This window comes from Simochromis diagramma, unplaced genomic scaffold (assembly GCF_900408965.1).
Source record: "Simochromis diagramma unplaced genomic scaffold, fSimDia1.1 OVJJ01000271.1, whole genome shotgun sequence".
NCBI classification, from domain to species: domain Eukaryota; kingdom Metazoa; phylum Chordata; class Actinopteri; order Cichliformes; family Cichlidae; genus Simochromis; species Simochromis diagramma.
The window spans coordinates 79,278-223,456 of record NW_024386909.1 but is presented as its reverse complement, the minus strand read 5'-3'; the positions used below and the strand labels follow the sequence as shown (position 1 = coordinate 223,456).

At 41.7% G+C, this 144,179-nt stretch overlaps 1 protein-coding gene across 2 annotated transcripts; it reads right to left on the bottom strand.

Annotated features, from left to right (window-relative positions):
* Positions 1-45,212: 45,212 nt before the first annotated feature.
* Positions 45,213-118,445, bottom strand: LOC120736178 (matrix metalloproteinase-16-like). Of its 2 annotated transcripts, XM_040036156.1 has the most exons (11): positions 117,916-118,445; positions 100,322-100,470; positions 99,096-99,110; positions 98,693-98,815; positions 92,335-92,639; positions 72,912-73,073; positions 68,391-68,602; positions 55,642-55,780; positions 50,363-50,513; positions 49,710-49,825; positions 45,213-47,554 (listed from the first exon to the last, which is right to left on the bottom strand). In XM_040036156.1, exons 1-11 carry the CDS (start codon positions 118,039-118,041, stop codon positions 47,220-47,222), a joined length of 1,833 nt encoding a protein of 610 aa, XP_039892090.1. In that variant the 5' UTR covers positions 118,042-118,445; the 3' UTR covers positions 45,213-47,219. The 2 variants fall into 2 exon arrangements, with proteins under 2 accessions (XP_039892090.1, XP_039892091.1); XM_040036157.1 differs by lacking the exon at positions 99,096-99,110 and having other exon boundaries at positions 47,220-47,554; positions 117,916-118,041.
* Positions 118,446-144,179: the final 25,734 nt, after the last annotated feature.

Sequence of the window (144,179 nt, the reverse complement as noted above, 5' to 3'; positions counted from 1 at the left end):
CTGCTCTCCTGTGAGCGAAACCATCTCAACCACTAAGAAACGGGAAAATTTGGATGTTTGATCCTCCAGCCAGCCAGGTCCAGTTAAAAAACAGGAATATATGGCATAATTAGAGCTGCTAAAGAGGCTGATGACTGCTACAGGATGACTCGCTACAGTTCTGCTTACTTTCCTTTGATCATGTGAATGTAGCTAAAAGCTTCAAACCTACATTTAACACATGTATGTTTTGCTTTTGCTTTGGAGACCCTAACAAACGCCTGCTTTCTTCTGTCCACCGTACAAGCCTTCTAATAGACTGCACTACAGAGTACTCCATTACCTCTCTGCTAAGGAGCTAACCACTCTATCTAATCTTTGGTCCAAGGACAACACTGCTCTGATGAGGCTGCCATATGATTTAGAATGGATCTTCAGGGTTCACAGAGGGTGTTTTAAAGCCCCCTCCCCTCATGTCTCGACAGCCATCAAGGTACGCCTAACATCCCTCTTGACCAACCCTGGAGACTTCTCTCAATGTACCCCAAAAATGAATAGTGGCCCTCTTAGTGTGCATTTCCATGATTGTTTGGCCAAGTTTCAGTTTTGCTCCTTCCATCTTTTATGCTGATAGTCTCCTTAAATTGAAGAAGGTCTAATCCATTCCTGTCTTTGCCAATATGGATTTGGATATCGGCTAAGTTCAGTGAATCAATCCAACTAGTGTGCCCAACTTTAAATTAGTGATTCGACTAATTGGTCAAGACAGGATGCAGATTTTTTTTTAATTTAAAAAGACTGTCAATGTTAAAGCAGTGAATTTTGAAATAGTTGCAACAGGGCTGAACCCTACATTTCCTGTAATACAGTGCAGACACCTCTGCACACACTGACTAAGATCCAAGTCTAGGCCGAGAACAGTGGTCAGATCAGGGTTATTTATTTTAATTGAAGAATCACCAATCAGAGAAGACTTTTTTCCCCATTTCTAAAACATTTTCTGTTTCTTTTCATTTCAGATAAACATGCATAAGAACTTTACCTTTGAACGCTAGCGTGTTAATGAGCTAACCGCGCTGACGTGTTGGCGCCATGCAACCCCATGCACGGGGCAATCTCGCATTAACTCGTGAACGGAGATTTGCCTCGTTAATGCGGTTATGGCGTCATTTAAAAGCGATTAAAGCTGACAGCACTACTTTGAATGCACCGTGAAAACTTTCTCAAAGAGAATTTTGACTTTAGCATACAGCTAGTCAGAGACTACGTCTACACTAATCCGGATAAATTGGAAAACAGCGTTTTTGTCTGAAAATGCTCCACATCCACACTATCATTTTGAATCATTTTCATCCACACTGAAAACGGTCCAAGGACAACACTGCTCTGATGAGACTGCCATATGATTTAGATATACTGCGCATGCGTGAAAAGTAAGATGATTGAGCTGCGTCTTTCCATCTGCCGTTTATTTACTTTCCGGCTCTTTGAAAAGTCACGGCAAAATTTCAAGGAAAAGTTCTGAGTTTATCCGGAGCTATCTGGAGCATGTACAAACTGATATTAATCTTTAGTAGGGCTGTCAAAATTGAGAGCAAACAAAACAAGTGCTGTACAATGCCGTCCGCCCTCGCAGTTGAATTGGTCACATGACTGCATCATATGACTAAAATGCTTTTCGAAAGCCTCGGTTTTCATTGTCCACACTGCGATGCGATTTCAAATGTATCCACTTTGGAGAGCGTTTTCAAAAAGCTTCGTTTTCCTTGACCAAAAACGCCGTCTCAGTGTGGACGGAAGGCCAGAGCGGAGAGAAAAAGATGCGTTTTCAAACGAAAACGCATTAGTGTGGACATGGCCTCAGATTAGTAAAGTAGCACCTTCACCACAACTTCATGAACGTTGAACTTTAAACAGTATATGCCTCAACACCAATCTGGATGATCCCATGGACTCAACATAATTGAAATACCACATTCACATAGACCCTTTCCACATGGCATTTTTTCTGGTATAAACATAACAAACTACTTGTTTTTGTATCTCTGCACATTACATTACAGAATGCTAAAACCTCAACGGTGAGCAGGGGGACTTTTCCGGCTTTTTCAGCCCTTCCTCTTTCCTAAACCATTTTCTTTGTCGTACATCAACAATACGATGCTAAAGTTCACAATGAGGTATTTCACATTTTGGAAAGTTAATCCAACTCTTGTGTAAACATTTGCACGAGTTTGAAATTTCTCCATGGGTGGCGTCCGATGCTTGTCATTGAGCTTTAAGTGGCTACACCCAATTTGAGTCTATCCTGTAATCCACATTGATCCCCTGCTCCAGTCAGTCCCAGGCAGCTGACCAATAACACAAAGGATATGGGTCATGGAAATGTAAACCGAGCCAACATTTCAGCTCAATCATTACAGTATAATTAGATTTTAAATGCCCCGAGAGAACTGTTGAGCTCCAAATGCAGTAATAAAATGCAGGTATTCAAGTATTTCCTGCAGTCCTAACTGTGCTGTCAGCGAGCACTAACACTGTACAGTAGTGTGATGCCTAGTTACATACTAGGAAGAGCACGGGATTTGGTGAATTGGATGATGGTAATTAGGTGAATAATGACTGGAGGGGATAGGGGAATTGAAACAGGATAGAGCTCACTGTTTTAGATTATTACAAAGTAAAGAAAATCCCAGCGTCGGGCCGGGCAGGAAGAGAAGGAAGACAGTGTGATTTTGGAAGTTTAGTGCAAAAACTTGAGCCACCTGTTTCAGATCCACCTTGGGGGTTTTAAAGGCCCAATCCTACAGTTTCTTATTTTCCACCAACAACTGCTCTTTTTCCCTGAGATCATCTTTGGCCTCCGTGAAGGCCTACACGTTATGTGTATATGTGCATCCTAGCTGCGTTGGTCTTACAGCCAACAAACTTTTCACATCTGGTGAAAAATTAAACATCTATGAGCTGGTTCCTAGAATTTTCCCTTTTTACACGTTATCCGGTCAGTCTAAATGGCGAGCTATTAAATAGTCCCCAATTACACTTCACATTTTATTTCCAACTGTTCCTTTTCTGCTTTTTGCAGCATTACTCACTGCCTCGTCAAAGACCGTTCTTTTTCTTGGATAGCCTTCTACATCCATCTACATGCAAACATTTTCAGTCCTCACCGGCTGCTTTTCTGTGTCGTTCTTCGTCCCGTAAAAAAAAAAAAAATAATGAAATAAAAAGATATATTCCTCTTCCTTTGACTTCCTTTGTTTACTTGGAGCTGATGGCTGCCTTTATTTCACTCATAAATCTCGTTGTCAGTCTTTGACTGGTAGATTGAGCAGACAAAATGGGCTGCAGCTCTGAGCCTAGAAGGAGTTTGTTCCACGACATTACACTGCTGTTTGCAGGATGCCTCCATCCTGAGAGAAAAGCGGTCCCGTTTCGGCACGGCGACAGGAAAGAGGAAAATAAATCCATGCAAGGCCACGCTGCAAATTGTTGTAGGACATCGCTCGTCATTTTTACGATGCAAATGAGGTCGTCTGTAAACTCCTACATAGCAATTTCCAGACTTTTAGGTCTGTATTGTGAAAAATGTTTATTTGCTGAAGTTTCTGTTATTTTCCAAAGCAGTGGAAATCCTGGCACACAGCAGACAGACTTTCAGCAACAACTGCCATGTCTTGGGGATTATTTAACCTCCTGTTAACTGCAGTTAGTGCCTTCAGGTGTCTTGGTGTCTTGGTATGTACTCAAGGCTTTAGTCTTTGTTACCCGCCTCTCCATCATGTCATGAACCCTCACAGGACTGAGAGCTGAGGTGCAACTGGGGACCAAATGGGCTATTAAACCCACACCAACTGGTGTTCTGGTGCCGATGTTAAAAAAGCACCCAACAGCATTTGACTCAGCCCCCGTCTTGCATGGTCGATTTGAAAGCCAATTCTTCTGAAACACTTGGTTTAATGGAAGGCATCTGGATATTTGAGCGTCTCCTGATGACCCTCCTCAGACAATCTGAGACTCATGGAGCAGCAGGGAGAAGGGAAGAGGGGAAAAGAGGCAAAGAGAAAAGTCTAATGAGGAATTAGAGGAAATGAGAGGGAGCATGTGAACGAGGAAAGCAATGTAGGAGATGTGAGCAGAAGAGATGACACAAAATGAGCAACCGGGGAAAGTGTTTTGCTTTCACACTAAATGATCCACCTGCTGAGGGTTGTTGTGGCTGCAGGGATGAGGTTTGTTTTGCCCTCGGGATGTTCTTCATCCTCAAAGTATAAGCTCACAGCTGGCTCCTCATTCATCCGATGGTAGTCTCAAATTTAGGAAAGTAAACCCGCAGTCAAATCCTGTGTTTTTTAAATCCCCGATATCTTTCAGATGAATAACGTGAAACTTTCTGCAAGGTGTACAAGCAATGCAAGTCCTACGGCAGGAACAAATGAAAAAAAGCGTAGAGAATTTTGTGTTATGTTTGTGTTTTACAATACACAATAGTTACAATAGTACACACAGAGTACTTGGTATTGGTCTGTGAAGTTGTACTCAGAACAGTGCCAGCATCGCTTGCTCACACAGTGATGTGAGCACATACATGGTCGTGTTTAATAGGTGTAATGTTCTCCCTGATTAACAAGCTGAGTTTTGCAACAGAACATAAAGCACAGAAAAGGTATCACTGGGTTCCGGGTACTCGTACTGGTACTTTGCTGTTGTTTCAAATGTTAAAGGTCCCCAGCAGAGTGTAATTTACGATAGTTTACATCTCGGGCCACTAAAAAAGACTCTGTAGTAGTATTTTAGTGAAAGTCATGCCATAACAACAGGTAAAAACTACAGTAATACTTTGTAGCATATAGGACCACTTTACTGCTAGACCAATGCAATTTTTGCCCATGACCTTCACCCCTTTTGCCGATAAGTATGACTACATGGGTGATGTAGGTCTCTAAAAAACAAAATAAATACTGTGAGTATTTAAAAGTAGAATGGGAGGCAGAGCCTTCAGCTTTTCAGGCCCCTCCTCTGTGGAATCAGCTTCCAGTTTGGATTCAGGAGACAGACTCCGTCTCTACATACACCTCTCTGTATTTAATTATTAGTTATTATTCATCTCTGGCTCTCTTCCACAGACTGTCTTTTGTCCCATCTCCCTCCTCTCACCCCCAATTGGTCGCAGCAGTTGGCCGCCCCTCCCTGAGCGTGGCTCTGCTGGAGGTCTCTTCCTGTTAAAAGGGAGTTTCTTCTTCCCACTGTTGCCAAGTGCTTGCTCATAGGGAGCTGTCTGATTGTTTTCATGGGGTTTTGTCTATAATATTGTAGAATATAAAATGCCTTGTTGTGATTTTCAAAATTGTATTGAATTGAAAAATAAATCAAGATTAATAATAAACAACAAACAAACAAACAAAACATGAAACCACGACTACTGTTATAGAAACTACTATTTTAAAAAGTGCTCATGTATACCAACTGGAAATAAAGCACCCATCAAAGCTACCACTGTGCACATATATGTTCCATAAGATCCTCTGCTGTGCATCCTCCTTGTTTTCTCCCTTTTATTGGGGTTTTGACTTCAGATTGAAAGAGGACTGTCAACACCTGGTCACTGAAAACCATTAGAGTCTTCAGAAAAGTCATTTATTAAGTCATATTGGTTTGCCGGCTGGAGCTCCACGGAGCAAGGTCGGCACTTCTCGTGTTCTTCTTTCTTATTCTCAGTGCTACATCTTTTGCACGTGACAAAAGCAAAAGAAATGGATTCATGGAAAGAACACTTCCTCTGGCTATTGAGATGTATCCAAAGTAAAGAGAAGAAAAACAGTCTCTCAGCAGCTCGCCTTTCTCTTCCCCCAGGACATCTGAAATGTGCCCTCCCCCTCCCTTCTTTTCTTTGATATGGGCTTAGAGTAGAGGGGGAGGCCCCTCAGGTAACCAGAGCTGGCTCTTTGGACTGAAGGGCCAGCCTTTCAGAGAGACAGATGTGTCATTGAAGTCATCCAACCGTGACCTACAGGCAGGCAAGACAGGCTGGGAGGGTCTGACAAACAACCACCAAATCTCTGCATGAGAACGCACTCCGCCACCTGTTTTTATGCTCTTATTATAATCCTGTTGAGAGGAAGTTTCATTCTCAGTCTGGGAACCTGAGAGGACTTCTTCTCTCTTTTCTGTTTCAGTCTTCGCTTTCTTGGTGAATTACATTTGATTTTGAAATGAAACAGTTTCCCACGTGTGGATTGAAAATGTTAAAAACCCTGAAAATGTATTTTGTCAAGCTTCTCACAGTGACTGGTGGCTTCCTCCTGCTGTTCCAAACTTACCCTTTGGTTACTGTACACATTTTTGTCAGATCTTTCCACTGGTTTGGAGAAAATACCACTCAGTACATTATATTTTCTCACCAGCCACAGGTTAGCAGTGTTTGACTTTCTCTGTGCAGTATGGAATTAAACAGTGATCATATAAAGTGCCTATAGCAGCGGTCCCCAACCTTTTTTTGTGCCACGGACCGGTTTAATGTCAGACGATATTTTCACTGACCAGCCTTTAAGGTGTCGCGGATAAATAACAAAATAAAATGACACGACCAAGACAAAAACTGTGGTGTTTTGTAAATATAATAATAAATGCGGATTCACTGTGTAATTGTGTAACTTTATTAGCAGCGTCCTCCTGAAATGCAGCAACAACATTGAGCGTAACATCCTCCTCTCTGCCCCTTAACGTTCTCTGGTCGCTATGGCAACGTGTAAATATTTCTTTCAAAATAAGACACAACTACAATACGGAAAAAGACCCAGGAACACCGAGTTAACGATAAAAACCTTGAAAACCATCACCGCTAAGCCTCAACTCTATGCCCAGTACCAAACGATTCATGGACCAGTACCGGTCCGTGGCCCGGGGGTTGGGGACCGCTGGCCTATAGAGTATTTCTGGATGTAAATGTGTAGAGCTTCTCTTTTAGATGGAATGAAGAAAAGCTGTATTGCCAGCAGCAGAAACAATACCTTGTCACACACGCATTTGTAATTCCGGCTTCAAAGATGTAGAAAAGCGCGTATCTCTGGAGCTTGTGTTTGAACAGACTGCTCAAATACAGAGACACTAATACAGATTATAAAGTCATTCCTTCTCTCTGTGATATCTGGAGGCTTTATAAACACTGTAATATTATATATGTGGAGGTATATTCACATGTGGCTTATCTGTAAAACCTGACAGCTTTGGCATCTGCCAGAAAATCTTTGCAGTTTTATCATCTCTGTCATACAACGCACACCGTGAGAGTCGATAGGCAAGCTGAGAGCATGCCTGCCTAAACCAATGGCGGAGACTACTGATCCTAATGAAAACAAATTGGGATAAAGAAAATGATGGTTTCTGGGTAAACTTTACTTCTGTGCAGTATTTAGAGGGGTTGATTACAGCTGCACACAGTTTAAATTAAGCTACTAAAACTACTGAACCGAGACAGAAATCTAAATAGTAATTTGTTGTTGAGGGAAATGTAATAATAATGCTACCATATTTTTTCCTGCTGCCCAACAGCAATAAGTTGCCATGAAAGTAATGAAGCCTTCTCTGACTGTGCACTCCAGAGGATTAATGCGAGCTGCTTTTTCTGGCCTAGAGACGATGAGCTTCCAAACAGCCTCCGCCATCTTTACACTAAAGCTCGCTGTCAGGCACAAGTTGATTTGTAGAACGGGCTGGGATACTGACTCGCACGTGTAAGGGCTATTCAATAACTGGGGCTTTACACATTATAGTTAAATGGGGTCATTTGGCAGCCCGTGCCTGCTCTCCCGCTGTGTATCTCTGACAGGGATCAATAGGACTCATTCTGTTCCATTGACTTTCAATCACCTTCCTCTGAGTTCCCCTGTTGCCCCACCAGCCACCAACCGCTGACTCATTACAGGGCTGGGTAAGGGTAACTAGGCCTTTGCAGCTGATGCATTATGGTCTGAATGCCCGCGGGCAAAAAACCATCTCATCCCCTCCGTGGCGCTCTGATGACAGGACGCTGGTGTTTCTGTGGTAAATTTGCCTGCCTCGTTCTCCGTGGAAACTTTTTCTCTTCAGAGAGCATCGACTGGCTGAAATCATTTTGAAGCCATCTGAATCTCTAGCGCTGTCGCACTCTGTGGCAACGGGTAAATTTGCTGAACGAATAATTGCAATAATTAGTCAACGTTGAATGCAATTGATTCTATTTACAGCACCTGGGAGCCAAATGATATAATTACAGAGTCTGAAGGAAATTTGAATTTGAAAAGCTGCACATTGTTTTTTTTTAGCTAAGTTTAATTTAGAACTCTAAAGGTTTCTGTGTGATGTAGATTCAGTCCACATGATGTGCCTTAAAGACATTCTGTTTTCACTGATCAGTGGATATACTATACTGTTATACTATACATTATTATGACCATTTTTGTCCAGAAGGATCATAAAGGAGGGCATGCTTTAGGGTGTGTGTATTACTCCATGGCTTCTGTTTGAGTGTGTAACATCGGTCTGGTTGTAACGTCTGGTTTCAAAAAGCAAAGACAGCAGAAAACATAAAGTTGAAGGTTTTAAAAGCCGGACTTGCTGACAGTTGCTGACGTCACAGTGGCACCGTCCATCTTTTTTATACAGTCTATGGTCTGTAACAAAGTTTTGGTGGGTGGTACGAGTTGAAAACACAGACAGCTCTTTAAAACAACTTTGTTTTGCATTTTAAAACTTATTCCCACCACTGAGACTGCAGCACTGGCTGTTTTTCCAACAGAGGAAAAAGTTCCCATTGGAGGTTTAACAGTTTTAGATCATGTTCTCTGCACAGTGAAGTTATTTGAGCCCTTGTTCAGCTGTCTGTGCACCTATCCCTACATCAGTGCCGAGGCCAACTAACATCACTTTCCTGTGAAAATGACTAGGAACTAAGTGAAAACCTGCTGCTGGGAGCCAGCGCTAACAACACACATCCCATCTGTTCCACTAGTTCAGCAAAAAAGAAAAAAAAAGTTTCAGGTCCATCTGAGCAGACACAAAAAGAAAAACAGATTCATCTCCTTTGGAAAATATTATTAGGCCTCCATGGCTATGTGTACACAAGGTCTGCCTGCTGCCAAGCACACAAACACAGATGAGTTTTTACTGTCTCTTCGGCTTCGAGTGAGAGGTCAGCTGGGAACATTTCCTCCTCCTCCCCTTCTTTATTCTCTCTGTGTCTGTCGCACTGCAAAAAGTATCCACCTTAGTTTTTATGTGCTGTTTTGACAACAGCTATCACGATTTCAAAACAGCCGAGTTTGAGGGAGTATGTGACAAGATGTTTGAATTCATACTGTGCAGCGCACTGAGTGACAAGCTAATGCTACATTCACACCAACCACTCGCAGTCACTTGTCGTCCTCAAAGCAACTTTGGTGCGTCAAGACAACGATAAAACAGTAATAGGAAGAAGTCAGTCTGCTATCAGTCTGCAACTAAATAGAGTCGTGTTGGCAATTATCTGCAATCTGTGGCAATTAACTGTGATAATCCAAAACTGCAGATCTGTTGCTGTCGACAGAAATTTACATAAATTCGTAGTCCAGTCAGAACCTTACAGATTTGAAAGAAAAATCTTGAGATTTTGCCAAAATTAGGGACGTTGTTGCTGCAGGATGGCAATTTAACTGCAAAATGACACAGATAGCATCGCTTGCATGTAGCAGTACAAGCAGAATATGACCAGCTGGTGACCAGATGAGTAAAAGGCCTTGACTGCGAAGAGATGCATCGTAGACGAGTTGATTTCACTGTGGTGGAAAATGCCTGCGTTGAATTAGAACGACATTTTTTGCAAACCTTGGCCAATTTGTCTGAGAGTGACTGCAGTCAGTCCAAGTCAGACTGTGACTGTGTGCAGACAGAGATAAGCATTGCACTCCAATGTGGTCACCCAGAGGCTGAGGGTGTTACACTCTTTACCTCTGGGCAACCAACTGATCACCACAGATACTTGCAGTCGGTCACCAAATGCAAAAAAAAATATAACCACTTGTAACTGTGAGGCAGCTGCATTTTCTCATCAGTAACCTGATGTCCAGGGTGCTTTCCCACATTCACACAGATTGTTTCAGTGGCTTTGTTATGACTATTCACTGGGCAGGAGAAACAGCAACAATGGTTATGAGAACCACAGGACACACAGGGACAACAGTCTAAAAATGTTGAAGTCAAAAGCTGATGTTTCTTTTTCATTTCATGAAAACGTGAGCTGACAGAAACGGGACAAATTTCACTTTCCGAGACCACGCCTGGAAAAATAAACATCTTCTGAACATTACTCAATGGTAATGTAAGTAATAAAATAAAACATAGCTGAACATTGTCACACTTGTAAGTTTCTAGCAAGACTGCCTAATTGAAGAGGAAGCGATTTGTTTTCCTACAAATGAAGCAGATTCGGTATATACTGAATAAAAATGTGATTAATTCTTCAGTTCTTGGCAGCTTTACAAACGCATGAACCAATTCCAACCTTTGGGCTGAAATGAAGCCAGTGAGGTGTCGATAAAAAGTGCAGTTCCTTCAATGTCCACTTAAGGCTGGCTTCAAAATCAGGCCAGTCCCTGTAGACTCATTTCCCCTTGTTAAAATCAAAGGGGAAATCTCCAGAGCCGAAAAATGAAACCAACACAAAAGTAGTCTATGGAGCTTGGAAAGAAAAGCGTCTGGACTTCTTTAAGTTTCTTTAAAGACGTTTCACTTCTCATCCGAGAAGCTTCTTCAGTTCTAAGAGCGATGGGTGGACAGGGCCATTTGACCTCAGTAAATCAAAATAGGGTGGGGCTAGGCTTCACAGTGGGTTCACCCGAAACCTTGGGTGATTGCGACCCACACCTGTTTTCACACCTTCGCTCATGTGATTAGATAGAGGATCAATAGGGGGTCCGTGGCCCTATTTAGGACACTCCCATAGGGCTTAAAATCTGGGGCTCTCCACCAATTGCTCTTAGAACTGAAGAAGCTTCTCGGATGAGAGGTGAAAGTCCAGAAGCTTTTATTCCAAACTACAATGACCTGGATGGCTGAACCTTCACAGACAACACAAAGGTAACAAAAACTGCAGTTCCTCTAGGCACCACTAGAGGCTGCTTCCAAAAGCGAGTTAGTCTCCCAGCGTTAAAAAGCAGCCACGTAGACGATATTTGAGCTCTACGCATAGTTTCCCCCTTCATAATAACTCAGAGTGGGCTGATTTTTTTATAACTCATCCACCTGGATAATTGAGTTAGGGGCTTAGCTGTGTTGATTGACAGATGTCTGACACAGGCAGCTGGACTCCGTTGGCGTCTGTTAGGCCTCATCCACTGCTTTGATTTATTAAACTGGACCTTTTCACCACATAGTGTGTGTGTATGTCTGTGCACTGTTGGTTCCTTTCAAAGCAATTTTAATGGATTACCTAAGAAATATTATGGCTTGTTGTGTAGTCCACACTGTACCAGAAGTATGTTCTTCCATTTTGGTGAGTGAAATTCTAGTTTTTCTGATATGTGTATCTGCGTGTTGCTCATGTACACTTTAAGAATGACTAAATTAGCCAGCATTAACAGATAAATGAGCACTCCACCTTTCATCTACAGTAACTCCAAAATACCCAACGTAGCGAAGGCCAAAACATTAACGATAAACCTTCACAATGTGGAGTCCAAGCTCATGGTGTCATCATCCATCTTTTATACTGTCTATGCTGTCCAAGTCTGGAAAATAAAGAAATAACCCTTCCTGGCTTCTAACCGGTGAGTGAGATCTGATCTTACTCAGCCATTTAGTTTTACATTATTACATTTTTGTCTTTTTATATTAAAGTGTTTTCAGTTTTATTACATTTTGTCTTTGACTCGCTGTTTTTGCTCGCCAAAGTTATGTCATTTTAAATCACTGTGATTTACAGATGCAGCCTGCGAACCCAACTCAACCCATTCATTGCTAGTGTTAGCTGATAATACTCATCCATGTTTGGGTTTGAGCTAAATCAAGACGGCCAAATTGTCAAAATCAAACGGTGTTGTGACTGCAACCCTGTCCTTTTACACAATTTCTTTGTACAATTCAAATTTAAAAGGGTTAAGAGATAAAAATTTTAAATCAAAACCCAAATTAACATTTCTTACAGTGCGCTCTCTCCCTCGGGCTACTGTATGACATCTTTCCTTCCACGTTGCTTTTGGAAAGCAGGATGCACAAAGGGAGAGACATTCATTAAGGTGGCCTTGACATCAAACGGCAGAATGGAACAAAAAGTGAAGAAGAAGAAAGAGAAGAGGGAACAGCGGAGGCGAACTGAGGAATAAATGCCTGCTGAGAGTCAGGTGGAGGAAGAAGGAGGGAGCGTGGGAAGGAGGCAGTAACTGTGTGCGTGTGCTCGGCACACATGCCTCTGCATGCTCTGCCCATGAAGTTGATGGAGATTGAGCCATTAAAGGCATTATCATCGTTCTGCTCAGGGGGCCAATTGATGGCGACGCAAACAGAGACAAAAGCATCCAACCTGTCTCTTTACCATTTATCATTGTTAGAACGACAGCTGGAGCACTCCCAGTATCCCCGCAAAATCCCCCAAGTGTGTCTCTGTTTCTGCAAATCCCTCCATCTTACACTGTATATTTTACAATGGAGCCAATTTACAATGACGCGAGGAAGATAAAGCCGAGGCAAACAGAGGCAAACGCAACTCTGATGGAAACATTTTATTTTGGTGGAGAATGGGTGGCCGGAGGGTCGATGGTGTTTTTTGCATTCCAGATGCTCGCTGGAAAATGGGCTGTCATCTGGGTTTCTATGTGAGCACAAGAGGAGACAGCAGGGGCGTCCCAGCACACGACTACTCTATACTCTTCAGCAAATAGGAATCCCTGGACGCCTATCCAAACAAACTTTTCTTTCTGCGCTTGTTTATGTGTATGCACGGTTCTCTGTCTGTCTGCAGACTGATTTCCTGTGGGGGCATGCATGTTTGCATGTATGTCCAGACCCCTCAGGAGCCTGTCCAGGCGCACAGTGTTGAGCACTGAGCGTCGAGTCAGTGCATTAGTGTCACGGCAGATGTATCCTCCGGCCTGTCCCCTGGCTCTCACTGTTAGCCCATAGAGATGCGTTCAGCTGCAGCCAGCAGCACTTTGCGTGATGAGCTTGGGCAGTAGCCTCAATAAGGACTGATGGCACCATTTGGAGAAAAAGAAGGAAGGAGGCAGCGCACGGGAAACGAAGTGAGGGCAAGACAGATGGAGAGGAAAAACTAGAGGAATGGATTACTGAAAGGAGAAGATAGAGATTTAAGGATGGAGCGATGCTCAGCAGAGTAATGGTGGGGAGAGATGGGCACACCAAGAGTAATGTTAGTTTATACTGAGCAGTGTGCACTCATATGGGCAAACTGTTGGCTATTAAGAACAAGCAGTCATGTTCTGTGACTACAGCCTGATCCGACACCTATCATTACCCTGGTGAATTTATTATGAGGTACTGAGAAAAAAAGTCTACTTCACAGGCACATTTAATTGATGACTGCAGGCTCGTTGGCAGCTGAGCCCGTGGCACGTGTGAGCCAATGGCACACTTTTATAAGCTTCAGTAAGTCTGCTGCTGATGGGAGGGGGCCGGGGGGAGAGGGGGCAAGCAGGGGGTGCCATGTCATTAGCACTTCACATCCATATTGCTGAGGACCTATAATTAGCAGTACAGCACTACGGGGAGCCAGACATGCTGCCGCTGAAAAATCAACACAAAGGTGATTCGTTTAGATGAGGGTCGTTGACTTGATGAAGAGTTCGGTCTCCACATGTTGGTGGTGAGCTGTGAAGGCAAACATTATAAACAATATCATGTTTGATTTCACAGCTGATCAGCTGTTGTGTGCTGATCATTAAAAAAAAGACGCAGTCAACAATCAGCTGACAGGTTTCTGCCCATCACGTAACGCTGGACAAATCAGCAGGAGACAGGGAGCGCCGGGGTTTTCTTTTCATTCGCCATGATTGCAAAGTGTGTCTTGTGTGTCTCTTCACCTCCTTGCCTCTACTTTCTCTGCATCGTGTTCTTTTTCCTCTTTGATCTCACTCTGAAGACTGCTTGGCTCAAAGTGCTCTCATTTTGTTAATAGGAGAAGCATGATATAAGCAAAATGCAGCTGGACTCTATTTGCAATACAAATGCAAATTTCATTTCCTCAGGAGCAGCGTGCATGTCTCATTCTTGGCATCAAAGATGTCTCCTCTTATTCTTCTCCAAATAGTTAATGAGTTAAAGCGATCCAGCATGACTTATTTATGAAATCAAAGCCAGTTCGGTGGGTCAAAGTTCACCAGTTCAGTTTAACATTCAGAGTATCACTGTGTCGCAGCTTGTAGTATCACCAGGTAATCCGAGCTGCGATCAATCTGCAGTCCTCTACCAGAGCACACAAATGTAGTTTCTGTCCCATATATGGAGAAATGTTTGACTTTTCCCTCATTTTTCTTTGAAGCCTTCAGAGTGAAAGTTTGGACTTTGCAGTGAAGCCCAAATTGCACGTGAACAACATGGAAAACAGACAATTAATAGAAACACCTCCCAAACCTGCTCCGTCCCCATCTGCATCCCTCAATTTTCTCTTCACCTTCAGCTCTCTAATAACAGTCTTAAGTTGACATTCGGTTTTTCCCAGGGCCAAGCACTTAGGGTAGTGCTGTCTGCTTTCTAATTGTAATAATAATTGTGGTTCCGGCTAATCTCGGCCAGAGCTGTGACCCTAACCTGCTGTGAGCGGATTTGAGATAATGAAATAATTGCCCCAAACGCTTTTTACCCAAGCAGTCGCTGAAACCTGAACCCCCTCAGACGAAGTGGCATCGACATTCATTCAGTCTCTATCAGCGGCGTTTTCCACTTTAATTGAAATTTAGATTGTTGTTGACCCTCTGGGTGAGGTTTCATGGGCCGAAATGTGTTGCGGGAGGATAGCATGCAGCTCTAACGCAGCTGCCATCTAGCCATCACTGAATGTCTGTATGCATGTGTTTGTGGAAGCTCGTCTTGGTGTTTTCATAATAAAAGGATATCTGTGCCATTTATCTTTCTCAGCCAGCTCTGCAGCCGTTTTTTGCATATGTGTGTTAGTGATTAGACAAGTACCCCACACACACTGAGTCCTAATCACTCCCTGTTTGTCATACAGTGCACACCATTCACCATCTCCTCTGCTATTTTATTTCATTTCTTTCTCCACAAAATATTGCCAACAAAAATTCCATAATGGAACAAAAACACGTTTCCTCTAACAATGAGGCAGTGCATCGGGCTGAATCGATTGTCTCTTTTGACAGCTTAAATGCCACGCTGCATTTAAGGTGTCAATAATTGCACAAAATTATGATAAATAAGATTCCAAAAGCTGAATTCAAAATACTCCTTTTTACTGAATAAACTGAGTCACCATTACGTGAGGAGCAGAAAGCCATGGAGTGGTCAATTCAATTCAGTTTGGGGTTTTTTTTTCTAGAGAAAGAAGTCCAAACAAAAGTCAACTTGAGGCCCTTTATACTGTAAAGATAAAGATAATACAAATGTAAGATGGAAAACCTTAACAATCTGACAATCCCCATAAGTCTGGTTCTGTCAGAGGTTTCTTCCTGTGAAAATGGAGTTTTTCCTTCCCACTGTCGCCAAGTGCTCAGTGATTGTTGGCGTTTTCTGTGTCATATTGTATTTACCTTACAATCTGAAGTGCCTTGAGGCAACTGCTGTTGTGATTTAGTGCTATATGAGCAGGAAGGAAACCCTGGCTCAGGGAGGGGCAGAAGAGAAGACAAATGAAAGCGAAGAGGAAAATGAGAGATAAAATAGAAACTGTTGGAGAGAGAGAGAGCAGACACAGTTTAATGGCATGCAGTAGTGGTGTATAAACACATGAGGATTAAAAAGAAAGACATGGAGAAGAAGTGCTGATTGCATCATGGGAAGTCCTCCAGCCTAAGCCTGGAACAGCATACTGCCTCTAAGACATGGATCCTGCCCTAACTATAAGCTTTCTCAAAAGGAAAGCTGTACGTCTAATATTAAAAGTAGAGAGGGTGTAGGTCTCCCAGGTCTAAACTGGAAGGAAGAGAAGGCCATATTGGCTTCTCTTCATTGTTAAATCCAAAATCAAGCTGAAAATCCTTCTCCTCACATACAAAGTCGTGAATAACCAGACCCCTTCTTATATTAAAGACTCCAAAGTACCATCACCCTAATAGAGCTGCCATTTTCTTTCTCTGCATGTTTGCATGCCACTCTGCATTTAATCATTTTTTATTATTATAAATCACTGGCTGTCTCCCACAGTGAGTGTTTTGTCCTGTCTTCCTCCCAACAGAGTAACAAACACATGTACTAGCTTTTCAGCATCACCCTGACACAGGTCAAGTGGGTGATTTCTGACACGGCCACACTTCAAAGATAGATTGTGTCTAACTGCTCACGTGAAATTATCTTATACTTGTGTTCTTTCTGCTGGCCAGCAGGGGGCGATTCCTCTGATTATTTATTTATTTTCCTAAGAGAACACAATGTTTATTTTCATTTCATTTCATTTCAAGTTATGTCCCAAATTAAAGTCATATAGTAGTAGTAGTAGAATATAGAATATATATTACATATAATAGTATATAGTAGTAGTATATAATAGTAATATAATATAGACACCACAATTCCTGCAGAAATGAATAAAGTCTTAAAAAGCTCAAGCTTAAGGATATCAGAACACATCAGCTTCAGTTGTTCGAGTTCTGCATCCTTTCACTGAAGCACTTTAAGGACCTTAGAAGTGAAATCAACACGAGCTATCTATACACCAGCTATTCAGCACATAAGGAAACAGAGCTGAGCGTAGAAGTGAGTCAGCATGATATAAACTACTCTATTCAATTTAGGAAGTACAATTTAAACAGTGTGGATTCAAATTGCTGAAGACCAAGACATGACGTGCAGTCATGTGCTGCATTAATGAGCTCTAACACTATAAAGGCTTATATGCAATGAGTTTTCTTTTCTTTTTTTTTCTTTTTTTTTGACGGCTATTCAAGGATTCTTCTGTTTTGCACCTCTTTACTATTTTATTGACTTTCCAAGGACTTGACTCATGTGGGAGCTGCAGAAACCACTTTGAGTGAAAAGGATCACTGGAATTTCAGGATCATTTGCAACCTGATTGGCAGAAAATGTCAAACGTGGTGCAAGTTTGTCCCTCTTTTTCCTTGTTAGGGACGACTTCACACATATCTAAAATCAGAGCCTAACACATAAAGATGCATAAGAATTAGTAATAATGCAGCAATATGGTGCGTTTCACAATGATTTGATAGGACATGAGAGTTGTGCCCTAAATGAACCACAAAGTTTGACTAAAACTAAAGATAAATACTGACAGTGTGTTTTTTTGTCCTGGAAAAGAGTATTTAAGGTGATCCAGAGTGCATAAACAGATAAAAACAAAAATCACCAGGTATATTTATACTGAGATTTCTGCAGCAGATTACACAGCTCGGATCTGCTCTGTGTGTTGTATACATTTATCTTACCAACTTAAAAACAGCAACAATGCAGCAAAGAAACAAAACAACCACCACCCCCCGAAAAATAATTCTGACTTGTACAAATAAAAACCAAAACTGAGAAGATGGAACTGTGAAGAAAGCTCAACAAACCCATGCATGGACCCAAAGTACAGTATCAGTACGGGCGCCCAGAGCTTGCATCCATCTGGTTTCTTAGCTGCTTATCCAAAATAGGGTTGCAGAGGGAGCTGGAAGCTATCCCAGCTGTAATTGGGCAAAAGGCAGAGTACACCCTGGACAGATCGCAAGTCCAACTCAGACCTAAAACAAAGAGAGAGACCGACAACCCCACACTCTCAAATTTACACCTAGGGTCGATTTAGAATAACCAATTAACTTAACAAGCATGACTTAGGAGGGTAGGAAGAAAACCACAGAGGCGCAGGGAGAACATGAGAGCGATTCTTTCTACTGTGAGGCAACAATACTAACAACTGCACCACCACGTCGCCCTAGGAAACATACTGAAATATAAAATCTGTTTTTTGGGGGTGTTTATGGCATCTTACAGCTTCAGTGTAAAAAAAAGAAGCCTTATCACAGCCAATCAGCTTCATGTTAAATATCTATAGAGATTTTTGACTCTGCATCATTGGTGGGAGACACCGTGTTTACGCTGTAGCTTTGAGAGTTCAAATATCACTGAGGGGAATCACAGAAACATGACGCCAGGAAAGCAAGATTCCACAGAACGACTCGTGTAATATGGAAACCCCTCCTGTGCCCAGTTTGGATCGATATTTCTAGAGAAAAGAGAAAATGAGACGTCTTCCTCTTGCAATATCTCACTGAAACACAAACACACATGGAAATGCACTGAAGCACACACAAACACATTTAGTGTGAAGGCCCATTGTGCTAGAATTGTAGTTATAAAAGCTATGACACAACAGCATGAATAATAGTGGCTGTGAATCCACTTCAGGGCCACAGTGGCCACAAGATCAGGAATCAGTGAGCTTAAATTATTCAGGCTGTGAGGTGATGGGACTGTGAGAGTGAACATCCTGTTTGAGGATTAAAGGTACACGGATGAGCTGTATATATTCTCTAAACACCACAAAGTGACAGTGTTATTACCGCTGGCAGATTGTGTTGTATGTTATGAATGAGACAATCTTCCCAATTACATTTAATGGTGTTTATAAATGAATTAAAGTTAGTATGTTTATTTTTAAGACAGCCCGTGTTCAATCACGGCACATTGACTTTTCAGCTTTTAAACCGCAGCTGCACCTCGGAAAATTAAAATTAAAATGGAAATAAAGGACAACGACAAAGATTTTTGCTCTGACTCCACAAAAAAAGAAAGTAACGGCCTTTCTGCGCTGAATGGCATTTAGATCCTGTTTTTTTAAACACTATTCATCACACTAATTAAACTGACTGGGGAACAAAAGCCAACTTAGCCCATCCAGTTTCCTTAATTGCTTTTGACACAGTGCACAGATGATCAAAGATAAGATCCATAGTCAGTTTTAGAGTTAGTACAATTTTTAATTAGCCTCTTTTATGGAAGTAATTTTCATGGAGGCACCAAGAAAGACACACAGAGAGTTTTCCCGACCGCTGAGAGTGCTCAGCTTCAGGCAGCACTCAACCGAATGTATGACCTGATTCATGTGAACGCATTGTCTCTAACATGATGCTCAAATGTCCTGCAATAGTGTGAAAGGAAGGAGTCATGCTAAAGCAATTACACTGCTGGAAAAGGAACACTTTGAAATGATGCTGAATACCTGTACTCAGTGTTGGGTAAGTTACTTTAAATTAGTAACTTAGTTACATTACTAGTTACTTCTATCAAAAGTAACTCAGTTACTCAAGCTACTCGTTACTTTCAGAGTAACTAGTTACTAGGGAAAGTAACTTTGGTTTTACTCAGAATTCTCTTGTTAATGTGCTGCTTCTTTAACTGGATACCCAGCAAGATTGCCAGTCTTCTAGCTTGCTTACTTGCCACAAGTGCACTGTGCCACCTACCAATAGAAAGGAAAAAATAATGTGCATATTTCCACGAGAAAAATCCCACGCCTAGACCGTCATTGACTGCTGCCATGATTCTAGTCTACGTCATAGCATCATGTGCGCTTTTTACATCCAACACGAAAACTGCAGTCGTGGTGCTTTCGATTGTACTCGGAAATCGGAAATTCTGCCTTCTGAATAGGAAGATGAAGGATCCTGGTGTTATTTGTCTCTCAGAAACAGTTCATAACTTCCCTTCAACTCATTCATGTCACCTAAAAGGTAAACCTGTTTCTCCATCACCTGTTCAGCTCTGATGATTCAGTAAGGACATCTCCTGGTTTCATCTTCATGTTTCCCTCTCACCAGATAACCAAACCGATATCATGACCAGCAGGTTTACAGCTGTGGCTCCAGCAAACATCAGCTGATAGTAGAAAGTAAGATTAAATAAATTCTAACAACAGCTGATCAAGCTTAAACGTGCTGCTGTTGTTTAATGCGACCTCTGCTGGTCTCTTCTTTCTGGTGCAAAGTGGGCGATAAACAAACAAGAGAGAAAAGCCGATCAGCTGATCATTGATCAGGTTCATGATTGAGGTAGCAACAGGAGAGGGAAGGGAGAGAATGAGAGAAGAAGAGGCAGCTGTGCAGCGTATCGACAGAATAACTCCAGCTTTGTGTCTTTTTCATTGTAGCTGAAGTCCGGGACAAACTGTGTTTCTTTTCACCTCAATACGAAACGCGTAATAATTTCTCTGAATACGAGACGATTCTGTTTTTTACCGGACGGTTGGCAACTCTAATAACTAACCTTATGAACAAAATAAAGTTCATCATAGCACCCACCCAGCTGTATAGAAACTCCGTCATGCTAGCTAGCACGCAGTAGGAAAAAGTCAGCATAACGAAAATAAACTCCACCTAAACTTGGTTTATATCTGACCCAGATAGACTGCAGGTCATAACTTCTTACCTGAAGTTCAGTCACCTGACACTCGGACCGGCGGCCGCCTCGGGTCTCTCCTCCTCCTGCCTCCCCTTTCCCTCATCCACCTGCTGGCCTCCACCACTTGCTAATGTTACTGAATCTGTGGAAGCTCCGCGATAGCCACCACACGAAGTAACGAGTAACGACCCTATCTAAGTCCCAGTAACGACTAACGTGTTCCTAATTTTGGCATAACTAGTTACCGTGCTCGTTACCACAATAATAACGTAGTTACTGTAACGCGTTACTTAATAACACGTTAGTTCCTACACTGCCTATACTGATATGCACTTTTGGTCAAGTTACTTGAAAAGAGTAATTAGTTACTAATTACTGAGTACTTCTCCAAGAAAGTAATCCCATTACTTCACTGATTACTTATTTTCAAAAGTAATTCGTTACTTTATTAGTAACTAATTTTATTACGTATTCATGACCTGAATACATAATAAAATTCTATTTTTTCTGCATAATCCATCATATAAAATTGAATCAATTAAAAAAGTCTCTTTTTAAAACTTCGTTTTATTCGTTTTAATCTTTTAACTTCATGCACATTGCATCAAGCGATGCTTGATGTGTTTACACTCACTCTTTCAAATAGATGCAAGCAAAACACAGCAAAAAGGAAATAGAATCAAAGATTCAGCAGCACTAAGTTTTCACCTGTTTAGCAGGAGTGGGGCTGGTGGAGATATGCCAGCGTGCTAGGTGCTTGCTCAGATTTGAAGTTTAATTATTTGCTGTAGAAAGAAGTTTCTTCCCACGTAGAGTGTACAACAGACGCTAGTGTTTTTGTCACTTTTTACAGAATCAAACCCAAAGTAAAGGAAGTACTTCCGAGCTTTAAACGCTGCACGGTCGCACTCTGTCCATGAGAGTATTATCCGTTGTTGATCTACACACGTCTGTTGCTGCCACAGACGTCACACGCGCTTAAGTCACTGTCATGAGACACTCTCACAAACAAAATCACGGTAGTAACAGCAACAGTAATGTAGGGCTCCACGATTTTGCATAAAATGAGAATCACGAATTTTTGGCTTAGAATTGAGATCACGATTCTCTCACAATTTTCTTTTCCAGTATAAATATTTATTGCACTTATTAACTGCACATCAACTTCGTAACAGTTGAGACTGAACATAAAAACAATAAATAAACATAAAAACAACAAATGTCTCACGTTTTGTTGTTGCAGCAAAATGTTGTACTGCTTGTAATTCCGTCTCCACCGTTGCTCGACACTGCGTGTATAGAGCAGGTAGTGCAACAATAGAAAAATAGTTGCGGGACTGCCACTGTGTAGTGTTTGTCTAGGGTGTTGATCATTTTCCTAAATCCCTCGTTTTGCACAGTGTTGATGGGAGCCATATCTTTGGTCAGGTGATCAGTAATAGCCTCCGTAATTTCTTTGTGCCTGCGGGAGTTCGACGTGGTATAGGGAAGCGCTGTATAAGGTTCCTGTTATTGATGTTTGGGTGGTTGACCGGGACGGATTTTCTCCTGTCACTTTCTCGTCATCCCTGACGTGCTCTCCGCTGTTTTTTCCCTAATTTTAGCATCACACGGCACAGCTTCTGTATCACGTGGTATAAGGCTCCGCCCTTGTCATTTGTTGAGCAGGAAGAGTGAGCGCCTGTTTTCATGCAGAGTACGTCCCGGATCAAAATGCGGTACAATCGTCGTCTTTTTTTTTTTTTTTTTTTTTTAAATCGTTGTCATTTGGAAATGAGATCGCACATAAGTATGAATCGAGATCGTGATTTTCTAACGATTAATCGTGCAGCCCTACAGTAATGTAATTACTTTTTTGCAATACTAATCCCTCACTTTACTCGTTACTTGAAAAAAGTAATTGGCTCACAGTGACTGCCCATCGCTGCTGATATGTACTGGGTAATAATAATAATGGATTGCATTTATATAGCGCTTTACAATTCCACTATTCATTCACTCTCACACTGGTGGAGGCAGCTACAGTGGTAGCCACAGCTGCCCTGGGGCAGACTGACAGAAGCGAGGCTGCCATATACTGGCCAATACCAGTATGCAGTAGGGTACAGTGGTCCTTGCCCAAGGACACAACAGGTATCGAACCGGCAACTTTCCGGTTACAGATGTGCTTCCCAACCCCCTGAGCCACGGTCGCCCATAATGTGTTAGGAGTGAAAGGATGCCCTGCTGTTTAATGGAAATGAAAAGTGATCAACCTACAGATTTAGAAACAATGTCATTGCAGCAATTTGAAATGGTACTCAGTTGTTTGCATGTCCCACATGTGGTTGTGTTACCATGTGAGCATTTATCAGTTAACTCTCAAAACAGACATTTTTACATAAAAACAACAAGAAAACGGTCTGTTCACCATATCCAAGGCGTCCTACAGAAATACAAATACACACGTTTGTTTATGATGTTTCAAACAGTATTTGAAAAAAAAGGACAGATTTTTTTAAAAAGATAATCTTCAGATTCACCTCTACTATAAAAATGTTTTAAATCTGCAACTTCTTGTTTGACAGTCTTGACCTCCAACATGGCAACATGGCAGACAGAACCCTTCATTTCAGTAATACTGGTACTGGAAATTACTTTGCAATAAATGGTTTTTAATGTGTGGACCCACCGTGTAGTTATTTGATAGTATGAAAAGAATTAAAATGTTAATTTCTAGAAAAATTATCAGAAATGTAAATTCCATTTAACCTCACAAAGACTAAGCAAACTAGTGGAGGAATGTTCCACAGCAGCTGGTCTCATATTCACACCTAAAACAGCAACTCCATTTTACCAACTCGATGTAATATAACAATAGTAATTGCTATTAACGTGTGCTGTTGGGCATATGCACACTCAAGCCACACTCATGAAGTCTGTTTCTGATTGTTTGGTCAGAGACATTCCCATCAGCGGTGTCCTGCTGGAGGTCATTTTGGAGCTTTGGGCATTGCTCATCCTGCACAAAGCAGCTGATACTAGCCCCGCTGATGGGTTAAGCACCTTCTACGGCCCTGTCCAGCTCTCCTAGAGTAACCTCCTGAATTTCTTCCATGCTCTTGAGACTGTGCTGGGAGACACAGCAAACCTTCTGGCAGTGGCATGTATTGATGTGCCATCCTGGAGGACTCTGAACAAACAATCCAGAACAGTGACCTTCATGAGTGTGGCTTAAAATACTGGCAATTAATATGAACGTTTTAGAAATGACCTTTTGGTGCACTTTCAGGTGGCCTTTACCTTGAATCTATGACTATTTTCTCAACATAAGAGCACAAAAATACATATACTGTAATCAAACTCAGATGCTGAATTCCTTCTCATTATTTATTTATTTTCATTACTTGTACTGTTTATATCAGAATTAAAATAAAAAATCTCATGTTTTCACAGTGTAATATCCTCAAAGTAACATAAACATCTTCTCTGGCAGGACACACAGTTGCGCTTAGCCGATGATCCAGGCAAATCAGACGATCTCAGACCCGGCCAGCATCAGCCGATGACTAAGCTAATAGAGCTTTATGCATCCTATAGACAAAACACATCTGCAAACCCATTTGCAACCCACCTTCACCGCAGCCCCTTCATTTCATTGTATTCATGCTATTTCTGAATGAATGCCATACCTGTCATCACAAAAGCTCCCTGTGTTCGATAACATGGCCTTGCAGTTACTCTCCCTGCCTTTAGGTTCTTGGAGGAGAGCTGTACTGTCAAATATAAATGACTACAGATGGAATAATAATCCCACCACTAACACGATAATGACAGAAACCTATTTAAATGTGCTGAAATCTGCTTTCTTGACACTGAGGAAGCTTTAATTCCCAAGCACACAAGAAAAAAGAAACGGCTCGTTGGGTAACCATCTCATAAATTTATGAAGTACATTAGTCTGTGCTCCCTTGGATTAGTGGGGAGATTAAATCTGATCAGAATCGGAGATGTCCTCAGTTATCAAACACAAGGCCTGAGCTGACAGTCCAGAGTGAATTCATATAGTCGAGTGTGTCCACTGAAAAATGGGCTACATCTTACTTATTGATAGATACAAGCCTCAGAGTTAAAAATTAAACCATACAGAACATTTTAAATTGAGTGCAAATTTATGTTTCATATTTGGAATAAGCTTTCCCGAGTATTTTAATCCAAACATTTCAGCCTGCGCTCCTGAGAGGTTTGGAAATGAGATTCTGCTGTCGTGTATAATCCACTTCTATAATGACTTCTCTGTAAAAGGGATAGATAGTCTGAGGCCACGGGGGTTTGCTAAGTAACTCTGTCAGAGAGCTACAGCTACTCACCACTAACACAGCCACTTACTATAAATACACACCGTCTGCTGAGTAGCACATTTCACAGCTCTGCTCGACACTGTAAATAGACATTTTTCAGTGTCCTCACTGTAAAGGTGAAAACTTTGAGTCACAGCCAGCTTACAGCAGAGGCTCAGTGAATGACTGTTTTTAGATACCCCTACAAAGGGCCATCTGTGGTGCACAGCCACCGTTTTATCATGCCTGCCACTGAATCATTAATAATGAAAATTCCATTATGAAGTCTTAAATCGATTCATAAAGTGGTGCCAAGTAGTGCCAAGGTTTAGAGTTTGATAAGGAAGAAAGATTCATTTTTTTAAAGAATCCAGTGTGTTGGTGCTAATGAAGCCACTCTGTGTCCATTCTGACAAGATGCATGAACGAGCTCTAATGAGTGCGGTTACATGAATGGTTTTTATCTAAGGCAAAATTACATGAAGTGATTCATTACAGTTTCAAGAGAAAAAATGTGAACAGTTGGATTTTACTCATAAAATGTGGCCAAATCTGAAGACACTCATTGCACACAAACAGCTGCATTTTTAATGTCTTTGTTGAACTGCAGGCTGGAAAAAGTAGGTAAACTCTTAGAACCACAGTCAGAGGCTTCCTGCAGCTGCTTATGAGCCTTGTACACAATAATGAGGTCATTTTTTGATTATTCCTGCTATTAAACTGTTTCAGTTAGTCAATATCTCTGCTACGTCTTGATCTTTTTCAGGTTGTGCTACTCCCATCGCATCTCTCTGACTAGCTTATTCCAAAAAACTTGTTGTTTCTCATGTTAATTTGTTTTTAGTCTTTGGTCATTGCTGCATCGCCAAACCTACCTGCTATTCTGGCATCCTCCTGGAAGTGTTCTTGATACAATCCAGGTCCAGGTTTGCAAAGCATCCAGCCCTTCGGTAGTAAAGCAGCAACAAACCACGAGTCTTTCCATAATTTTCCATAGCTGTTATGGTTTTTTGTGTGTGTTTGTGCATTTTGGTGTGCAGTTAGATTATGTTTGCAAATGTATTTTGCCAAATTGTTTTCACTTTTGTCACATCTGTTGACTGTTGTCTGTTTTGTTTTATATTTTGTTATCCTTGTGTGAAGCACTTTGTGATCTAGAAAAAATAAATAAAGTTTTACTTACTTATTTATCTGTGCACTGAACACTGTACCTGAAGTATTATGGAACTTCTAAATGCCTTTAGCAAACCTGTAATACCCTACACTGTATTTTTTAAGGTACAGTTAGTTGCACTGATTTGTGTGTAATTCCAACAAAATTCTCCAAAACTTTCTACTAAATTAACCCTTTAAAAATACATCAGAGCCAGTGCCAGTTTATGAAAACCACCATGTTCACACACACTCTTGAACCCAGTATCTGAGATGGAAATTACTGTTTCACCCAATCATGTATTATATATGTGGCTACAGACCGGCCAAATACATATTACGCCAAAGGCAGAGGAGAGGTTTGCTTTGGAGGCAAATTTTAATGCAAGTCTGCACTTTCAGACACAAAATATAAAACATAGGTTTTATCATAGGTCCCTCTTCAAGAGACAACCCCACTGGCATCTTAATAAAATGTCTTTCTCTACTTCCCCACCTCAAGCCTCCTTAGCTTAAGTCATGACTCTAACATGAAAACATACCTGGGCTCATGTATTTAATCCTGATATTATCACAATTACCTATTGTTACCAGATTAGACGTGTATCCGTCCCATCTCTGAACAGGTGACAACGAGTGGGTTAAACAACACCTGGTTATAAAATAACGTTATTCAAGCTAAAGTAAGGCTTCCTATACAAATCACTGTTTGTCTCTGATAGATCTACATCGAAGAAAGTTTGACTAATGCTGGCTAACAGCAGCTAACAATTCACCTTAGTGTCGCTGTTGTCACCCAGATATATGTGACTCCTTTCTGAAGATTTACAGCCTCTTCCAGAGTAGATACAGAGTTGTTTGTCTTACAGCTGCCACCGTAGATAGGATTATGCACTTGAATTGGGAGGGGTAAGAAATCAGAATTCCTCTGACCACAATCTACTGACATCTAGTGGTGAGATTTTACACACGCTACCTTGAAGAGTGATTTCCTTCATGGACAGTTAGTAAAGAGGTTGTAATTATTTCTGCACGTGTCAGTGAATAAAAGCTAACATTGGTTGATTTCTACAGTTTACAAACAACATTCTCTTTCTAAATTGATTAACCTCCAGGTCTTTATAAAGGTTCTACTACAGTCATGTGAGGGTTGGGATGGTTGGTATGTTTCATGCTGACCAGTCTTCTTATGCCTTATTCACAGAGGCTTAGAGACTGTTTAGTTACAATCTGGCAACCACAGATCACAATTGTTGTTGGAAGTGCCTGCTGGCTGTCGCTAGCTAATCAACTACTAAAGCCCCTTCACTCAGGCCAAGAGAACAGTCAGTAACCCTTCAGCACCTGCCAGCTGTTAGGAAAAAGTAAGGCACAACTTTAATTTTGACCATGAATGTTTTCTGTTTCCATCTTTTATTCTACACTTCTAAATCTCACACATCTCCAAGAGTAGAAATTGTCCATGCAAGCCAGAGCAACCACAGAAATCTGCTTACAACCAGTGCATCACAAGAAAGTTTTTGATGTTGCACCCTACTTTGTTATTTATTTCACCTTGCATCAGTGAGCAACCTCCCACAACCACTAATAACTAGTTGAAGAATACACCTTTCCTTAGTGGTTTAGAGTCTCTATGGAAAAGTGTTTCTACAACCCAAAGACAGTTTTATCTCCTTAACTAGAACACCTTACCTCAAGTAGCTTTTGGATAAGACGTATATTTTATAGCCTGGAGTGTGAATGGCTAAGGATGAAAATACCTGAAAGCATTTAGCGTGATAGCGGCTCTGAAGAGACCTACATGACTGCACAAGCTTAGGGTGAGAAAAAGAAGAAAGTTGCTTTATGTTATTAAAAAACCACAAAAATAAAAGACAACGTTAGTTGAATACAGTCTTATATCTAAATGTCAGATGATAACATTTTTAGTGGGTCCTAATATCTGGTGCTACAGCTGTGGTGTTCTGGCAGAAAACGGTTTAAAACCCTTTAAACTTGATATCTTAGAGATATTATTTATTTTCCTTTCTTATATTTATATTTGATCTGAAACTACAACAAAACTGTTGTGCAGTTTCTGTCAAACTATCATCTACAAGAGGGTTTATGAAAACAAACAAAAAGCTAAATTAGATTGGCAATGAGTGTGACAGCACCTTCAATCAAAAGACTGTAGCTAAGCAATTTCTATTAGATAAAGAATTATAGAGCAAGCGGTGAATTGAAATATTTTCTTATGCTTCACAGAATATAAAGTATGAGGAGAAAATGCGGTTGCAACAACCTCATCACCTTGAATGGGGCAAAAGCAATATCGTATTGACTTCCCAATTACCAGAAAAGAATATGTATGTAGAAGCAAACCCTTTCTCATCCTTTAACTGGCACGTGTTCTCTGTGCAGAGCAAAACAAATTCAGGCCGACCAGCCACACTGCTATAATGAGACAAAACAAACAAAAGCAAATGAGCTTAACCGCTGCAGAAACTTTTCAGAGCTTATATGCAAATTTGCATTGATTTGGCAATCCCCTGTAACTGTACGGACTAAACATCTTTCTTTCAAACAATGTCCCCTCATTCGGTGCTTTGGTGATGGTGGCGGCGGCGCCTCCTAACACTGCTGACCCCAATCTCCCTGATTTGAAATGTAGTGATTAGCGAGGTTATAGCATATGATTTACATCAGACACCACTCCAGTAAGTTTGTTTCATCATAGCGTGATAAAAAAAACTATTCTGAATGGACTTATTGCTGCTCACGTTGTGCCAAAAAACAGCTTGTTCTATGCACACACTTGCCTGTGCCTGTGTTATGTTAAAATCACACCATTCGGCATCTGTTTATCATCTTCACAGAGAAATGTGAGCTACTTGCTACTGCTACTATTTCATTCAATTCAGTTTATTTAATATAGGTAGAAAATAACAACAACAGTCACCTCAAGGTGCTTTAAATCGTTCGGTAAAGTCCTTGCAGTAACAGAGAAATTCCTAATAATCAGCTCTCCTGTGAGTAAGCACTTAGCGACAGTGGGGCAGAAAAACTCCCTTTTAACAGGAAGAAACTTCAAGTAGTAGACACTGCTGAAAAGAGCCAGAGATTAATAATCACTAATGGTTAAATGCAAAGTGTTGTATAAACATGCAGAGAGTGAAAAGAGGTGAGTGACAAATGTACATTTCATATATATATAAAGTTTACTTTAAGTGACTTATGCAACAAATGAAAGAGCTTCTTTGTGCATAGTGCTGGGTGCAACACATTACTGTAACCACATTACAGTTTTCAGTGACGCAGTAATGTAACGCGTTTCTGTGGGGGAGGAGGAAAATTGTGGAGCAGGAGTGGAGATATGGACACTAATTGTTATTGCTCAAGAGCGCTGTGGTGAAGGTAAAACTGCATTCAGGACAGAATCAAATGTATTATATATATATACGCGTGTATCTGCACAGATAGCATGCTAACACAAAGCTACCCAAGAACCCAGAGTGATGACAAACCTGAGCGTTTGCTGACTCTGTAGCCTGATAATTATGTGACAGTGCGCTCCAGGTCATCTTTATGGAGTAACGAGAAAGTAATGTAACAGGACGTGTAACAAATTACTTTCTCTGGCAAGTAGTTAAGTAACACACTGCATTACTTTAAAGAAAAGTAATGAGTAACGTGCTATAAGATTCTTTATTTGAGTAACCACCTCAACACTGCTCATGGATAACAAGCTTCACAGATATTCTTTAACAGAACAGGAAAAAGTTTTTAGCACTGTTAGCTAAAAGTCCTATTTATTTATCAGGCATTCATTACAAAAAACAGGAAAAAGTGTTTACTTATATTATAAATCATATATAAGATTTCATTAATCGGGCAAATTATCACAAATTGTGCCCAGCACGGCTCACAGTGACAATATTTTTCTCTAAAGGAGATTAGCATCCTTTACATTTTCTTTAGCGACTCAATCCTAGTTAAAACCATCAGCAAAACCGCCCCTACATCCAATTAGGGAAAGGCTCCTCTGTCTATAATTTGCTCTAATTATTTCTTAGATTTGACTTTTCAGGAATTTGGTTCAGAAATAAAATATTATAGCTGAACCTACTTTTCCTATTTTCAGAAAAATAAGCCAGGAAAATGTAGAATGAAAGCACTTTGTGCATGTATCTGAATATCCACCAGTTTTCTTATTTGCTCAGGGTCGCAGGTGTCAGAATGTAAATTTGTGCAAACCTTTACAAATATTTACCATTGCACCTTGGGGTTTGAATGTGAGTTGCCAATTTGGGCTGGATCTAGCATGCATATACTGTATGCACCCTAAAGGTGAAGGCTGCATTGTATGACCCAGTAACTGGATGCTCTAGAGTGTGAAACCAACACATCAGTATGCCCATGACTCATGCTGAACTCACACCCGTGCTCAGGCATAACACAGATTGGTGTACACAGTGCACACACACACACATTTCACACTATTCAGGCCACTGACCATACATGCCTCCTGTAAGTAGAGCACCATGCGGCAGTACTCTTCAGTGCTCCTTGTCAGCTCCTGTGTGATCACACAGTACAGCATACATAACATGCACTTTGTGTTACAAGGGCAAAGCCCCGCATTTCCTTTGTGAAGAGCCATTTACATCAGGTTGACTGCTTCGTGGAGCTCCTCTCTTTCCCACAGTCATTTATCTCATGCACCCTGCTGTCATCTTATTTTAACCTTCACTTCCTTTCCTTTACATATTCCTCAGAGACTCTGTGTAGTCGAAGCCTGCTTCCTAACAAGACTAAAATGTTTTTGCTAGATATTAAGATATAGATGTGGTTGATTTAGGCTTGCAAAATTTTGCAGATCTTATCCCAACTGCCTGAGATTTGAGCAAAAAAATAAAAAATAAAAATGCTGATCTACCGATCTCTGGAAACAAACCAGGGTCCATAATCCCGCTGGTACCAAAAAGTCCAGAGCGGTCATATCGTCGTCACATGGAGGTTTGAGACAAAGCAGGAGAAAGCAAATAATATGAATTGCCAGCGAGTAGCCGTGCAGCCAGCCTCTGCGGGCTGCTTGAAATACGTAAAACTTCCTGAGCCTGAGGTTCCCCTCACAGAAAATAATTGCCAGAGACGGGGGTGGGGTGGATGTCTGGGGTGTGTGTTGATTTAGCAGATTTGTTGCTGAGGCCCTCAAAAATGGGAGCATTGAACATGAAAAGATTGCATCCCATGTCTCCTGCTGATAAAACTTTATCACTGTCAAAGGAAGCTGTGAAATCAGCGCAGGAAAAAATAAACAGACATTTTTGCTCTCGGGATGTTCTCACGCTCTTGTATCCACTCGCGTAAGGGTCAAAATGCGGACTCGTAGCACTCAAAGCCACCGTGGCAACTTTTATGAAAGGCTGCTGCGGTTATTTTAAACACGGAGCTCAGTATGACCAGTGCTAATTGCTCCATGAAAACAGTTACATAATGTCAACTACAGCTCTGTAAGGGAGCACTCCATCATCGAAGAAATAAAATAGCCCTGCTGATATCATCAAGGTTTGGGCCCTAAAAGCTAAAAGCTTTGTATCAGACTGGGGTATGGCTGCTGAAAGATATTTATCAACAAGGCAGGTTTCGAGGGGTTCAAATGCAAAGTGCAAATGGCAGAGTTACAAAGAGATTTTTGAACTGCATTACATGTAAGAGTACCAGGATACTTTATTTATAAAGTGCATTTGATGCACAGGATCAGTGAGTTTTGTTTCCAATAAATATTAAAATGACTCTGAGCATTTGTTTCATGCCAAAGAAAACAAATTTATGAAAGCTGCTCTTTAAATATCAGCAATTTATTCATTGTCATATGAGTGGAGACGACTGAGAACAACTGTTGGGTTCTATTAAGATTTTGTTTTAATGTATTAACCGCCTTATATTAGGATGCCTGGGTGGTTGATCCAGGGTTTTGAGTTTATTGTATTATTTATCATTTCTATTCTTTGGTTTCTTCGTTAGAGTTATGTCTTATGGTTTATGTCTCTGTGTAATCCTTAGTTGCTATATCCCCGTGTCCAGTCAGTGTCTGTCTGCCCTGGTCCCATGTCTTTGTTCCCTCTGTTGCAGTGCCTGCATGTGAGTCTGTGTCTTTAGTTCAGTCTGCATTATGTTTCCTGTTTTATTTTGAAGGTCCATGTCTGATGTTAATGTATCTGGTTTTACTTCCCCTTGTCTCATTAGCCTGATTTGCCCCAGCTGTGTTTCCCTCCTGTTACCCATTCCCTGATTGCTCCCTCTGTGTATTTAAGCCTTGTGTTTCTCTGTGTCCGTGTCATGATCTACCCTTATCTTGCTGTGTGTTCTGTCAGTCTGCCGGTGTAAGTTTATTTTGATATATCCAGTTATGTTACATTTGAGTTTAGCATTAAAGCTGTTTTGAATTCAAGTTTTGCCTCCGATTGTCTGCACCTTGGGTCCTATTCCTGCCTGCACACAGCCGTTCATAACACCTTAATAATCACACTAACATTTCTACCACTGTAGAGCAATAGAAATAACCCCAGACTTTATGGATAAGATATAAAATGATATTACTGCTCTAAAAATGCTCAAGTGAAACAGATATGAAGTACAAAAATGCTCCATATCAACCATGTCCATAATAATACAACACAGGCTCTTCACTGAATTTGCTTTGCTTGGGCTTTGTGATGCATTTTAATACCATACAAAGTCATGTGAAAAAGAAAGTTTCAACTTACTGTGGGCACAGAGGGTAAGTAAGAGCCAGGTGCTGCTAATGAAGTGCACTTCATAACTTGATCGTCAGCAAGTGTGAGCACCTCTATAAACACAGAAGTTGTGGCAGTTTTCTGGTGTGAATTCAGGTGCGTGTTAACACTATGCTGCAATTTTCCTTGGAGTGAAAATCCCAAGACGTTCACCACACAGGCAGACTGTGCAACGCAGATGCTCGGAGAAACTGCAAAAAACCTAAGAGCTAACTTTAGAACTCAGTTAGGATGTTAAATGTTCCTGACAGAACAATTAGGAAAACATATAGAATAGATTTGATTTGTTTGGAAGTCCTGCCAGCGGAAAGATTCTTCTCTCTAAAAAAAATAAAGATGGCAGCACGACGGCTTGCAAAGTTACAACCTCTGATTGCTGCCCCTACTTGAGCCTGGTTCTACTGGCGGTTTCTTCCTGTTAACAGGGAGTTTTTCCTTCCCACTGTCACTAATTCTTTGCTCACAGGGGGCTCCTGATTGCCCCCAGAGTTTTCTCTGTATTGTTATAGGCTCTTTACATTACAATACAAAGCACCTTGAGGTGACTATTGTTGTGACTTAGGCGATGTCCACACGTACACAAGGAGATTTTACGTTTTCGTTGTTTTTTTATATTGTCCACATGTGCAGTTTTTAAAAAATCGAAGTCAAACGCTGTCAAGAACATGCCAAATCCTAACCGTGTAGAAATGCTGGCCAATCAGGAGTCTAGAAGCCTGGGAGGGAAAAAGTAAACAGAGTTTTTGGGCCCGGACAAAACCTTAAGTACTTCTGAAAAGTTTTTGTGTTTTTATGGGAAGGCAGCTAATTTTGTGTTATTGTTCAAGTGGCTTCATCATTTCAAATGTTAATTACTAAAAACAATATTTTGGCTGGTGTAGACTCACAATTTAGGAATGAACAAAATGCATACAGCATACATAAATGAAAAAAATATATATTCAAAACCGACGACGATGTTGGCGTCGGGATTGGTTTGTGAGAGCATCTGTGTTGAATGTAGAAGCCACGTCCTAAGTTCACTCTGACACCTCTGTCTTTCTTAACGGAGGGCCGGTAACTGTGTGTGTATATGTGCGCGTGTAAAAACTGCAGATAGCAGGATCAACAGCAACAGTATTTTGTTGAAATTAATCTCATGTAAGCAATAACGTGGCGCGTGACGTCAAAAACAGCGCACACCTTTGACATGACTAAATCTCACTTTTCCTCGTCCACATGTAAACGCTAAAATTAAGTTTTCAAAAATCCCCACCCTCCACGTGTGGACGAAAGGCCCAAACGTGTCGAAAAATGTGCGTTTTCAAAAACACCCGTGTACATGAGGTCGTAGCCTTAGTGCTTTATAAATAAAGCTAAAATGAATTGAAACAAACCACAAGACTTCTGGAACAGTGTCCTTTGGACAGATGTTTAGTCATAATGCATAGCGTCATGTTTGGCAAAAATGAAACGCTGATAGGCTGCGTCTGGGTTTTTGAGTCAAGCAACAACTCCTCTGTATTCTAGAGTAAAGTGTGAGACCATCTGCCCAACAGCTAAAGCTTGGTTGAAAGTGAGACGTAGGGAATTCCAGGGTGAAAGAGTTAAAATGCATTCTTGTATCTCAGCAGTGCAACAGACTCAACATATCAAAGCAAGCAATGCCAGGAATGCATCTGCTAATTTTAAAATTATGAAGACTTGCTGCTGGTAGTAGCAGGAGCTAGCAGCAGTAAGTGAAGGAATAAGAAGAGTTACACTTCCAAATGTGGTGCGGATGATCACAACTATTACGCACAATGCATGCATTTAAATGTGTTTTTAAATGCAGATAATGTATTCAGATACAGCTTCTCTCTTGTAGATGAAGTATCATTGAAACAATGATGGCTTCATGTTTGTGGGGGCCATGACTGCCGAAATCAAAGCCTCTAGGTTTTGGGTCACATTGTGAATTAGCAATGAAAACTGTCACGAACACAAGTAGACACAGTGAAACCTCTGTGGAGAAAGCATCAGAGTGACTGAAGGAAAGACATTCAGGTTTATGTGTGACACACTTCGGTAAGGTGAGCATCAATCAAAGTGAATATTTTTTTTATCTCCCTCTTAAATCTCACAGCGCATGTCTGGGTTAGAAGACAACAGGTAATCTATTGGTAGGAGGAAGGACTAAGGTGGCAATAGAAGAGTAAGATTTAAAAGTTTTCAAGTAAGTTATGAGTCTCTCTTCTCTGAATGAGCAGGGGATGGAAAAAGTTTTTAAGCCCAATTCTTCTTAATCTACACGTAGACAGGTATCGACTGTTCCCTCAGACTAAAGAAACGTAAACAGCAGAAGAAAACAACCTCCAGATAAACATCAGACAATTCAATAAAAACTATTTCTTCACGATCAAAACATATCATTTATAGTTAACCAGAGACCCACGCCAGTCTCTTAGAAGTTCATAAGTGCTCCTTGTGAAGGAGAAAAAGGAAGGGTCATTGCTTACTGCAGCTGACCAAATCAATGGTGTGATTAATGGAGCTAATTTTACCTGGACACTGTGGATCATTACTTCCTGCTCTCCATCTCCTCCTTCCTCCTGTCTATATGGAAGCCAGTGTGGATAATGTGTTTGCTTCTCTAATGAGAGCCCCGCAGAGACGCAGAGGACAGTGGAGGGTAAAAGCCATGGACGACATGTCCTCTGGGACTGCGGCCCGCCGCACAGAGATGATATCTGCAGCAGTCGCTGAAAGCATCACCACAGCTTACGGAGTCGTGACCTTCCACCACTGACAATGTGCTGACTCAAATGTTACCCTGCATACCTGTCTTGTAACAATATTTCATTAGTCTGGAATTTTTGCCTCAGAAAAGATTAACATGAACAGAATTAAAATCCCCAACCCCCTCCCCGTGGCGAATGTTGCTGCCCGTTGAGCTTTCCATTCTCGTACGGTATTAAAGCAATTCCTGATTACAGCAGCAAAATGCACAATTGGAAATAATGAACTTGGGTGATCCTATTTGTATTTCCTGAATGAACTGACCACTGTAGCTAACTCACTTGGCAGACACTCGAGTTTGTGGAGTGGCTCTAAAAACACAAAATGCACTGCGGTTAAGATAAGGTCAACATATAGTCCGAGTGCTACGTTTAGTTTTCCTGAGCCCCTGCAAACCTGACATTTTGGAATTTTTCATCCAACATCAACAGTAAGTAAGAGTTGACCTTAATGCTGAGTTTGACAGGGTCATATGTGCAATGGCCTTCCCCGTGAGCTTCAGCCACGGCCAGCTGCTGCAGTGCAGAATGCAACTGAAAATATGGAAGCTGGTGGGGGCGGTTTCAACAGGATGACTGCAACAATGTCCGAACTTATGACCTGTGAAGGAGAAGAGAAAAAAGTGGCCCACAGAGGCTCACACCACAGTATATATGAGTTAGGTGAGCTCTCTCCATCAACTACTGAAGAGTGCTGTGTCCCTTCATCAGCAGTGTGGAACCTCTTTTGTCTTTATTGCCATGCAAATTGTTTGGATTTTATTTCATTGTGCTTCGAAGAACTCCATTTATTATGTTAATGACCATGAAAAACTTTACACCAAACAAGCGCTCCCTATAAAAACGACTGACGATGTCTCCTCATGTAGAAAGACTAAACAGAAATCCACAACAGTCACATGAAGCATTAAAACGTCAAACAGACACTTGTGACGACAATGAAGCACATGTAAAAAGATGTAGAAGTACTAGAAGACAGGAAGTAAAAGCATGGAAAGCACACAAGTGACTGGACAGGAAGCGCAAAGCAGAAAGACAAGGGTACAAAAAGTCGAAATACTATTTTGAGAGAAAAGCTGAAATGTGGAGAATACCGTTGTTGTCTCAAGACAGACTGCCGCGGCTGCTGTAGCCTCTACACAATGACTTAGATGAAAAACTGAAACAAATTCATCAGCCGACTTGTGATACAATATACATCCTCTTTCTTGCACAATATAACCATTGATAACCTTAAATCTGTTCATTACAAGCCATTTCAATCTTCCAAGATTGTGTGTTCTTCCGTCTGACCAGATGCAGCTGTCTACACCTTCTTTACTACGTCCTCACACTTAACACCACACTGTCTTTATGTGCTCAAACAAATCATTTCCTTCCTTGTAACTAAAACCAGTTCTGAAGTACAAGCTCACAAACTGTGGCACAGTGGTTGCCTCACAGCAAGAAGGTCTTGCGTTCAATGTCATCATCAGGCTGGGCTCTTTCTGTGTGGAGTTTGCATGTTCTCCCCGTGTTTGCATGTATTCCTCCCAAAGACATGCTGTTAGTTTAACTGGAAACTCTAAAGTGCCCATTCACTCTAAAGTGTGAATAGTTGTCTGTCTCTGTGTGTTGGCCCTGTGACAGACTGGCAACCTGTCCACGGTGTACCCTGCCTCTTGCCCTAAGACAGCTGGGATAGGCTCCGACGACCCTGAAAAGAGGGTATAAACTCAGAGGGTATAGCAAAGTCTTGTTTGTCTTGAAACAACAACGTTAATCTCCACGTTTTGAGTTTTTCTCAAAATACAATTTTGACTAATTTCTCATAATGGTAGATTACATATTATTTTCTTAATGTGGCCCTAATACTCTTTCATATGATGGCACACATAAATAGACAAGATAGAGAAACACTGGGGACATCAGGAAAAATAAAAAAAAAAACATTATAAATTCAAAGTGAGACCTGAGAATTATGCCCATGAACTCCGACTATAGCGCCTCCTGCAGGTGGTGAGTCTACAAGAGAACAGCTCCATGACGCTTCTTCGAGCTGCTCCCAGCTGGGCCTCGCAGGCTAAAGCCCCGCGCACACTCGAAGCGATTCACAGCAGTGATGACTACACACCCCACAAAGTCAAGGACATTCAGGAACTTTCAGCAACTACGGCTGAAACAACTGTTGCTGACAACAAGTGACGATAAAACGATAAAAGTTCATTTCAAATACAGGGGAGTGACGTTAGCAGCTACCAGTGAGAACAGAGGGTTGACATATAACCTAGCAATAAATACGCAAGAGGTTTACCTAGGTAATCTTGGAATATCCACAAGCAACCAGCCATTTCTTCCCATGTATATTTCCTGATTGACAACTGTTGCTAACTTACTTGGTGGACACTCAACGCCCCAAAAACATTAACTGCAGCGCGGTTAGAAAAGGTGACGGAGAAGAGAAACACTGTAGGCCTGTTCTTATGCTGAAATGCATCTTAGTTGCTGTCTTTATAATTAGCCATAGCAATATTAGTGCAAGGTTTTTGCTTGCAAAGTTAGACAGTAATGGAGACCTCAAAGTAGCAGAGGTTTCATAGCTGAAAGCAGGATCAGGGTTTAATTGATAAGCAGATGGCCTTTAAGTTCTATGCACTGAGTCTATATGACCTTAATCTGCATAGTAAGATAATGTCTGCTGCTCCATTAATACCTAATTGTAGGTTGTGCCATCTTGTGTTTGCAGTACCATTAAACTAAATGCAAACTCCAGTAGGAGGGATCGCAAATGGACCCAACAGGAAGCAAGTGAAAGCACAGCATAGAACTTTTTCTTCACTTCATTTAGGCCTGCTCTGTATTAAACCTACTTTCCTTTGTGTTTCGATCCATCAGCCCCATACCATTGAAGCTAATGATGTGAACACGGCACGTATAAGAGCAATGCGGGAGACAGTCGGGGGAGCACAAACTCAAAAGCTTTCAGTCATAACATGGTGGGAAGGCTAAACAGAATGTCAGCAATTAGAAAAAAAAATCTAATACTGTTACAACAGTGCTGAAATACTTTCAACAAAGGCCTAATGTGTCTCATTTGAGTGTCTGGAATGTACACTATGCCGTGGGTATGTTTTCATATGCATGTAGGTGTTATTCTAAGCAGATTTCAGTGAGAAGGTACACCATGGAGGAAAAAAATCCCATTTGGAACCAATGATGGAAATGATAGAAATTGAAAACAGATTACGAGCCCGTCTGGTCTGAGCAGTCCGTGCACAGCTAGCCGACACCAAATGGGCACTTCTGTGCAGATGCAGAGCTGAGCGTGCTGCGGCCGAGAGGTGCCGCTGATTGGTTCATTCAATCTCATTCTACATGGTGCTGTGTTTGAAATTCTCCTGTCCTTTCCGAGGTGGTTTATAGCTGCAGAAATATGAAGATGGTCTATTCTGTGGTATGAGGAGAAAGGCTCTATGCCCCCTGAATAGACCTGAGGGAGATTGGGAGATGGTTTTCATCTGTCACACTCCACATGCTGACAGTAACTATTCTATTTCTTTACAAAGAGAAAAGTGAAAATGGCTCCGTTCATCACTCTGAAGGAGTGATGAAGGATCTCTAAATGGATGTGGGAGGAATGGCATGAAAGGCAGGCATATGATCAAACTCCATATGCAGCACTGGAGGGGGTGAAATGGCCAAAAAGGATGCATTATAGATCTCACAGGTATGTCTGATTCATAGTCAAACACAGATAGATTAAAGTTTAAAAAAAAAAGTTCCTTGATCATCTTTAAAATTTTCCCAGCGTCAACCTGTAGTGTCACGACTGCGCGAGCGCGACTTTAATACTGCAAGGAATGGTGGCGGGCGAGGACTACGCATGGATGAACACAGGCACCAACAAGACAGGGATGCATGTAAACGTCTGAACAAATGTATTTATTGATCGACAGAGCACTGCGTTGAAAGACGGGCAAGAACAGAGGAAAGAGGAAGAAAGATGTTCAGAGAGACAGGCGCTGGGGGGGGGGAGTGCATAAAAGAGCCTACAGAGTTTTTTAAATGGTTGCTATCACAGGGCCTCCTCAAAGATGATGAAGCGACGGACAGTTTATGGTTTGTTAAGAAATCACCTTTCTTCCTGTGTTTGCCTGTTAAGCTCCCTGTTCCTGTATCAGCCTTACAGTCCTTGCAGCAGCAGAATCACCACTTTAAATTCGTGATAACATTTGAAACAGCAAGTGCCTGATTTTACACATTGGTAGACCAAAGCAGGCTTCTCATTCCTACTGAGCAACTGATTTATGGCACTTGTGCCTTTAGTTGCTGTCCATGTAGAGTGACTTAGATTAGATAAGGTAATAACAGTAACCCAAATAACAAAGTCAGATCATGCCACAGACCAAAGAACCAGTAGAGAAAAAGGTCCAAAAAAGCCAGTTCTAAGGCTTTGGGACTCATGAACCACAGTGAGAGCCATTATCCACTAATGGAGAAAACCTGGAACAGTGGCCGACCTGCTAAAATTACTCCAAGAGCACAAGAGGAGGTTACAAAACAACTCAGAATCATCTAAAGACCTCCAGGCCTCACGTGTCTCAGTTAAGGTCAGAATTCAACAATAAGAAAGAGACGGGGCAAAAATGGCATCCATGGGAGAGTCGCAAGAAGAAAACCCCTGCTGACCACAACAAACACAAAGCCTCGTCTCACATTTGCCAAAACACATCTTGATGATCCCGAGACTTTTGGGAAAATACTCTGTGGACTGATGAGATGAAAATTCCCGTTGCTGCTGATCTCAAACTAACACAGCATTTCACAGAAAGAACAGCACAGCAACAGTCAAACACAGTGGTGATAGTGTGTGGAGTCGGGGCTGCTTTGCTACTTCGGGACCTGGTTGACTCTCTAGGAAGGCTCGGCCATCAGTTCGTGTCCTGAAGCTCAAGTGCACTTGCACACACAAGCAAGTCCAACACTGAATGACTAAACAAACAAACAACAAAATAAAATAATAAAATAATGAGGCGTCGGAAAGATCTAGTCAGATTCCACATTGGAATCCAACTGAGATGCTTTGGCATGACCTCAAACAGGTCATTCATCGTCTTATTTAAGGTGATGCCAAAGCAAAACCCTCAAAACTCTCTAAGAAGGCTGCAAAGAAGAGTGGGTCACAATTCTTCCCCAGTGATGTGAAAGACTCGTTGCCGGTTATCGGCAGTTATTGGTTTGGAGTTTGAAGGGCAAGGGAGATTTGGATCACTTTTTTACCGAGGCAAATACTTTCACATCACTGTATTTATGTTTTGCTTAAAAAACAGAATTAACACTACATCATGTCAGGTAGCATCCTTACGGCCAATCATCCACCCACGATCAAGCGTTTTACGTGTGTTTGTGTATGTGTGGCAGTAGAAGTCAAGTTTGTTTGTTTTTGTATGTAATCTATAACCCTAAATATGAATGCCTGTCTCTGGTAGTAACTCCTCATAACCGAGCTAATTATATACGCATGCTAATGATGACAGCTTCCACTAGGCCTGATAAACACTGTTTATACGTTCGCTGTTTCTGTGTTTCTGGTCTCGAAAAGGTTTTCAATAAAGGGCGTCAAATTATCTGGAGTGGCTCCACACACATAAAACTGCAATGCTTGACAAGCCTGTTTGGTCCATTTATTCTGGGGGAGGTTCAACAAACGGTGGGTTTTGACAATGAGTGAGCTGAGAGTCGAGGAGGAAGTGGTGGTGCTGACAAGTCTCACAGACACAAATAGAGGAAATGTCATCAAACTCCCATAAAGACCCAACGAGCACGTAACAGAAAACAGGGAGAGTCACACAATGTTTGTTTTTTGCTTTCTCTGAATATAGACGATGCACTGGCCTTTCTGCTGCAAGACAGTACAAGTAAACAGCCATTGATCTGCGTGTGCATGTGTGCAGTTATGTGTTTCAACCTTTTTCATCCAGCTAAAAGCAACAGCTTGATCCTGACTGACCTTCAAGAAGCTCCGTTCAGCTGCTGCCTGTTCTGCACTAATACTAGGAAATATGGTCCTTAACCTAGAATGAACCATCAAGAGGTGAATTACAAGCACTTGGGTTAAAGCATGAATTCAGTTCCCATTATAATAATCCGACAGCAGGAGGAGAAGCAGTGCTGCCAAAAATGGAACTGTTGAAAAAACGCTGGGTCCAGCGTAGGTCAGTTTAGCACCCGTGTTTCAGCCTGGCAGGAGCAGTGGAGCCTGGTGAGCCCATGGGGTTTCGTCCAGGCTCCAGTTGTGAGACTAAATGCCCTCAAACACATATTCACTCTCTCTTGCATTGTACACTAAGCATGGAGACCAGAGAGGGATCTAGGCACAGATGCAGGAGCAACATGTGCACACGAAGCACTTTTCTCTGTGTGTACATGTTGCCCATACAGACTTCTTTGAAGCTTTCTGACTGACTGAACAGCTTATATTGCTGCTAGAGGAAAGTACATACACTAAATACACCCCAGGACATCTGAGGGAGAACACAAACAGGGACGTGGACACATACTCCAAGTCTGTATTTACAGAGACAATGACTAAAAGAAAAACAGCACCGATCTAAACATAGCTGAGCATATAATGCCTTTGTCTAACAGCAGAGGCAATTTCACCATTGCACAGGCCTATGACGAGAACCGATGAAGGGTTTTCCCTAAGAGTGTAATTTCATCAAACACACCCACACTCGGAGTCGTGACCACAGTCAGTAAACTGGCGTGACCTCACCCACTTTGTTGTCAGTAACTATATGTCAAATGTGTCCCAGCGAAGCTAGAATAAACAGTATCGAGGCATACGCGGCTCCTGTTTCACATTCAGTCCGCAATAAATGCCAATGCTGCACCTCTGGGACTGCACATCCAAAGAGCCGATTTTAATCATGCCACATAAAAATACAGCAGCGCACAATACCAGAGGCCTGCTGAGCCCAGATCAGCACGCACACACATTTCTCTGAGCGTGTTATTTTTTATTTCTTTTTGTATATCTTTTCTGCCGATGGCTAAGTTTAATCTCTGGAGTGTAGAGTGCACCGTGGGCTGAGCCAATACCTGTATTTACTGTATGTCAGCCCTCTGACTGCACCGTGTGGGAGGGCACAGTGAACGCTCCCAGTCATATTTCATGTCAGTTTGATGAGCTCGATATCGCCCTCGCGTCCGCAATCATGCCGCTCTAACCAGCAGCTGATTAGTTTAGCTTAGGATACACACACTGGGGATGGCAACTATGTGCTCCAACGTTAAGAAAACCAAGCACTTTTAGAGCTCGGCAGATAAGTTATATCTTCCTGTTTAATCCATAAAAAACTTAAGTGTAGAGGAAGTGTAAAACCATAACTGATAATTTCACCCTGTGGCTTGTTACACAAGTCCAAGGGTGTAACACTCTGAAGCAGAGACTGAATTGGACTGTTTAGGAATTACAACCCTTTCTATGCATTGTTTACCATTTTGAGAGGCTTAAAAATAATCAGACAAACTAACATTAGTTTAAATATAAGCATTATTCATAATACTTGGATTAAAATCCTCTGCAGGCAATGGTGGCCTAAGGTCTAGGACCCATAGTCCTGTGTTTCCATCCTTAGATGTTCTGCCACCTTATGTTGCTTCTTGCATGTGAGTCTGCAGTTAATTAATAGTTTTCTATTTAGCAACTGAAAAGCAGCTCGGCGATATGCACTGAAGGTCGTGAGTTTGAGTCGTTTGGTGTGGAGTTTGCATGTTGCCCTCGGTTACTCCGCCTTTCTTCCACAGTCCAAAGACATTAGGTTAGTAGATTACCCATAGTTGGGACTGTGACTGTTCTCTATGTTCTGCAACAAAGTGGCAACCTGTCCTGGGCTGACCCTGCCTCTTGCTCTATGGCAGCTGGGATAGGCTCCAGCCTGGGGCAGGTCGAAGGTTTTGTGGTTTGATTCCTGGCTGCTCCAGTCTGCATACCAAATATCAAAGTGCTTTATGTTGCATAAAGCACTTTGAGTGGTCATGTAGAGTAGAAAAGCACTGTACAAGAACAAGTCCATTTACCATTTTTGTGACCCTGAATTGTAAGACTGACCGATTAAGTGGAAGAAAAGCCTGCTCTGTTGGCCACTGAAGAATTTGTTTTTGTAGCATGCTTTGGGCCATTCACCTGCACTGTGACTTGTCCGATCAGTTTTGCAGCATTTAGCTGAATCTGAGCAGAGTATAGCCCTTCACTTCACATATCCAGCCTCCTACTTCTATCAGCAGTCTCATCATTAAACACTAGTAACCTGTTTCCACTGGTAGCCATGCATGCTATAACATGATCTCTTACCTGAAGACTTTTTAAAATTAATCTTGAACACAAATACCATTTTGCTGCTTGTTTTAAACTCTGTGTATTTAAATTAATGAAGCCTGCCTCCTTGAGTGCGTTGCTGAGTTGGTAAGATGTTGTGAAGTTGCTTTTCCTAACCGTGGAAATAATTCTGTCATCATGCACTTTTAGTTGTCTTCTCTGGCCTTTCAGGCCTTTTGGTGCTGCTGTGTTTGCTAGTGCATCGTTCTTTTTAAGAATAAACCCAAGTGTTGAGTTAGCCTAGGTTTTTCTGCTAGGATTTTGCACTGATATATAATTTTGATGATGGAACAGGACTGCTTGGGAGCCAAGGGTCCCGTTACGTTTGAGGTTGGGAAGATATGAGAAAGGGTATGAATATGACAAACTAAACATTTATCACAAAACTTTTGTTTCTACATCTGACTGATTTACAATCCACTGTAGTGGTGTACAGAGGCAAAGTGAATGACCTGTGAATGTAATGAAAAACTAACTCATCACATTGCAACAGAAAGCCGTTAATATCTGGTTTAAACAGAGGACGTTCTGTTGTGATGGATATCGAATAAATAAATAAAAACGTCCTCATTAACAGTATGTGTCAAGAATCGATGCTCACTATACCTTTTACTTAATGTTTCAAGCAGGGTGAAAATAAAAATAAAAACGAATGCATGAGGACAAAAACTAAGATTAAATGTACTGAAACTTTCATTAAAGATGGCAATTTACCTTTTTAAAAATCTTTTATCACACATTTATGTTTTGCAGGATAATATAGAGTGTTGAAGGAAAACGCCACACCCATACATCACAAGGCTGTAGTGGAAAATTACTGGACACAAAGGACAGGGCATAGAGTCTGAGGTGTGTGTGGGTACGATGGAGTTTTGTTTCTCTTCACAGGGAGAAGATGCCCGACTGCTGTTAAGATGTAAGATGAACCAGCTACCAGACCAAGTGCCAAATTGGGAAAGCCAAGTTTCCCTACAAACTGCATCTCCTTTCCAACTTTTTAACCAACCATACACATATCTTATTTGTGTGATACAATAAAAAGTTCATTCACTAGTGTGGGCGGGTGTTTGACAGGTCCACAGTGCTGTGTAACTTGAACCTTCAAACATTTAATTAAACTTTGAAACTGTATATTTTACGTTTGCTCACCAAGAAAACATAAGAAGCTTTCACACTTTAGATTGAGTCTGCAATAATCTCATGATATTTAACCCTATAAAAAAACCACTAAAGCTAAAAGGATTTAGATGCCTGAATGAAAATTAACAGTTTCAAAATGCAGTCTACCTGCTGAGTTTAAAAAAACGAGTAGAGAGTTTGAAGGCGGTTCTTCAATGTATATTGATCAGTTTATTCATTCAATCGGGACATGTTTTTCTCTTGTCCCAAAGTCTTACACAAACAAGTCATCGTGACATGTCCAAGTTGTTTTGACCAGAAAACAGGAAAGAAAGAAAAAAAAACAGTATGTGATCATGAAAACAAACACACATTCAAAGACTACCCGTCATGTCTCCATGACACTACGTGTTTGGTTCAGGCCAATTTGACTTGCCAATCACCCAAATGTACCACTTAAATCTTTTACAGTTTGTTTGTCTCGGATTTAATTGTAGCTGGAGGAAGGCAGGCGGTGGGACTGGGGTGCACTTAAAAGATACAAAAGTGAACATAAACAGTATTTTTAAGAGAAAACTTCCTCCTCGGCTCGATGGGAGGGAAGGGGGTCAAAGCCATGTTGAGCAGAACCGATAGGGTCGTACAGTAAATGCTTGCATGCACGTTGACACAGGCACTGATCTTGACTTGCTGTCTCACTTCAGTCTTCAGACAAGAGCATTCTGGGAACTGTGAGCTCTCTCAAACAAGGCAGTCAACAGGATTTTATTATTATCATTATTTTTAATTAAGTCCATTCACAAAAAAGAAATAAAAAAACCCAAACAAACAAAAACAGAGGAATATGGGCCAAGGACAAATCCAGAAACAAGACTCCTGTCAGCCTGTCTTATGGAAATATCAAAACTAACAGTAACAAATACCTTAACACACAAAAATAGTGGCTTTACTCCAGAACCTTCCAACATCTTTTTTTTTAGTATACAATACATTACTTTCAGTACAGGCTGGACCTACTGTATTAATCTGTCCAGAATGGCTCAGCAAGCCAGTGCTGAGGATTCTGAGTAACGTAATAAAATTCATAAAATACCAACCACAAGAAGCAATTAAGCAGCTTCTTTAAAAAAAGGAAGAAGAAACAAAAAGAAATAATAGCGGTATACAAATTAAAATAATAAAAAAAAAAAGAAAAACACCAAGAACAGCAAAACCAAGCACAAGTAGTATGATGTATAATTAAGGCGAGTTAAAATATTGCAGAATAATTTGGCCCCTGTGTCTCAAACAGACTGCCACAACAGTCAGAGCTCCCCCCAACTCGTAATCGCTGCAAGGATCCAGAGAAGGGAAAGAAGGAACTAAAGAAAGAAAGAAAGAAAAATGTGATCCTCTTTGGAGAGAGATGGATTTTATTTGGTTTTGTTTGGTCTCTTCTTCAGGGATGTCTTAAAGGGAACAGTGAGGACCTCTTTTCTCACATGAATTCCAATAAAAAAAAAAGAAGAAAAAAAAGAAAAAACAAACAAAAAAACAGATGAATGATTGGTTACGTAATAAAGTTGTGTTTATCTGAGACTTATTTTTTTATTTTTTATTTTTCTGAGCCCAGTCTGAAGCTGGAGGAGGGGAGGGGCACGCGGATCAGAAAATAGAAAGCTGTTTATCAACAACCTGATATGACACAGTTGACAATGCAGTGCCCTGTGGGAAGAGTGTTTGTTCCCCTGAAAGTCCTCCGTCTGAAAAGCAGTCGGGCAAAGAAACAAAGAGGACGGGGATAGGAAGTCGAGTTTCTGAGATACAAAGTGATGCTGACCCTCTTGTTGATTTTTTTTTTTTTTTTCCTCATTATTTTTGGACCGGGATCGAAGGTCACATCCGACAAAGATCCCCCTCCACAAACTGTCCCTCTGGGCCCCGTTTGTTAAAAAGGCTGGGGGCTGGAGAAAGTCAGCTTAAAGTCCTGGGAGTCGCCTTTTTTTAAACGCGGGATCACCGTCAGACTTCTCGGCTGGTTCTGCAGGTCTGCACGAAAGTATCGATCGCCGAAGAGGAGGAGGCGTGGCTTGTTGTTTTTCCCATAAAGCTGTCCAGTGTCCACCGTCCTCCTCTCTGTGAAAAGTAGGGGGCTGTTGTACTGTTTTTCCACAATCCTCTTAACTCCCACCCTAGCTCTGCCCTCTTGTCTCTTAACCCCACCCCCCTCCAAAAAAATTCAAACCCATTCCTGCATGGAGCGTTTGCAGTACAGTATGTGGCGAGGCGTGCCCTTCCTCTTGAACTGCACCACGGTGTAGACCAGCACCAGCAGGCACAGCGCGAGCACGCAGGGGATCACTATGGCGATGGCCTTCACCGTGTTGGCCTCGTTGTCCAGCTCGATCACCACGTCCGAGTTGCCGTCGTCGGCCGGCGGGCGGCCGGGGTCGATGGGCGTCAGCTCGCAGCCCATGAAGTCCTTGAGGATGGAGCGCGGGTAGCCCGGTTCCACTCTGAGGAACTGGTTGCTAAACTTCCAGTACTCCTTCCCCTTGTAGAAGTAGGTGAAACCTGAAGCAAGGACACACGCACACAAAAGTTGTTAAAGAGTGATTTAGCACGTTTTCAGCTAATGCTCAGCTCTGTCAGTACTGTCAAAATGTGCATTAAGCTGTCACCGAAAAGCCATCAAACTGGATATAATGATAACAATTTCATTCAGCTGACGGAAAGGTCACCAGCTAGGGCGAGTGCTAAAACGTGAGGAATACGTCACATTACTAGCTTATAAGCCATTTGCTGTTAGATCCTCATCGATACACGTCAGGCATCATTTTTACTGCTAACATATACTGAAGTAACCGGGCACAACTGTTGCTTTGGAGGAAGCTCTTTCATGTATTTAATGAAGTCACGAACTATTCAAAGAATTTATTACTAATTGAATCTTTAAAAAAGAAATCACCTTTTATCTTAAAGGAAAAAAATTATTCAAGCGAAGTCAAAATAAAGATAACCAGCCAGTAGTGTGTGTGCTGCTCTGATGCTGAGCCACTGTTTCGGTTTCAGTTCAGTTGTTCTGCTGGGATATCTGTGCCTGTCCCTCAGGACTAATTATACCGGTCATGAAAGAGAAAACACACCCGAGCGGGAGTCAGGCCCCGTAGCTACGCTCACACAAAAGCGCAGCAAATGTCACTGGCAAACAAGGCGCTTTCTAAGCCACGAGAGCGACGGTCGATTTTGTGACGGGACGTGAGGGCGACTGTCCCAGCGTCCCCCAAAGATGCACAGATCCGCTAATGCCGCCGTGCATTCAGGTGAGAATTTACCCCACCTCTCCACAACGGCTGTAGCGATGGAAAAAAAAAATCATGAAACACAAAGAAACAATTTTTTTGTTGTTCCATGCCCACAATATGTTCATTTCAAACTTAAGGTGGGATTTTAGATGAAAGAGGGGCCGGCCTGGCTGAGTGGGAGACTTGATCATCTTGTCGGGCACAGCTCTGTCTTCACAACCTGGCCGCGTATAGTGAGACAGGCCAAACCACACAATGCCCTTTGAATTAGTATTTAGAGCTCAGCTGAGTATTGTGATTAGCTGATGAATTACAGCCACTGTCTGGATGCTCCTCTTTCTGATCTGGCGGCAGGTTCTGTCACACTTTTCTCCTACATTTAACCCAAATTAAGCGAAAAAGGGTTTTTTGTTAGAAATAGAAAGATCCACATGAAGACTAACTATACAGCTCCATAACAAGTAGAACTATTCACTGAAAGACACAGAGGGGGAGAGCAGATGAGAGGTCAGACAGGCTGAGCTTGTGTGGGTTAGAACCAGGTCAACGTCGCCCTGGGCTCCCCGCTCCGAAACGTGCCGCCTCATACACACTGTCGTGGGCTACAGTGGCGTGCTCAATTACGCCTGGCGATCTGGGTCAGTGTTATGAGCGGTCCACTTGGCGCGCTGTCTCGGCAAACAGCCGGCTCGCTCAATAAACGAAGGCCGACACATTTACGTGCAGAAACATACACAAACAGCCATCATCCGCTTGGATATCAGTCCATCCTTCATGCTCTGATTGATGCCCGCTCCACCTGGCCTCACCGGCAGAAACGCCCAGCTACAGGTCTGGCGGGGGATCTTCGGCACAGATGGCGCGAGCTTTCAACACCACCTGCTCTGTTTTTTCCAAACGACTTGCAGCCAAGACCAGACCCCAAACCCACCTGGCACGGTGCATCCAATGGGAAAAGATTATTTTTGTAGCCTTGCCATCTGAGCGGCCTATCGTTGAGCTCCCGGCGAGATTTTAATCCCGCCTACCCAAGCCTGAAGAGAGTCAGTTGGCTTAAAACCGGAATGAGCACCCAGCGGTGGTCTTGTCCTTTCTGCTTTCCACAGTCCGGCTCCGACTGGGTCTTATGGCATTCAGAGCAGGATGGACCGATTACGCAATATTTTCTTGTGAAACAATTCATAAAAAACAGGGACAAAATGTATTTCTGTATGATCTGACCTGCTTTTTGTTTGGAATACGCAAAAAACATTTCCCTCTGTATTGCATGTATGGAAGCGTGCCACACACGGAGACTCAGTTTAATAAGTGGGGCAAATTTCAATCAATGCTACCCTGCCAGTGACCATCTGAAATCAATGCAGCCTGGCAAACGAACTGCGACTTGCTTGCCAAACCAGAGTATTGTGCAGGACAAATCGTACCATTGGCTTTGTCCACGAAGGCCCCCTGTGGCGATTCAGGCACACCTCTCCACACTGTGATAGGCTTAGGATAGCCAAGGTCCATGATTCTCATTTCCTCATTGTAGCGCCAGTACCTAAACAGGAACAAACGATGAGCCACGGGAAGACAAAGCAGGTACTATAAGGCTAGAGGAACACAGGCTGAAAATGGAAACAGATGGTATTTTATGTGTATACCTAGTATCTTACTATCACACTGTCAGCTTCCTCTAGTGAGTTAATTCAAATAATACCTATCATAGCAGGTGTGAGAGGCATGGGGAAAATCTAATTCTATCCCACATTTTCCCTGAACCTTGATGTGGGACAGCAGACAAACAAAGAAAACTAATGAACCGTCCTCTAAGAGGAGTCGCTGACCTGATTTTGTAGCAACATATTACAGATGGTTCTTTAGCACAAGTGTTAAATGAAATCAGGTTGAGAGCGACTCTGTGTCAGATCAGAAACGCTACTTTAAAACATTCTTCCCGTTCTTGTTTAGTTATACTAAATATCCACCAATTTAAGATCATACGCTTCGCTTTTAAGAGACCTTTGCAGGCTAAATTTGCACACGGCTTTCAAGGAAGAAAGTCCAGAACTGATCTAAGACCTCCACTCGTACCCACCTGTCCCCTTTAAAGAAGTAGGTTTTGGCCACATCCTCCCACCACAGGGCGGTGTCGATGCTCTGTGAGGGCATGCCATGGGCAAACTGGGAGATGTCCTTGGGGTATCCGGACTGCAACACCGTGTCCTTAAACACCCAGAACTGCTTTCCTGCATATCGAGAAAGAGAGTGAGAAAACAAATTAGAAGGAGGACGAGTAAAAGTGGGGATTACCCTCCGGGGGGGCAAAAGACCCCAAAACGCACTGAACACACAGCAGGCAATAACCTGTTGCGTTGTATTACTGTATTTGATGCTGATACTGTTGAAAGAGGGAACAGAAATGGTGACAAGCTCCCCTTGCCCTTGCTTAGAGGTGCTCTGGGAACTTTTTGGCGCTGGCAAACTGAGCTGGTAACTGCTCAGCTGTGATAAAAGGAAAAAAGCTGCAAAGCTTGTGAGAAAACTGGCAACCAAACAGTCAAATTAAAACCTTTATTTTTTAAAAGTTTCCTGGATCCATGAAGCCAAGAAAATGCTTGGGTTGTGATATTGTTGCTGAAATATTAAAAACCATATATCTTTTTCTGCTTTGTTCCTCGCCTCCATTTTTTCCTCTCTACAGCCTCCTTCCTGTGGAGTAATTAGGTTAAACAGCACATTTCTGACACCGCGTGACCCCAGGAAGTGCATTTCTTCATCAATGGTGGAGGCGTAGGGTGGGTCAAGAGGAAATGTGTGTTGGGGTGTGTGGGGGGAGGTACGTGGCAGAAAAGAAAAAGGGAAAGAAGGAGTAGGAATGACAAAGGCAGAGCAGATGGCGTTTTTATTATTCCCTTTTTATGATTAAATCAAATGAAACGGAGCCTGAGGCTATGAATGTTTGCTGTTTTATGAGCGGGAAAAGAGCAATCATCGGTTTAATATCTGCAAAATACTTACAGTATTTCTTTCAATAATCGCGGCGCTGACAAAAATAAATCAGGGTTTGGAGGAAAACATAAAAAAGGGCTGACAAGGAGGAGTGTGTGACGTGCAGATGTCAGACACACACACAGTACGCTTCAGTCGCCTCTGAAACTCTGTAACATTTAAGACATTGAATATAAGTAAATTTAAGTTTTTTAAAGCTTGTTTTTAAGACAAACACAGAGAATCAAAGATTCAAACCGTGTTTGCAGAATCCGATTAACTGGCTGTGTTTAAAGAGCCGGATCCTCGCGCCTCCCTGGTGTCTAACTAAACACCAATCAGCCCGAAACACTACATGGAATTTCTGCAGGGTCAGCTTTACAGATGACCACACAACTTCTTTCTTTCTTTTTTTTAACAAATGCAGGAAATGGATGTCAAATAAGGGAGGCAAAATCCCAGCAATATCTGGCCTCATTCATTTTCTTCACAAATTCCCCATGTCTGACATTTCACCCTAAAGTATTTAAACAATACGAATACCTTAGAGATGGAAAGGTGGAAGGAACAGTAGGACAGGGTGTTGGCTGAATGTTAAATGGGAAGGCGAGACCTGCAACGGCCTCTTTTTTTCTCAAAAGGAAATTCCTGTCATTTCAAGTCATTCTCTCTCAGCGCTCCGCTCGCCGTGGGTCACGCTTCCTCCCGGCCTTGATACGCCACGCTAACACGCCACACCCTGAGGTTAATAGTGACCCGTCCCCAGAAAGAATGAGTTCAAATTGATTCATAAAAAAACTCCCAAACTTTCCCTTCTCTCACTCTTTTTTCCCCCCAATCCCACATAGAATGGGATTCTCCGTTCTCGCTTTCTTTTTTAAATTGGAGTCGACTTGCATCGGCCTCCACATAAAAGTCGAGCTTCATCTTCAGAGCTGTGAGGGCTGCTTTGATGTAGTGGTGGCTCTGGCATCTGCTGCACTGCAGCGACTAATCCCCCCCGCCTGCCCTCAACAGTGTATGAAAAGTGTTATATAGGATGAAGATTTGTTCCAAAAAGGAGACGCCTCCTCTTTCTACAGGCCACACACAAAAACGGGAAAACCAGGAACCACACATGCGCCTGTGAGTACTTAACTTATTATGCATACGCACGCCCAGTGTGACCCCGTGGCTTTAATGTCTGCTTGAAATCATCGCGTTCAGATCTGGAAATGTATTCTTCGACACGACGTTTAAGCAAAAATCATCGCAGGCTTTTCCACGTACAACAAACAGCCTATGGAGATTCTAAGTTTGTCAGATATTCTCCCATAAAACTAAAAACTGCTACAACTGCGCCGATGGAGCAGGAACAGTGCTGACTGCTACTACTGAACATGAACCAAACATAACCCCCATTTCTCACAAAAAACAGAAGTGTAAACTGACTGCTATTTTGCATGATACCTCCATCTGTAACCCTGTGGTATAAGGTAGGGAACAGTAAATGTACTAAAAGGTCACACTGTGTTAGAAGAGTTCCTGCTCAGGACCCGAGCATTCATCCTTTCAGAGCCAAAATGCCAGGGTATTAATGTTTTGGCTAAAATTAGATGCTCTGTCCTAAATGTTTTATTTCGTCTGGGGCAATGAGCATTCATACCTAAATTCATTATACCGTCCCCTCTTCTCTACTTAATGTTTCAGATTAGAATCTGCTGCTGAAAATATCTTTGTTTGAGACATTTTATCCTGCATTTAGCTATCGAGTGCATACAAAAACCTCTTTATGGGGTAACAGTTTTACAAAGAACAGCCAAAAACAGTAAAAATGTTAATAAAAACTTTATATAATTCATGGAGTTAACATTAGCTGCAACACTTGGTAGCTAGCTCTGATGCAGAAGTGACAAGCTAACAGTAAGTGGCTAACAGTAAGTGGCTAATAGAAAACATACGTTACTGTAGAGTATTATATAAAAAAAAACACTTTTTCCTACTTTTGTTTTGCTTTATTAAACTTCTGTTAAGTTTTGAGTGTTTTTGCAGCATGTTTATATTTGCTGGTATTTTCTTAAATTGCAGAGCATTTGACCTCTCATGGCCACCGTGAATATCTGCACTGACACAATATACCACACAGGAAGAGAGCCAGACATAAGCAGGATACCAAATACCTGTGGCTGTGTATAACTGTAACCAGCACCATGACCTCAAACTTGAAATAAGACCCTACAAGAATACGGAGAAAACCTCTGAGCAAGCATTTGGAAACGGTGGGAGGAAAAAACTCCCTTTTAACAGGAAGAAACAACAACAAAGCAGAACCAGGCGAAACTGGTTGGGAGTGAATTCAATGACATTTTTAATTTAAAATTCAATGTACACGCCAATACTGGTCCAGCCTACAGCTCGAGTTCAATGTGAGAGTTTTGATCATCTCTAAGTGATTAAAATTGGACGTGATGAGCGAGTGGTGAGTATCACTGATCTTTTATGACTCTGGAGGGGACCATAGGGTTGCCAAATGAAAATCAGGTTATATTTAGAAAGACTTGAAACTATCAATCAAAGTCATAATTTTCCAATAGATTTCTACAGACCTTTATTCTTTCTGCAACGATAAAAGTTGCCCCCTGCTGGTCATTAGAAAAAATGCAGGTTTAACCTACCACATTAGCCGAGCCTGCGTATTGTTCTGCTCTTAATCTGAAATAAAACAATATAAGCATGTCTGCATAATTTAGATGTAGGGAGTAGCTTTGTCTGTCCTCTGACACAAAAGCCTCAATCAAGCTCTGATTGGATCCTGCCTCCCAGGAGGAAAATACATACCCCTATATGTGTGCTGTGCATATGCAGGGCGCCTCCGAGTAAAGCTGCAAAAGCCCATGCTAATCTGATTAATTTAATTTCAATTCACAACACAGCTTCTTATTAATCAACATTTCTCCATGTAAAACACCCTTCTTCTAAATCTGCCTGCATGGTGTTGCCAAACTGTGAATGGTAATTCTGTAAGGGCATATAGCCTGATTAGCAATCCACACAGCAGGCCCGGTTTGACTGATGCGTTTAAAATTCATGCTGAACTTCTCGCGTCTCTGAAGAATTCAGCAAGGGAAACAACTAATACACTGACATTGGCGTAGGAACGAAGAGCACACTCTTAATGTATACTGTGTCTGTTTCCAGACCTGCCCAAAAAGCACTAAGCTAATCAGTGTCTCAGCCACGACAGCCAAAGCAGACTCCAACGTCCCCATCTGTGGATGTATTTTAAGAGAATTCATCAGACGAGAGCTGTTCAGAGTATATTCAAAACGCCTGGTTAGACGAGGAGTTAAAGTGCCGCCTTCTGCTTTCTGACCGACTTTCTTCCTAATTTTTCTTCCAAATGGTGACAGTCAGAACAAGGCCTTCTGGGAAATCAGCTGCGTGTGTTCAAATGAAAAAAGGCATTCTGTTAGTATGAATTTTCTAACTCTACCGCTGCCCAGTAAAGAGCAGGGTGGAGGAGAAGGCAGGGAAATCAAACTTGCAGAGCTCGTGGCACACCCGGGACCAGCAGTCTGCATTTCCAGGAATTGTTTGGTGTTGGAAATAGAAACGAGTTTGAGAGAAGATTTGTAGTTTTTCTTTTTTTTATCCCAGCAGAGTTTCGTTGTTACCTACGTCTCCTTTCATCAACACCCTTCCTTCCCTGCCTTTCCCTGCCTCCCGTCCTCTCTGTGTGTATGCAAATATGAGGGCCGTGTTTGTTTGCTGCTTCTTTTAAGTGGCTTTGCAGCTTCAGACATAATTAGTCGTAAAGCTGTGTTTTGGGGGCTCAGTCTAGATTTGAATGTGAAGACAAATCTTTCAGTAAAGCAAAAAAAAAAAAAGAAGAACAATTAAAATCACGTCTCATCAAGCGGCGAGGCTCTCCTTGCACATGCTGTTCCAGTGATTTCCAAGACCTGTGCATACAGATTGTGTTTAACTGCAGTGGACGATTTTATATGAAAATATATCACTGGAGCAGAAAAATGCAACACATGCATTATTAAAAGGCAAAACTGTTTGTGGTAAACTTTCCTACCAAAGCAAAACAACTGCTTTAATCCTCCCCAGACTTGCACTAAACTCTGCAGTGCTCAGAGGGAGCATGATAACATAAAAAAATCCCTCTATTTTCAACATACACACATGGAAATTGAATATAGGAGGAATGAGCATCCAGCTTATACAAGACGATGACTTGTAGGGATAACAGAGCAGACATGGAGCTACTGTAAGCCGGGACTGCACGGAGGCAACTGGGCTACAGCACTGCAGGATCAGATAAAAAGCTTTATGATGCTTTGCCTGTAATGAAAAACAGCTTTACTAAACAGTGATGGTGGTGGAGTGTAAAGGACTCACCTTTGAAGAAGACAAACTTGCCCTCGCTGTTCTCATAGACTGCGTCTATCTTGGGCGGCAGGCCTCTCCAGAACATTCGGATGGGCATGGGGTATCCCTGCATTACAGAGTTATCTTTCACCCGCCAAAACCAGTGGTCCTGAAAGGGAACAGAGGACTATGTTAGGAATAAATGAGAACCTTTTAGGTCTGACACACAGATTGTCAGAGGTAGAATATACCCTTAGAAGTTGAAAGCATGATGTCTGCCGTCATCCTATAAAGGCCTTTTTGGCAAAAAACCCCCCAACAAAAAACAACAACAAAAAGCCCGCTTAACGAAGATTTAGCTTTCCTCTTTCAGTGCAGCAGCAATCACAGGAAGAATCCAGTGTGTTCTAGAGAATAAGACGCACGCATGTGTGAAAAACATCACCAGAAGATCAAGTAGGAAAAAATGCACATGAATGTTTCTAAGATCCCAAACAACACGCTGCCCTGATCTAAGAACAAACTACAGCTATAAGGAATTTCTGCATATAGTGACACAGCTGGCAGTGAATCTATCTGATACGCTGAATTCAGGCCACCGCCTTGCTTTGCTGCTCATACAACAAAGCCTGCTGGTGACAGCCGTGATGCTTTTAAGACGCACATGTGCTTTCTCAGGTTGTCTGGAAAGCCTCGGCGACTGTCGCTACCCTGAAGAACATGCTGGGAAAACCATCAAGTAACAGGGGCAAAAGTGATAGTCAGGAGCTTTATGAGGACCCAAGGGGCTGACTTCTTTTTTTTTTTTTTTTTTTTTGGGGGGGGGAGACAAGTGGAAGGTGTGTCTTTTTGATGTTGGATGAAACTTGATGACAGAGGGAGCCGGGGAGAGACACAGCTGCAAAAGCCATTAGGACTCAGAAAGATGTCCCACCCTTTGGCAATGAATGGCCAATTGCACCTCCTTAACACGCTGGGCGCTCGGGCCAAAAAGCCCGACCTCGTAGCGAGGGATGCAGGGGAGACAGCACATCATCGCACCCTGCCTCATTCACAGCGAAAGCTAAATAAACAGCCAATTTATCAAAGACTCTCTGCACAGCTCTCTTTCTCTCTCTTTGTCTAATCCAATTGTTTCTCTGGGACTCTGCACTCTCCCTGGACTCGTCCTCCTCTTTCTTTTCATTTCCCCTTGTCTCTCATTCCAATTCCTCTGCTTTTTCCTCTCCTCTCCCACTCTCGCTCCACACCTACTGCCTCCATAGATTTCAGTTGTTCAGCATTTTCTTCTGTACGCGGCCTGGCCGAGTAATTGAAAACAGATCAAAACTGTGAAATCCGAGCCATTTGAGTCCCTTTGACTTCATAAAAAGGGAAAATGTTCTTTCTCCCGCCTGCCCCAACTTCCCACTCCCACTCTGAAAACAAAGCTCGGGCGACTTGTAGAAAATTTCAGCAGGCGCTTCTCAATTACAGGAACGTTCAGAATAATCAGAGCGAGTTCAGTCTTAGCGAAAGATGGAAATATCACACCGCTCTCCGCTTTGAGGAAAAGGGTGGTACGGAGTTTATCACGTATACAGTCTCATGGCACATGACGATCTATTCAGAGCGATGAGGCTGAATTCAAATCTGGTTTCTACAGGAATATAAATTCTGCCCTTCTGGATAAATAAAAAAAAATCTGGTTCTACCGATGAGTTTTTGTGCTGAGGAAAGTTTGCGAAGCGGATCCCAAACTGCCTCACCAACAGCTGAACCGAGTGTTTCGTTGGCAAAATCAATACTGCACAACACATTGGTGTACTGCATGAAGTACCTGACCTGCTGAGCTGACAAATCAACAAAACACACACACACACACACGATGGGGAGCACTTTGCACTTCATTAATTCTGAAATGAACAGGTATCTGTTTAGCGCATTAATTCATGAGGATTCTGCCGCAAGATGACTGGCAAATAATCATTACACAGAGACACCAATCAGCAATCACGACTAAAACCGTGTGCCTAATTAATGCTCGGATCCTCCTCGTTCCACCTTAACAGCTCTGAACCACCGCAGCATTGACACCTGACCTGTGGGAATATCTTTTGGTGTCTGCCACTAGTAGGGGTGGGGAAGATTATTGATGACTGATAGATTCAACAAACAAAACAGCCTCAAGTATCACTTGAGATTTAAAGTGGCACAAAATACTAAAATGAGGCACAAAACAGCGATAAAATTACAATGAATGACTACAAAGAGGCGAAACAACAACAGAGTGAAGCCAAATGTGCCCAGACAGCCAAAAAAACTCGAAATGACTACAAAGAGATGCAAAAAAATCATAAAAGTGACACCAAAAAATGAGAAAGAAATGCAAGACAATTGCATATGTAGGCAAAATGATTAGTAAAGCGTGCAAGTGAACATAAAGTTACACAAAAAGATGCAAAACAGCCATAAAATGACAACCAAGTGACACAAAATGACCACAAAGAGAACACAACAACAACAGCAACAGCAAAGTGGCGTCAGACGTGTACAGAGATCCAGAAAATCATAAAAAGACTAGCGATGCAAACGACCATAAAATCACAACATAAAATGGTAACCAAGTGACACGACACGATTAGAAAGCGAGAGGGGCAAAAAAACGATTACAGAGATTCAAAACAACTCAGCATCACTAATCTTTGTGAGCCGAGCTGAAACACACTGGTGTGAATTACACTACGCGTTCACACGCCGACCCTTCACAGCGGCATGCTGGGTACATGACTCAATCAGACTCTTAGAAAGTTCGAGGCTGATGACTTACAGACTTTGCCCCGACGTAAAGCGCCAACACAGGAATGAAAAACAAGAACACGGCACATTTAAGAAGTGACTCAAATCGTTGAACACTGCATAAATACTTATCAATCAATGAAAATGAAAAGAACCGGCGTGAAATCTTTCTGCAAAGGACAAAAGAGCAAGTAGACCGCCCTGTTATTAGCAAAGAACAACAAGTGGAGACAATGAAGCTATTCCGAGAGATCAACGCTTTTTTGAATTTGTTGTGTAAAAATGAGGTTAAACCTAAAAACCTCGACACCCACGTCAGCCCCGGGTAAGCATCTGCTGCCGCCTTTTGTGTTTATGTGCCGAGAGAAGAGGTGAGAATATGACAGACAGTGATATCTGGATGACAGCCGCGTTGACCTCTCACTCGTCTAACATGACGCACGCACTCGGCTTGAGTCGTCAGCAGAGCACGGGTGCAAATATTTCAGACGGATGAGGATTAAGGTCACAGTTATCTATCTGCTGAAGTCTACTCTGTTCGCTGAGGAACTGAACTCTAGAAGATTTTTTTAAAATACATGTGCGCTGATGCATTTTGTACGCCTTCTACATGTGCTCAAGGCCAAGAAGCAAGACTGCAGGGACGTAACTGTAACTGCTGTAAATAATGAAGCGCGACCTTCATCAGCGCAACAAAACACGGCAGCTTTCACTTCTCAACCTGCAGCTCTTTCTTTCCATTAGATTTTAATTCTAATACGCCAGCTTTACAGTTCATCTTTGCGGGGACATTTTCCAATCCAATAAATGTCAGCGCGGCGCTCTGTGCACGATGTAAGCCTCCATCCCCAAAGTCAAGAGTGCAGAACGGTGTTTAGCAGCTCCGGCATCAAACTGCCAAAATGACTGGCTGTGTTATCAGTTTCTGCAATTTTATACTCTGAAATAAACTTCAGTCGTATTTTTTAGAGAACAAAAAGTGATTTCATGGGAAACAACAATTGCAACTGTTTATTTTAACTAGGTGTGTTTATGTTTCGGGAAAAACTATGTCATCATGGGAAATTTGCCGCTGCTAAAAAGGCTAAAAAGCAGGGGTGTCAAACACAAGGCCCGAGCAATGGCTATAATGGAAAATACAGGGAGTGCAGAATTATTAGGCAAATGAGTATTTTGTCCACATCATCCTCTTCATGCATGTTGTCTTACTCCAAGCTGTATAGGCTCGAAAGCCTACTACCAATTAAGCATATTAGGTGATGTGCATCTCTGTAATGAGAAGGGGTGTGGTCTAATGACATCAACACCCTATATCAGGTGTGCATAATTATTAGGCAACGTCCTTTCCTTTGGCAAAATGGGTCAAAAGAAGGACTTGACAGGCTCAGAAAAGTCAAAAATAGTGAGATATCTTGCAGAGGGATGCAGCAGTCTCAAAATTGCAAAGCTTCTGAAGCGTGATCATCGAACAATCAAGCGTTTCATTCAAAATAGTCAACAGGGTCGCAAGAAGCGTGTGGAAAAACCAAGGCGCAAAATAACTGCCCATGAACTGAGAAAAGTCAAGCGTGCAGCTGCCAAGATGCCACTTGCCACCAGTTTGGCCATATTTCAGAGCTGCAACATCACTGGAGTGCCCAAAAGCACAAGGTGTGCAATACTCAGAGACATGGCCAAGGTAAGAAAGGCTGAAAGACGACCACCACTGAACAAGACACACAAGCTGAAACGTCAAGACTGGGCCAAGAAATATCTCAAGACTGGTTTTTCTAAGGTTTTATGGACTGATGAAATGAGAGTGAGTCTTGATGGGCCAGATGGATGGGCCCGTGGCTGGATTGGTAAAGGGCAGAGAGCTCCAGTCCGACTCAGACGCCAGCAAGGTGGAGGTGGAGTACTGGTTTGGGCTGGTATCATCAAAGATGAGCTTGTGGGGCCTTTTCGGGTTGAGGATGGAGTCAAGCTCAACTCCCAGTCCTACTGCCAGTTTCTGGAAGACACCTTCTTCAAGCAGTGGTACAGGAAGAAGTCTGCATCCTTCAAGAAAAACATGATTTTCATGCAGGACAATGCTCCATCACACGCGTCCAAGTACTCCACAGCGTGGCTGGCAAGAAAGGGTATAAAAGAAGAAAAACTAATGACATGGCCTCCTTGTTCACCTGATCTGAACCCCATTGAGAACCTGTGGTCCATCATCAAATGTGAGATTTTCAAGGAGGGAAAACAGTACACCTCTCTGAACAGTGTCTGGGAGGCTGTGGTTGCTGCTGCACGCAATGTTGATGGTGAACAGATCAAAACACTGACAGAATCCATGGATGGCAGGCTTTTGAGTGTCCTTGCAAAGAAAGGTGGCTATATTGGTCGCTGATTTGTTTTTGTTTTTTTATGAATGTCAGAAATGTATATTTGTGAATGTGGAGATGTTATATTGGTTTCACTGGTAATAATAAATAATTGAAATGGGTATATATTTGTTTCTTGTTAAGTTGCCTAATAATTATGCACAGTAATAGTCACCTGCACACACAGATATCCCCCTAAAATAGCTAAAACTAAAAACAAACTAAAAACTACTTCCAAAAACATTCAGCTTTGATATTAATGAGTTTTTTGGGTTCATTGAGAACATGGTTGTTGTTCAATAATAAAATTATTCCTCACAAATACAACTTGCCTAATAATTCTGCACTCCCTGTACGATGGATGGCATAAATTTGTACCTGTATTTGCTACACCAAAGATAGAATAGATAAACCATAGAATGACTTTCTGCTTAGTGAGCAGAACTTTTTCTATAATTTTATGCAGAAAAGCTGAGATGTGCTGTTAAAATTACACTTCTTCATCTTATATTAAGATATCACAGGGATTAAATTAGTAGTTAAATGTCTGTAGGTTGACAGAAAGTCAAGTTTCACTCCTCTTGTCCAACCTGAGATCAAAGTGGGCTGTACGTGGCCCCTTGATATAAAATAAGTTTGACATTCCTGCTCTGAAGCACTTAGGTACCAATCTCACAGGAGGACATTAAACATATGGTAAGAGAAAAGGATCAGAGAGTTATCTTAGCTTAACACAAAGATTAGAAAATGGGCAAGCGGCCGGCACATTTCAAACTGGAATGTGGGTACAGATTAAAACGAATGATAACACATAACACATTATTAAGTGAAATTCAGAGGTGCTGGTAGGGGGTTTGTTACCTTTGAGCATGCCCAAGCTGGCTGCTTCCCCCCTGCTTCTCATCTTTCTGCTCAGTTAAACTAAGCTAAGCTAATCACCCAGAGGCTTTAGATTAAAATTAGACACGAGAGTGGTGTTCAGCTTTTCATCTCTCTTTCTCTTTGAATTCTCAGGACACCTGAAAAAGAAGTCTTACAATTGTCCGAAAACTGAATTGGTGGCATTAAAAATCCACTCCAGACGCGCGCTATTTTTGGACTCTCTCTCTCTCTTGCTTTTCATTCCACTGCTGAAAAAGATATTAAGAAGACACGACAGCTTACTGCCCATTTGGCAACTGCTTTCTCATTAATGGATGTCATAGTCAAGGAGCGTGGCTCCGGCATCGGCAATCCTGAACAGCGAGGCGCCCCGCGGCATCCCAGAATCCCCTGCTCTATATCTGTCCACACGAAGGAACGAAGTGTCCCTCAGTGAGTGGGCGAGAGGGGTGGTAGTTTCCATTTATTATATGTCTATATAACGGGCAACACACCAATAATGGAAGCTAGAGTAGATGAAAGCATTAGTGTGTCGAGTGTTGGGTGGAAGCTTATATATAGACTTGTAGGGGAAAAAACGTATACCTGCATGTGGGCACAACAAAAGGCTCTAATCCTGTCCGTGTAATGCAGCTACAAGTGTCCGAACATAATGAGTCACTGTTAAACGACAGCAGAGACATAGTGGGTGAAATGAATTTGGAGCTTTAAAGTGTCACCTAACAAGAGCTACAACAATTTCTATAGCACCGCTTTCACAGAGAGGTTTTACTGAACAGTGAGCTTTAATAAAAAAAATTAGCTTTAGGGATAAAAACTACTTTGGGAAAAAAGAGACCTTATAGCACAAAGAAAAGCATGAGCACAGTAATTTCCCTTTTTGTAATCCTTGCATCCTTGTTTTGAATTCTTGCTCCATAAAGGCAACACTGCAGCTATAAGAAAAGCATGTTGTAGGGAATGTTTAGTTAAAATCTTCAAATCCCTGTTTGGATTTTCTGCCTCTAAAAACTGACAAGACAGCAGTGAGCCATAAACCCAAATCCAAACTTTAATTATGATGTCTGAGACTCCATCCATATTTTACTACAATCCAAGCCTGATGGGAATTGAATGAACTCCTGGAAACTTTTTTTTGGTCTGCTTGTTGTCAGACAGCATAAGCGTCACACGCGGGCACGTTTGCGGTACAGCGGGAAAAAACTGGTTGTAATTAAAGCCCGAGAAAGCACTCTTCACCAGTGTACGCATGCATATACATGAATGTGTGTGCTGCTTCCAGCTCCGGTGGGAGAGCATATGGCCTGCGGGTTCACAGAAAGTTGAACCTGAAGTGGCTGCGACCATAAAACAACAGTAACTTTGTAGCTTTACGGGGCATTTACCGTTGACACTGGATCTGTGAAGTCATCGGTGAACCCCGGGTGACCCCGTGTCACCTCACTAGGAAAGAAAAATGAGCCACCGTAAAAAAACCACCTTTAACAAGCATGACTCCCGGCCTGGCTGTGTAGATTAATGTTAACCCGTATAAATCAGACATCTTTCAGCACTGCTTGAAAGACTAGTCTATCCCAGCATTCCTTATAACAAGGACTTCTGCGTCATAAAGAGCCACAATCAGGGCGTCTCAGCCCTGAATGTTACTCATCGATCCTGAATCTGTAACGTTACGTGAAAGTGGACCATTTTTCCCAGCGAGTCTTTGATAATCTGCTCTCCGTTTTAAATTCACAGGTGGAACATGTGAATATTTTCTAAAAACAGAAACCTCTGTCTCTGCACGGCAACGTTATCGCTCTTGATTCACTGTTTTCTGCTGCTGTTTTAGTGCCACTCATTAAGAATACCTGTTCTGTGAGCATCTGAAGGTCTAGAACAGCAAAAATATTTGATGACAGCAATCATCCAAATATCCTGGTTTGATAAGAGATGTTCCGTATACAAACCTGTAGCCTCCTATATGTTTTAAAACAGAGTACTTGCGATATCCAAAGTTTCGACATACATCCTCATCAGAGTTGTGCCCTGAATGATCATTTTAAATACAACAATACTTTTTCCTGCAGCCTATTTTTTCTTTTGCAGAGCAGCGGGTCCATGTGAAAAGAAATCCAAGCTCTGAATTGCTCTAACAATGAGCTGCAAAAGCCTACTATGATGCATATCAACAATGAAATTGCACTGAAAACCTCACTGCTCCCAGTGAATTTCACCAGATCACCTTCACTTTAAAGCTCCCTACTTTACATTGCTGGACCACCTGTCAGGGGCGGCGGGACCGCTGAGATCTCTGCTATAATGACTTGGCATCGACTGGCCTTTGGTTTTCCAAAACAATCAAGCTGGGATGGTGAGTACAACCCAGTTATGCAGGGCCAAATGGACCCGCAGAGCAAAGTAACCAAGCAAGGAATCAATCGAACAATCAAGTAAAGAACAAATCAGCCTTGTGAAGTTAAAAACCCCCTGAAAACTCAGCGAGCCATCGCTGCAGCCAGTCTGTAAACTCGTGCATGTACATTGGCTGGTTCTGAAGGGAATTTATCAGAGTCCGGAGTAATCCAAACATCTCTAATTATGATTCCAGATAAACTGTTTTACAGTTGGGCAGCTTCATCTACCAGGAGGAAAGAGGCGTTAACACGATACGTCAGTCTGCTCGCAGAAAGTTGGCAAAATACTCACTGAGAATCAAGAAATATTAGGACCACCTGCTCCTCCAGAAAAGCACACTTGGAGAGGGAATCCAAGTCAAACCCGTGCTCCCTTATTCATTTCACTTCACTAAACACACTTGATTCACGGGCTGAGACGCAGATTACTCTAAGGGGAGAACAAATCATCATGACTCTGATATTGCTGGTGGTCTTAACGATGTGAACACAGTGGATTTACAGCTACGCTTACATGTGTTCTGCAAATCTTTCCCCTCCGCTCCCCGGGATGTTTAGGAAAATGTGAGGCGGTGCCAGCGAAACGCTGAAAGCCAACAAAATAATGGAAGCACCATGCCAATTTAACATAAGTGGATGCCCACTTAAGCCGAGCAATTACAGGTTCCCCTGCTTATTTAGCACACTATCATTAACTAAGACAAATTGCAAACATGATGTCTTTTGCATACGGGTTGTTTTTCAAGCACTGTGCACATAAGCTATCATACATCACAGCTTTACGTTACAGAGTTTGTGAATTATGAAACAATTGATAATACAGTGCTTAATAGAAAAGTGACGGGACTAAGCCAAATGATGCGTAACAAAACACGGCTGCAGTGTACAGATGAGCAGCAAGTGCGACACAAAAGAAACAGCTGAAATATGACTTCATCAAAACGCTCCTTATCGTTTTAGTATCTGTTTGCTAAAATGGGCTCTCTCCCCACAAACCATCACATCTCTGCAGGTCCATTGCATCCTGGAGAACTATTGGAACATACAATAATAAAAATGATTCTTTTATTTTGAAAGTGTAAATATAAGTAAATAAATCCTAGCAATACACAAAAGTGAAATCAATACAAAAAATTACTGAGCAAAGGGTTTAGGCTAAAACTTTAGCTTATTACACTTACAGCCTTTTATAACAGGTATTCATTTATAAATAACTGGACATTATTAACTTCAGCTTATTGTTGTTATTATCTATATAACTAGGAAGCTCATTCTCCTTCTCTTGACGATACTTTAAAGATATAACACATTTTGGGATCACCTTAGCAGAAGGCATCGACAATATCATTTCCTAAATGTTGCCAGCATAAACAAAGGCAGTAAAATTTTAGCCTGATTTAAAGATAAAAGCCATTTTTACAAAAGTTTGACCTTATTTGACCTTGAAGAAGAGGTCAGAGGTCCAAGGTGACATGGCATTTAGAATCAGCATAGATCATCACCTGTATGTTGTCAATGCAAACAATGGCAGGTTTCAATAGTTCCAAATAGCATTATTATCACTTTGACCTTCAGATTAATCTATTGGCTTTGAAGGAGAGGTCAGAGGTCAAATGTGACATGCTATTTTAAATCTGTCAACAGTACTTACTATATGCTGACAATATACACCACACTAAGAATCGTACTTTCTAAGTTATGAGCCTTTTTGTCAGTTTTCCACCAATAAATCGTGAGGATGAGCTTGAAGATGTCGGTGGATGGAAGCCAAATTTTAGCATGACCCCCTCTACACCCCTACAAAGTTCTAGCAGAATTCATTCACGATGTTCGGAGCTATCGTGTGTCCTCATCACAACTGCCAAGGACGTTTACCCCTTTTACAGAAATACATCTTTCCAATATTTACACTGACCCCTGCCTTTTAAACATACTAGTGTCTAATTTTAAAGAGCCTCTAGAAGCAGATTCTTTTGTGCTTTACACATCTTCAGCACAGTGCTGAGATCAACAATATCCTACAATTTTAAGGTGTGAGTTATATGAAATGGTTGGCTCATAACAATAAAATCATGACATCCCTTGTTTTAGGTCCTCACAGTAAAGCAGCGGAGCACATACACAGCATCCTTCCACCAAGGCTGAAAATTCACTGAACACCGAGCATCAATAGAGTCTCTTGATCCAGAAGAATCCAGGTTTGTGTCTGAAACCTTCTTGTGAATATAAGGATGATTTCTCACCTCACTGTTTTTTTTTCCTATTTTAATTGATATTTAATTGTAATAAATAAATATAGTCTGTGGGTCAAGCCCCACCTCTGCAAAACTGCCCATTGTTGTTTTTGAATAATCCTGAATCCTGCAAACAAACTAAACTGATCACATAACCTCTTTGGCAAAGGTAAATATATAGGTAGCCATACATTAAAAAAAACAAAAAAAAATGAAATATTCATGTAGACTGAGAAAAAACAATGCTTGGATATATAAACAGATTAAATATAAACGACATCAAAGTCATGCTTGAGACGACCAATGTGATAAATTAAGACCAGGAAACTTCTGCAGCAGTGAACCACATTTTAATTTCAGACGCTGGGATCACTGGGACAGATATTTAGAGCCTTTCTCCTTCACTTCCTAAAGTCATAAAACATTTGGCTGATTGCTGAACATCTTTTTTATCTCAGCACTACCTCTGAGCTCTGTAGAAATCCCATGATCCTCATCACTCCATCAGGACAGGCTGTTGCCCTGGGAGTAATGAAGGCTGACAGTAGCTGCTGCTGCAGGCACCATGTGAAAGAGAGAGGCTGGACTAGACTACTGTGACAAGCAGGTATTGTTTCCACAGCCAAACCAGGCTCAGTGTGGGCTTCCAGTCTAATTTTGGGTAAATATCCTTACAGGCAGCAGCTTCAGCTCCACGAGTCCTTTTTTTTTAAATTTATTTTTTGAGTCAACAAGAAGAAAGTTGCAGCGAGGGGTGCAGAGAGGACGAAAACTGGTTTTACTCTGGCTCCACAAGTCTCTTATTTAACCAATGAATACTGTCTATTTATATCCACAGAAAATACAGTCACACTCACATAAAGCATTAGAGGCACTCTTTCTCCTTTCTGTGGAGAACACAGGACAGCTTTGTGCAGCCCCAGGGTTTTTCTCTGTTCCTTACTGCATGTTGCCAAGGTCTCGCTCTCACAAGCTAAGACCAAGGATAAAGATGTGTGTTTTTTCTCTTGTACTGGAATGAAAACCAAGCTGAGCTTCTCTAGAGAAGGAGAAACTGTATTCTACTGTGCACTGCATGCCTTTCCTTCTTTGTAAATTCTAGTTCAATAGACCCCAAGTTAACTAGGAAGTCTTCCTTCAGACATAATAGCCTCTTTAATAATGGGATAAAATACAGAGGCAACAGCTTCAAGAGAACAGAACAGGTTCCACAGTATTTCTACAAGCTAGAACCGCACTGTGAAACTGTGAAATAACTTATATTACCATCAAGTGAAGTTTTTCCACACTATGCACATGCCAAGCAGAATAACAGAAAAAGCTCTTATTTAGGTAATAATATTTAGATAATCCTCCAAACTTACAGCAATTTATTCTGCATGTAACTACAACCCAACTTTAAAAAACAAAACCAAAAAAGTAGCTGATGATAACAAGCAGGATGCAATCAATTTAAAATCATGTATATATTAGATCCTATTATATGTACTATTGTGTATTATACGATTACACATTTTATATTACACAGATTTATAATACATATTTACAATATTGTTGTTTCAAATGGAGATTATATCCTCAAAGCTAAACTTTGTCAATATCTGTTTAATCCGATTAGATAAAGTTTTCTACTTCAGTTATTTCGTGCTGCAAAATGAGATTGTTGAGCATACTAACACTGACCTTATGACCTGTCATGAATCCTACCATAAGACCGAGCCGGGCTGCTATCAGTCTGAAATTGAGCCCTCTTGTTAGTAGGATTCCCAGTGTATTTTCATGTATTTATTATTAATTGTGTTTTCATATATTTAATAAAATATTTATCACAATTTTTCTCTGTTGGTCTTTATTAAGACTAACAGAGATGGACTGTAGGGCCAGGTTGTTCTTGTGTTGGTGTTATCAGCTAGTCAAGTTATGTATTACACCCAGACGTATGGTGCAGGGATGAAGTCTCTTCTAGCTCAGTGGTGATTTGGACTGGGAACAATGATTTCTGTGCTCCCACACAGCTAAGAGATCCAGGCTATTGGTAAAAGAAAAAAACAGCTCTTGGGTTAAAAACTTGAGATTGCTGGAAACAAACCAAACGTGAAGAGCCCCTAGCTTTGTTTTGATATCACATGCTGTTGTTTTACCTTGAAGACGAACATCTCCCTTCTCAGTATGGCCAGGGTGTTGAAGCCTCCATCGCAGATGTTGGGTTTAGCATTGGGCTGCGACGGTCGCGTAGGCAGCATTGGGAGTTGCGTCTGCCTGTCTTGTTTACGAGGGTCCGAAGGAGGATGGGAGCGAGGAGAGGGCGCCGTTGGCAAAGGCTTGGTGGGCTGGGGGAGTTTATCGGGCGGCCCTGCGGGGAGTCAGAGAAATACATCTTATACGTCTCCGCAACATGTTGTTTTGCTTTTTCATTACTTCACCAGTTAAAGCTAACCAGCACTCTGATCTTGCAGGAGAAACGAATGTTCAAGCCAAGTTTAGTGGTGCCACTTGTAAAAACAACAACAAACAAACAAAGGTAAGAAGTGATGAAGGCTGCCAACGAGGACTCAACAAAGATGTGAGAGAGAAAGGAGTCCACGGATAAACAAGATGAGGTCAGTGGGTAGAAATCAGTGGGTAGATGTTAACGCTGCCAAGTTTAGAGATTCAGCTTAGCAAAGCATAATATCATACGCTATAAAGACACAAAAAAACAAGGCCTAGCAGAATTAGGTTTTATAAATGTAGATCATGTGATTTCATGCCAAATTCATGAATTACTGTACGTGATAAAGGGAAAGGAGTTATGCACACTGAAGCAGTGGCTAATAACAAATGGGCGTTGCCTATGAATAACGCATGACGCTGCATGATTAACGCACTCTGTGACTGTAAGGGGATGAGGTGCAGACAGACTGAGGAAGACAAGACTGTGACAAGACTAACGCTTGTTCCATGGTACTGCGCCTATGTCACGTTTGCGCAGGTATTTGCCTACGCAGAGCTTTCTAGAGTTGTTTTCAACCTGTGCTAACGAGATCCCGTGCAGACTTCCAAAGATAGAAAATTGCAGTCTTAAAAGTACAGACGCTCATTTCACGTCAGCTCTTTGTGCTTATAATTTTGCTGACTGATTGGAGCAACAATAACACCACATACTTGGCACGCTAGCCTCTATCTGGCAGCAGATGCTTTCTGCAGGTAGACGTTTCGATCCGTACATCCCTACAGTCTGCCAACAGAGACCAATATTCAGCCCATAACGTGACAGAAAGACCTCACCTTAATCAGATAAAATGTATGATTTTAATGGCCTTCCATTCTTTCAGCAGACTTTCACAGACTTGCAGAATCAATGCCAAGGCCCACTGAAGCTGTCCTGGCAACATGTAGTGGCTACTTAGACATTTTACGTTGGCTCTTCCTTTAATGTGTCATCCATCTGTAGTTGACAAACCAGACAATCGCAGGATTAAGCCATCACCCAGTCCACAAAACTGATCAGCGGGTCTACACGAGAGTGATTCCATTCACTGACTGAAGTTAATCCCCTGAAATACATCCCAGATTAGTGGAGCCAAAGTACTCTGAAGTTATGTAAGCATGGGGGAGATTCACAGTCAGATGGACGTGTAAACAAACAGGCAAATGTGTACTTGCAGCTACATTGTGGTAAACCGACGACAAGAAAAAATAAACACAGCTTTTTTGGGGGCAGATTTTGGCTCTTTTGGTCACCCTGTAATTTCAGCATCTGGCTGTTGTTAATTTACTGGAGATGTCCAGGTGGCCCACATGTTACACCAGTACTGTGGTGACTGGCTGGACCAATCAGCTAATTCCACCGATCTGTGCACTTGAAACAGGAATCTAATCAGCAAACTCTGTGGGTGGGTGTGGGAGACAAACTTCCCACACTTACAGATATTAGTGGAACACAGATGAAAACCAGCAATGCAGCCTAAGAACAAAGGAGCTGGAGAGCCTTTACAAGGAACTGTATAACCGCAGAATTCATTCATGAACCACTCGTAGTTCACGTTCATATAGCTGATCTGTTTGGATTTAAATAAATACTGTGTATTATGTAAAACACTCAACACAAAAAGTTCAGACATTTTTCACAGTGCATGTTTGAGGTACTTATTTTATTTTTAGTGGGCTACATACTGAATTTAGAGGACAGAAAGAAAAAAAAAATCCATCCTATCACACTAGTATCGATCCGATACTGATACCAGCATGAGTATCGATACTATTGATATTTGGCTCAATTTGCATCATGGTTTCACCTTCTCATGTTGCAATTCCCTGACCGCTACCTCAGCTGCTGCTGACCTCTCATCCCTACTACTAAAGCCATTAGCAGGATGTGAAGAGATGTAAGTGCAGAAACAGGAGGCCTGTGTGACAGAGAAACTTCAGAAGTATTACGTGACAGTCATGGTGGAGTAGTAAAGGATAGTGTTATTGCTGTAGCTGACTCCAGGGTCACTACTGATATGTTAGCCAATCTATGTGGACATACCAACTAGCAATGTGGATATGCTGACGCCTGTTTTTAGCATGCTAGTGTGGTTAAAGATATAAATGTGCAAAGAGTGAACATATACAGAAAATGAGAATATCAATATTGGAGTGTTTTATTGTTCATAATGGAATTATGACACAGGCTAATGGTCATGGTTTAAAGGAAAAATATCAAACAAAGATTTAACGAGGCCTAAAAGATAAGACATGTGAGACTTTTAAAATTTAATGCAGCTCTTGTTGGGCATCCGGCCATTTAGAAGTTTAAGGCAGATTTACCCTTTAGTTATTTATGTAAAATTAGATTTAGCTCATTTTGTTTTCTTTAAAAAGTCCTAAAAATATAAACTCCAGCCCAAATATAAACTCCAGTAATCGTGTTTACTGTTTGAGGGCTTCAGCTGAATTTCAATACAATTATGGCCTGAATAACATTAATGATTTTTGTTTCTGTCATCCCAGTCATCGACATCATGGTGCCTGAGCTCTGCTGCTTCTGTAAAAAGGAAGTGGGCTCTGAGAACGCAGGAAGTCATTAAGTTCAAAGCCCAGTGGGAACATTGGGATTTGTCCAGGAAGAAAAAAAGATTACATGACAGAAATGCCACATCTATAGGTTTGAATGTGATCTGTACTTCATTCTTTACAGTTTCAAGCTGCCAAACTTTTTATTCACATAAGTCAATACATATCGAATGCACTTTACAGTGTTTTTTGTGACTACGGTTCAAAGAGTTGAAGGAATAAACAGAAGCAGCAAAGCCAAAACGTCCAAAAACTCTAGAGGTCAACTGATCCTCAGCAGCTCTTAGCTTCCCACAGTTCCTCGTATGACTGTGCCCGACTCTCCCAGACTGCAAGCCAACAGCTGTAAATGAACGCCAATTCACTCGCATTTCCTTCACATCTCGTTATACCGCTCCACCTTCACACAGAACCAAGTCGCACTTTTTTCCTACTCAACCTTAAGTGCATCACCTTGTACTCGATGTAAGCTGTGTACCTCCCACCTCTTCTCCTGTTTAGTACCACATCTAGCACCGGCACTGGCATGTGGAAAAAAAATGGAGGCCAATTACTGCGAGGGGGGTGGGGGGGTACAAAGCTGAGAGCAGAGCTGTCATCAGTCGTCCTGCCCTTCAACTCTTGGTACGACACAGAGGAGAGGGAGGGAGGGGCAATGCAGAGGAATAAAACACGAGAGGGATGAAGAGAGATTTGATCGCTTGCCCAGGTCTGTCACTCCCAGAGGGACGTGCCCTGACCATGTAAGCAGATGGCAGGTTCTATGTGTGTGCGCGCATGCAGCCATTCAGCAGAGTGTGACTGGTGTACAGTGTCGACAGCTGTAAGGAACGATGCTGTCATTCGCCAACGAGTCGTTTCCGAACTTGGATGTCAAGCTGAGGTTGAGACGACAGCATCGGCACTCCCGATAACACATTTAAACATTAAGGCTTCCTCCTCCACAAGCCAGCCTCGTCTGAATTATCATTACAAGTATCCAGACTGATAACTGATTTTGCCACTGCCATCTACTAATTCAACTACGAGTGAAAAAACCGAAGAAGCAAACTCTGTGGGTGCTTCCATAAATCCTTTGCCGTCAAATTGAATTTCACACTGCCGCCCCAGAGCTATATCAGCTTTATGAGAAGACAAAGCACTGTGCAATCAGCGTCTGTCAACTCCAAATGTGTGTCGATGAGGGATGCGTGCTGTAGGCGCGCTGATGATGAAGTATGATCGGAAATGTAGGTCTTAATTGAATTCAATTTAAGTATTTGAGCCTTAATTTGAATCTTGGTCTTAATCTTATTTCTGTAACTTTGAAAGTTTGTTACAATAACGCAGAAAACAAGAGCTCCAGGTGAAGGAAGATGACTTACTTTAGCTATGCCAGCTTCATATGGTTAGGTGTGTTGGGCAGTGTACTTATAGTTGAGCTCTTACATGGTCTACTGACTTGATATGTCACAGGAAGATGACTATGAATGCTTAGTATGTTATTGGCTTGCTTGTATGACAGCTAAAGCCTGAAGACTAACTCCTCAGACCACACTGATAAATTCTAATACTTGGCTGTGTCCTGCGTTTGCTTAACAAATTGCTGTATTTAAAGAAAAAAAGAAAAAAAGAAGGCTTACCATAAATTTTCTGGATGCCTAGCAGGTCATCCATTGGTAGTTTGAAGTCATCCGTGTCCATGTACTGATAGAAAGGAGCCATGATAGCTGTGGGGTCGTTGGAGTGTTCGAGGCCCAGTGCGTGACCTAGCTCATGGACGGCTACCAGGAACAAATCGTTACCTAGAAACACAAAGAGAGAGTGAAGGAGAGAGCAGCTCTGTCAGTGCTGTTGGACGTAAACGAAAACAAGCGAATTCGGAAAGAAAAAGAAAAGAGAAAACTTTGTCAGCCCCGGGTTATTGTGGCTTGTCAGGGTCCACCTGTTCTAGTGCCAGAGAGGTTCCCTCAAAATAAGGCCAAGTTTTGAAAGTTTGTACAGCCGTGTTTAAATAAGCAGCAGCCCTACAGGGGAAAAGCTGACTGTGTCTTACAATATGCATCCATACATATATAAGGGTCTATGCATGAGCACAGATAATCCACCATCTGCGCTCCTAACCAGTCCATCTTCAGACAGAAACACAGGCCCGTACACATACATGTGTAATAAATACAAGTGCACTTCAAAGAGCACAGGCAACCCTGCGAACTGTAATTAGTCTCTAGCTGCGGTAAGCTGAAGACTACACTGGGTTCTTGACCTCTCGACTCTGTGGCTAACAGCCAAACCCCAGCCCAACCCTAGCTGTATTAAAGCTGAGATATTTGGGATTGAAAGCCTCCTATTCCTCAACTTACGTCACTGGCAACCAAAACAACAACAAAAACCAGTCCTCCTCATCCTCCTCTCTGATGTTCTGCCAGCGTTTTGAATCTGACCCATAAAGAAGCTCATCATCATAAAATTAGGGTTAGACTGCTACGTCTTCTATTATTTGTGGCTATACACGTGCTGTCTGTGGGAAACTATTAACCTGATTCCAATGAGACGTCTTACGCTGCAATATGTTATTGCTGAACTTCAAAGGAAAGCTTTTTTTCCTAGCTGTCAGACACAAAAAGTTATGGTTTACCGTTATGCATGAAAATGTAATAGCAGTTAGACAAAGGTCGGCTGGAGTTTAGAGTCAAACTGGTCAAAAACAAAAAAATATGGGGTGAGCACCATCACCTCGCAGCAAAAAGGGTTCGCTCTGGATACTCTGGCTTCTTCCCACAGTCCAAAGACAAAGATGGGGTTAGGCCAACTCGTGACTCTAAATTGAGCTTGTCTGTCTGTGTTAACCCTGCGACAGACTGGCCAGGGTGTGCCCTGCCTCTCGTCCTGCGATGCTAACCTGGATTAGTGGAAGAAAATGGCTGGAAGAAAAAAACAAAAAGGATTTAATGTGTTTTGAGGGGGGTTTCTTTTGCACTCTCCAAGCTGCCATCTCTCTTCAGTTTTACCTTTGCTTTTTTTTTTCTTCTCCCCCCTTATCGCGACAAGACTCAGTGGGGATAAGCATCACTTATTCATTGGTATTCCTACAAAAGTGAGGCACTTATCTGCTGCAAATCTGTCACATGAATAAGGCATCAGCAGATACAGAGACTGAGATTTAGATCTCTTCATCGTAGGTACAGTGCGATACTTAGGAATTTACGGACAAGGCTACAACAGAGAAACGGGTTAATTGGGACCTCATGAATGATATTTGACTGTATAAATGTCAGCAGGTCTTTATAGGCTTGATGGAAAGCTCTTGCGTTAATACCCAGGTTTTCGCTGAAACAGCTTCGGGTTTCAGTCCAAGTCGTCCAATGAAAATAGATGGCTTGTAAAAGTTAGAGAAGTGTAGAAATTGAGGCAAAATTTATGCAAGCTTGTAATATTGAACAAGTGTCTGGAGATGTGGTTTATAGCAAATAAAGAGAGGCAGAGAGAAAGAAAGGAGATAAAGAGGAGAGAGATACAGCTCAGTGATTCAGGAATTATTTGAGGAGGAAATCGGGCGAGCCAGCTCTGCAGCTGAAGATCTTCCACCCCCCCGCCCGAGTTGTTTCCTGGGATAGCAGCGGAAGCAGAAGGGTAAGAGTGAACAATTAAGTCTAAAAAAAATGAAAAAATCAAATTAATTCTATGAAAATAGCCGGTAGAGTTACAGCACACAAATGTGATGGTGGTCTGTGAAGAGATTTTGATCTTAGTGTAGCTGTACACGTGCTTGCTCGATTTACCCACACTAACTGGCATCATTTCTGACTTCATAAATCATATTAATAACTCACTGACCGCATCAGCACTCACTGACTCACTGACCTCTTTTTCTTTTCTTACCAAAAAAGACTTGAAGCTCAGAGGAGTGTTAAAAAATATGATGTCAAAACGTGCTACACACATATGTGAGTAAAGTGGAATTATTGACTGTATATGTAATATTAATGCGACTACATTTACACCAGATCTCTGTCTGTCACCTCATCGTACCTGATCCTTAGTACCCAGAAGGTTATTAGTAAACAAGTAAAGGTTTATTTATGTGGCACTTTTCACAGACTAGGCAGTCACAAAGTAAAAAATATTGACTGTAGTAAGTTGTCCCAGTATATATATATATGTATGTATGTGTATATATAGCTCTCATATACTGTTTTATTGAGAAATACAGTATATGAGAGCTATTGCACAACGAGTTCTGACACTACAGATGCTCAGGTCATCAGGTGCACGACTTAAGTGAAGAACTGTCTCTGTCGTTTTCCGTCTCCATCTCGTTCCATCGCTCAATCTTGAGTCAGCCTTCCTGCCTCCCGGGTCCCTCTGAGGTCAGTGTCGTCGCTTTGACTCGGCTGCTTATGTAAGTCACGTTGTGTTAGATGGGGATGTCCTGTCGACCCCGGGGCCACAAACAAAGCTAAGGCAGTTTGTACCGCCTGGCTAATTATCAGCTGGAAGTTACAGAGAGCCCAGAGAGAAAATGGTGACGCCTAGACAGACGTGGGTAGATGAAGAGGATGGAGCCAGATGAAAGAAACAAAGAGCTTCAGTGCACAAGGAGGGAAACCAAGCGAGATGAAGGTGAGAGAAAAAGTTATGGAATGGGGGAACAGAGGGGGGGAAGACAAAGATTTGATATAGTGGATACATAGAGAGATAAAAAAGGTGAAGTAAACCAAGGAGAAAGGGCGTTTGGAGTGATAGCTACATGAGGGAAACTGGGGGGAGAAGGATGATAAAAAGAAATAGAAAAAACTTGAGGCGAGGAAAACGATAAGGTTCGGGACAGTGTACTATCGTGTAAGAGTGCTCCAGTACTCGTTCAATCACAGAAGACGGAAATGATGAATTACACGACTCCAACCTCTGACCTTGGCATTTATAACATCGCTCTACTGTCAGTGGCCCAATCGCAACCCCAAACACAAAATAATAACGCAGAAAATAGAGGATGCAGTTGAAGAAAACAATGCCAGGAGATGAAATGCATTACAATTCTGTGCAGGGTTTGTGCGATAATCCACAGAGGGTCACAGTTTTTGGATTGGGGGGATTTGAGTCCTGTATTTTCATTGTGCGGTGAGTCATCGTTATGATGTGTGCCGTTTGCGTATTTGAGCAAGATTTCAGCACAAAAAAAGACAAGTATTTATTTAGCACATGAATGAGTTTTAAGTAATAAAAATCTGCTTGTGTTAAATGATTCAGCAGGTTTTTTTGGTTTTTTGTCCTGTTAAGTGGGCAACGATCAAGCGGCAGCTGCAGTGTTGCCCACACTGCTCAGGATAGGGTCAAGGTTGCTGCTAATGAGGGTCGAGGAGAAAGAAAAGAAAAATGAAATTAAAAAAATTGAAATTGGAATGAAAGTGGAGATTTACAATCTTTGCCCACAGGATGTGCAGTAAGCAGGGGCTTTGATTAAAACGCAGAAACCTCTACCTGCTCTCCCTGAACTTACCGCGAGGAGTGCAGAGAGACTGCGTAGGGTTGGAGATGAACACACACTATGGTCACCACTGTTCAATTGCAGTAATAGCTCAGGTTGTCAGCAAAAGCCTCCAGGGGCCCATAACCCTTCCTGCCTGCTTACTGCTTAACTAAGTGCCCGTGGTTCACTCAATACATGACATCTGATGTAAGCTACAAGCCTGGGTGACCAGCAGTCAGCCCACTTGTAAGTGTACCTTGTTCTTTATCCCTCCCAGCTCTCACGTTATCACATTCTTGTGCTTCTTTTTTACTGTATACAAATCCCAAACGCCACCAAAGGACCAAGTTTTCAAAAACACAGCATCCCCTGTGACTCCCAACTACACATCAACATCAAGCTAGTGAAAGGTGTCAAACAAAGCAATTACAACTCTCACTTGTTTTATTACAGTGAAGAGGGCACCCAGCAGAGATTAACAAAATTCTAACTCCCCCACCCTTTCTTTAGAAAACACAGCTGTTATTGTGCCGTCCGAGTGTAAGCAAGCATAAGCACTCTCTTTGTCTCAGGGGATCACAAATGTTTCCTATTGTTCAGCTCCCACAGCGCCCTGAATGGCTGACACTATGATTTCAAGAGTGGTGTTCGAAGAAGCAGCACTGCACAGTAAAGTAAATGCAAAAGGATGTTAATTGCCACCTCAGGAGCGTCTCTGGTGGATTGACAGAGCACAAGAAACAAGAGCGAGGACACTGGTTCCTTGGTTTCATACAGAAGTCTCAGCAGGACCTAAAGCAGCCCTCACCAGTTTTTTTTAAAGCCTTGTCTAAGCCTAAATCGTAGGTCCAGGTCTAAGAAGTTAACCAAGGAAGTGTGGCACTGAACCTGCGCAATTATGAAGTAAGAAAAACACAGTTTTAAACAAAAGAAGCTAAGCGTACGTTAGCTCATCCTAGCTGCCATCTCTTGGCTGCGTAATCCCTTCTGGTTCCTTTGCTTTTTTCTACTGACTTTAACTGTTTTTACATTACAGTCAAACTATTCATCAGTGTTTAGCTATGACTTTTAGCTAACTACTTCAGTTCCTTAAGCACTACTGTACTGTTAGTTAATTATTAGCTACTTTAATAGTTCAGCTATTTGTGCATGACTTTAGCTTATTATTATTTTAACTGTCTGTGCATTATTTTAGCAAAACGTGTCAACTGTTTATTCAGTGCTGTTGCAGTTCATTACTTCTGTTGTTTATGCGTTTATGTGTTTATTCAGCTCATTAGTCATTAATTCTTAGCTAATTATTTGCTAATTTTAACTATATATTAGTATTCAACAGTTTAAGCATCACCTTTAGGTGTTTTAACGATTCATGCATTTCCATCAACTAGCTGTTACGTGACCTTTAGTTGACTATTTCAATTGCTTATCCATCATTTTTAGGTAAGGGTTTTTTATGTTTCTCCATTAAATTTTAACCCATAAGTTTCTGACTTTATACTTTAACTAAGAATTGTTAGAACTATTTATTTATCAATTTCTTATAATAAAATCAGTAGCTATTTGATGTAGTGGTTACTACATGTTTCACGTGTAAGGTGACATTATCAGACAAGACTTTATTGCGTTTGTGTCAAAATACTAGTCATGCAGAACCTTAAAGAAGCTAACCTAATAAGGTTTATTAAAAAACCTTAACCTTTTAAAAAGTGCTTGACTAGAACAGGTTCAGTTTACTGTCTGAAAGGAGGAAAAAAAAACAGAAATCAGCTGTTGTCCTCCAGCTGGGGTGAAGTTCACGATACCGACACAGGATGCTGTTTGTCCAACTCAGTACGTCACTGGAAACAAGAGAAGCCCTGACAGGGAACCAAGCTGGAGATATGCGAGTCCACAGAGGCAGCAGAGAAAGTAAAACCGAGTGTGAGTCAATGAGAGCACTGGCTGTCCAGGAGTACTATGCTGTGCTGACAAGCTGCCAGAGGATCTCAGCCCAGTGATTCAGTGCCTGGCTCAGAGGGCCTGGGGCACGCAGACCTCTGCTGGCTGTCAAGCCAGAGCTGTGCGCCTGATTTGACAAGGTGACCATTGTGAAGAATGCAGCCAAAATACAATAGCTGCATTCTGCTCACTTCACATTCACACCCTCAATACTTCCAACACACCCTCGCAGGACAATACAGAAACACGCTGTGCGCCACTCTGTGCATTTCACCAAATCAGCTCACAAGTATTGCAAATACAAACACTTGAAAACAAGATTTCAAAGCGTCAGACTGAAACTTTTGCTCCATGCTGGTTTCTTGTGGGTACAATTTACAAATAAAATGTAACACCACTCTTCCAGTACTCAATTATATAACAGAAAGAGACTGTTTAGTAGCCAAAGTAGCCACAACACAATCTGAATACTGTTCCTAATGCTGAGATGAGCTGCTTTCATATTTAAAAAAACATCGCAAAGAGCAGTGGAAACTGATTAACCTCCGTGTTAGTGTTGTTGAGTTATTCAAACACTCCTATAGTCTAGCCTTTCTCTTTGCCTGTCCTCTCTCTCTAGGTTGTAGACACCCTGGCTGAGCAACACTTGTGCTTTTGAATCTATTACCCTTAATTCTCACAAGCGTGTCAGAGAACAAAGCCCAGCTGACGTGAGCAACATATGTACACTAGAGTAATTATTTATTTACAGACTGCTACAGACTGAAATTCGATGTTGGGAACATTGCCAGGGATCCAAAAAATTGGCCGTTCCAGTGGACTCAAGATAAATAAACCAGCTGAAAGGAGGAAGAAAAAACCAAAAACGCTGCCAAAGAAAAACATCTTTTATTCGTGTCATGTTTATCTCTGTGCAGCACCTGTGAGTGAGACGGGGATGCGTGTGTATTTTCATTGTGATCATTAATCATTAATAATGCATTTGCCATGGCAAGTGCAGCGATGGTGTATGCATGTGTGTGTTTGCACATCCTTTGGCGGTCTGTATAGACACTGCAGGCGGCAAACAGCCATGAAAATGGTGCAAACAAGTTTCAGACCTCGCTTTGCAATTTGAAATAAAGCTAAAAAACACTAGAAAAATACTGGCTGCATCAGCATGCCTACAGTGTTTTAAACATGCCCTTCTTGTAGCCTTGCAGGTTATCACAATTCCTGATTAAAGAAGAAGAAGGCACAATAGTCGCTTTTGCCATCCCTCTGCATATTCACCTGACGCTCTTCTTTGTCTTATTTTACACACTTTTACACATGCCCGAGTGCATTTTCTAACTTTTTTTTCCAAGTAGCTGTTGTGGTGGTCCTCAGTGTCATCTAGCTGTCTTGTATCTGTCGTCCAGCAGCTGGACAGAGTCCAGCACCACCATCTTGGACTGCAGCTGGAGACTAGTCCTCGCTCTGCTCTGGAGGTCTGCTGCGAGCTGAGGGCCACTCCATCCAGAACCTGAGGCAGATGGAGAGCCGGTGCCACAGCGCTGAGCTCACCGAGGCTGCAGACCAGAACAAGGTCTTAAATCAACAGCTGCACGTCAAGACGGCGGAGCCCGTCCACAGGACCAGGAACTGGCTGGAGAGGAAGTTGTCATGTAGTTTATAATAAATGATTAATTCAATTGTGAAAGCAAAGGTACACCCAGCTGACTATTACCACAAACAAGGACTAACTCTGTGGCAAACACTGAAATCCCCATCATTTATTTAATGCCTTACACTTCAGCTTGGCACCTCCCTTCCAACTCAGTCAGGCCTAACACTTCAGCACTTTCAGTTCACCTGCTGCAGCATTTTACCTTCTTCAAAAGTTTGGTAACAAAGCCTGAGATGCACTGATGCACGAGCCATCCTAAAACATTCCCACACATTACAAAAAAACCTCCCCTGAGAAACCCTGATGGCGACACGGCTACTCCCATCCTTAAAATACAAAGAAAATGTGCACAGCACATCAGAGCAGACGCAAGAGGTACTGTTTCAAGAGTGTCTTCAGAACAAAACGAACCCCGGCCAGGTTTGTTTACACTTTTTGTTTACCGAGGATTATGGGTATGAGGTTATGACAGCATCTGACTGACTTGTGGGAGGGCGAGCCTCCCGAGGTGTGCGATTTGTTTGCCTCTGAGAGTGTTAAGTGTGTGCGTGAGCGTATTCATGTGTGGGGGCAGAAGAGAGCACAGCCACCCACGTAGAAGTTTATCCTGCTGTCAGTAGGCAGCCGTCTATTTCTAGTGGCAGCCATAGTGGGCAGGAACACATGGTGATCTCTCTGCTGTCTTTGTCTTTCTATTTCATTTTCTTTGGGAAAAAGTGGAAAAACTATTCGGTGAATGCTTTTTTTTTTCTCTTCAAACAGATACATAATATTCGGTGTGCTAAAGATACTGCACCTGGCAAATTCAAGAACTAGTAAAAAGAAGATCCAGAGACGAGGTGGCTACATAATCTAACGCCTGTATTACAGCCCATGGTTGTAACAGTGCAGTGCAGCTTTCATGGCATTCTTTAATTACTTGCTGTACATTAATCTGTCAGACTAAAACAGATACAGTATCCCAGTCCTTTCAGTCATATTGATGTCTCCGGTGGCCTGACTTTAAATTCAGAAGTGGGCTGGACAAAATGAAGACAAATGCTTTAATTTGCAAACGTTATTTTCTGCACTTAACTCCGCTTATATAAGTGACATGCTTTTGTAAAACAAGACAATTAACTTGAGATTTCGCTGCATTATTAGCTCCTGTGTGCCACATTCACCCAGTGCCAACTTCCTTCCAGCTTTATTGTTGCCTGAGAGCCAAAGACGGGGGCATAAAACCCCATTAACCTCTTACTTTTTTCTTTTAACATACTCATCTGTATGTATTACATCACATTTCACAGATATGCCTCGCACAGTGTTGTGTATATGCATGTATTCGGTTATATATTATTCATCGTGCTCCCAGGCAACCGTTTCAAACCATACTGTCAAATCATTCCGTCCATGATGCAAGAGACAAACTGCCTCATATGTAGCACCACTGCACTGGGTTTGTATATGTGTGTGGACATTTCTGTTCTTCTGTTTTACAGCATGTGTCCTCCCACAAACCTAGCAACCCAGCCATCAATACAGTTCCTACCACCTGCCCAAACAGCCCTGTTTGATGTCCTCGAGATTCACGAGTACACGTGTTTCCAGTAAAAAGATAAAGATCTATTCCTCGGGTAAGAAAAAAAGAACCCACATCTGAATCTCCCCATTTATTTTCTCCATCTGGGAAATAGAGAGCGGCAGCAGGAGAGCAGGGGAGATAGGACAAAGACAGAGACTGAAGGGCACAGGAAAGATTACAATTCTTTATAGAAACCGGCAGATGATGAAGTGCAGTTTTGTGAGTGGGACAACCTTGAAAGAACTTTTCTGGACTATCCTGTAAATATCAGACATAAGTTGTGTAATTAAAAAGAAACAGCCCCTATTAACAAAACAAAACAATACAGAAGGAAAAAAATAAACTGATGAATTTTCATTTAACTAAATATTGCTGAGAAAGGCTAAAATGGTCATTTTACACCATTAGGGCTTCAACGCTAATTCAAATTGCACTTGCGAGTTAATGGCTTTCACAGTATTTCACATTATTAGCGATCCTGAGGAAACAACACTTTTTTTTTCCTGGGACTTTCAGAGCTGCGTCTGGTTCCAGTACAGGAGTATGCTGCCAATTAATTTACTCGTTTACTTGAACAATGCACTGCAGAGCACCAGAGCCCAACGAGAACAGACTCTGATTCATGCTGGAAATGGACTGTGAAAGCCACTGTCCTTTGCTTCGGCATACAGTGCTCCGTGTTTTAGTCAGCAACGAGCCTCTAGTCTATCCGGTGAAGTCAGTGGGACACAAATCAAAGCATCCAAAGGCTTAATCAATGTTTCGTCTCTGGAGGACGAGGAACCTCTGGAGGAACCCGGTGAGTTTGGCCTGGAACCAGGAACGGGAGGTAAAATAAGATCCAGGTAAATAATTTGACCCTTTAAAAAAAGCAGCTGCTCAAGGGAGAGAAAATGAAGAACAGGTTTCAGATCATACCTCATTTCATTTCAGATTTAGAAGAAATAAAACAGCTGAGAACATGCTGGAAATCTGTGCAGGCTTACCCCGCCTCCGCAGAAGATCCATCAGGAACCAGAGTTAAGCAACCTTGGGGGGTGGGGCCTACAGCATTAAGTGTTAATGATTGGACAAGTGATTTGATATTCAATCAATTAGTTGGTCAGAACTGGTTTACTTGCTTTAGGCCTAGCATTTTAAGTGTTGGGTATTTGGTCAGTCAACTTTTTGATTTATCAATAATTATGGAAAAGATGCTCGGTGTAAAATGAATGTAAACCAATTATGTACATTTCATTTGATCAGATTCCTTAATCTGACGGCTGTAATTTTTTAGATTGTACTTATATGACAAAATTACATGGAAAAAAAGTTAAAACCTTGACCCTATAATACCAAATGTATCATATGGGATACAGTAGTGTTTGTGTTTTTGTGACTTTCTGAGACTTCTACAACATCATTTTTCACCCTCCTCTAAAACAATCTGAATAATCTGCACAATACTTTACCACACATACTAAATTAAAACTCATATGTGCAAATTACTATTTCATTTTGTTTCTTTTTTGACAAAAGGTTCAATAAACACTCCATTCTCAAATAGTTTTTTGGATTTTTTGCTGAAATATTCTGGAAATTATTGCATGTTTTAAGGACATAAAGTCAGCATTTCGGACTTAAATATTTTTTCGAGTGTCAAACTCACACTTCGCTTTTAGGGAAGAAAGCCACTACCTGTCACTTTTAACTAACAAAATTATTTATCAAATGAATGACTTTACGCCCTTTCCTGCTCTGAAGTAAACAGGCAAAGGAATCCCCGAGCCAGCTCCTGACATCACAAACCTGAGCCAGCCACAAAACACAGAGGAGACGCCACTTTGGAAATTAGACCAAATTACGAGGGAAGAAAAATAGAAATACATCACTTGCTGGAGTGGAATGACAAATCCAAACATGCTGCAGGAGACTTAAAAAGAATAAATAAATAAAAACCCGATAAGAAATCTAAAATAAGACCATAGGAGCGTACAGACTGAAAGACCGTAGCCTGACAGCAGACAGGCCAACCTTCCCAAAACGTTGTCCAAACAACATGCAGAGAACTTCCCCATTTGGAAAAATATATATTGTAATTTTAATGTCTGGACAATGAGGCAAAATGACTCTTCAATCCCGGCAAGTGCTGCCCATTAAGCATGTTTCTGCCGCCACAGCCAGAAGGAAATATCAGCGAGTCAATCAAGCAAATAAACTGGGTTCCTCGGGTTCTGGCTTCGGGATACGCAATCACCCATATATCTGAATCATAACTGCTTTTTATTTTTGTTGTTGGATTGATTTGTATTGTAGCCATTACTATTTTAACAGCTTTATAACAGTGCTTTGGAAACACATCAAGTGCTACGCCAGCCAAACCCACTGAACCTAATGGACAGAGCCAGTGCAAGAATGAAAGCGAGGAACAGGAGAACAAGAGAAACGGGGTGGAAAAGACAGAGCGCACCGCTTCCTCCTCATCACCCAGTAGGAGTAGCAGCCTAAAAATAAACCTGCAAGGACACCATATGTTCTTCAGTTCCTCAACTACTCTTCCTTTTCTCTCTCTTGTACTCTACCTGCTCTAACGTCTCTTTTTTTTTTTATGTGTGTGTGTGTGTATTCTTCTGTTTTCTCATTCGTTACGGTACCCTGACTCAACAGGGGCTGCTGCACATAACAATGCCAGCTCTGCCTGCCGTGGAGACGCCTAAAAATCTATCGCCTTTCATCGTCAGCTGGTAAAAACAACAACAACAACAAATAAAAAAAACCCAAAATGGCATCTGCTTTGAATGCACCACTGGATAACAAGGACCGGACGTCGATGATAAACTGTTTTGGCGAATGTCATCAGGGATCTGAGCTTTCTTCCAAGACCATCAATCAAATGTGTCGATCCCGACGTCCACTCCATCAACCAACCTTCACTCGGTTATCAAGTGCCCCACTAACACCCCAAATTTTCTAATCCTCCTACCTGGAAATGTAAATTCTTGGTGTATTTTTCCTTGGCCAGGGTGTGTTTTTCTAACCTCTCCGGTTCATTTTTGGGGGGTAAGGGTGAAGAACATAATAATGCGCTGGAATCTCTCATTTCCTGTGTGTAGGTCTAGCCTTCATGCTGTGTTGTTACATAGTTTCCCCTGATATTAGCGAAGGCTGGAGGTCCTTGAAGACATACCAGGCCTTATAAGTCACCCTCGGGTGAAACTGGGTGTTTGTGTACAGTCATGGTATGCAGTGAAGGTGATGAAATGTTTCTTTAGTGCCAGGCTGGTTTTTTTGTTGGTTTTTTCCCCTCAAATCCAGTCAGCCTCTCTGCGACTTAAAGTCTAAATGGAATACGTCTTATCTGTTCCTGCATCAATCGCTTTTGGTTTTTCCACAAAGGAAAACACAGCGGCCTCAGCCCACGACGATGACCTCGTGATAAAAGCACAGATGAGTGTTGATGCTTATTTGCCTCATCTTTTTTTCCCCTGGTGCACAAATGGAAAAACTGTCAAAAAATAAATAAATAAATAAAACAACTTTTGCAAATGTGGTCACGGCATGTTGAGATCTGCTGAAGAGACAATCTAATCATCTCCATCTCCAGTTCTAGTTCTTTACTCCTTATCATGTGTTCACATCAAATCCCTCCAATCTTCTCCTCTTTGCCCTCCAGCACTCTGCTTCTACACCGCCCCCCCTTTTTTATTTATTTATTTATTTTTCCATGATGTCTCACGCAATCCTCTTATCCTCCTGGCATAATTTTCACATCCACCCTCCGCTCTCCTTTTGATTGTACCCTATGACATCTTTAGCCCGTTCTCTTATGCCTCCATCTATCCCTGCATCTATCGATCTCTTACAGCCATTCATCCATCCATCGGGCTCTTAAGCCAGGCATTTGGGGAGTGTACAGCAGCTGCAGGAACTCCAGGAGCACTTCTCTCTGTTTTTGGCCACGGGGTTTTTGCAAAGCAGAGCAGAGATAGTAACAACACCAATTGAGAGAAAGAGATCTCCAGTATCCCACTTTAAGGTAAAATTACATAACAGCATTGCTAGCCGCACTCCAGGATGGATACACTAATCAAATCATACACAAATCATCAGGCTGCATATGTCCAATTTACCGTTTGTCCCTGTTAGAGGTGATTGTTAAGGTGTTTTAACCAGAGTTGTTTAAAGAAATCAAGCAATGTTTGTTTGAAAGCAGCACAAGAGGCAGACACGCCCTTTAAACACAGGCTTCTAGGAAAGCGATCTCACCAAAGCGCCGTGTCAAACAACCTTCACGCGCTCTTTTAAGGCACGACACCCTGCACGTAAAGGTGCGATATGATCTGTGTCTGAGTCTGCTCGCTGCAAGGAAGAGGAGAGGGTTTAGGGTGAAGCAAAAAAGCGATAACACCGGCCGGATGAGAGTAACTTCTCTAGAGTTGAATCAATGACATGAATCCCGCTACAAGCAAACACAGTCTAATTTCCAAATATCTGTATGCTGACAGATTCATGTGTTGTGACATATCACCTTTATAAGGATGGAAAATTAAAAAGGGAAACAAACTCATTTAAGTCTTGCAAGAACTCTTTCATCAGTCGACACAGGTCAGCGTGAAGTTACAAACATAACACTATAAAAATGTTGCGGCCATGCTAATACTATAAAGCAGGGATGGGTGATCCAGCATCAAAGGAAATTTGTGGTACTGACATTTATGATGATGTAGAAAAATAAAATACAATATTTAGCAGGGATTGCAGCTTTCAGGCAGAAACATTAATAAATGTAAGCAAATCAGGGATGTTGTATGTTGTCTCGAGCTCTTTATCCAGCTGCTTAAAGCCCTCATTTTGCCACCGTGTAACTGCATCAGTAATTTCCACCGTTTGGCTCTTCCTTTCTTAAGCTGCGCAACTCCAGAGATGCACGGTTGAGTCACTTGTTTACTTTTGGGTTGCACGTCGGCGGCGACTAGCATGTCCTCCTTATGTCGCAGCCGTGTTCTACTCGACCACGTGTTTGTTGTCTCGCCTTTGGTGGAAACAGTTCTCCTGCATATTTTGCAGTATTGTGATGTGTGAGAGGATTGTTTTTATTAGATTGTTATCAGAGGCTGAGATGATGCTCTCGCTCTCAGACATTTCAGGGCTTGTCTTGTTGTTGGGAACATGAAAACACATGACACTGCTATAGCAGGACACGGAAATATGGCACTTTTATATCATCATGGACAATATGATATGGCACAGCACCACTGTAAAGAACTCAAAACCCTTAGATTTTAATATTCAAAACGCCTTTTCACTTTTTCATCATCCTAAACTGTATCTGAACATGCCTTCTTCCAAAAAGCAACCACAAGCTCGCGTTATGACTGTAATTAATATTATGTCCATTTCCACACTAAAAGGAAGCTTGGAGACCTCTGCTTATTTCTGAAAGTACCGTTTAGTTTTTAATACAGCGTTGCACTGTTGGTTACAGAACGCAGCATTTGGCTCCTCTAAAATGTGACAAACAACTCTTTCAGAGATGCATTAGACTTGAAAATGAGAACTGAAAATCTCTCATTTTTGATTTTGGTTACATCCAAGTAAAAACTAGACCTGCAAATGTTTAAGTGGCCACTTACAGTGCATCCACTTGTTAAACACGACTCTCAAAACCCCACATGATGTTATTAGCGAGCAAACAGCTAATAAGTGGGTGAAAGTGGAGTCTCCACAGATGGTCTGGCACAGCCTTGGTTTGTTTAATTTCACATTCAGGATCCATTAATGTATAAATCACTTTCTTAATGAATTACTTTGCCTTTACAGTGTGTGAAAAAGTTTCATAAAGAATTACAAATTCAATGTTTTACCTGACAAACCCCAAAAAACAATTAATATATGAAAACATAACACTTGGAAAAAGCACAAAAACTGATATTAGGGAAGCTTGAGGCAGCAGATGTTTAGAATTCTTAGCTTGAAAAACAGATTTAAATATTGGCAGAAACATCTTCAGGTACAACACGGTTTTCTTTTTTTCTTTTGTCACGCTGCCGTGGTTGTAGCTTTTCTAGTGTGTTTTAATTTAGAGTCGCCACCTTCTCTCCTTTGTGATAAATGTACCAAAATCAAACACACATAACAGCTGCATGTTAGCTACTGTATATCAAGACTCCCTCAAAGATTACACTGAACTGTTGTTATGGCACTCTACCATATAGACCATATACTAATATATAGACCAAAGCATTTATGGTGTAGTACTTATAACACTGAGCCAAATTTGATCATCAGATTATTGTAAGAACTCTTGGTCATGGTAGCCTAAAGCTAGCTAAACTTGAACACGTTTCTTGATCACAAAAACAACAACCAATGTCCAAACACAAAATAATTTACAAAGACTTAGTGACAAGTCGGCACATAAAATGTATATGCTATGACTGATAACTCTAACCCTTGCTATAACCACGGAGCGGTAGGGATGCAGCTGTTCGCCTTTAAAGTTGTGTCTTAATGATTTAACCAACATCCCTCAAAGGCACAGCTTTTACATTGAAAGCAAATGGTCTCTGTTTTCAGTTTGCATCACATTTTTTGCAGTTTCTCTACCACTTAGCAAAAAGTTGGAAAGTGTGCTTGAGACCAAAGCAATCACAAGGAGGTTTTCGGTGTTGCACCACATACCTCAGTAGCAACAGAAAGTGACCTCCAGCAAACACGAGCCTACTGGGTAGGGAATACCAATTTTTCCTAGCAACCAGTGGTTGTCAGACAGCACCCAATCAGTGTCTAGTCTTGAATAAATCACTCTCCAACATGTGCTAAAAATCACACTGAAAGAAACTTTTCCATTAACACCTGTGCTGGAGTGTGAGTGGAACTGTACATGTGAGTACTTTAACACACATGTATGCAAGTGTTTGTCTCAGCGCAAACAGGGATTAATCCTTCAGCGTGCATCTGTGACACCATTGTCCAAAACAACAACAATAACATTGACGGTGTGACGCTGGCAACAGTCGCCCTGATGACTGATATTTTTCTTTTCTCTCGACAACAGTGCAGGGGGAGGATTAGGTATGACAGCTTACCAGACAGCAGCTCATCTCTGCTGTGTGCCTGTGTGGGATTGTAACTTTGAAACACAACAAAGAAGGAGGGAGAGGAGACTGAAAGAAAGAAAATAGGATGAAAAAAGGAACTGAAAAGCTAAAAATCATGTGCTGGTCTGAGCAAACATTACATCATTCCCAGCTGTTCTTACAAAGTGTGGGATGAATCAGAGATGGATTACAAATCCTTGAAATAGCATGCACTGGAAATATATGGAATTATCCATCCCCGCCGCCACAACATCTAGATTAAAATGAACATCTGCGTGCGTGATTTTACTGCCGCCGATTCCAGATAAACAAAAGCGAGCTGAGTTTCGCATCTTTGGCTCTTAAATCGTAAGTCAGCCAACAGGAATGACATGAAAAAAAAATGCTTCTGGAGATATTTCTTTGTAAATGCATTGCATCGTTTCCATTTTACACATTAGTCATAATCTAGGAAGCATCACTTCAGCGTAAGACCACCTGTCTGCCTATTGTTTGAGGAGGAATATCGACACAGCAGCAGTGCCAGTGCAGAAAGCTCAGAAATGTACCGCACTGGCCAATAAAATCCATGTAAAAGCAATATTATGACAACTCTCCACAGAGCCTCGTCTCTCTAGTCTCCTTCATTAGAACCTCTGTGCAGTTTTTCTGGCATCTGAGGAGCTTTCAGTCTCATTCGGCTGTTAGCACAAACACATTTTATCATTTCTTTGCCTTTATTTGACAGCGAGGACCTTGCACTTACGTGACACTTTATAATCCATTACCATCCATTTACTCATAAGGATGCAAAAACACAGGAGTAACTGTAAATGCCTTAAAATACAGTACATGCTCTCTTTTACTTTTTCTTTTTTTTGTTTTCATCTCTCTGGGAAGCTGAGCAAATAAATGGCCAGAACAAAAGAGTTCAGACTTTATGTGTTTACGAGATGAAATAAAAACACCACTAACTGAAGCAACACTGCAGAGATTGTGTCATGATACATTAATCTGATCACAGCTACACTGGCTGCAACAGTACGCGGTGCAATGAAACAGGACTATGCTTAATTATTAGTACTGAAGTTGTAGCGTTATTGCTTGCGGTACTATTATCTTACAGTTTTTAAGTGTTCGTCTGCCAAAAGCTACACTATGGCTCAAAGCCTCGCGACCGTGCCAAGACGAGAAAAACAATCTGGCAGAGCGATACAGAGCCTGATATTTGCAATAGTTTTTGGCATAGGGATTGTTACATTTCAGGATAAGAAAGAAAAAAGCTTTGAGCTGTGTGCTTCTTCAAAACTCATCTAAATGTAACGCCAGCCGTCACACAGGAATAAGGGCAGCCCCCGCCACGGCGAGCAGTCAGGACTCAGCCAGTAAACACTCCCATTTGAAAAAGAAAAAAAAAAAGCTGGAGAGAGCGTAATGGAAGTGCCTGCATTATGGGATGTCTTCACAGAAGTGTGGGCCACAGCAGGGCTGTATTAATACTGCACTGAGGGGAGGAACAGAACGTGTCTGCGTGAATCGTGGCCTTCAGTGACAGCTGCTTGTCAGCGTGCACGTGAGTGCGTGGGTAACGTGCGGGTCTTTACCTTCGCGTGTGCTCATGTGCGTGTTAATACATATGTATCATGTCAAAGAGTGGAGCAGAATGAACGACCGGCATTGTTGACGGTTACTAGAGGTTATCGTTATCCTAAATAGAGAGTCACACTGATCGATCAAAGCTTAAAGAAAAGCTGTTCACTCTGTTCTGTCTGAACCTGCCAATGACCCTCCGCTCCAGCTTAAAATTCTGTCTTCAACAGCAAGTTACTTACTCCGATTTCCAAAGTAGTGTTCACCAGCTCCCACTCATCTCCCTCTCTTGCCTTTCCTCTTCAAATGTTTTCTTTACTCCTCACTACGCTGCTCATTCAGTCTTCCCCTCTCCTTCTGTCTCTCTTATGAGCGCTTGAACTTCCAATATTTGTCTAATGACACTGTGCTTCTCTCTGTTATCCTCTCTTTTGCTTGCTGTTATCTCCGCTGCCTTCCCGCTAGGAATCTCATCTGTTTTTATGTATCTATATTTTTTTTTCATCTGTGTCCCTCATTCTTAAGTGTCCCTCTGTCCCTCATCCTTGGTGCTGCATCGGTTACCACTGCTATTGTTTTTTGGCTCATGACTCGCTGACAGCAGGGCGGATCAGCTCCTAGAATTTAATGAGGGATTCAAGCAGAGGTACGTCCATCTTTTGCAAACTCGGACAAATCTTATTGTGATTGGATCATCTTTGCAGACCTTTCTTTCCACCCTCTCTCGCTCTTCATTGACTCTCGCTTATGGGTGCACAGAGTTCAGAGTTTCACCTAGGACTGGCTGCCACTAATACACAAAAAACACAAGTGGAGATCTGTTGCATCTCAGCACAACAACTTGGACGGCAACGCGGCTGCTCAGACTGCACCATGCAGAACACATGGCATGCAGACCCCACTAAAGGCGGGCTGCAAGGCTCCAAGGGCAGGTACTCAGCGAGGGCACGGGCTTGAGACCGGCGCAGAGTGAGAGGGGATATGATTACTGTTGTTCAACGAGGGGGGTATTTGCTTTGAGAAAGAGAGATGAAGGAACAAGCCTCAGCAAATCACAGCTGTAAATCACAGCAGAGCAGAGCAAGGAATGAGTAGTGACCTGACCCCGCAAAACCAACAGCATCACGACGCATGGCTCCGTGCAGACGTACTAAACACAAAATACACTTTTACCTTTACAATTACCACAGTAAATATGTAGTAAATGTGATAAAAGTATTAAACCTGTAACTATATCTGTAAAGCCACATTGACAGGTTGGAAAACAATTTCCTGTTTTACTGTTTTGGATGCGAGGCCGTGGGAAATCCCGTGTCTCACCTCAGGGATCACGATATCCTGTGTCGATCATTTCTGTCCACTTTTGGTGAAATAAAACAGGCGAGTGAAAAAAGGGGCAGAATACTCCACAGTAAGGATGTGTGTTTAACGTCATTGCAGGTTACCTGAAATCGATAGCAACCTCTGAGCATTACACATTGTTTAACGTTAACTAAAAATGAACGCACAACCAAGGACTAATTAACAGTGTGACGAGTTTGTGTTTTATGGACATTTTGTGTGTGAATTAAACTCGTTTTAAACCTTATTGGCTGCCATGTCTCTGCAGAAAACGAATTAGCAGCAGCAGCTTATTATGTGTAAGGTCAGCAGTTTGGCTTCTGGTCGAGCTGCTGGGACTATTTTGTTGTAAATACTCAATAAAAGCCACTGTTTTATGACTGACGTCTGGTTTTGTTGTATTTTTGCAACAAGCTGATGAAACCATGAAGGTCAACAGTGTATTTACCATCCTTACCATCGTGGTTGGGGTTGCCCAGCGTCCAAGGCTCGTCTGAGTCAAAGTGTGTGTCGCCTCCTATTCCCGGCCCTGGAAAGTAGGCATGGGCCAGGAAGCCCCCCTCGCCATCGAAGGGTGAGCTGTCTCCGTGGAAACCTGAAGCAAAGATGATGGTGATGTCCACGTCTTTCTTGCTCCTCTCCAGCTCGCTGTAGGGCACAGCCTCAAAGCGCAGTGGCGTCACGCTTTGCCACACGTCGAAGGCTCGCCGAATGGCGTCGTGGGTCTCCTCAGCACCCACTTTGGGTGTCACGTTCTTTATGCTGCAGAGATGTGAGATAAAAGACAGGGGGTAAAGAAGTTAGACTGGAGAAATGCACGCAGGCCAGATCATTTTCTTTTTATCATCAAGCCTCAAATCTGGATTTCTCTTTCAGCTGTCAAGATGAGCAAATCCATTGTAAATTGGTCTAATAAGGAGCTCACAGCACTGGGTAAAATAAACACACTGAAGAGTGGCTTATTGTGCTGGATGACCACTCAGACGAAAAAGAAAAAAGACAAAATTAAAGAACAGAATCAAATCAGGGAAGAAAATAAAGTCCTGTGAATCTGAGACATGGCAAGGCAGAAACTGACAGTGAGTTCAAGCACAACGGCTGAAAGAGGCGAACATCGCTGCATGTCAATCTATGTGATCTCACTACGCCAAACAAGAAGAGGAAAAAACCCAACTATCACCACTTTTCCCTGCACGCTGCCATTTCACGCTCATCCTGCTCGCCAACAGAGAGCTAAATGGAGCGATTTGTGAGAGAAAACAGCTGAGTCCTCCCCCGCCGGCTTTGAGTCGGTGCAGGTGTGGAGAGGATGGGACAATTTCCTGCCTCTGGAATTTATTTTCTAATTAAGGATTATCAACAGTCCACTGCCTGCTGAGAGCCACAGTCTGGTTCGGGCAATCAGGAAAAACCTCTCTCCGCTTTATTCTAGTCTGACAATATCTCAGTGTCACGCTCTATTAAAATCTGGTTCGTCTCCAGGGATAGACAGATAGGTGTAGCTTACATCAGTCAACTTAAGACACTTGTAAACACAAGCCGCTCTGTGTGTTATTCTGCTGCTGCGTCTGATTTGGGAGGAACGATGATGTTTAATTTAAGTGCGTAAAAAAAGTGGGAGTCAAAACAGCTCCGCGTCAGTTTCTTTGTTTTCTTGTTCAACTGCTTCAAGCTTATTCGAGACTTCCCTGTTATCGCCTCGCATCCACCCCGTCTCCTTTGTGTACCCTCCGTCACCTCGTCACCTTTGTTCCCGTTTTCGTTTGAGTTCTTCACAGTTTCTGTGTTTGGCTGTCAGCGCTGTCGTTTTCCATAATAGGAATAAATATTATCAGAACGCCTTTGTCTACCACTGCGAGGCACATTTATATACACTGCAAATTGATACCACACGTAAGCTCCGATTCATTATTGAATCACATTTGGTGAAGAGGGAAGCACAAAGGCTGGTCGTGAATTATAAATACTCTGCTATTGAATCACCTGCTACATTCCTTTGAATTGCTCTTAATCGCTTATAGCAAAACACAATCTGCTTTTCTTTCTCTGTCGGCCGTTTCAAGACTGACTTGCAGGCGGCCGACCACCACTCTGCCAGAGATGTGTTCGCTTTAATTGCACTCTCAAAAGTCTTGTAAAACTTTCTCTTTCTGATAATGATTTCAGAACTGAGCCCTGCAGACACACACACACACACACACACACACAGAGCGAAAGTAAGAAAGTAATAGAACATACGTCATGATAAAAGACGAAGAAGCAGGGATGCTTTTAATTCTTTTTTTTAGAGCTATGTCTTATTTTTGATATCCTAGCATCCTTCCTGTTAGCCTACATTTAGACCTCCACTGTCAGGCAAACAGCAGCTGGTGCATGCACTGAGCCGAGACTGAGAAGAATCAGCAGCCAGAGCAGCGTTTGTGTCCACCTAAATAAAACAACAAAAAAAGAACATTCAACCTCCTTTCAGCTTCCCAGTAGCTCTTCAAAGTACAAGTCTCTAATATATCTTTAACTGATAATACCTCCATGCTGTTTGTTATTTTCACATCAACTGTCGCGTCTCACACTGTTGAGTACAGCCACAAAACTCTACAAGCGTCCAGACGATGCAGTCACACAGGTCAAAAAGTTGACTGTGGAACACGATACACTTTTCTCCCCCTACGCTCAATATCTTGGCTAAAAAGCGAAAAGCGAGGCAGCATCACAACCCGACTGATTTTCAGTGCAGTTCTTGTATAATCTTCTTTAAGAATGGCTTCTTGACAGCCACGTTCCACTGAGACCATTCCTGATGAGGCTTCACTGATGCATCTCTCAGGCCTCTGCTGGATTTCTTTCCCCCCCCATTTCTTAATGATATGAGCTTCAAAGATATACAATAATGTCTTTGAAGCTCATATTAAGTTGAGCTTAAAACTGTGTAAATTTTGAACTGTTCTACAGTTTAAAGTGCAGGTAATAAATGCTGTTATCTTAACCTGGGAGCTGACAAAGCCTTAAATTCCAGAGATAATCTTGAACATCATCTAGAAGTGGCATTAGCTAACTATTCCTACCTAATTGAGACCACTTAAAGTGGCATCATGAATAGCCACTTTGTCTTTTAAAGGGCTTATGTAAAGCAGACTGAAGTACAAACGTGATAAAGACAGAGAAACAGTCCGTCTTTCGAATCAATATCAGCTGACCCAGAGAGAGTCACAAAGGTACAAACGTCTTCCCTGTTATTAAAAGTAACACATAAACACTGTAGCACCACCAGGGTTCTGTGTGAATACATGCCCTTGTCCTGTTCTCTCTGAAAGGCCTTATCAACAACTGAGGCCACTCAAGGAATAAAAAAAAGATGGTTTTCATACGAGCCTGTGACCCAACCCTCTGTATGTGTGTCCTATTTTAAGGACAAGCCAGATAAAAAGGGTAACACATGCAGGGCGAAGCTGCACAATAACAAATGGAAATAATCCCTGCCTGCTCTGAGGCCACACCACATATTAAACTCCATACTGCGAGGTGATAATGACTCCGAATGCAACTCATGTGCTGTAATAGTACCTGCATGCAGGGAAAACAGTAGGGATGCCAAAGCTAATTAGTGCCTCCCCACAGAAAGTACTGTATGTGGCTACACCGAGACCAGCACACACCTGGGGCTTGCATGCATTTGTTATACTTTCCAAATGTCAGTGGTATTTTTTTCAGGACTATTTTAAATGCTTGAAGCCTGTAACAGAAAGGCAGAGGTTCTTCGGGGAGAAACAAGAACAAGATATCCACTTTTTAGTTAGACTTCTACAGTTTAACTGTAGTGTCTGTAGAGAAAGTGTTTGTTTTGAGGTAGCGCCTGTTCCTTTAGCAAAAGACACCTGGGAGTCCAGTGACTGTGTGCAACAAGAGCACCTGATCTGGGATTGAATGGTTTAGATGCAGTTTTAAGTTTGATATTACATATGATGAATTAAGCCAGCGCTCATCCTCTGCACAGTACCATCCGTGCAGTGCAGCACGGCGGTGGCAGCATCATGTTGTTGGGTGTGTGTTTTTAAAATTCATTATGTCATGTCACCTGAGCACTCATGATCTTAGACTGAGCGGAAAGTTCTTCCATCAAGGCAATGACCCTCAACACACAGTCAAGACATTGCTAAAGGGGCTTAGTGACTAGGGATGTTCTTACTAACTTCCTTGTTAGTCAGTCTAATTTTACATTTCTTTTTACTCAACAAATCATTGGGTAATTAACAATGACAGCACATGTGCAGCCTTTGACAGCTGTTAGATGACCCAATTTCATATTCAGCTTTTACACTTCCAGGCATTACCACAGTCAGATGGCACTGCATAATATCTTTGGGCCAACGGTTAACATAAACATAAAGTGGCCAAGTCACAGCTCTGGCTTGAACCTATCAAATATTTCAGGAAGTATAAATACTGTGCGAATACTGGCCCAACTTGACAAAGCTCTGGAAGGCCTGCAGAGAAGAATGGTAAAGATTCGCAAAAAGATTCGAGGTTATAACATATTATGTTATATTATGTTTTATAAGTGGGGAAATGTTTATTCCAGCATTATATATATAGACAAAACCTCTGTATCAAACACTCAGAAGTGTTCTAGCTAGCTAATGCTAATCACATTTTCATGTATGCTTTTACTTTCTTTACCATCGTCATACGAAACATAAAAACAGTTTAAGTCTACTGGCTAATTTTTGTGTTTACTTCAACTTTGATTTGAATTTTAAAGATCTGCGACTCTTGAGAACTCTGAGAACATGTTTTATGACTGAGGTACAATATTCCTAAAAGTCAGCATCCTAATAATTTATGGGCATAAGGTGCTTTGGATAACCGTTACCGTCACTGTGACTCATAGCTTTCAGCACCTAACCTTACAAGTTCCCTTGCAGTTAGCACAATTTTATGTTTACCACCGTCCATCGGTGAACCTCAATTATACTTGAAAACGTTTTTTCTTCAAACTGAGAAGGAAAGATGTTGCTTCTTATTCTGACACGAATGCATAGCAGCATTTCTTAAATTACTGACAAGATTTTGATACTTGAATCAGATTTAAATGAGGTGACCCGTTCTAACACTACATAAAGAACATTTAAGCAGATTAAAAGAGTCGTTAGACGATTGCATTCTCCAACTACCTCCATTGCAATCTGACATAAAAGGAGCAGCTGCAGGCACATCTGACAACTGACTAGAGGCCACATCTATGTACACATCACACACACACACACACACACACACACACACACACACACACACACACACACACACACATATATATATAAATATATATGCACACACAAATACACACACTCAAAATGCTCCCATTCATTTACATAACCCTAATCTGTCAGAGAGTACCCTCTGCCTTCCACCAGGGTTTCCTCCTCCTCCTCTCAGCTCATGTCTTTCTCTCTGAATCTGCTTCTCCTGTTCTCTTCTCTTTCCTCTCTCCTCATTTCCACCCTTCTCCTCCTCCACTCTGCATCGATCCGCCTCATTGGTTTGGTTTCTTATCAGTGGTGCTGCAAATGAACCACGTGCTCAATTTCAACTCAATCTCAAAAAAAGAAAAGGTTATTCGAGGCCACTGAGCCATACATTATATTTAGCAGGAATTACCGCTTATGCAAAACATTTTTAAAAATCTAGAATAATAACTGAAAAAACAAGAACAGCACTTGAGGATTGTCCATGAAACACGAAGCTGAGGCAAGCAACAGTATAACACACATGAAATATTACAGAATCTGGGCTACTCACTACATCTTAGCAGAGAAAAATTATATAACCACAGAAAGCTGTCCTATACATTATTACTCATGTAGCGGGATGTCAGAAAAGGCGCTGGTGAATTATGAAATCGGTGAGGTCACCAGTGCGCGTACACTCTTTTTGCATTTGTGCTACATGTTCTGTCAGGAGCGAGACGGCTCCGGCAGTGAGAGGTTTGATGGACACGGCCTGTGCTGCTGTTAATGTGATGTTTAAGGCTCTGAGTGACGAGGAACTTTACTTGACCTTTGCTTTTGTAGGTTCGCGTCCATTACGCAAGTTCAAATATTGTGCTTCTTTCAGTGGAAATGAGGAAGAGAAATCAGGGATGTCAAAGTGATTTTACTTGGTTGGCCACATACAGCCTGTCTCAATACAAGAAACAGTTTTTGTACATGATAAAGAAGCTGCTAGAGTAGGGGGTAAGACATCTGTCAACGTAACTCTTTGGACTTTAACTGCAAGAAATGAATGTGTAAGAAGGATCCGGCAGCTCATTGCCCAGACTGTCCTGTAATTATTACACAGAGGTTTTGGTTAATCCAAAGAAAATGTCCCCTTTTTTTCTGAAAGAAAAACAAAACAAAAACCCAAAAAACAGAAATTTCTTTGGTAGTTAGTGAAAAAACATCTGTCAGTTAATAATCTGTCACTTAATTACATTGATGTACCATGAATGGGCATGTGGGAAGTCTTTAGCAGAGGGAAAATCTCATGGGCTGGATTGGAGTCTTTGCTAGAATGATTCTGGCCCACAGGCCTTATGTTTGACAGCCCTGCTATAAAGCTTACAGGCAGGGACAGGTCAAAAGCTCAAACGACACGGAAATAAAGGAGCTACTGAAGAAAAAAGTATTCTTTCTTCCTATCTCTATGTCTCCCACACGGCTGCTCGGGTGATTGGGGTCTCCTCGCAGTTTGGGGTGTGTTTCTGGGGTTTTCTGAACATGCTGTAGTGCTAGGTAGCACTGAAATGCCTTGAAAACAAAAGAAAAGCTGAATCCACCCACCTGTATGTGATATGTTTGTGTTGCCACTTCTGTCCCGTGAGGGCGTACCGTCGTTTCCTGACACTTAATCTGGACACACCCCCTATTTGGTCAGGAACCCCACATCGGGGCTTCTTCATCCACCTGTGGAGAGAGGCGGGGAGGAAAAAGGTTATATCGGCAGCAGCACATTACCTCCCCCACCCTGACACAGTGATGTTACTGGCTCACAGGAGCCAACTCTGAGCCAGTGTCACACAGAACAGATGTGCAAAATAATTCAATATGATGCAATTTTTGCACATTTATATGTAAAAGAAATGCAAAGATGACAACGTGTTGATAACAGAACACACGTACTTCATCGTAACACCCACACAGTGTAAAACTACATGTATTCAAATGTACAAAAAAGGTGCCTCACCTTATCGTGTTATCCCTACATTAATCGAGAGAAGCAGAAGGGGGGAAAAAGAAACAGGCACTGTTAGCTCATCACATTTCACTCTGCTTCAGCCCAGCGATTGGATAGCTGTTGGTCTGCATTCACATAGCTGGCCACCACATCGCCACATCACAGTTCAGTGACCAATGTGAGCGCTTTTGCTGCGTGTAGCATGGATGGTATTTCGCTGTTGGTGCGCACAAATGTCAGCGAGCACTGTTTTAGTGATTTGCAGGTATAATGCGGCGAGGTTAAACCCGGGTAAATCCAGGGCTGCTTTAAAAACACAGATGATCTGTGCCCTCGTGCCACTGCCGCTCTCATACAGATGAATAATTTAAAAACATCTCTTTAAAGACTTATGAGAGCCCCAGGTGGGTTTTCACTCCACTACACTCCTGTGTGCAGACAAAATATAATATAACAATGAGTCTTTCCATTAAAAAAGAAAAAAAAGAAAGAAAATCCAAACCAACATGACCTGCTTGATTGCTTGTAGCTGCTGGGCTGAGGTTGGACTGTTCAAATGAGGACAAAGCCAACCAGAGTCGCAGCTCTTCTGTCTCCTCCACTGTCTATTAATACTAAAACATTGTGAAGTCTTTGATCTGACATCGGAGGTGTACTCTTGCAAAAACCCTCTTTGATCACATTAATAAGCCCCACTTAGTCTACGTTACGCCAACTTTGCGTCTGGCAAAACGACTCTGGTCGCCTTAAAAATGTAAGACGGGGCGAAAAGAAACACAAACAGCCTGCACCTCCATTTTTGAAATTGTCTAGTTCACTTGAACTGTGAGTCCTACAAAAAAGAAACCAAGCAACACAGTTCGCAGTGTGTTTTCCCTCCTCAAATTAATAAAACATCTACCTACAGTATGCCCGAGGCCCTCAGCGAATTTAGATTTTTAGTCTGAGACTGTTCATCAAATCATAAAAATCCATCTGAGATCCACATCTCTCTCTTTTTAAAAGCCACATGAGCAATTCAACATATCCATAGTAATTACTTGTATTCAGGCGAATACAAGAAATGACCAAAGCAAACACCATGGTTTCTCTGTAGCTGTAATTTTACACTCAGCCGCTTCCTGTTGTATTCTTACCCGTGTTTTCTTATTTTGGGCATAAACCCATCGTGAACCTTGTGCATAATTCATACTGTGGCGTCTTTAAGGGTATTTTTAAAGGTGTGTGTGACTCACTCTATAGTGTTGCTGTCCAGCGTGCCTGTGACATTTAGGCCGTAGCGGCGCTGCATGGCAGCGATAGCAGACTGCATGACTCGGGCAGAACGCAGCACTGACATTCTGGGGTCTGCAGGAGGGAGGTAGCCATACCTCTGGAGCCATGCCTATAAACAAGGAAACAAGGAGGAAAAAGGTTAGACATCACTGTAAACTCCAAGGAATAATCTGCAAAGACTGATTTTTGGACAGGAGCTAAACATGATCTCAAAATCATAAATAGACATTTGAAGACAGGAGGCAGCTTAGCTTGAATATAAAGTTTGAAAACGTGGGGAAATATCCAGCTTGGCTCTTCCAACAGCTATAAAGCTCATTAACCGCCTCCGCTGTGGCAAGACACTTCACCCGCACCCTGTCCAGCTGAGCAGCGCAGAGCTGCTAGTGCTGAAGTGTGAGTCCAGAGTTCCTACAAGTAAATTTATGGTGTAGTTTGTGTTTTTCCTGTGCATGAGAAGCATTTTAAGCAGAAAGCACACTCCATACGACCTAGAACAACATTTAAATGTCATCAAGATAAAACTCCGCATTAAGCTACACAGAGCAAAGATCAGCTAGTAACCGGTCTAAGGACACATCTGAAAAGACATTTGTAAAAGGGCATAAGTAGAGAGAGAGAGAAATCTCCATACCAGTCTATAGTGCAGAATGTCATCCGTTATCATGTCATTTTACTTGTCTGGAAAGGGCTTTGGTGTAATAAAGCTTTGAGTGTCCCTATAAAATCCAGCCAGAGGGAATCATTGCTCAGATCTTTGGACCAAGCAGGAGAAGCAGGAATCGGTCGGGCGTCCCCACAGAAGAGGCTTTAGGGATTTGGATAGTCTCAGCCTCTCTGTATACACTCAGTCCTCATCGTAAAAATGCCAAATGTGGGATTAGCTAACTGCTGCATATCGGAACACAAAGCCAACAGCAAAACGAGGGTTAAATTGTTTTGCTTGAAGAGCGAAGAAAGTGAAACAACACAACGTTGGCCCGGAATCTCAAATACCCAGTGAACTCAGAACTGCCGCGTGTTTGCCTCAGACCTTCTTATTTCTCTTTCAGCAACTCTGTGCTGTGAAACCTGAGCGCCGTTCTCGTGCACAGTGTTTTCAAGCTGCTTCAGGCCCGCTGCTCAGGATAGCATACACACTGAGAATGAAATTTACTAAACAGGGAGGGAAGCCCGGAGTGCGAGAGCGAGAGGAGAATGCAATAAAAAGCAAGAAATGCGAGTCTATAGCTTCGTTTACGGTGACTGCGCTCCACATCCAAGCAGTAACAATGAGCTCTTGAAACTTATTGTATATGCTGTTTGTAGCAGCGGTGCAAACAAGCTGATATGTATGACTGTTCAGAAGGTGAGAAGAACTGAACATTTCACTCAGCTAATGTGCAAATGAGGACACTAAATAAAAAAAACATGACACCGGGAGGATGCCCAGGTGCCTGAGCATTGTGGGTAAGTGTGGTGGCAACTGCACAAAGCAGATCCTAGCTGAGAATGTGAGTGATCTCATAAATAGTTCATGCAAACATGGGGATTCCTACTGGTAATTAACAAAGCATCTTATGAGCAGGAAGAACGAGCAAGATCATTGAAATACATTTCTTTTAAAGAACTACATAAAGCTTCTCCATTAGGTGATTGTGCAACTGAAGGGTGATTAGCCTAGCTTAACTTCAGATCCAGATAATGCCCATGTTTGTCCAGACTCTAGGGGTGGGCAATTAATTATCCCAAAGGGCCACATGAGAAATTGGGACTGCTGTGAGTGGCTGCACCAATAAATAATAATTAACTTATATTAGCTTATCAGTGTGGCCCTCCAAACAGTCCCACCTTTTGGGAAAATTAATGCCCACTCCAGTCCAAAGCAAGGGCGAAGCTAAAGGGTGGTGCATGCCAGTGTAACAGGGCAGCTACATCTCTTAATATATGAGCAACTCTAACCCACATAATTTTCTTATAGAATAATAAAGTATGCTGATTCTGATTCTGATATGTTTGTGGAGACAGGAGGTCTGTACTGAACTTTCAGCCAATTTTTAAGTGATTTCTTTATTGTTTTTTCATTTCTAATGAGCTGGTTGGAGCCCTGCTGTATCGCCCCATTTAACAATACATGTCCACCAGCCTGCCTAAAGCTCACTCTTTAACATTTTATATATAACCTGCTTTGTTTTAAGGCAGCTTGATCCTTTCAGGCAAAGCCAGACTTCTAAACCTGCTAGTCTTTATGCTAAGCTAAGCTAACTGCTGCCAACTTAATTACCAGCCTTACTATAAATACCATATTGTTTCTCGCAACACAGGATTAAGTTCTTTCATAAAAAGGTGACCTGGAAAAATAACTTTCTTTTCTTTCCACACAGCCAGTTATTCTGAATCCCAGACTTTTCCTTTAGTAATTTATGAGAATAAAGCTAAGAATTATATTGACAAAATATGTGGAAATTATGTTTTCTATTTAATTATTAAAGTAACTTCATACATTGTTAATTACACTTGAGAGAAAGACATGTTATTTCAGTAAGATCAGAACTAGCCAGCGAAACAGCATTTCTAAACTTTCTACTTTCTCTACCCTAAAATTGTTTGATGAAAGGAAAATATTAACAGTGCCAATGACAAACCCAGTTACTAATATATGTCTATATTACATTGGAATATAAATAACATTTAAAAAAGCGGCTTCTCATTGGAGTCTTAACTCTAGAATAAGCGAGACTTTCTCTCTGTAGTTTGTGTCGTGACTGGCACATCTACTGAGACCTTCATGAAGAGACTCAAACTCTGCATCAATGACTTACAGTATCAAACTCCACTCTCATCACTTTGGCAGATGCCAAAATGTTACACCTGTGTCATGATTCACACTTCCACGTACCTGCCTGTAAACCCCAAACCTCTCTTTGTGTATTTTCTTTCTTCCCTTTCTTTACTGCACGCTTTGGTGCTTTTCGTGCCCATCCTGCAGCCGCACTCTCCTCGTCCCCCTCTCGCTGTGAGTGGGTGGGTGATAACATTACAACGTGTGTCAGATTTACTAGATTCAATTTTAGTTAAAATAAATGAATAAATAAATCTGCAAATCTGACTGCACATCAAGCCACGTGTTACAGTTACTCCATTGCGTTTCCCAGCAGACTTTACGAGTACCAAACACTGTAAGATCTTCTCTTCTCTTTCTATGCCCACATCTTCTCCACCTCATGGCACTCTTTTCCTTCCAATGTCTGCTTTAATTCTTCTTGTCCTGTAATCATCTCTATGCCTCCCTCTCATCTCCTCTGTTTTTTTTTTCCCTTTGGTAACCAAACTTTGGCTCTGTCCTATAACCACTGCCCTAGTGCTTTCAGAGGGAAAAGGGAGAGAGGAAAGGGAAAAAATAGACGATACAGATGAAAAGCACACAAGTTCAGACGTGGCACTGCATATTTGTAGCAGAACGCTTTTTCTTTTTCTTCTGTAGTTCTAAGAGACTACTGTAAAACCTGATTTCATCAGCAGAGAGATATTTTAATTCGACGCCAGCTTCAATCGGCTGGATGGGTTTTGAAAAAGTTTGGGCACATATTTCCTCCTGAGATAAAAAGAGGCTAGGGAGGCCAGTGTATTCGTTTTCCCAGAGGAAATATTTACTTCTGAAATTGAGATGTTCATGAACTTAAAGAAACTGTCAATTTGTGACCAACACTTGGTGTGCGGATGTCATCGATGTTTACAGAGCTACGTGACGATTATGTAAATTAAAGGCTGCAAAGAAAACTCGCTTTTTTTTTGGGATGCAAGAACTAAGTGATGTGTTTGTGCTTTGAGTTATTGCGGCTGTCGCTGTCTACCACTCAAACATTGAGGGGATATTGGATGGTGCCAGTTCGAGCGCGCAGGAGGGGTGAAGGGTTGTTCGACGTCCCATATGAGAATGAAACATGGTGGCAGGATGTGGAGGGTGTAGCTGTCATACCGGTTCTTTATGTAGACCACCGTGGGGAAACAGCACGACAGCACAAAAGGATGAATATAGCAGCAGAGGGCAGCCGGTAATTCCAATGAAAATTTCCGCATTGACAGCAAAAACAGTCAGCTGAGTCATTTCGGTCATTGTGTCTCTGCTACTGCAACGTTTGGCAGAATAACCAAAATAAGGGCTATTGGTTCATGTCCGCTTCCTCTAATCTCTGGACATCTGCTTCAAAACGCAGCCTCACTTCTTTTTAGAACTTATACTCTTGATACGTCGCTTTGACATCACCAGGATGGTTTTCATAGTCTCATTCATTAAGCTAAAAACACTCCAAACTGTGTTTGTTGTAGTTTTTAAAAAAAAGCTCAGATTACTTCAAAGCTTTTCCTCAAACCGCCGCTTTTGCTCGCATTTCCTCGTGTCGTCGTTCACGCGGAAAACCAGAAACTTCCACAGTCAAACAAAAAAGTTGCCACAGTTGCAGTTTCAGGACCAAAATCCACACGCTGCAACGCAGGAATCAAAGAGAAGCACGAGCTCAAGGCTCACATTTATTAAAACTGCACACGTTCAAAGATTCAATCCAAGGCTTTGATCTTTAATTCCGTCATCGTGCCAAACTTTATGTGACTCCGTTGGGAGAGAGGTTAAAGATGGAGGAAGCACAAGTATAAATTATTTCCAGTATTTCCAATATTGCAGAATTTGAAGCTATAATAAACCGTGAGTATTATGTCCATTCGTTCAATCAGAGTTGACTTTTACAACCTTCACGATGGAGATCTTATAATCAGAGAGAGAAAAAACTGAAGATCTAAAGACGTGTTCTGCTGAATCAGTGCCGAGCACTTTACTTTTTCTACATTTCACTCTCCCATCTGTCCTTATCTCTTTCTGTTTTCTTTCATTATCCTCCCTCTCTGCTGCTGCCCACTTCTCATCCTCATCGATTTACTCTTTCCCTTTGTGATCTATGGTTCCCGGGGTTCTGCCGATGCAAGGGTTCCTGAGAGCAGGAGGCTCCACTTCGACAGCATCCTTTATTCAATAAGACAGAAATTCTTCCCCGTCCTGCTCTCTGCAAAATGGATAATGAGGGAGCTTGTGAACGTAGATGGTTTGGTTCAATAAAGTTGCAATTTGGATTTCTTGTCAGTGTAATAACAGGGACACAGAACAGTAACCGTACTTTCTGTAGTCACAGGGATTGCAGATAGAAATAGAGCCCAGGACAAATGAGCAGGAGATGGTAAAACCATGAACACATCAGTAATTCAGCTCCCAGATCAAAGCATCAACACTTTTTACTTCATACGCTTTTAGTGTTTGCAAAGGGAGCTCAAGAAAGGGCAGCTACAAAGAATCCAAAGAAATATTTGGAGCACTGATGGAACAGTTCTGAATTGTGATAAATACACCTTTCAACTTGGATTTTTTTGTTATTTTTTGCACAAAGCAAGATATCTTTTACGACTAAAAATGTCCAAATAGCTAATAAAAAGAAAAGGAGCCCAGTTCCCCTAGAGGTCTGTTGTTGCCGTCTCCAAAAGAGAGTAAATGGTAAATGGATTGATTCTTATATAGAGCTTTTCTACTCTCCAACATGCCACATTCACACATTCACACAAGCACTTTCTTCTATGCTTTAAGTGCTTTCTATCTGCCATTCACACACATTCACATCCGATGGATGCATCGGTTAGAAACTTGGGGTTAGTAACTTCCCAGGCATGCAGACTTGGGGAGCCAGGAATCAGACCACCAACTTTCCGATCAGCAGCTGACATGCCCTACCTTCTGAGCTCAGGAGTAGGGCTGGGTATCGTCACTGATTTCTAGAATCAATTCGATTCAGATTCACGAGGTCCTGAATCGATTCGATCCACGATTCGATTCAATTCGATTTGAATCTGGGAAATTTTGCCTCAGACAGTCAGAAATATTATAATTCAGATCAGGACATTTACATATTTTTGTATCTATAAAAAGGAAGCTGACACTTTCGAGACTTTATCAAAGGTGTGAGCGCCACAGCAGATGCCTTTGTGTCAAAGTAGCTGAAGATAAAACACAGAAAAACATGGTGATTTTCCTGGCCTGGGATTTTATAAAAATATTCTGCAGTACATCAAAAACGAAAGAAAATCATTAATCAACATATGAACATTACCTCTGAAGTTACAGAGGTTTTATTAGAGACACGGTTAAGCGTTTTGCATTTTGTATAATTTTAAAAAGTTTAAATTTGTTCAGAAGCCTATTGAATGGCAGAAATTAGGTTTTCTTTTCGGAAGTAAGTAAAAGGGAAAAAAACATTGGCCGACAGCGCTGTAAACAACGGTAGTCTTGTGCGTAACAAGCAAGCGAATAATGCAGAAAACAGATTTAGGGGATAGACGGGAAACTGTTCTTGAACACTGAGAGAGAGAGAGAGAGAGAGAGCTGTGCATGAAGTGTGATTTTATTGTGGTGGAAGCAAAACAGCAAAAGTAAGAGGGAGTCCATGACGATGTTTATGTGAAGCTTAGTTTGGATCTTCTTTTGCTGCTGGTTCGGTCAATATCGTTTGGAGAGAGATCAAACTAACAGTTTTACAATCAGCGCAAAGGGGGCGTAAACACAAAGTCAATTTCTCATATTAGATCCCTATGTTAAAATGTCTTAAACTAAACTGTTTAAAGTGGTGTGTACAGCTAATTACCACCTCTATTACAACTCTGTGCTAATCAGCTAATTTAGGTTACTGGACTGGACCTCGTGACTGATCAGAGTCAAGTTTATCCTGGCGAAAGATGATACTTTTAGCAAACAAGCCACTTATGGCTGCTCCCCTTAACAAGGGGACACCATCACGGCTAGCTCGGCATGTTTGATTTGGCAGCTTTAAGGTGCCAATGTACCAGTATGTACAATGTAAAACTGGCACGATCGTACACTCGTGTCCCAGCTGTGACAGCACCAAGTTACAAAGCTCAAGAAGTGCACTGTGGTGATAATTTCACAATTTTCACCACAAACTAACTGGAATTAATCATCATACCTGGTCGATCAATTTGAGCACTCACTCCAAACCAGCCAAGCATTGTTCTTTAAGTACTGAGCGTAGGGCTGCACGATTTTGCATAAAATGAGAATCACGATTTTTTTGCTTAGAATTGAGATCACGATTCTCTCACAATTTTCTTTTCCAATATAAATATTTATTGCGCTTATTAACTGCACATCAACTTCGTAACAGTTGAGACTGAACATAAAAACAACAAATAAACATAAAAACAACAAATGTCTCACATTTTGTCGTTGCCGCAAAATGTTGTACTGCTTGAAATTCCGTCTCCACCGTTGCTCGACACTGCGTGTATAGAGCAGGTAGTGCAACAATAGAAAAATAGTTGCGGGACGGCACTGTGTAGCGTTTGTCTAGGGTGTTGATCATTTTCCTAAATCCCTCGTTTTGCACAGTGTTGATGGGAGCCATATCTTTGGTCAGGTGATAAGTGATAGCCTCCGTAATTTCTTTGTGCCTGCGGGAGTTCGACGCTGTATAAGGTTCCCGTTATTGATGTTTGGGTGGTTGACCGGGACGGATTTTCTCCAGTCACTTTCTCGTCATCCCTGACGTGCTCTCCGTTGTTTTTTTCCCTGCCAATTTTAGCAGCCAGCTTCTTTATCACGTGGTATAAGGCTCCGCCCTTGTCATTTGTGAGCGCTTGTTTTCATGCAGAGTACATCCCAGATCAAAATGTGGTACAATTGTCTTCGTCTTTTTTCTTCTTTTTTTTTAAATCGTTGTCATTTGGAAATGAGATCGGACATAAGTATGAATTGAGATCGCGATTTTTTTTAACAATTAATCGTGCCGCTCTAACTGAGCGCACCCTGAAAGCAGAAGGCAGCAAAAGCGCTATAATGAGGTTAAACTTCTTCACAAATCAAGTCCCTCTTGAAGTGGAAGGATAAGGAGTCAACCAGCAGTGCCCTGACAGAGGCTAAAATCTCTGAAATGCATCAGTGCCTATTTTTGGGTTCTCCACACTTGATTTCACTTTACTTTGAAGTAGATTTCTCTCATGCTTCAGATGTGAGAAGAACCTGGCCTCACCTAACCTCCCTGCACACTTCTTCACGGTAAGTGCATTTCTTTTTCACCCTTGTCACATTATGAGGAAAAGAAATCCACACACACACACACACATCTCACGGTTTCAAATTTCCGTCCTCAAAGTTGCCCTAAAAAGGCTCTTCTGTCCCATTTTACACCTTTACCTGTTTCTCTACGCCTCTCATTCAACTACTTTCAGCTACACTTTTCAGTTAGAGAATTGTCTCAAACAGAGACTAAAACTTGTATTATCATTAGTAAAGCCATCTCAGGTGAATTTGGGCAGCATTCAGGGGAGGCTCAGACATCCAGATGTTCGACACGAGTGCTGAACTGAGGTGAACTTCGTCTCATCAGACCACCTTCCAACGAGCTGACTTGGCCTGTGAGTTGACGAGCAGAAGGCGGGCTAATTAGCCGATGGGTGCCATCAAAAGGCCACCTTGTAAGGCGACGGGATCACTCCATTATGGATGAGATGTGGCTCAGGAAGCCCGGTCGTCATGGCAACACACCGCCATCACACAGCAGCTGCTGATGTTGGCATTTGTGACTGATCAGCTGATAGGGGCTTGGTCCCCTCAGGTTACAGAGACGGCATGTGACCTATGTTGGAGACCACATTTGCATTAGCTGTTCACTGTGAGCTTCAGTCAGAGGATGAGGGCTGTAGAATAGCTACAGTTAGTGTGCAATACAATCGTTTTTGTTGTTGTTGATTTTGTCTCATGAACAATTTACAGATATGGCCCACGTGGATTTCATGGTATTCTAACTTTCTGTAGGTTTTTCTGCTTCTCAACCTTAGTCCCTGTGATAAAGGGACAGCAACATTTTCTCAGCCTGTCTGCAAATCTCTGAATTACACTCCTACTTGGAGCGGGCTTGTAACAGACCCTCAGCGAACGCCAGAGAGTTTGTTTACAAGCTTGTGAGAAATTTCACAGGCATGATGGAACAGAAGAGATCAACTGTTCATCATATTTTAATTGAGCTTTGTCAGGCTGAGTGCACATGCTGTTGCTGGAGATTTATAAGAAATGATATTCTATTATATACAGACAGTGATAGAGCCAGAATATGTTAATCGAAGCAAGAAAGTGCTGAGCATTTCTTACAATGCGGTGGGACATCACTTATATTAATTTTATCTTTTTTTCTGTAGGCTAAGAAACGCATTTCCTTGGTCACTTACTTTTACTATTTGGTGATACAAGCATGACATCCATCTAGAACATACCATGAAGAAACATTTAGTAATTTTATTTTATGATCAGTAGCTGTGAAAATGTTGTTATTAAGCACTAATAAAGTGCACAAGCGCATTAGAATTTAGCTGAGTGATTGTGCTCATCAAGTGTGTCCACATGGGAGTGAGAGTTGCAGAGAAATGGTTACTAAAAGTTACTCGTGGAAAACAGCTGTTACTGGATATAACTACTGTTCTCTGATTATGTGTTTAGCCTTCATTACACAGGCCTAGAGACCGGTCTGCACCCTCCTGCCAATGGAGAATATCTACCTCCAGAGTAAAGTTGTGCCTCAGAGCTCTGAGGCACAACTTTACTCTGGAGGTCAACACATCAACACAATCAACACATTTCAAAAAGTGCAACTTTTACTTTGAAGACAAGTGGTCTCGGTTTCCAGTTTGGAGTTATAGTTTTCAGTCTGCAGTCTTCTATGCAAAGAAATGGCAATCGTAGCCACCTGCTAACAGTCAAAGAAACTGTAAGGAGAATTTAGGTATTACACCCAATATCGCTTTGCCACTAATTTCCTGCTAGCGGCTGGCAGCAACCTTCAGCAACCACTTGTCAATCGGTCACAGAATGCACATTTTTTTTCCTAGCGACAGGTGGTTACCATAGCATTGCTGACCAATCTCTAGGCCTGCATAATCGAGGCTCTAGCAGTCAAATTCACAGCAGCTGCCATGAACCATTTGCAACTAGTGAGAGAATATTCATTTTTCTCTTGCAACCAGTGGTCGTCAGCTAGTCTCCAACCAGTCTGTGTGAACAGAGCTTAAAAGCCTTTACCTCTGTCTGGCCCATGGATAGACACAGAGTGAAGATACTTTTTAAAATGTGGTAGTGCTATTTTTAAATTAGATTTTATAATTAAACCATTTTTTCTGGTGGCTGAACTAGTCTTTAATTATTCAGGAGGTCCACATGTCGAAACTGTGATCAAACTGAGATCTAGCTGTCAAGAAATGGCCAACCCGCCTTTTCACAAATAGGTAGCTGCATTAGCAGAGTGGAACTCTGTGTGTCAGTTAAATTGTTGCCGAGACAGAAATACAACCTGTTAAAGGGCAGCACCTGTCAGTTGTGGCCTCAGACACTGAAAGCCCTTCTGTTTTCTATTCTGCTCGTCTAATGTGAATGATTTACACCCCGGCATGCTGACAGAATACAATTAGCTCCCTGCTAGGACAGAAAAACAGTATTGGAAGACCTTGCCCAGAGTCTTTTCTACACTACAAATAACACGCTGACCAATTACTCTACACTTTAAAAAGGAGAATGAATGTACTTTTTTAAAAATGATTTCAGCTGCAACTGTTAAGAAAGCCTGCGCCCAAGCATTACTGTTGAGCACATCCAGCCACTTGATTCATTAATAAACATTTAGCAGAGTAGAGACATTACATCAAAATGTCCTGTGAGTATACCCAGTGATGATGGTATGAAGTGGCTCAATCTGTGCTGCAAGTTGGAGCAGAGCTGCTAGAAGTGATCATCTCTCAGCACAGGTGACTTGTGGGAACAAGATCCCAGCCTTCTGGGGAAGCCTGCCACCTCTGACCGCCCTGAATTATTCATCGGTTACATGCCGGACCACTGCGAGTATGCCAGGGTCGTCAAGGCAACCGCAGCCTTTTCCTGCCCACACAAATAACCGCATACCCACATGATTCAAAGTGCCGTACTCAAATTCATACTGTAAAATTTAAACGAGGGAAAAAAGAATCAACCTGACTTTTAATGAAACCAAAACCATCGTCTGCACCTCATGACCCCAATGCGATGCGATGACTGCAGAGGCTGAGCAGGGCGCTGCAGCACATTTAGCCCCTAGTGCCTACACACACACGCACACAAACACACAATGGCTTTATGCATGCCATGTCCACCCTCTCAGTGGCCCCATTAGGATGAAATGTCACAAAAATGTCATGGAAAAATGTCAGAGTCTGATCATACATACTGATCAGAACAGCGGGCTTTAAGTGGATAATCTTTTGGGAGCATGTCAAAGTATTTTAATGACTTAAGATAATGAAAAATGACAGCAAGAAACATCAAAATTATGGCATGTGACAGGAGCTGCAGTATGACATCAATCCTAAAAGACAAAAACCTCCATGAGGCTGTTTGATATTCAGGTTTCAAAGTACATTAATTTCTGCGATGAAGCCCAATCGCTAATTTAAACACAGTGAAATGTGATTACATGCACGCAGGAACAGATTGAAACAGTTGTCATGACTCACAAAACTATGCGTACGTTTATATGTACACACACACCCCAACACACCCCTGAGCGTTTGTCAAAAGCCTAATTGACAGACTTACACGTGATGCCCCATTGGCATCATCTAATGTTGCTGTTGTTAGTGACATTAAAGATTTAACAGCTCAGTAAGCTGTGACCAAAGACGTGTCTTAGAAAGAAGGAGACTGACATGCAGGGAAAAATTCTGAACAAAACATAATAACAAGTGGCTGCTCAGAGAAAGTCAGGTGTGCGTACGTGTGTGTGTGTGTCTGCTTGTGTACGTGTGCATGATTATGAATCATTTACGTCTGTGCAGGTGTTGTTGTATTTCTCCAGGATTGGGTGAACAGACTGACACAGACACCCCAGTGGCTCACAAATCTGCTCTCTTACCAAAGCCAAATGACGTCAAGGAATGGTGTGTGTGTGTGTGTGTGTGTGTGTGTGTGTGTGTGTGTGTGTGTGTGTGTGTGTGTGTGTGTGTGTGTGTGTGTGTAATCCATATGATTCCTCAGTGAGAAACGAGGGCGAAGCGCACCAATATAAATACACTCATAAATATGCCTGCGTGCACTCAGACACAGGAGGTGAGCTCATGCACACTAAGTGTACTGTATGTAGGAGGGAAAATACGGCTGCAGGGAAACAAAAGCAACAATTTAATATCGACTTTGTTAAAGATAAATTGTTAAGGAATAGCCAGCCCAGCCACTGATGGAACACGAAGCCTGTGCCACAAAAGGACGTGATGCATTTTCAATTGGGGGCTATTTTGGAGAACTGTGTAGTTAAGTTGTTAATATCAGTGCTGATAACCACCGTGGCGCAGGGAAAGTAAAGAAACATTCAGTCTTCATTAACTGTAAATTCAAGGAAAAACACACCAAAGTACTAAGCACACTGTTTGAGTGCCAAGCAATTTCTGGGAAATAAAGAAAAAAAAAAAAAAAAAAACACCAGTGAACGATTATCACCAAAAATAGCAAATGAGGTCTGTTAACACTGTTTTCTAGTGTATGGTGTTATATTAAAACATAAATTCTCTCTATGACCTGCAGGACACACAGGCACATGGTGTGTCATCCACACACGTTCGCATCAATTGTTTTCCATTATTCAGATGCCACTCAGGGGCTGAGCATGCCAACTGGTAACATGAGCTGAGACGTGGGGATGAAGCTCTCCCATTCCTCACACAGTGACAACAGCACTGAGTAGTTTGCACTGGGCAGCACTTGAGCTTGGCTTTAGCCCAGTGCTGAAAGCAGCTACACTGCCTACATAGCTATGTAAAGAATATAACACAGTAATAGTTTATTTAATTATTATAAACTTACTCAAGGGATAGTTTGTCAAGCATGATTTTGTTGCCACAGTTGGATGAGAACTTCTCATCCCATTCTTGTTTTGTGACCATTTAAAAATTACGCTAAATACAGAAGACAATAAGCTTTGATTAGCATAATGCCTAGCCCAGACTGCACAACATTTTTGCCCTTTATGATTAGGGGTGGGGGATGTGTATCTGAAAATCTTTCCTTTCTGTGACTTTCTGTGCGCGCTTGTCTTTGAGGACACGTGCGATGATCATCAGGAAGGAGACGCTAGCTAGAGATTTGCAGAAAACAAAGTGACACAGGATGTGCTCAATTTCAGCTCCAACACCAATGCCAATCACCACATCGGTCAGTTCCAGCTACTTCCTCTGATCTGATCGCAGCTCTGACTTTCAGTTGCTGTGACACACTATGAAATACAAAATGATCAAGTTGCACTTTCATTCCTGATGCAAAGCAACACCCTACTTTGTTTGTTGCAGGTCATAATCAGGCTCAATTCATGTAGTCTGACCTGAATTTGAAGCTGATTCAGCACAGCCATGTAGTTAAATGTTAAACTAGCAAGTGGGTATTAAAAAAAATTAAATCACTGCATAGGTATAACAATACATCCCAGTTCAAGTTTGTAGGATAATTAATATACATGTAAATACAGATGTTTATTGATGCTGATTGATGCATTTATAGTTTTGGACAGAACAAAGCAAGCCATCTTCATTTTTCAATTATGCTAAGCTAACAAGCGTTTATATTTGTTACAAAGATGTAAAGTGTATGCTTCTGTTTTACACTTATGGCCGGTCCATTACTGTGCAACAAAAGATCAAAGTTCGGTTCTGCCTTATGATTGATGATGATCGGCTCTTTCACGATTCCTCACTAACAGGTGAACAAACAGAGCGAGCTGACAGAACTCTTGGTTGGAGTTAATAATCACAGCCGACAGTCAGCAGAGTCTAGCCAAACCACCTTTTATTAATTCATTCATCCATCTGAGAAAGGATGTGTTAACAGATGGGAGTACAACTTTGCGCTGTCTTTGTTGTACAGTAGATTATCTTTGACTAAGCAACTTGTCTTTGTCTCTAGCTGCACAGTGGCATGATTCAAACACTTCAAACACTCAGAGCGCAGCTCTGCACCTGATGCCTCCCAGTGAAACACTGAGTGTAACCAAGGCAGCGTGATGCTCACGAGGCTTTAGTGGGTGCACATCGGTGTTGTTGTGCTCCAAGAGCATCTCAAATGTAAATCACAGAAATACCTGCAAGCAATACAATTAACATTTTGAGTGATTCGGCCATCTTTGGACACAGATGGAAATGTATATGGTCATGTTTTTATAACATAATAACATATTTATATTCATATAAACATATTCAAAGTATTCAAATTCCAGAGGAAAAACAAACACTTAGGAAATGTTTCAGACACACTTTTCTCTTAAAGTTGTTCCAGTGTTTCGGCAAAATTCTGCTTTTCTTCCTGTAACTGGCAGGACACATAATCATCTTTGTAAGGCTTCTCCAGTGGAAACGTATATTATGTACATAATAAATGAGTGAGTATTTGTAGTGATCTTGGAAGTATAACAGTGTAAAATGGAATCATACATTTCCTTGAAATGAGTATCTCCAGTGTAGTTACATTTTGGTATGTGTGTTAGAAGATCAGCATGAAATCAGATACACCAGAGGCTGATCAGCCAGTCATCCATCATGGCCAATCAGCTGAAAACAGCCGACTGGCCCATCGATCTGTGCATCTCTACTTCAGACAAACTTGGAGCGTGGCCGAGCACAGCTCGGCATGTCTCTGCATTTGTGACACTAAGTGGAGAAAACGCTTATAAAATATTAAGTTACATTTCTCCCTCTAACTGTCTGATATTGTCAAACAGGGATAGGGGGGAAATCTCTCTGTTTTAATTACTCTGAATTATGTAAGAGCTAATGATAAAAATAACCTGAGATAAATCAACTGCCTGCAAGGCCCACCTACAGCATGACGCCTCGCAGAGAAAGCACTTACTTTATTGGCTGTCGCACAAAAAACGTTGGCTCATCCATGTAAAATCAATCTGGACTGAAACAGAAAATAATACTCACAAGGAGATAAACAAAATTAAGTCAAGCCTGAGCCATTGTTAATGGCGCTGTCCAATTTGCAGAGAGAATTACTTCAGGGGAGACAATCGAATGGACGAAAGCTGAAGAGCTTTCAGAAATCTTTCTGCAGCAGCCATGTATAGTGCTGAAGTGAGGTGTTACATGTTCCTATTAATTACTCTTATCACCGAGTGACAGGCTGTCCTTCCTGTGAAAATGTCATCCAAAGCAAGAGGAAACAGGAGAAACAAGTGGGGGAATGACAGCATTACAGCCACTTTGTCTGTGAAGTCAAATCCAGGAAGGTCGGCAGCGAAGGCTCCATCCAAAAGGGTGAGGTTTTCTAAAAGACCGCAGTCTGACCAGTAATCACAGGGCAGGCTCAGGATGACCTCCCACCTCAAACCACACCTGTTAATTAGAGGAAATACTCATCTGTGTCTACTCTCTAGAACACTTGGTGTAGGAGTAAACACAGTCCTAACAGCTGAGCGAGTGGCTCCAGTGAAAGCAGCACAGTCTCCAAACAGAAACTGTTTAGAAAGATTGCGAAACTGCAGCCAAATTCTACCAGCCTGGAGTGGGACTGCACAGCATGTGCTTTACCGTGACTTTGCTCTTCTTTGAATACCCCCTTAGGATCAAATTAAACACTTTCTTTTGGGGGATTTTCTTTAAGCCTCATTCATTGCTCTTTTCTCCCATGCCGGGCATTCCCACTTGAAGCAACTTGTCAGTTTAAAGCCCACCTGATGCTTAAATCAAACTTGTTGTTGTTGGGCAGAGCAGACTGCAACTTTCGGCAGCCTCGACGCCTCTCTCGTCTCATTTGTGACAAAGACGACAGCTAAATTAGGGACCAGAAAATGTCTCGCATTACAGCAGAAAGCCCACTTTTCACTAGCAAATGAATGAGAACGTGTGGAGGCTTTTTCAGTCCTCCACACGTGCATGAAAACACAGTAATCATAGATATCAAACTACTGTGAGCACGCTTGTGAGCTCGCTGGCATCTTTACCTGACAGGCACAGCAGGGGCTCATCTTGAGGTACTTTGCATTAATATGCACACTGGTGCTGTTGCATTTATTTGTAGGTTGTCAAAGTTAATCAGCTCCAGACCATTTCGCTTCCTGAGAATGACTTATTAAAGTTGAGAGACTTTGAAAAAAGACAAAAAAGAAAAAGAGAGCCACGACCGCTGAGCACATTCACAATTCAGTGACACAAAGAAACAACAGATGCAAGGGCTGGAGGTGGATAATAAGATTCAAGTGGAGGTGGACGACGTGGGAGAAGGGAACGCTCTGCGAGAGAACGATGATGTTAACGCTAATAATGCGTTTTTCACCAGGTTAAATGGTACCGAGCAGCACGGGTTATTATTATTTTTTTTTTTTACCAGAGATCAGGTCAGTGCTGCCTCTCTGCCTCTGGCATGCCAAGCTTGCAAATGTGGAAATGTGGATGTGGGACTCGAGTCACTGTCAGTACACATGCCAGGATGATCCTGTGCAGCGGCTCCTGTTTGCATGTGTGTGCATGTTTGAGAGAGACAGACAGGAAAGGGGCTGCTGAGCGCAGTGTCACAGCCTTCTCTGGATGTAAAAGGGGCAGACGTGCACGGCAAAAGCCACAGATTAAGTTGCACACCATCTTGAAAGAAACACTAGCAGAAGTTGGAGAGATTATTTTTAAAAGTCTGAGTCTCAGAGTTCATTGGCACAACACTTGTAGCCTGAAGACGTTCAACTACCCATTAAGCCAGGCGGTCGTTTCAGAATACAAGCTGCCTTTGTGAAGGAACCTTCCCTGCTTTGTTAAATTCTCATCTGGCTGCCCACATTGTTCTCTGTGACCCCATAAGATCTCCTTCCTGCAGAGTGAAGCCTTAGACCTGAGTTTGTTTGTTTTTTGTTTGTTTTTGCAGACACGGGGTATGCGAATGCAGTAAAACCACTAAAAACACAAAAATCTCGCACATACCCACTCTGAATGTCTGCCCATTGACTTCTGACATTGTTGCTCATGCTGGCTCAGTTTTTAAAATCATAGGGTTATGCATTGTTTACATACCTAGATAAGAGTGGAAATGTTATTTTGTTTGTGTGTGTTTTTTTTTTTTTGTTTGTTTTTTTACATTAAGGTAGCCCACATTTTGTTTCAATCCAAAATTCAATGTTTCAGCACTCTGAGAACACAAACAAGCACAAGCTGGGGAGGGAAATAAAGCTTTGAAACCCTCTAACAATACCTGCACTTCCATTCAGAAATGCACATTCCTTGGGAAACTGTCTAAAAGCGGCTACCGAACTGGGTAGAACTACAACCCAGCTGGGCATCTCACAAAGGGTCTGTTGTTGTGGTTGGTGAAACATCAGCACAAGGGAGATTGGAGTTACAGAGCAACTCTAACACTTTATTATTATTATCATTATTTTAAATGAGGATAACAATAACACAGTTTAATTTAACAAAAAAAGTGAAGCTGTTGTTGTGCGGGAAAATCTCTTGGATGTCAACAAATCAGTCCTCTTACCTCTACACTGAACGACTGCTCCTCTCCGTTCACGGCACATAAAATCCACAGCAACAACTGCAAGCATAACGTCCCCATACAGCAGCTATTAAGACATCTCCTACTGCGGAGCGCCAATAAAACCATAGTGACCCCCGCTGTTGGAGCTTATTGTCTGCGCTCAGTTTTATTTACAGGCGACACAGAGAAATGGGCAGCGGGAATAAATCCTACACATTTGGCAGCAACATCGCTGATGTCTCGCTGTCTCTCTTGCGGTGCCGAAAGCAGAGGACGGGGGAGAGAAATGGGCGAAGGAGCGGATTCGTCGAGCCCTTGCACCCGCTGCTTTCGCCGCGGTTTCGGGAGGAGGTTATCCCCGGGGAAAGAATCGCTGTTAACGCCTCTCAGGCGCCTCCTGGTCCCACAGTCCCCGGGTCAGTCCTCCGGTACACCGGCCGTTGTTCCAAGCGGACGCGTCCAGCCCGTTTTCTGCACCGCGCGGCATAGCTGCCCGTTTTCAATCGTGTTTCCCACCGAATGCGCATGTGCACACTGGCACGAGCGCCCCCTCCCATCCCCATCCTCATCAAAATCCCAGATAAAAACATAACAGTCCTCATCCTGCCAGTGCAGTTTGACACAAACGTAAGAAGCGCTATTTTCCCACTCAGCATATTCCGCTATTGTTCTTCTCTTTGGGTAAATAAACACGCAGGCTTCCGTATTTGGCTCCATGGCATTTTTCACATGGCAACAAGCAGGGACAGCTTATTATTGTGCTAATATAACCAACTTTATTTCATAACTTGAGAAGAGTAGAAAATTGTGACTGTTCATGAATGCCCCATAAGCTTTTATGATGTAAATATTAAACTGAGTAGCATAAAAGTGCAAGTTAAATATTTTTTTAAAAATAATAAAATGTTTACATGGTTTTTATATCGTTTTTAATACCTTCTCCCTATACTGCTATGTATATTTAGATTTACATTCTTATTTTTATGATTTCTATCAGCCACAGCCAAGCTACATGTAATGTGCTCCTGTGCCCATGCGTATGGGATTTCTGTATCCATGTTTTAAACCCTCCTTTGCCAATAGAGGGCGATGACAGGCTCAGTGTTCAACCACCTCCCTCAGTGTGGGTGTGTAATCCTACTCCGATATCTCCTGTGTGTCAACTTGGCTTCCAGTATAAGGTAATGATGCCATCAGGAGTGTTGTCACCGTAGAGAAAGTGATGTGTTCACGGTTTAAGAGCGCTCCTTTTACAAAGAAACCTTTCATCAAAGTCTCATCTTTGCATTAATAAAAGACTGTGACAAATCTGTGTCATTTATTATTGGTAAACAGAGTTATATTGCCTTTGCAATGGCACTTGGGTCCTCACTAATACACAAAAAGTGCCACATTAAAGAGCCTCTGTTTAATCTCCTCGTATAATAAAGAAGGGGCAGGCATAATGACCCAGGTCAATGATTTTCTACTTAAACTAACACCAGGGGACGAGGAACAAGCAGCATGTGTGCCACAGCAAAAGGTAGGTGAGCCACACTATTAGGCTATTAATGAGAGTTGACTTTGCACACACACTCCAGCTTCATCCTGGGACAAATTCTCACACTAAATGGATAAAACTCCATTTAAAGTTTTGAAAAACACTAGGAGCGTCAGAACAGGCACAGTTTGGCTTGAACCCCGTGTGATCCACATGAGTTCTGCAGGGCATCATGTCACGCTAACTCTTAAAAAAAAACATCATCTTGCTTATTACACTTCATGGAGGAAGTATTAATCATAGTTTGCAGATGTAAGTTTATTGTATCTGGACAGGAAATGACAAACACTTTGGAGCACTGTGTCAGCTCATAGGAAAGGGTAAAATTTATTGTGTGTCTAACAAGGTGAAGCTCGGACTCATGAATTATTGATTCTTCTTTTGCACAGCTCTGTTCTGAAGTGGTTAGGATGCCTCGTCGGTGATGAGAATGTAGACACCCAGTAGAGTATTTTAAAATTAATGTGACAAGCTTTAATTTGCAAACTTTAGAGATGACGATTATTAATTTACAGACAGACGTCTTGTTTAATAACTTGTAGAAACATCATGAAAGCATGCATGTATATTATGAAATTTTAAAAAAAGCAGCTTCCTGGAAAGCAGTGAAATTACCAGGTAAAGATAAAATTAGATGCACAGTTATGGTAGATGCCTAATATGACTCACAAATTCCAGGAAGAATTAGCTAGTGGCAATAAAAAAGAGAATGTTAAAAAAAAAGACGAGCTGACTCAGAGTACTTAAAGTCTCTACAGGTCGCATAAAATCATAAAAAGTACAGCTCCAATTTAGATAAAGATAACATAATGTATTTATGTAATCATAATTATGTAGAGCACATTTGGCCAGATGTCACAGTGTGATTACAAAGCATAAAATGGAATAAAAATCAATCCAGAGATGAAAAAATATGCATTGCAAAACACTTAAATGTAACATTTTATTTAAAAGCAGTACACAAAGTACATAAATACATGGAAAAACAAAAAACAAATCTGCCACACATGTCTAAACATCCATCCATCCATTTTCTTCCACTTATCCAATTCAGTGTGATGAGGGGACTGGAGTGTAGCCCAGTTGTCACAGGGTGAGAGGCGGGTTACAAAGTGGATAGGTTGCTAATCTGTCACAGGACTAACACAGAGAGACAAACAACCATTCAGGGCCAATTTAGAATCAGCAGTTAACCTAACCCCACTTAATTCATGTGTTTGGACTGTGGAAGGACACCAGAACGCCACACAAAAGACAGAGTGGATTCTAACCCAGAACCTTCTCGCTTTAAGGCAGTACTAACAGTATCAACCACTATGCCACCAGGCTGTCCCATGTCTAAACAGATATGTTTTTATCTTCCATTTAAAAGAATCCATGAAACCAAGTCTTTTAGCAGGTGTGTGGGACAAACAGCAAATTTAGCATATTTGTCTGAGGGTAAAAGACAATACTACAATGCTCTGTGTGCATGAATAAAAATATTAAACTGGATCCTGAACGTGAGGAAGTATTTAAAATAACCCACAAGACTGCCTAAGAGAGTAAAAGCATACTACGATTGTTGATAAACAACGATATGAAGGCATACACGAGCATCTTTAGCTGCACATTTAAAGCTCTAGTCTCAGTTTTCTGAGGTTTTTTATGTTCATCTGAACCTCCGTCTTTTCAGCGCTAGGCCATAAAAAATGGTAAATCATAAAATTAAGGCATTCTAGAAGCCAAGATAGGAGATAAGCTGCAATGACTTTGACGAAAAATAAAGCTAAATATCTATCTAAATTTTTGATAATGAGTACTTCAAAGGCAACAGAAAAAGGCCACCTAGGCACCTTGCAGTTATTGAGTCAGCCATGAACTCCTCAGACAGCCCGTTCTCACTCCAGAGGCTCCTCTGTTCACCACAGTATTATAAAGTCGAATGTAGAGCCAACATCCTAGCTAAATCTGACAGTTAAAGCTTTGTCCAAACTTGAAGGTGCAACTGGAAAATGATCATCAGCAAAGATAAAACAGAATTACTGAAAAAAAAGTATAAAGTTGTTGCAAAGGCCCAGTCAAAATCCAGACGTCATTCTGACTTAAATGCTATGGAAGGACCTTGTTAGAACTGTGCAAAAATAATGTCCTGCAAACCAAAGCAAAGCTGTAGAGTGGGCTAAAAATTAATCCACAACAATGTTAGAAAGCTTAGAACTGACAGAAGATGTGCCTTCTTTTTATCATGACAGTATACAGGACAGCAAAGGCCCAAGAACTGAGCCTTGTTGGACACCACAGGGCAGCGGAGAGGAATCTGATGAAAACCCTACAGAACAAACGAAGAAACCTCAGCCAATGAAATTAATTAAGGTGATGATCTATCTTGCAAACCCTTAGAAGACCACCTCCCAAACTCTGACTTAAACGTGTTGTTATTTTATTCCTTCCCATATTCTTTTTCTTTTTTTCAGTATGTTGTTTGGTAAAAACCTCTCTAGAATAAGATCACAGCACACCCTGGCATCACCAAAAACCATAGTTACTACTATAGTATAGGTATAGTTATAGTTATAGTATAATATGGTATTGCATTCAGTGGGCTAGAGGTTAACTTCATTTTACTTCATTTAGTAATGAAGGCAGTAATCACTGCCTCTGACAGAAAAATACAGTAAAGAAGAGAGAGGTGTTGAAATGCAGTTGTTGATAATAACAAAGGCTATCTTGGGATTCATTTTTGAGGAAGAAATTATGTCTGCAAAGTAACCAGTCGAGGCTTCTTTTACCGAGGCTTTAAACTAATATAAGCGATCTTTAGAGCACAGACAGTGGAACTTGAACTCAGTGGCCTTCCACAGTATCTGGGTCCTTTCTTGGGTAGCAGACATGTATTTATCTTTTTCTGTTCATATAGGATCCACCTCTTTTTGAAAATCCAGGGCTGTGACAAAATTGCTAGAGATGAATGGCAAATTATGAGTTCAACTGAACTCAATTTGAACATTTTCCATTCATAAATCCACTGTGCAGTTATTAGCACAAAAACAACTTCTCTCGTTGGCCATTGTGGTGTCATTTACTAACAGTATGAATACATGTTTTTCCTAGAATATATTGACTGTATGTTCCACAACTCAAAACCACTCGTGTAATCAGTGAAGACGTGTAATTTTTATTGCATGTGATAGTCGATGCTGAATAAACTGCACAAACACAACCCTGCTGAACTGCTCTGTCACTCATTCTTTGTGGGAGTTAAATAACTTCCTCATTTCATGCTCACTTTGTAACGATGCAAATTTACAATGATTTTTACCGTGTTAAAAATATGAAGTCTTTTCTTTGTCCTCCTTGTGCTCATCTAGAAGTTTGTTGGATGGTTGAAATCATTCGCTCATCCACACTTCCCCTCTCTTTTTGCTAACTCGTTCGCACTCACGTCTCTCTTCCTCTCCACTCCTTAATGACTTCCTCTCTCACTCAATAATCCTGAATACCCTATTTGAAAGGTTCTGGCCCTTTCCAACTGGTCCTCCCACCAGCGCAAAGCCCTGCCAGGCTCCTCAAAGCCTCCCTATGCAAACACGACTATGTCTCATAACTGCTGCATCTGCTCCCAGTCAGACCTCCTGGATCTCCTGGCAGCATGAATTTAAAGCTGCCCGTCTGTCTCCCTTTTCAAGGAACAAAATAACAATAATAATAATTTTTTAAAGAGATATGATGAAGAGAGAGCAGTAGTTGGTAATTAAAGAGTTTCTAATCTCCTTTGAGGATAAGTAATCCCATTACACTTCCACATTGGATAATTGGCCAAGATGTTAAATAGACCACAGTTCATCAGCAAAATGTAATTTGAAACAGGTATTTCCCTCACTTTGTTGGGATTCATGACATGTTTAATTTGTGATGTGCTTCCTGATGTTGGGTGGGATCACACTGGCTCCTATCCCCTCTCCAGATGAAACTCTGGGTCAGCCTAGCACAGCATGGACTCGACTCTTCAACAAGTTCTCAAATTGATTACTATGTTATCATATGGTACTGAAGCCAAGTAGAAGGAAAACTTCTCCAGTGAGTAATAACTCATGTGTTCCAACAACAGTCTATTTCACAGTTGGACCAATTTACTAGTGTCTGAACCCAGAATCATTTTGGGGTGTTTCTCACAGTTACTTTTCTTTTGAATGAAAACTGATCCAACTCATAAACAAATGTCAGCATTACTTCATTTAATCTTAGAGTATCTCATGCATCTCACATTACAACCATGAAATACAGCTGCTGTTTTTGTCTAAGCTGCTGTGTTGCCTTATAGTTGTGTGTGGCAGGTGTGTGAATAAATGCATGTTAACTGTACATTGGTTTTGTCACCTTTATGTAAAGCCCAGCGAAAACCCAACAATCAAAGGAAATATTCTAGGATGCTCGTACTTGGTGATTAGCTAGAAAGTGTTTGTAGACAAATCAGCATCTTCCATGTAAACCATGGTCAAATGTTGCAATTTTCCAGTGGCCAAAGCAATCATAAACAGGTTTTTGGTGCAACACCCACAACCAACTGATTGCATTCAGCGACTGCCAACAAATTCCAGCGAGCACAATGAAGCATAACAAGTGTATGGTGATTTTTTTATAAACTCAGTTTTGAGAGAAAGGCTTGTATTTTATTAGGCTGTTACTTAGCATTATTTAGCAGACATATGGGGTGCAACAATACTCGTATCGGTATTGAACCGTTCGATACAGTGTTTTCAGTTCGGTATGCATATATATCGAACAATACAAAATTTTTAATTTATTTGATCAACTTTTCTTCTGACGAGGCTGTCTGTGTTGAGCGCTCAGTGGATCTGCGTTCGACTACTCCGCCTAGGCTGCACTGTCAAGCGCAGATCCACTGAGCGCAGCGCAAGCTAGTGAGAGCTCGTTGCAACATGGCAACTGCCTCAACGCTATCCGAAATTGAACCTCCCCCACCTTCATTCAGATCTGGCGTTTGTAACTATTTTGGTTTTCATGTGAAGCATGACCCTGATGGACAAAATAAACCAGTATGTCGGATGTGCCACGCAATGCTCATTTACATTGGCAAGAACTAGTGCATTAGCGCAGTTAGCTCGTTAACGTGTTGATGCTGTCCAGCCCCGCGCACGGGGCGATCCGCGGTAACTCGTTAACGGAGATTTGCCGCGTTATGGCGTTAATGTCATTTTAACGAGATTAACGCTGACAGCACTAGTGGGAACACAACAAATATGACTGCACATTTACGCCGACATCATCCTAGTGCAAAGACAAGTGGAAGCAGACAAAAACAACAAGCACGCATGCTACAAACTTTACCCGAGTCATTTAGACAGCCGTTAGCACATGATTCTCCTTATGGGGACCCGATATGTTTAATATGCTGCTGAGAATATAGCCCAGAAGAAGCGTATAGTATAGCTTTTATTTTGGAAAGAGACATTTCTCTTTAATAAACTCTCTTTTCCAAAGATGAGTGATTTCTCGATCAGATAGATTTATTTTTTTCATTATTTTCTTGTTTCAGCAACATTAAATTTAAAAACTGTACTTTTGAGTCAAAATATATATTTATAATTTTAATAAATGACAAATTAAAAAGGCATGAACATTTTTTTTTGTATCGAAAAAATATCGAACCGTGACACCAAAGTATCGAACCGAACCGAACCGTGAATTTTGTGTATCGTCGCACCCCTGGTGTATATGTGTATGTATATGTGTATATATATATATATATATATATATATATATATATATATATATATAGATAGATAGATAGATATTTCAAAATCCACAAAGAGCCTTCATTTACTTGAAAGCTTAGTTTTATGAGCAATAATTCCCCCACCCCCGTGAAAAAAGATACAGTTAGAAATTTCTGGTGAGACAAACGTAGGCAGCATGCCTACATAGGAAGTTGCACAGAACATTGCACGTTATGCTCACCAAACCTCTAATTTTACCATTGCAAATTATGGCCTAGATCGACATTCAAGAGCAAATGACACAGGAAAGCAGTACATCTGGGTCCTTGGCTCCAGTCGTAGCCCATCAATGATGTGATTGCACCTCCTTCTAGGAAGTTTTGACATAAGGCAGACAGCTGATCTCCATTAACCCAGCCGTGATGTTACTATCCGTGCCATGTGGCTCCATCAGAGCTGGGCACTGGCTTGTTTAAACTTTGGACACAGGCAAACAGTAGAAATGGGTCAGCTTGGTATAAAAATAACCCGATTACAGCCCACACATTGCCATCGCTAAAACAGACTGGATATTTGCATAATAAATGTAGTCATGCAGTCAGCTTCACACCACCAAGAAATGACAGGGCTCCAGTGATCTGTATTAAGACATATGAAATATGTGCATGTGTGCAGCATGCTTCACCAGTTGACTCAAAAACCATAACCTGATGGATATCTATGAATGAGATCAACTATTTAGTCGTAGGGTGGTCAGTAGATTTGGCAGTGAGTCAGTTGGGAGGACAATGATTTTTTTGGCTTTGAATCCTGGCAGTCTCTAAGCTGATAAAAGCATAAACCCCAGTGAAAGGGACATGGAGATAGAAGAGAGTGAGAGAGAGACAGAAAGAGAAGGTGTGGAGGAGGGCTGTGAAAATCCAAGCATGGGATAGCACACACTGCACGCTGTGTGTGGACTTAATGTTTCAACGCAAGTTGGTGCTGTGACTTCATTGCCATTATCTAAGAACTTTCAAATTACCTTTTAATCTGTGAAGTACAGACAGCACATCTATACATTATATTTATCCAGTTTACCAAAAAACGGACACAGGACATCCATACCTTTAATCTAGAATGTTTTCACTGATGTACACTCCCATACCGCCAAGGCCTGGTTCCAAGTCCAGGATGAGAAAGGAGGATTGGGCGTGGGGCTAGCAACCTCACTATGGAAAAATGTTGGAAAAACATACCAGAAAAAATAATAACATTTATATTTCACGATCAGATGGTGACTGGCTGCTGGAGGATGCTAACAGTCATATACAGGGATGATAGTAGGGTTGTCATAGTGACCAGTAGTTGGCACAGAGGGTAAATACTTGCAAACTACTCGCTAAGTGACAGTGAAATTGGTGCAAATGTTAGTGCTCAGATGTAGCACGTCTTACTTCTAGAAACAGTCATGAGTTTGAATTTAAGTGCATCATGTTCTTTAGTAACATTTGCCAATTTCCACTTCCAGTAATGGCAAATGTAACAAGGGTCTAAATATTGTAAAATGTAGTAGGCTCTTACTGCACCTAACCTTGGGGTTCCCACTTTAAATTGTCCTTGAAGACTAACTTTAAACAGTACTTAAAAAATTATTTTTGGATCTGATAAGGCTAGACACTGTAATCTTCAAAGTCCCAGCACTGGAAGCTTACAATGCACACACAGCACAAAAATGGCTTTGGGGAGATTTTCCCTTGTGATTGGTTGTGGTTACAGCAGCTCTGAAATCCTGTACCTGCCCTGCACCGAGTGTTTTCATAATTCTTCTATGGGGCAATAATTCCAACTGCGCAGCCACCCATGGGCCAAAAACCTCAAACCTATTTTCACCATAAAATTGGAAGTGGGTCAGTTGGTGCAGTTGGCAAACATGCTCTGAGTAGCTCAGAGTAGCCAAAATGTCTTTGTCAAACGTGCTCTTTTGGGACTGAGGCAGACTTACGTCATAACAGAGCTGTTAATAAGTTCAGTGTCAAAAACTGGAACAGAAGCATAACACTCAAGAAGGCAAAGGCCACTTCATATTTCCTGGATTAAAGTAATGGCGGTATATGAAAAACATATTTAGTTTGTGTTCTGTGGTCAGTAAATTTTAAAAGATGACTTTAAATTTGGCGACAGTAAGATGGACCTTGTAAAGCCTTGAGCTGAGCCTTTTAGCTGTTGCCATCTTGTTGTTTTGAAAGTGGATATAATGAGGTTTGACTGAAGACCAAAGGAAACTGCATGTTCATATGGTAAAACCCTATAACAGTGGTGTCCAAACCCAGGCCTGGAGGGCTGGTGTCCTGCAGGTTTTAGATGTGTCCTTGATCATCACAGCTGATTTAAATGGCTAAATGACCTCCTCATGTCTTGACGTTCTCCAAAGGCTGGTAATGAACTAATCATTTGATTCAGGTGTGTAGACCCAGGGTGAGATCTAAAACCTGCAGGACACCTCGAGGCCTGGAGATGGCCAAGCCTGCCCTATAAATTACAAGGAAGCCCTGCTTTAACATCTTTTTTGACACTAATGGGAACATATGGAACAAGAACAACATCTAACATATTAAGCCTCTGTTATTGTCGGTAGATTTTATTAACTGTGAACAGAACCGGGGTGTTTCCCATTGTTTCCAGCTTGAATGTTAACTGTAACCAGTTATTGGCGTAGTGTTGTCATAAATGGCCAGAGTTGTATTGCTTCTCATCATTGCTACAAAAAAATGTTAATATATTTATTCTCATACTGAGCCATTAATATTGCAAACAGCACCAATGAATGTGTTTTGTATAGACACAACAAAAAAAGAATTGTATACATTATTTATTGATAGAGTTTTTTGTTTACTTTTGATATGTTATAATGAAGAAGCAGAGAAAAATGCCCCAGAAAAATAAACAAGAGTGCTGTGTTTCCACCAGGGTTCGAGGATTTTTTTTAAAAATAGGGGTTCGGTGAGGACAGGAAATCAGAATATTTGAAATAAATAAAATGAACCAAATGAGTGTAGAAAATATTTACATTTTTCAGGCTCTACTGCTGTAGGACTGCAAGGAAAGTAAAACATTTTTTCCCCTTAAGTTATATTTAGGACCTGTTGCAGTTATTAACCTAAACTACATGCTGTTAGCTTATGCTACTGTCAGAGTAGCTAACAGTAGCTTAGCAGCTAACTTTAGCTTAGTACTTAAAGTAGTAATATTTCAAGACTAGTAAGGCTGTCTTGAAATAAACTGACAATTATTATTGCAAATATGAAAAGAGAACTAGGTGTGGTTAGTTATACTTTCAGAGACCACCCTCCAGCTTCAACAGTTTAGGTGGGGGAGTTAGAGTATGTGGTATGTATGAGGTATCCACCCCCCAGAGAATGTTGTAGTTGTTTATTTGTTGCCGTATTATAAAACGTTATAAAATGTGTTGTAAAAGTAGTACAGATTGTTCTCCTTTTTAGCCCGTTTCTGTCTGCAGGTCAAACCAAGAAAAACATGATTTCAGGAGATCTTGAAAACGAGATCTTGTTTTTTTGTTTTATGGAGCAGCAATATAGAATAGAATAGAATAGAATAGAATAGAATTCAACTTTATTGTCATTGCACATGCACAGGTACAGGGCAACGAAATGCAGTTTGCATCCATCCAGAAGTGCTTTAGTATCTATTTAATATCAGAGTTCAAGGAAGACTGTCTTCACCAAATAATAAAATAATAAATAACTAAAGCTTTAAAATAAATGGTGTGAAGTACAAAGTAAAATATTTGAATCCAGGGACATCTGCCTGACTATATTTGTTTTAAAACAGAATAAAAGAAAAACATTATTTCTGAAATATATATGCTGGCTGTGACTTTGGATGATATTCCCAGCCTGTTGTCCAGCACAAAACAACTGCTGGATTAAAGCAAGTTCAGCAGTTAGAGAACTGTGACTGCATGAAAGTTGAGCAAGGCACCCACCACGCTACTGTGAGTAATTATGATTGATTATAGTTTCCTAAAGCGGTTCTCGTGTCGGTCATCTCCAAGCACTAAATTGGGTTTTTGCTCTGGGCAAAGCAGCATGTCACACAGGGCCACTTTGGGAGTGACTGTAGCCTACAGAACTGGGTAAGCCCAGAGCATTCGCAGTTAGCATATAAATTATTGCTACGTTATGTTAGATGAGCTTTATTCTTATTCTAAATGTGACTGTGGCCTGTGGACTGAACAGGCTGAACAGTGAACACCTAGACCCTTCGGACTGCTGATTAAGCTTGGGGCCAGTCTGGGCCCCATAAGATTTTTCAAATGTTTCAGTTGTTGGCTCAGACTGGCTGGGGTCGTGAAGTGTGAAGTACAAGACTTAACAGTCAGCAAGTTTTTTTGTCCATTCAGCTCAAGGGAGGGAAAAAATTGACTTTATTTTTAACAGCACTACTCACACTGAAAGTTTGAACCAGCTTTGTCTGCTCCAGTCTGCATTAAACTTAATAAAGGTGACTCAGAAAGCGCGTTCTACACCACAGCTAATGTCCCTAAAATTGAATAGTTTGTTCCTTTGCACATCCTCCACCTCTTCACCAAGTCTTGACTTGCTGATTAACAGACAAATGACTATGATCACACAATAATCACTTATTCCCTATTAGCTCTTGCCTTAGTGGAGAAATGACTTTTCAAATAATGTCAGTCATTTCATGCACAACTTATATTTTGACATTTTCCCATAAAACACCTTTTTTTGTTTTGATGCGTCAGTAGAATCCTGGAGGCTGCACAGAAAAGAGCAGCCTCAGAGCATCCTAGATATTCGTCTACAACAAAAGTCTTCTTCATCGGTATCCACTGTACTTTACCGCAAGTTACAATTTTGCTGAGATTCTCAACAAATTTCGTATTAATTTCTGCATCATTTGGAGTTTTTTGCCTCTGAAAATCCATCAGTGCAAGCTGTTTCTTTAGAACTGCCTCAACTGAATCAATAACCATTTTAACCCGAACTGCAGCAGGCACGACAAGCAATTAACAGCAATTACATCAACTTGTTGTTGTATATTACTTATAGATTTAGCTAGGTACCCATTTTAAACAGCTTGCTGACACAGAGCTACAATGTTATTTCTTTTGAATTGCGTTTCAAGTCTAACATTTACGTTCTTATAGCCTCATTTCATCCCCACCAACTTCCAAGGAGAAATTCTATGTCTGTGTTGTTCCTACATCAGTCAATTAACTGCTTTACCTCTGTCACTAAAACTGTGCGGTCTTTCCTTTGAGGCCTACAGGTAGTCTGGAATTTTCCATCTGCAGAACAGAATAAGAGGCTGAAAGGAGCTAAAATGGTGATGGGACCTACAGCACTGAGTGAAAATTTGTTTATATAATATAAAAAAAATTATGATCATAACAGCTTTGATCTAGCTATTGTTAAGCTCAATCCTGAGGCAACAAGTTTTATCAATAGTATTATAAAAATGACAGTCATTAAGCGTATTCAGTGCCTACAATTAATTTGCTGCTGATACTGTTGGTTTTCTTACAATTTAACCCTGCTTCAATGGACACTGTGCACAGCTGCAGGTACAAGTTTTAACAGTACATCTAATGTATGTAAATGACAAAAGCAAAACAAAAACAACAACAACAACCAAAAAACATGATAGGGTAAATTAGCCCTAGGCCAAGAATAATCATGAGCTGAAATATGCCGTGGGATAAACCATTATCCCGCAGATGCTTCTCAGATGAATGACCATATTTAAACAAAAGGGTTATGACATTAGAGGCCTTTAAAAATGTTAATTGCAAGCAAAAAAAAGCCCTGGGCTTCTAAACGCACATCTGCTTCAGCGGTTAACAAACTCTCCATGAGGAAGACAGGCCACAGACGTACAGTATAGCTGATATGAACTGAAGACAGAAGGACTTTCAGATTGCGATCATTAGGGGAAACGAGTCTTGCTATTAGGCTGAGTGAACTGGGAGTTCTGGTGAGCAGACAGAGGGATCATGTTTCACTGGGCAGCAAATGCAAGAACGTTTCCGTCTTTTGTACGGTGCAGCATGAAACACAACTGGGAGCATTCAGAGGAAAAGAGGTGGGCTTGCTGCGCTTGTTAACACTAAATAATGTAACCTCGTTAAAAAAATGCCTCTTTTAAAGAGTGCACCTGCAGCTCAGGCATTAAACTGGACATAAGACTGCCAATCTACAGCTGTTTCAAATCACTTCAAGCTGGAAATGAATTTTATCTGTTAGCATCTGAAGTAAAAATAAGAAAGCATGATAACTGACTATGTCATTGCAGACTATTGCAATGACATATACAATATTGTCGTTTATCACATTTCAACTGCGAATGATGTACTCATAGTTCACACTGTTTATATCGGTTTGATCCAATAAGAAAAAGTTATCATTGTCAAGCACACCAACACTGTCATGAATACCTGTTGTCATAAGATGGAGCCAGTTTGATATCAGTCTGCAATTGAATGGGAAGAGGATGGTAATTGCATGCAACCTGTTTCTGATAATACAGCAATTAACTGCAGTAAATCATCAAAAATCATGTGCCAGTTGGTCTCTGCATAGACAAAAACTCACTATTAATTTAAACGCCCTTCAATGGCCTCCACAACATTTAAGTACCTGAGATCAGGGTCCATATGGAGCGGACATGAATAAAAAGAAGGGCAGGGATCGTATTAAGAAACATATGGGAGCTTTACAGATACATGCACAAACAAACTGACAAAGTGTACGTGCTTGTCAGGGAACAACCTGGCAGCCTCACCCCCCGGACAACATGTCATTTCCTGGCAACCCTTCCTACACACACATGTGACGGCATCACAGGAAGCTCACCTGCTGCTTTTGACCCTGACTCATAAACCAGAACCATAAACCAAACTGCCAACTGGGGTGAGGATGATGTACAACCTCCGTATGTGTGTGCTGCACCAGTTGGATTCCTGCACCAAGGCTGTTATAGGTCACATCCTTTGATATTTGCAATAAATTGACCTTTAATTCTAAGTCATATACAGCTAGTGTGATCTTCAGGTGCTGCATACACATGAGTATGATACATTAAGGCTGATTGCTGTAAATGCTTAAGAGAGCTCATTAACACAATCATCCGGGAGAAGAGGATGAAATTTTAAGATGAAACTCATCTCCGGTGTTTAATTACGCAACTCCACAGACTCCGAAAAGTAGAGTTTCAACGTCATTCCCTTTCACTAGATATGGATAAATAACAGGATTGTTTTTGAAGGGCAGATAGGAGAGATGCTGGTGTCGGGCTAAACCATGTGTTTGCACGCAGACAGACAGTCGATTTCACACTGTAAATCTTTCATTATGTAACTCCATAGAGGTTTACCACAGGTGGGAAAGCAGACTTTTAACTCTCAGTTTGGGTTGTCTCAAATGCGTGGTGTGGGTCAGCAATCTTCCCCTGGAGGATAATGAGCTCCCCTTGATGGGCAGCTCGCAGCGTGGAGGCAGGGGCACATCAAAATGCCACCGCAAATAAATTCAGGCTTCTTGTTTGTGTTCTCCGTGGCAGCAAACAAATCTATCGAAAACATATTCACGATAAGAAGATATATTAATTTTAAAGGTCAGACCTGTCTGAAGCAGGCAGCTGAAGATATCTGCAAATATTACATTATCCATGTATTGAAACGCTTGATGCTGGAAGGTGTCCGCTGGATAAACAAACGTGCGGTCAACCGATCGAGCGGTGGGCCTCTGCATGCAGACGGAGGCTCGAAGTTTGAGCTGTTTCTTATTTAAGTCCACAGAAAGGAAAAGGGAGATTAGAATGTATGGAAACATCTGCAGACAACCACAGCTACTGTCTGTTCTTGAAGAGGGCTGATCCACCCCTGGGGATTCCATGTCCAGATCCAACACTGTGGTTTTTAGATTTTTATTCTTTACTTCCTAATGAGAGCAGGAATAGTTCTCATTTAAGCAATATGCATCTCCTATTTGCCTCTTTGTTGAGGCATGTGAGGATATTGCAAATCTGTGTGAGTCTGGACTTTTCTGTGTGCACACTTGATTAACTTATAAGGCCCGCTGAGATCATCATCATCATTAATCCCCATTACAAGAGCAAACAATGCTCAATAGCTCCCATTCTGTTTTCTTTTAATCCAGTCCATGTCATCCGCCACTGGTGGCCTGATGCGGAGCCAAGCAGCTGCTGCCATCAGCTTGCTATCATACTATCTTTGCCCCACATTGCTGTCTGCATTATTATCCACGTCACCCCAGTATGGGCTTCCAGCACATGACAGCTTAAAGTTTTATCTGAAGCTATGATTGCCAATCTGTGTGAGCTGTAATCAATGGCTAATAACCGTTCAGCCAGCCCAGCCAGTCGTTTGGACAGCCAGGTGCAATTGGATTATCTGATTGGGTCGTTTGCAATTTGTCTAGGCGGCTGGTGAGCTCTTTAGCCAGCTGCAGGGTGTATGTTCCAAGTGGCAACAGCATAATCGCTCTAGTGGTGCTTCAGGGGATGCGTGGGTGCCTGTGATACAAAAGGTCATAAGATCAAAAACATGCAAACACAGAGTCAAACTGGACACAGGTACTAAAATCCAGGATTGAAGCTGTGTTTTTCTTCAAATGAACACATTTTTTGTGTGCATTTCCACAACATATGTGGTCAGATCAGCAGCAGTAGCAGAATTTGTATGGCTTTGGTGTAAAAAGATGTAATCTGTAATTTGCTTCAATATAAAAAAACAATGCAGTATATTAATTGTAACCCTGCCCACATATGTAACCTGGTCTTTTATGTCATATTTCACCAGCATAGCCGCTGCAGCCCGGTTATTTCCTCTAGATTACTGAGATCAGCTCTGCAAAGGCAAAGGCTGTCCCGTGGTCCAGATTCAAGCACAGAGATCGGCTGTTTGCAGATGGTGCTCCCAAATTGTGGAATAAACTGCCCTTTCACATCAGGACCTCTCCAACATTAGACACGTTTGAAAAAAACATTTTTATTCTTTTGCTTTTATATCAGGAAGAGTTCATTTTATTTGTGTTGTTTTTACTTTAAACTTGAGTTTCTCACTAACTCACTCACTAAAACTCACTAAAAACTGTTTCTCACTAATAAAACCTTAACCGTAGGAAAGCAGACTTTTGAGTGGGTGCGTCTATCTTTAAGGTCATGATGTCTAATTGGGTGTAAAACATGGATTCTTGGGTTTCCACATCACTTTTACATTTATGTTTAAAAAAATGCCAAATTGATCACAAAACAGCCTAAATAATTTCACCCACTAAACATAATTTCAACCTGTGAAACTATCCTCAAAACTGCTCAAGTGGGGAGAAGCCTGCCAGATGGACACATGGAATTTGTCATGGATCGTCTCACTTTTGGAGCCAGGCTCGTGTGGTCAATAGTGGAACTGCAGTTTATGTTGCACTTCCACCCCAGCTTCGTTTTTCCAGTCCTTAAGGCTGCCGCTCAGTTTAAACTTGTCAGCTAGTGCTCCTGTGACACTCACAGGCTACAGAGTCTGACACGCTTCAGTCAGTAGCACACTAACAAGCCAACAGCATGTTACCTAGCAACATGAGATCTCAAGTGTCAGTCAACAGCTGCCTTGGAAAACACAATCTTTAAAGTGTTCAAGGTTTAGACAGTTTTCACAAAGAAAAGAAGAAAAAAAAGTGTCCAAAAACAATGGCATCTTCTTTTGAAAAGCACAGAACTATGATAGCAACAGCTGCCAGATCAGTACAGTACACAGAGTTTCACGTCGATGTCAAGGCAAAAGGAGCTGTCAGATGAACCACATTCACAGGGATCCAAAAAAATAGAAACAAACACTTTGTTTTTTCCGTGTGTCTGGTGTTACATTGGGATCTTTGGCTCTGAGTCTCTCCGCTCATCTCTTCATCCCTGACAGCCTCTTTGATAGAGATCATGCTGTCATCTGCTTTCAGTGTTACTCACACTCAGAAATGGGACGTGTCCCTCCCACTGCAATCTGTCTCTGTTACAGGGCTGACATCGGGGAGGGCCTCTGGTCACTTTACACACTTTCTCTCTCTCTCTTTCTCTCTCTCTCGCTTTCCCCCTCTCTCCACCCACTTGTCATTTGGCGCCCAGATGGAGCCGTTGCAGGCAAAGGAAGCTTTAGCTGTGCATCCTACTTTTTCATGAAGAATCTGCTGCAAGGCAAAGAAGAGTGGGTTTGGGCGGTGGGGGGGCAACATCAATGAGAAACTTTGTGCTGTGTCTAGTAGGGTAAGCAGTTAGGTTCAGAACCTCCACTGTGTCCTTTTGAAATGAAAGTTTTACCAAAGAAACTTGAAGATAAACATGCCACACGGTGCTTTCTACAGGCGCTACTTGCACACGAAAAGACTCGAGGTTTAAACGGAGAATCGAGTTTATGAGATTTACCTGTTTCAGCAAACAGCTCTGAAGGAGTTGCATGCACTTTTTCAAACTGGTGCCACAGTTCTTCCCACAGGCTTATAATAAATTAATGGTGAAATTACGAATCTGTCATATGGCGCTCCACCTTAATATTCAAGACTTCACATAGAGAAATGCAGTACTGTGCATTAGTACTTACCGTTTCATTCCCTGGGTTTTGTGTTTGTGTTAATATTGCTTTATTAAATTTTAGCCCTTAGTATTGCACAATAATTCATTCATATACATGAGAGAAGGTTTTAAACTTTTAAACTTTCCTCCCTAAGCAAGCTACAAACTAAATCTCACAGAGGAGTAAATGTTACACGGTGTGTGTCACGGTATAATTACATTATATCATTTTCTAGGTTAGATGTGATGACTAACTGTTTGAGTGGTTGTTTAATCAGGCTTCTAGGTGAATTTGTGAAGTGTGAATGCATGACTGTAATATTTGCAGTTCATACTGAACATTTTCAGAATGTCAACACAGAGGCTGCTCGAGGAAGATATTTAGAGCTCCAGGAATATTTAACTTTTTGCTATCTCATAAGGCTCTCTATCTTGTTCTGATTCTTCATTCTCATTCCTGGCCTTAAATACAAGATCAGAGCCTTTTTCTACTTCTGTTCATTTATGGTGTGGTGTGAAAGGCTAATAACAGTATAATCAAACACACAGCTACGAACACTCTTGCCCCATGTAGCTCAGTCGATACAGCTTGTTATTGTAAAGCCTGTGGTTTGTTCACCACATGAGACAGCTTCGCTGAAAATGCATGTTCTCCTTTGAACAAGGGCACCTGGCTCTGGAGCATCACGACAACATTCAGTGGATGATCCTGTAAAGGGGGGGTCGCTCACTGTGGAGATGAAATGTGTTTCAGCATGTTGTCAGAAACAAAAACAACAAGAGGCCCATCGAAGGAATCCCATCAGGGAGGAACCGAGGAGCTTGGATTGGATTACAGGTCATCCGCACAACGTATCCTCCCTCACAGTCTGTACGTCCCAGGTTCTCAGGGAAAAATAGTCCCGCACAGCTTTTTCGTCTCACTCGACAACATGCAACTTTAAACCGAGGCCAAGAATCTGGCCTCGAAGGAGCACTGCTCAGTCAACTCCTGGATGCAGTTCCTCTGGACTTTCTGAATATGTTTCCTGCAATGTATGTATTTATTAAAGAAAATACACTGGTGATACTGAACTGGAAAAAGCAGAGGAAATAGTGATTATAACACGCTAAATACTTCACCTCTCAGTTTATTAGCCAAATTTCTACAGTGTGGAGATGGATATTAATTTGATTTTTATTACACAAAATGATGAAAGCACGACGATGAAGTTTAAACTGAAATAGAAATAACTACATTATGCTGCTAATGCAACTTTGGCTCTTTGCAGCCATCTGCACAGTCAGCATGCTAATGCTAAGCTAGCCAAGAACCCATAGTTATGCTAAAACTGAGTGCATGCTGTTCCCAAACCGGCAACCAGAGCCTGAACTTCAACAGATAACAAACTGATGAGCAGTCAGGCTGCAACTTCCATTTCTACCTGCTCATGTTTCTAAAGTGGAATCACCGTGGCGATTGCTCTAAAATCTCTTTAGGTTAGTTTTCTCCGTTTTTGTTGTTTTGTTGACTTTGTCTTCATACCTATCTAGCAAGAGAAAGATCATAGGTGTCTGCATTAGGACAGGGATTTGTGTTCGTGTGTGGGACTGTAGCCTATAAGTTTGTATTGTAATTAGAAAACAGTGTGTTTCAGGTCTTTTAATGTCTTTAATGGAGAAAGGTGAATGTAATGTAACAAGTAGTATAACAAACCACATTATCCTGGGAGTAATTAACAAACATGCTGCAATACTTTTAAGAAAAGTTTTCTGTGTAATATGTGTAATATATTACTGTTTTGGAGTAACAACTCCAACACTCAGTTTGTTTTAATATCACTTGTATAACTGTTTGTTAGGAAGCTTTCTAAAGTGTCACAGCTGAATAGCTATGCAATTTTATACTACATGCAATTTAACGCTACATTTATACTGTAAAGTATCTTTTTTTCTTTTTTTTTTACAATTTTATGAGAAAATTTCTCTACTGGCTTGCAGAATAAATACTGTGATTTAGTTGAATGTATTGTACTGTTTTGTTGTTTTTATTAAATAACTGGATTGTTTCCATTTTGCTTTAAATAAGCTACTACCACACAGACAAAGAGGATGATACTGAAAATATTCTCTCTAAAATTCTGAAATCTTTGGATCAACATTCAGACAAATGAGTTTGTAGCCATGGCTTTAAAAAATCACTTCAATAAGAATCATTTATCACCACATATGCTCAAAGTACTTGAATAATGCCATGTATTATGTGAGTCATCAGGGACTCACAAACATTTTGGTCTAAGATACCTTATCTGGAACATTTATACATGGCATGATGCTGTTATGTTGCTCAGTTTGAGTAATGCCTGTGCCAGTAGTTGACAGCACTCAGAATCCTAGATAACCTATATAAATATGGTGCCACAGTTTTGAACTTGCCATGTGCACACCCCCGAAACATTGTCAGAACTGGGATGCTCACGCCCATACAAACATACTCTGTGTCCTATTTATGTGACATTATGTGGTTCACTTTTAATGTTACAAGTAAATGTTTTTTAAGGATTGGAACTAACTGACTCTTTTTGAAAACGGATCTTTGATAATAACTTTGGCTCAAGTTGTTGGAATGAGAAACAGCAGTAGAGCTGGACATTGTCTTGCATTCTGATATAGCATCCAGAACCACATCCCACACAGAGAAGAAATGCTTCTGCTTGTTGTGAACAGTACTTTCTTAAATAGATGCTGAAAAAGCCCACAAAATAGTCCAGTGGCCCTGACTCTCTTTGCTTTAGGTTAATAGGCAGAATAGCTGACCATATTAATGTTTGCAGCTTTCCCACAGACTGGATAAACCCTTCCTTACACTTTTATTTTTAGTTTTGTTGGAAACAGCTCATTGTTGAGTATCACTTTTATTACATAAACAACAATGCAAGTGAGGAACTCAGCAATAGTACCAACCTGGATAGAGGCCCAAGTACATGCAATACATATAAAAACAGAGTAAGAGACCTATTTCTTATTCTCTCTGGGTCTTATTCTCTCTCCAGGTCATTAATGGTTCTTAGAAACCTCTCCTCAACTCCAAGTGAAAGAAGACTCCCGAGAAGATTTAATGGCCTACTTGGATGGCAGCCCGCTTGCTGCTGTGTCAGTAGATGGACACTAGCTCTTCCAAATGTTCATTTTATCAAGGAAGAAATTTGGGATACTATTCTCTTAATGCCCTCTGGCAAAGCACCTGGTTTAGACAGGTTCTCATTAAACTTTTATAAAGTCTTGGCCTGAATTACACTCTATTCTAATGTCAACAGTCCCCTGGAGAAGGACAATGGCAAAACAAGATTAGCAATTCCAAAGACCAATTAGTGCACTGAATGTATATTACAGCTCTTCATATTGACAAAAATATTCATATTTTGGCCATTTTCAAGCAATAAAACAATCGTTTGTGTCTGTTTCTGTCTGTTGGTCGCACCTTGCAATCAGGAGGAACAGTATAGTTTTCATCCTGGCAGTGGAACAGTGCAGCAACTCTTTATCCAAGAAAACCCAAGTTCATGTAGGATTTTACCCAATTAGTCAACATGTGTTCTGTGAACTAGGTGAAGGCATAAAAGTGAAGCTGTCAGATTACAGGTTGATCTATGTTCACATGCTTATCTATGGCCATGGACCATAGGTGAGTCATGGCCAGGGAAAGGGAGCTAGACTGCTCCTCCCTCTAATGTAGCACTCACTAAGGTAAGTGATGTCCACAAGAGAAAATATAATCTATGAACCTACCACCAGTGTCTGGTTTGACCTTTTAGAATCAATTCTAAAAACAGGGCTTTTCTAAAAGAATACAAAATCAACCACTTTAAAGGTACAGTCATACTTTTATATCGCTCCGCCATCTTGAATACAGTGGCAGAGATGGACATTGCTGTTCTCATTTTATGTATGTGGCTAGAGACTGGCCACTGGCCACCAACTGGTAACTGGATAAAACACCATCTTCTCCCTCCTCACTTCAAGTCTAATCTCCTGAACTTAACTCAGGGCTCTAACACATGAAAACTTGCAAATTCCCTGTGTTGTCACAATTACATATTGTCAGCGGTTTGGACATGCAACCTGCTCTAAAAGAGCTAGCTAAACAACAATAGCTGATTATAAGCTAACATTATGTTAGCCAATGTAAGGCTTGAGAAAAAAATTACACTTTCCATCTTATAAACACTTTTACACTCTCAAATCATATGAGATAATATTCATTAAGTGTCTCAGTTGAACAAATTTAGATCCACTATTTTTATTAACCCAAACTAACCACAGCTAACAGAGGCTAACAGTGGCTAACAGAAACACTTAGGATATCCTCAACAACTACCTAAGTACTGTTGTTATCAGACAGAAGTGAGATTAAAATGACAGCCCACACTCACTACACATGAACAGCAGCCTGCTGTAGCTAGTTTTATGTGCTTAAACTGGGAGCATTAAAAGGCATAAGTCATTTCACTGGATTCTGCAGTCTAGTAACATCTAACAAATTAACAAATTTCCCACGTGTGGGACTAATAAAGCTTATCTTATCTAGAGGTGAGATTTCAAGCACTGTAACTTCAGTATAACTTGTTTACTTTATATGTAGGTACATAAGAAAGTACACCTCTGAAGAGGTTGACTTGAAAGCCTGTAACACCAAGTATTGAAAAAGGCGAACATCCAGTCTGACCTTGTTCAAAAATCCCCTTTAACAGCAGCCTTGTCGCGAGCTCCCCCAAGCAACAGCTTTTTTCTGTGTTTAATTTTACTTTTCCTTCATTTTTTCGCGAGTAGCACATGTCTCCTTGTGTACGACCGACAAACCTTACTGGACATAAAAGACGGTCTTTCGTATAACTTTCCGGAGTTCAAGTTTTGCAACACGGACGCTCCGTTTGCAGACCCCCCATTCATCTCACCTGAGACGCCTTTGTTCTCTGGCCCTGGAGGCCGCAAACGCCGATGCAGAGGGAGAAGATCTGGCGTTCTGGTTCGACTGAGACGGCGCACTAACAGACCACCGTTACCCAGTTTATTACTGGCTAATGTGCAGTCTCTGGAGAACAAGCTGTGCGAGCTTCGGGCACGGATCTCATTCCAGCGAGAGATGCGGGACTGCTGCGTGATCTGCTTCACAGAAACCTGGCTATCGGACAAGGTACCGGACTCCGCAATACAACTACCGGGGTTCTCCGTGCATCGCGCGGACAGGTCACAGGATCTTACTGGGAAAAGCAGAGGCGGTGGTGTGTGTTTCATGATCAACAACAGCTGGTGTGATTATGCGAACGTGCACCCGGTCAAATCCTTCTGCTCACCGGACCTGGAGTACCTGATGATTAAGTGCCGGCCATTCTGGCTACCGAGGGAATTTACAGCAGTGATTATTACGGCTGTTTACATTCCCCCACAAGCCGACACTGACCGAGCACTCAGGGAACTGTACAGCGCGATCAGCAGCGAGGAAACCGCACACCCAGAGGCAGCGTTTATCACAGCCGGAGACTTTAATAAGGGAAACCTGAAGAAAGTCTCACCCAAACTCCACCAACACATCCACTTTAACACTCGTGGAGATCGGCTACTCGACCACTGCTACACCTCTTTCCGGGATGCGTACAAAGCCCTCCCCCGCGCCCCATTCGGCCAATCAGATCACCGCTCCATCCTGCTCCTGCCCGCCTACAGGCAGAAGCTGAAACAGGAAGCTCCAACCCGGAGGGCGGTGCACTGTTGGACGGACCAATCGGAGTCTGCGCTGCGGGACTGTTTTGATCACGCGGACTGGGAAATGTTTCACGTGGCTGCTAGGGACATTGATGAATACACAGACTCAGTCTGCGGATTTATCAGGAAATGCGTGGAAGATGTCGTCCCATCCAGAACAGTTAAATCCTTCCCAAATCAAAAACCCTGGATTAACGGAGATGTTCGCGCGGCACGGAGCACCGCCTTTGCCTCCGCGAACACATCGGACTACAAACACGCACATTACCAACTCCGGAAGACGATCAAAGCAGCCAAACGTGAGTACAGGGACAGGGTGGAGCAACAGTTTGACAACCCTCGGAGTATGTGGCAGGGACTAAACACGATCACAGACTTTAGAGGGAAAACCAGCACACCGCAGACCACGGCCTCTCTGTGTGAGGATCTAAACGTATTCTACGCTAGATTCGACACAGCGAACACCATGAGACCGGACAGTGTGCGCACCGCGGATGACGTCAGTGCGCACACTGTGTCTGAGGAGGATGTGCGGAGGTGCTTCAGGAAGGTGAACGCACGCAAAGCTACTGGTCCGGACGGGATTCCCGGCCGCGTCCTCAAGTCATGCGCGGCTCAGCTGGCTGGAGTGTTCACGCACATCTTCAACCTTTCCCTCTCTCTGTCTGTAGTCCCAGCCTGCTTCAAAATGGCCACCATCGTCCCTGTACCCAAATCCTCCACCATCTCCTCATTGAACGACTGGCGACCTGTAGCCCTGACCCCCATCGTAAGCAAATGCTTCGAGAAGCTGGTCAGGGACTTCATCTGCTCTGCACTACCCGACTCACTGGACCCTCTACAGTTCGCATACCGCCACAACAGGTCCACTGATGATGCCATAGCACTGACACTACACACTGCCCTGTCACACCTGGAGAAGAGAGACACGTATGTGAGAATGCTGTTTGTAGATTACAGCTCAGCATTCAATACCATCGTTCCCTCGAAGCTGGACAGGAAACTGCAGGATCTAGGACTGAGCAGCTCCCTCTGCAGCTGGATCCTTAGCTTCCTGTCTGACAGACGCCAAGTGGTCAGACTGGGCGGCATCACCTCATCCCCCATCACACTGAACACTGGTGCTCCACAGGGGTGTGTACTGAGCCCTCTCCTATACTCACTCTACACCTACGACTGCACAGCCACTAACAACTCCCACATCATTTTAGTTTGCGGACGACACTACAGTGGTGGGTCTTATCACCAACAGTGATGAGACGGCTTACAGGGAGGAGGTCAGCGCCCTGACCCACTGGTGTCAAGACAACCATCTCACCCTCAACGTCGCAAAGACAAAGGAGTTGATAGTGGACTTCCGGAGGTGCAGAGAAGTACACACCCCCATCACCATCAACGGCGCTGCTGTGGAGAGAGTGAGCAGCTTCCGGTTCCTTGGCGTACACCTGGCTGAGGATCTTACGTGGTCAGTACACACAAACAAAACAGTGAAGAAGGCGCAGCAGCGCCTCTTCTTTCTCAGGAGACTGAGAAAAGATTCGGCATGAGCCCCCGCATCCTCAGGACCTTCTATCACTGTGCCATTGAGAGCATCCTCACTGGATGCATCACCACCTGGTATGGCAACAGCACCGCCTACAACCGCAAAGCTCTCCAGCGAGTAGTGCGGTGCTCTGAACGGATAATTGGAGGTGAGCTTCCCTCCCTCCAAGACATCTACAGGAAGCGGTGCCTGAGGAAAACGGGGAGGATCATCAAGGACTCCAGTCACCCCAGCCATAAACTGTTCAGACTACTTCCATCAGGAAGGAGGTTCTGCAGCATCCGGTCCCGTACCAGCAGACTGAGAGACAGCTTTTTCCATCAGGCCATCAGACTGCTGAACACTTCATAGACACCTCAGCTTCACTACTGGAACTTTAACATTATGCACTCCATACTGTACAGTAACGCCACTGTTTTGCACATGTCTCACTCTGTATATTTTATTTTATATATTTTATTTATTGTTTACTCTATTTAATTTGTAAAATATGTGTACACACACACACACACACACACACACACACACACACGTAGAAAAATATTTAGTATACACATCCAGAAATGCATATACTATTATATATTGTACATATATTTATTAGTTTCAGATGTAGCCATTCTTGTATTTTGCTTGTTTACATTATTGTATTTTGCACAACTCTGTTGCTTGTGAAGCTCGCACACAAGAATTTCACTCACATGTGCTGTACCAATGTACCTGCACATGTGATGTGACAATAAAAGTGATTTGATCTGACATTGCCGCCAGATATCCAGTATTCCAGTATTCCAGTCCAGCTTCTTTCGGTGCCAAGTCAACCTTGTCAACCTTTTGGAAGATTCATATGCTGTTCCTCCTCAGAGAAGTAGTTTGTGAAGCCTCCTGGTAGACAAATGTTGAAGGACTGACCTTTTTCAGCTCTCCTATGCAGCTAAAAATAAGCACAGTAATAATGTACCTGACTGACGGGTGATGGTGAGAAATAAGAATGATTCAAAATGTTCCCTTGCATTTTTCACAACACACAACACATCAAACTTTTCAGTGTGTAGTTCCAAGAGGATGTGAATTTGCTTGCAATTTTCAAGAGTTTTTCCAACCAGGACCTCTTCCAACAGAA

What these genes read in the sequence shown, in the direction of transcription:
- LOC120736178 (XM_040036156.1), bottom strand. Translation starts at nt 118,041, where the DNA reads ATGGTTTTATTGGCGCTCCGCAGTAGGAGATGTCTTAATAGCTGCTGT. An exon ending in AGGCATCCAGAAAATTTATG is followed by an intron (nt 68,603 to 72,911) that starts GTAAGCCTTCTT and finishes GACTCCCCGCAG; the next exon opens with GGCCGCCCGATAAACTCCCC. An exon ending in CAAGTTTGTCTTCTTCAAAG is followed by an intron (nt 50,514 to 55,641) that starts GTGAGTCCTTTA and finishes CTCGATATGCAG; the next exon opens with GAAAGCAGTTCTGGGTGTTT.